Here is a 144,179-nt window from a genome sequence, read left to right on the forward strand (position 1 = left end):
AGGCGGTTCATGATTTGGTTATAATAGGAGGTGTATGGGCGTGTCGTCTTTTGCATATGCCATGCTCTAGACACCGAATTTTTGTTCTGATAAAAAGATTCTATGCTCTTCTCCAATGTAGATTATGTTCAAAAGCCTTCCACTTTTGCTACATGATCAAATTCAGTCTATTGCTTCAGGGTTGAGTTGGATGCTTTTCATGTCGAAGTTGTTGCGGATGAGATCAAGATTGGATATTAAAGTGTGAATTTTGTGGAACATGTGTTAGGTTACAAGACAGTGGCTAGTGGCTGGGTTGACTGGGAGCCCACCCATTCCTATTATTCTTTGGTTATAATGAGAATAAGGAGTGTGAGATCATTGTCTCACTAAGATCCACCCAAGAGACAATGAGAATAAGGAGTGTGAGATAATTGTCGCACTAAGCTCCACCCAAGACTCTGATGCTCCTTCTCTTTCCCTCTCTTGCATCCTGCACACATCTCTCTCCACAAGTGGTATCAGAGCCAAAGAGCCCCGACTACCCACATGTGCAGCCCTCCCAAAGCAAGCTCTGAATCTTGGGAGCTTTTGAAGATCTGCAAGAGAATCGGTACAGAAGGGATCAGAGATTTGCAGAAGGAAAATCTTGAAGAAATCGGGAGAGCTAGCAATGCTTGGGGGAGTGAAAATCGTTTAGAAGCAAGCAACCGAGCAATCGGGCAACAAGAACATCGAAGGTAGAGCTTGCGAGCTTGAAATCTAGAGAATTGGGTAGTCGACAGTGAGCTGCAGTAGAGAGGAAGCATTGGATCAATGAGTAGGAGCTCAAGCTTATGAGCTTGAAAGCAAGCACGGAATCGAATAAACCCAAACAGCTCACAATCGGGCAATTTTGGCAAATTGGGCATGAGGCAAAACTGAACCGAATAGTATAGCTTGGAGTAGTAGCAAAATCGAATGCAAGCTTGTGAGATTGGGAGCAAGTGAGCTACTTGTTGTCAAGGTGCTCACACACACCTCGTTTCCTTTTGATGCCAACTGTGCAGGCTTTCCACAGAGCTACAGAGTTCGATTTTTAATTTTTTTTTGACTTACACATTAAGTGTGTGCAAGCCCTTGCTCCCATCAATGCCCTCGACAACCCGACACCCTCTCACACACACTTGAGTAAAAGAGTGGGATTGAGAGATAGAGAGAGCGAGTGAGTGGGTGAGAGAGAGAGAGAGAGAGAGAGAGAGAGAGAGAGAGAGAGAGAGAGAGAGAGAGAGAGAGAGAGAGAGAGAGAACATGAATTCGATATCGGCACCTTGTCATCGGCATCGGAGACTCCCGTCCGGTGATGACGGGAGGCGACCTCGGCATCGACGATTCACCGCCGACATCGACGACAGCGGATCGGATCTCAGCTAGTCTCTGACATTGGCTCTCGACATTAGAGCCGTTCCGACATCGAATTCAGGGATTTTTGACATCGACGATTTACCCCAATGTTCTTCTCGACACCTCTCATTACGTGGTGGATTTTTGATATTCAACCCCGACACTATCATTCTCGCGAATGAGCGTTTTCCCGTGGACGATTGTGCTTGCAACATGCGCGGGTGAGGTACCTCTATCATAGAGGAGTAACACCCAACATCGGCATCAAGCACACCGATTACGCTCTAAGGCACAGTTTTCAGCTTCGACTTCTTTGGTGGATATTGGACTAGCACATTTTCGTCCGACAGCAAAAATCAGCACCGACATTTTGATTCTACACCGACACGCAAGTTTGGAGGGGGCTTTCAAGCCCCCATACACCATATTCTCTAGGTTTTTCTGACGCTTACAAGCACAACACCTTTCAGGACAATTTGGCAGTCACTTTGACAGTAGTTCTCTGCGGATAGATAGATTGACAGATGCATATTTATTGAGCATGAAGAGTGCTATGGAGCTCTTTTGAGAGTAGATATCCTCCCAAGGATCATTTTTTATTGCACTCAATAGTTCTTAGCACATGTTCATGTAGAGTTACTGTTTTGAGAGTAGATATCCTTGCAGGGATCCTTTTTACTGCACGCAACAGTTCTTGGCACCTGTTCGTACGTAATCACTCATGTACGTTGAGTTGCGGTCACTGCTATTGTACTTCATGTGGAGCCTTTTTTTTTTTGGCAATTTTGGTAGTTTTTTCAGTCATTTTTGAGACTCAAACCTGAAGAGTACTTTCTGAGACTGTGGCTAGTCATTTTGAGTCTCCTTAGCCTTTTGGAGGGTTTTTCCGTGAGGTTTTCTTTGAGCTGGGATATTCTCGAATGTTGAGATACATTCGGTGATATAGGTTGCTAGAGTAACCCTCTGACAATACCCTCGCCATAGGATATGTATCTGGTCATACTTTTTTGCTTTTGATGTCGAATTGGCAGTCACATGCCAGTTGGTTTTGAGCATCTTATGTCTAGTGGTTGTTTTGAGCAGTTTATGTGCTTACTTTTGTCCTGTCGGGTTTGAGAGTTTGCTCCTCGTACAGAGGAGACTCTGCCGGATTTTTTTTGCAAGTTCATTTTATGCATTTTTAGTACCCTTTACTATTCTTAGATAGTGATTTTTCTACCTTTGGTTCGAGTTTCTGCTCCTGTTATAGGGAAAACTTTGCCGAAATTATCCCAGGAAATTTGCGATAAAGGTTTTGGTCACATTCTCTTGAGTAATGGCTGCGAGTAGTGCTTCCAAAAGAGAAGAGTACTACATCAAAAGGTTTGATGGTACAAACTTTGCTATTTGGCGGTAGGGTATGCAAGATTTTTTGATCAACAAAAGCTTGATAGCACCCTTGCATAAAAGAAGAGAGAATGCGTACACTGATGATGAGTGGGAAGACTTGAATGAGCATGCTATGGAGACCATTTGCCTGCAGCTTGGTGAATCCATTCACTTCAAAAATAATGGAGTAGACCAATGCCAAATATTTATGGGATGCCTTATGTGGAGCATGGGATGGAAACAATGCCTCAAACAAGGTTTTCTTGATGAAGAAGTTATGCGCATAAACATGAAAGAGGGCACTTATGTTAGTTCTCACTTGAACGAGTTCAACAACATATTTTCACAGCTTACTTCAAAAGGTCTCAATTTTGATGATGAAATGAAGGCCATTTTGTTGCTATGTTTGCTACCATCATCATGGGATACCTTCAACATAGCCATAAACAATTCTGCACCTAATGTCAAGCTAGTTTTCAACGATGTTGCTAGTGTGTTGCTGAGTGAGGAGATTCAACGTCAATCTCTTGATGCGAGTAGGCATGGTGATGCATATGTGGCTAGTGGAAATCATGACAAGCAAAGGTAGTGTGGTCGTAGCCACGTCGTTCTTAGGATCGCAAGCAAGGTCTTCGCAAGAGTCGCGACAAAGACATGAGAAATGTTGAGTGCTACTACTACCATGAAAAGGGACACTTGAAGAAGGATTTCGCACATTGCAATGTGACAAGGGCAAGCAGAAAGCGAAGTTTGACAAACCTACAAGCAACATGAAAATTGAAGAGATTAATGTGGTTGAGTCTCTAGCCATTGAGATAGTTTCTAACGTGCCAAATGATGTGTTGATTTTCACATTGGATTTGAGTCCTAATGTATTATTGGCCCTTGACGAGTGTTATGTGCAAAATTGGATTGTGGACTCGGGTGCTAGCTTTCACGTGACTCCTCTCACAAGGAGTGGTTTTTTACGTACATTGCCACGCATGGCACAGTGAAGCTAGGAAACTCTTATGAGCTTGATATATGCGGCGTGGGCAGCATCAAGTTTTCTATATGTACCCAAATTGACAAAGAGTTTGATGTCTGTTGGACAGTTGGATGACTTGGGTTACGCTACCATATTTTCATTATCAAGAAGGGAAATGAAAATATGGTAAATATGGCTAGAGGCCAAAAGTTTGGCTCATTGTACTCACTTTATGTATCTTTTGTGAAAGAGAATTCTATTTGTGTAGACGAGCTTCTGTCTACAGAGTTGTGACATAACCGGCTAGGTCATATGAGTCAGAAGGGAATGAAAGTCTTGCATCATTCTGTTTATATTCTTGTGCTAGATTACTCTAACTTCTCTTAATGTGAGCATTGCATCTATGGCAAACAAACTAGGCTGACATCATCGCCTTTAGACAAGGAGTTAGGAAGTCTTCTAAATCTCATTCATAGTGACTTGTGTGGACCCATGCGAGCCAAGTCTCTAGGGGGAGCATTATACTTCCTAACATTCATAGATGACTTTACTAGAAAGGTGTGCGTTTATCTCTTGAAGTAAAAGAGCGACGTCTTTAATGTATTTCAGAAGTTTTTAGCCTTGGTAGAGAACCAATCGGGTAGAAATCTTAAAACTTTGCGAAGTGACAATGGAGGCAAGTACATCTCCTCCCAGTTCAAGGATTTCTACAGTAAACGAGGCATTAGAAGACAGTTTACCATGCCTTACACACCCATCTAGATCGGTGTGGCTCAGAGGATGAATAGAACTATTTAAGAATGGGTCATTTCTATGTTGTCTACGGCCAACTTACCTCAACAATTTTTGGAAGAAGCTGTTATGACGGCTGCTTATTTGATCAATCAATCACCTTGTACACCATTGAAGTAGAAGGTTTCGCAAGAGATTTGGATGGACAAACAACCCAATTATGACAAATTACGTGTGTTTGGGTGTGAGGCATTCTTATAGGTGGCAAAAGCCCTTAGACAAAAGCTGGACCCCAAATCACACAAGTGCATCTTCATTAGATATGGTGTGGATGGAGAGATGGGATATCGTCTCTGGCATCCAGAATCTAAGAAGGTTCTACGAAGCTCACAAGTGATATTCAATGATTCTAAGATGCATACATAGCCAGTGAAATACATCAAATAGCGCATAGTACGGTTTGAGGATGTTGCCTCACCACTAGCTACACAGAATATTGGGCGTGCTAGTAATGCACCTTCCACTAGTACACACACACATGTTGCTCTAGAGAGAGCGGAATTCAGTAGTCAGGCACTTCGGAGCTCTACTTGTCCATCTCGTGCACCTAAGCATTTTGAGCCAGGATTGGACTATCTGCTAGTTTTTTACTGCGGCGAGCCCATTTACTACAAAGAGGCCATTCAAATGGACAATAACGTGAAGTTGAAAGAGGCTATGAAATCTGAGTATAATTCAATCTTAGCAAATGAAACTTGGAAATTGACAGAGTTATCTGCGAGTAAACAGGCATTGCCATGCAAATGGGTGTACAAGAAGAAGTATATCACAGATGATATCGAGCCTAAGTATAAGGCTAGATTGGTTGCTAAAGAATTCAAGCAAATGAAAGATGTAGATCTCGATGAAATCTTTTCTCCCATGGTCAAGATGACTACACTGCATCTTCTGCTTGGTTTAGTAGCCATCAAGGACATGAAATTGGTCCAAATGTATGTGAAGACAACGTTTCTTCATGGGGATCTTGAAGAGGATGTCTACATGAAACAACCAAAAGGTTTTGCGATAAATCTTGAGAAGCCAACACGGATAGAATTGGTGTGTAGACTCAAGAAGGCTTTGTATGGGTTAAAGCAAGCTCAAGGCAATGGTACATCAAGTTCAATAAGTACATTTAGTCCCAAGGTTACGTATGGAGCCAAGTGGATCACTGCTTATTCACAAGGAGGTTGAATGATGGTTCCCTCATCATTCTGATTTTGTATGTGGATGATATGGTCATAGTCGGCAGGCAGTCCAAAGATGAGATTACACTTCTCAAGGATGCCTTAAGAAAGCAGTTTTCTATGAAAGATTTGGGCGATGCACATCACTTTTTTGGTATGTGTATCATAGAGAGATCGCAAACGTGGTATACTTGAACTCTCATAGGAAGAGTATATTCACAAGGTCTTGCAGCATTTTAATATGCAAGGGGGGAAAGCAGTGAGTACCCCAATGGTTGCATACAAAAAACTTAGCAAGAATGATTGTCCCAAATTGGATGTTCAAAAGGCAAAGATGGCAAAGGTGCCATATTCTTTGATAGTTGGCAGTCTCATGTTCGCCATGGTTAGCACATGGCCAGACATTGCATATGCAGTGGGAGTGGTCAACATGCATATGGAAAATCTAGGCAAAAGCATTGGAAAGCAGTGAAGCATATCTTCAGATACATCAAGGGCTTAGCTAGCTAGTGCTTATGCTTTGGGAACAATGATGAATCCATAGTTGGATACACTGATTCAGATTATGTGGGTTGTGTGGACACTAGGCGATCCACATTTGGCTATGATTTCTTGTTCGTTGGAGAGGCAATTTCTTGGAGATCATGTTTCCAGAATTGCACTTCGTCTTCCACCACTGAGGCAGAGTATGTTGCAGTTTCCAGTTCTAGTAAGGAAGCTGTGTGGTTATCTCCTCTAGCAGGAGACCTTAGTATACATCAGATTATAGTGCTACATTGCGACAGTCAGAGTGTGATTGCATTAGCAAAGAACCCCGTGTTTCACTCCAAGTCAAAACACATAGAGGTCAGGTATCATGTGGTGCTCGATATTTTGGATAGTAAACGCATTGAGTTAGCCAAAGTTCACACAGATGAAAACCTAGCGGATGCTCTAACGAAGAGCTTAGCCTCAGAGCGTTCTCACATTGCATTGAGATGATGGGCATAGGGGGAAGCTAATGTCATGCTTCACGTTTGTGCAGTTGTACATAATAGCCCCTACATTCTTTAGCCACTTGGGCCACTTTGGCCTTCAAGTGGGAGATTGTTAGGTTATAGGCCAATGGCCAAGGGCCGATTTTTTCTCAGCATTCTAGACCGGAGCCAAAATGAGCACATTTTCATTCACCAGTAAATCCTTCATAATGAAGAAATTCACAATGCTCTTAATTGCATTTGAACCTACCCTTGCATGGAGTTATGTAGAGCATGCTACCCAAAATTCTATATCATATTTTTAGAGATAGTTTTGTGTAATTTATACAATTTACATCTATTTGTCTTGCTATTTTTGTATGGATTGTTAGAAATGTACTACATGTTCTAGGAAGCTTATATGATCTTGTAAAGATGCACCTTTATTTTGTGAAAGCTATCGTCATTTTGTATTTTGAGACATTCGCTATCCACCAATCAATGATTTGACATTGTGACAACCATTAACTTTATTCTAATCATCACAAATGTCTTTTTCATGATTGGTGGAAATATATTTAAGAATAAAATTGAGCCTTTTATTTTAAATATTTTGCATGGTGTGTTTTCTTTGTGGTTTCTTCTAAAAGTGACTAAATTGGCAATACAACTAAAGGGTTATAAAATTCCAAAAGGCATACCTAAAGATATTAAAGTTGGGCATCTTACACTTGTATCTCTCTCACTCTCCTTCTCGCACTCAACAACTCTCTCTCTCTCTCTCTCTCTCTCTCTCTCTCTCTCTCTCTCTCTCTCTCTCCCTCCCCCCACATTATTTCTGCCATTGACATGACCTTCTACAATCTAATAATGGTGTTACACACAACGCATAAGATCGTCTCACTTATGCTCAAAAAGCCTCATGACAAGAGGATCACTGCAGGTGTAGATGAAACCATGATGGTTTAGGTGCTTTATTTGCAGTGTGAGAAAAGGGAACCCTGCATTATCCAAGACCTCAATTAGAAGGTTCAGTATGCCATCTCTTTTGGAAAGCTTGGAACATAATCGACGACCACTAAGCAACCATACATCCTGAGAAACTTGTGCAAGAAGTGGCAAAGTGCATGCCATGAATGAGATTGTATCCTATTATGCTCTTATGCACTTGTAATTTCTATACGGTCACATCAAACTATAGCAACAAGCACCCTAAACATTGTCACTCCAACTTTGAATCTCATATGCTCTTTTGAGTCATGTTATTTACCCATGGTTGTATAAGTTGTAGTGACAAGAACCTTAAAATGATAATAGTTCTATCATTTAAAATAGTTAGCATAATGGAAGGAGTGTTATGGGTAGGCTAACCCTTGAAGATAATCTTACCACAAATTTTCATAATTTGAAATTGCTCATTTAAAAATAACCCTCCTTTTCCCTCACTAAGAGGTTTTTTTCCCTCGTGCTTTGTATATACATCCCAGAGCTAATTTATCTTGTATTTTCTCACCAAGTAATACATTCTTTGTTGTGTGCCTTGAGCTTCTTCTCCATCTCCACGTTGTGTGCACATTTTTGTAACTATAATTCCAACATTTGTCATCAGTAACAGTTTTTTTTATTTGGATGTGGATATTTTAGTTTATAATAAACAAGAAACACACAATATATGGAGGTTTCCTTTCTTTTGTAGATACCATGGGGCTGACTTAGTTTATTTTTTATTTTCTGGAGCTTCTCTTAGGCATTACCTCCTTTGTTGTTTTTGCTCTAAGTCTTGGTGTCTTGAGGATTCTCAAAAGCTGGGGACCCCTCTCAGGGTTCTTATGTCCTTTAGGATTGACCAGTGGAAAGGTAAATGGGAAAATCACATAACTAGATTTTTTTTATCATCACCTTTGATTTTGTTAGGTGGATGGTAACTTTAAACAAGACGCTCACATAAGGATGATTTGCGACACTTTAAAAAGGGTGGAAATTGCTGAGAAAATACGACATGATATATTTTTAGAGATCTTTGGCCCCATTCAAAGCTCTGTTAGGAATTGACCTTACATTTATAGGGTAGCCAAGAAAACCTATTAAATACACTTAGCTATATACCCAAATGTAGCCCCTCTTCTTTTTTGTGATTTTAGTTTTTAGGCTTCTTGGCTCCTATCCAATTGGAGACTTGGTTTTTTTTTGGCTAGTCTCTAGGATGCCTCACTAGAAGAATGTTGTCTTAAGGTCTTAAAAGGTTTTACAATTCTTGGACAAAGGGGAGGTGGTGAAAAACCCTTTTACCATGAGTTTTGGATACAGAAAAATTCTCTTCAACCACTGGGATTTATGAAAGAACCAAAGAGGCTATGTTTTTCTCTAGAACCATGGCTACATACTAACTTGATTCTGGTTCGAATGTCTATGGGTAATATATCACTTATGCATGTACGTTCCTAGACAATAGGGCCCCATGTGAGTCGAGTATCATGTGGTTTGATTAGGCCATTTGGTATGCCCTCAACCATCTAGAATCCATCTTCACTAACAAAACTACATAATACCATCTCTCCTTATTTGGCTCTTGGTTGGGTGGCTAGGGTTGGCAATTGCTACTTGCTCAAATAGCATTTATGCAATTTAGAAACATGACGCTTGATGGACATGGTACTTTCTTAGCGTTTAATAATAGCTTTGTTGGTGTTAAGATTATTCAAATTATGATAAATCCTTGTTTGGAGGAGGAGACTATCCCATCTTTGAAGAGACCTAACTCTCTTATTTTTGCTAATGGGTCTTACACTTCCTTAATAACCCTAACTCCAATTTTGAAAAGGGAAAAGCAAGGAATTTTACTGGAGGAGGGGGAGAAGCTTCACTTTAGGAATTTACTAGAGTTATGACCTCTTATAGTTCTTGGTCAACTGCTATGGAAGAAGAACTCTTGACCATATTTCAAATCCTAGTAACCTACTCTTTGTCCATTGTCTTTTTGTCAACGAACTTTTTGATGTATACCCACCTAAGCTTATTTTTATAGATCCGTTCAAAATTAAGTTTGGAAATCATCACCTTTCAGAAAATATAATGTTTGGATGGAGGTATTTAAAATCTATTAGAAGTTTTTTTTGTCAAACAAACAATTTTTTGGAAAAGTGACTATTCTCCTCTCCCTGTCTTTGTATTAATTGTGGTAGGTTCTGCAACGATTTTGGTAGCATTGGATCGCATTTATGTACCATCGATCTTAATTTCATTTTGATGATGGTTTCATCCGGTCCTTGATTTCTCAAGGACTTAACCATATTCGTCCAAAGCCCCTTAACCCTAATTTAGCACTTATTGCATTACTCCACTATTTTGCAGAATTAGCCAAACTACTTCGATTGGAGAACAAAGATCAAACTTGACATAAATCAGATAATCTGTGACCGTTTTGCTCACAAGGTCATAAAGATACAAATTTTTGGCTTTCTCAAGGAAGAGACTGGGGGCAACACTAGATTCCATGCTTAGGATACAAGATTGGACTAGGAAATATTACATTTTTGGCATAGATAAAGCTCCAAAGAATGCTTTCTTTTTATGTCAAAAATTATTTTGTCTCTTTGACAAGGCTTTGCCTTTCATTTTATAATTGGAAAGGGATATACAAAAATGTCTCTAATTTGTGAATCTAAAATCTCCCTAATTTGTGAATCTAAATGGAGTAAAACTTCAAAAAATAAATTCATCTCTTCACCTTAATCAGGGATTGCTTGGTTGCTTGATCAAAGCTTTGTGTAGTCGCAATGTTCTGTGTATAAATAATTCATGGGAATCCCCATGGGATATTCTTATTCACCCATCATGTGTATTTTATACCTTGCCTAATTTAAATATGGGTGGTATCAAAATCATCTCACAGCTCTTGAGATGACCAAGAAATTAGTACCTTTCAACCATGGGGATGATCTTTTAAGTATTAACAAAACCATTATTTAAGATGAAACTAAATCAGATTTATCTTGACCCATCTTTCACAACATAGTTTAATGTCCTCAACCACCCCTTTGCGACCAAGGTCCTTTACCTTAACTTATAAATTTTCTAACAACCCCTTTGACAAGAGAGTATGCAATAAAGTTTTGATGGAAAAGAGACAAGCACTTACTAGCACGTGCTGGCTTGAAATTAGGATAGATGTCAACACTCTCATCTATAGTAGGTTCCTATTCTAGGAGCTTACTACCTCAAGAGTGTTTGGTGCTTGGGAGAGGGCGCACGCACGCATGCACACACACACACACACACGTCTTTGTGGGAATTTTCAAAAGGCGAACCTAACCTTGAGATCATATGCAGAGCTTTTGGCAACACAAAAGGATTGGGACATTTTTTCATGGTAATCGGCCCTTTGTTTGGGGCACCCATAAACCCTTCTATGTATTGAGTTTTGGAGCATAAATGAGAAAGAATCATTCATGCTTATCCTCTCTCTCTCTCTCACACACACACACACACACACACACACACATGTATACCTATACAATAGTTTGATTATATAAATAAGAACAAAAAAAATATTTTTTCTTTTTACCTTGTTTATTATTCCTAAGTTGAAAACCTAAACTATCGTACAAGTTGGTGTGTGTGTTTTTTATAGAAAAAATGGGGGATAACTCTCCTCCTTCTAAAACCTCATGGGTACCCATCCCTTAGGAGATTATGTAAAGATCGTGGCTTTCATTACCCTAAACTTCATGCTCGCTAGCTCTCTATGTCCCCCTTGATACTACAACATGCAATAGCCTATGCTAACTCCTACACTTGCTCTCTCTCCCTCTCAAATCCCAGTATGCAGGTAGGAGTGGCCCTAGAGGTGGCTTGGGAAACTATAGCCACTGAGTAATCGATCGTGGGGCGTCTTCTCACCTTGAGCAAACTAGATGCGCTATATAAGGTGAGGGTGCTTTAGCGTCTCACTTAGTCTGTGGGTGTTTCTCTCTTTGTGTGTGTATTTCAAAGCAAGGAGTGAGGGCTTAAACACTGTGCAGCTATGGAAGTCGTTGAACTACCATCATGTTAAGTATGGAGCCTGATTTACCCTTGTAATTTTCTGTGGTAAAAGCGCACATTTGTAAGGCCCCCATTATGAGGAGAAGCCATCGTACGTGAAGGAAAATCACTCACCGGAAACCAAAATTTTCACGGACAAGAATCAAGGGCAACTTTAAAGGCCTTGGTGCGGAGGCCCCCAAGACTTTTTTTCGCCGGAATATTCTTTTTCGCCGAAATATTATGGCCGGCCGGCGGCCGGAAAGTGGTCGGAAAACAACCGGTCGGTTGGGCGGTGGCCGGTAGTCAATGGCCGATGGCTGGTGGTCGGAAGTCAATGGCCGGTGGCCGGTGGCCGAATTCAAAAGCGGACTTGTCTTCTCAAGGGCGGCCACACATGGCGGATTGGAGGGTCCGATTTGGACTTATTCGCACAAGGGCGGCTACACATGGCTGTCTCTCATAAGAGAGGGCAGCCCTTTTGGTCTATAAAAGGAGGCCATTTCTACACACATTTCATAGTGTGAAGTTGATGCAACAAGGTCAGTGTGAGGTGGTGAGAGTGAAGCAAGGCGGGAGCTCCATTAAGGGTATAATCCCTTTGTAAACTACTTCTTGTTTTGAAGTACTAAAGCCATTGAGTGGCTTCTTTCCCGTGGACGTAGCCCACATTGGGTGAACCACGTATATCGTGTGTACTCTCTCTCTCTCTCTCTCTACTCTACAATCTCGTGTATATAAATCTGTCTCTCTCCATTAAGTAATCTACTCAATTATCTATTTAGCTACGTCTTATTTCCTAACAACTGGTATCAGAGCAAGGTTTGCTCGTAGCTAAATTATCTCAAGGAAAGGATTCCTTGAATTGAGTGGGAGTTATGGCGGAGGAAGGGAAGCTCAAGATTGAGAAGTTCAACGGCAAAAACTACCAACATTGGAAGATGCAGATTGAAGACTATCTCTACCAGAAGGACCTCTATTTGCCACTAGGCGGTCTTGCGAAGAAGCCCGCAACAATGGCAGATGAAGCATGGATTGTCCTTGATCGAAAGGCACTGGGAACAATCCGGTTAAGCTTGGTGTCAACGGTGGCCTTCAATGTTTCGGAGATGAAGACCACGGAGGACTTGATGAAGCCACTTGACGACTTCTACGAGAAACCATCGGCATCCAATAAGGTATTTCTTATGAAGCGCTTGTTCAATCTAAAGATGGCAGAGAATGGTTCAGTTGCAGAACACCTAAATGACTTTAACACAAACATAAGTCAACTTGGATCAGTGAAAATCAATTTCGATGAAGAAGTGCGAGCTCTCCTTATGCTATCATCTCTACCGGATAGTTGGGATAGCCTTGTGATGGCTGTAAGTAATTCTATCTCTGGCACAAATACTCTTAAGTTTGATGATGTTGTGGGTGTTCTCCTAAGCGAGGAAATATGAAGGAGAAGCACAGGAGAATCATCAAGTGCTGCACTATCAGTGGAAACAAGAGGAAGGCTTAAGGAGAGGTTCAAAAACCAAAAGGGTCGTGATTGCTCAAGGCAGAGCAAGTCACGCACAAAGTCAGTTCTTGAATGTTGGAACTGCGGCAAGAAGGGCCACGTCAAGAAGGATTGCTGGTCCAAGAAGAAGAAGGAAACAGAGTCTCAAGACAACAAGCCAACATCGGAGGCCAATGTGGCAGTTAAAGTAGAGCAAGATGCTCTAATTCTCTCATTAGACAATGTGTCTAATTCCTGGATAGTAGATTCCGGGGCTTCATTCCATGCGACACCACACAAGCAACATTTCCAAGACTACACCAAAGGTAATTTTGGGTATGTATACTTGGGAGATGATGAAGCTTGTGAGATTGTCAGCAAAGGTACAGTTTCTGTCAAAACTGCTAACGGAAATGAATGGAAGCTTAAAGATGTTAGGCATGTTCCTTCTCTTCGCAAAAATTTGATCTCTACAAGACAATTGGACGATGAAGGTCACAACATTGCATTCGGAAACAAACGGTGGAAGATCTCAAAGGGATCTTTGGTGGTTTCCAAGGGTGAAAAAGTCGGTACACTTTACTTGTGTACTGTTAGCACGCAACCTTCAGCTTGTGGAGCAACTACAGAAGTTGACAGTGCGGTGTGGCACTGCCGACTTGGGCATATGAGTGCCAAAGGAATGCAAATCCTTCAAACAAAGAAGCTTCTACTAGGTTTGAAAGAAGTGGACTTAGAGTTCTGTGAAGATTGTGTTTATGGTAAACAAAAGAGGGTAAATTTTCAAAAATCAGGTAATGAAAGAAAAAATAAAAAACTTGAGTTGGTTCATTCTGATGTTTGGGGTCTTGCAAGTACACCATCACTTGGTGGCTCATTGTACTATGTAACATTCATAGACGATGCGACTAGAAAAACATGGGTTTATGTCATGAAGAATAAATCCGATGTATTTTCCATATTTCAAAGGTGGAAATCCTTTGTGGAGAATGAAACAGGTACCAAGGTTAAATGCCTCAGAGCCGACAATGGAGGCGAATATTGCAGCCAAGCTTTTGAAAGCTTTTGTGCTAGCAATGGCATTCGGAGGCAAAGGACAACCCCAAGGACACCTCAACAAAATGGGATTTCGGAAAGGATGAACATGACAATCATGGAACGAGCACGAAGCATGCGGCTACATACAGGCCTACCGCTTGAGCTTTGGGCGGAAGTTGTAAGTACGTCTGTGTACTTAATCAATCGGTCACCCTCAACGGCATTGGATGGGGGAGTTCCAGAAGAGGCATGGACAGGGAAACCGGTGAATTATGCATTTCTCAAAGTGTTTGGGTGTGAGGCTTTCATGCACATAGATAGAAGCCTAAGATCAAAGTTAGATGCAAAGTCCAAAAAGTGTTTCTTCATTGGCTATGGAGAAGGAGACTTTGGGTATCGCCTATGGAATCCTAAAGATGGTAAAATCTTAAGGAGTAGAGATGTAATTTTTAACGAACAAAATATGTACAAAGATTACTTGGAAAGAAAACAAACAAAAGAAACAAGTGATGAGTACATGGAGCTTGAGGATGGTGAAGACTCAAGGACTGCAAACGGTGACAATGTGCAACAACGTCAACCAAATGAGGAGCCTCAACCTATTCCCCGAAGATCTACAAGAGCAAGTAGACCTCCAGAAAGGTTTGTTCCTTCCTTCAACCATCTCTTGATCTCAGATTCTGGAGAGCCGGAATCATATGAAGAAGCTATGCAACATGAATCCAAAGAAGAATGGACGAAGAGCATGCAAGTGGAGATGGACTCACTACATCGCAACCAAATATGGGAGTTGGTTGAGTTGCATAAAGGTAAGCGGGCACCTCAAAACAAATGGGTGTACAAGCTAAAGGAAGAAGAAGGTGGGAAGAAAAGGTACAAGTCTAAGCTTGTGGTAAAAGGTTTTTCTCAAAAGAAAGGTATTGACTTCAATGAAATATTTTCTCTTGTTGTAAAAATGAACTCAATTAGGCTTGTCTTAAGCCTTGTGGCTGCTCATGATCTAAATCTCGAGCAAATGGATGTAAATACAGTATTCCCTCACGGTGACTTAGAGGAGGAATCCTACATGCTTCAACCAAAGGGGTATGAAGTAAAAGGTAAGGAGAAAATGGTTTGCAGATTAAAGAAGAGCTTGTATGGTTTAAAGCAAGCATCAAGACAATGGTACTTGAAGTTTGATCGATGGATGTTGGATCATGGATTCACAAGATGCAACTCGGATCACTGCGTCTACACGGAGAATTTGGGAGATGGGAAATTCATCATCCTAATGTTGTATGTTGATGACAAGTTGATTGCAAGTGCTAACATGCAGGACATCAAAGACCTAAAAGAGGAGCTGTCCAAATCTTTTTCAATGAAAGATTTAGGTGCTACAAAGAGGATACTTGGTATGAAAATATCAAGGGATAGGACGAAGAAGACAATAAAGCTATCTCAAGAAGATTACATCAAGAAGGTACTAGAAAGGTTTGCAATGCAAAATGCAAAACCAGTTTCTACACCTTTGGCTGGTCATTTTAAACTAACGAAGGATATGTGTCCAAAGACACAAGAGGAGATAGACTATATGTCTAAAGTTCCATATGCTGCAGCGGTAGGTTCTCTAATGTATGCTATGGTCTGGACAAGGCCAGACATTGCACATGCAGTGGGAGTTGTGAGTAGGTTCATGGACAACCCAGGTAAAGAGCATTGGCAAGCTGTGAAGTGGATACTTAGGTATCTAAAAGGGGCAACAACAAATGCTTTGTATTTTGGAGGAACTGATATTTTTCTAGAAGGGTATGCTAATGCAGATATGGCAGGTGACAAAGATACTCGAAGGAGCACTACTGGCTATGTGTTCACGGTTGGAGGCACAGCAGTAAGCTGGGCTTCAAAGCTGCAGAAAGTGGTTTCACTTTCTACCACAGAAGCAGAGTATGTAGCAATGACGGAGGCAAGCAAAGAAATTATGTGGCTTCACAAATTCTTAGAAGAGCTTGGATTCAAACAAGACAATTGTGTCTTGTACAGTGATAGCCAAAGCGCTATCCATCTTGCGAAGAACTCAGCCTTTCATTCAAGGACAAAGCACATTGAGGTGAGATATCACTTCATACGCACTCTTTTGGAAGAGGGACAACTAAAGCTAGGAAAGGTGCATACAAGTGAAAATCCTGCAGACATGTTTACAAAGGTGGTCAACAAGGAGAAGTTGAGATTTTGCTCATCTTCAATCGACATTCAAGGATAAGAAGCCAGAATGGAAAGCAGTCACAGGTTTGGTGTGGAGATCAGTCTCCAAGTGGGAGATTGTTAAGTATGGAGCCTGATTTACCCTTGTAATTTTCTATGGTAAAAGCGCACATTTGTAAGGCCCCCATTATGAGGAGAAGCCATCGTGCGTGAAGGAAAATCACTCACCGGAAACCAAAATTTTCACGAACAAGAATCAGGGGCAACTTTAAAGGCCTCGGGGACGGAGGCCCCCGAGACTTTTTTTCGCCGGAATATTATGGCCAGACGGCGGCCGGAAAGTGGTCGGAAAACAACCGGTCGGTTGGCCGGTGGCCGGTAGTCAATGGCCGGTGGCCGGTGGTCGGAAGTCAATGGCCGGTGGCCGGTGGCCGAATTCAATGGCCGGTGGTCGAATTCAAAAGCGGACTTGTCTTCTCAAGGGCGGCCACACATGGGCGGATTGGAGGGTCCGATTTGGACTTATTCGCACAAGGGCGGCTACACATGGCTATCTCTCATAAGAGAGGGCAGCCCTTTTGGTCTATAAAAGGAGGCCATTTCTACACACATTTCATAGTGTGAAGTTGATGCAACAAGGTGAGTGTGAGGTGGTGAGAGTGAAGCAAGGCGGGAGCTCCATTAAGGGCATAATCCCTTTGTAAACTACTTCTTGTTTTGAAGTATAAAGCCATTGAGTGGCTGCTTTCCCGTGGACGTAGCCCACATTGGGTGAACCACGTATATCGTGTGTACTCTCTCTCTCTCTCTCTACTCTATAATCTCGTGTATATAAATCTGTCTCTCTCCATTAAGTAATCTACTCAATTATCTATTTAGCTACGTCTTATTTCCTAACACATCATAGGTTGGTATTCTCCTTGACAAGGGTACCTTGATTAATGGTGTTATATATATTGCATGAAAACTTCTTGCTTACTATTACATGTATCGCACAGGTATTGCTTGGCTTAACCTGGTTTCCTTATTGGGAACTCTACCGTAATTGCATATTGTGCATAAACTGATTGTTTATGGGAGGGATGGTGAAACACTTTGGTCTGTGATGCCTGTTTTTTCCGATGAAACTGGAAATAAATATTGATGGGTTTAAAGATTTTTTTTAACCATACTAATCACGCTGATTACTGTTTGTTTTTTTGGGGTTTTTAATGGTAGGATGTTGGCTTCTTATAACAAAGGGATGTTGATAACTTGTATAGTGCCTTAAATTCATAGTGCCTTAAATGCATTATGGTTGAGGATTTTGGAACCCATGCATAACCAGAGTAGTGGTGCTTCATTTGCAGTAATCGGACATTAAAAAATTGGGGGATCTTTTCTTACCTGGTACTGACATTTGTCTGGTCGGTCATGATAATACACACCCTAAAGTTGTGGCTTTTTTACTCTGTATCTGATGCATGGAAAAATCTGCATATTACTGCGTGGTATAATGGGGATTTTTCTTCCCTTATGCCTTTTTTGGGATTGTTATACTTGCTAATGATCTCGCTTATTGTGTTATATAACATGACACTGACAGAATCATAAACAAATATGGATTTTTTGTTTTTTGATAGACAAGCTATAAATAGGTTCTTTTCACTAAATTTCTTGATTTTGGCTCATCTAGTGGGTTTCCTTCTCATTTGGCATGCAAACTGAGGTAAGTTGAATCCCGTAAAGCCAAAATGGGCATGAGAAATCTAAATTGGCATGATAACACTGTCGAGTTTTGATACCTTTAAAATGGAATATTTTTCGTTGAGAGATATTTGTAGCCGTTGTTTTGGATACTTTATGGCTTCATGGTACTTAAAAAAGCTAGAGAAATTGGAGCGTGACAAAACTGGCAATGTAATTCTAGTATAAGAGATGTTATGGGGATTAAGACACTTGGTTTAGGAGGGATAGTGGCCTTTTTGATCAAAATGGTATACATGCTATTTAAAATCTACAAAAAATGGGGATATACAAATACCATATTTATAAGTACTCCTTTTAAAATTTTTGGGGTAACAAAAACCGAAGGACTAAAATACATGAACACTTTGGATAGTGGTTTTAAGTTTTTAAAAAAGTTATAAGATGGACATGGATAACAACTGATGTAGTCCATTGACACTTGTAAAACACATCCAAGACTAATGTATGTATTGTCTTGTTTGGATGGATGTAGGTGAGGACTCTATCCTTTCTTGGATTTTTTTTTTTGGCTTAAAGCTATTGTCTGTCAGATAGTACACTTGCTCCTACCACTTGGGAAGTAATTTTTTATTGGATCACTATCATTGTATACTAGAATGTGGCTTCATTCTCATATGCCATGTACAAATATAATTCTACTGAGTTGTTTTTGTACTAATTTTTGCCTTTTCTCTAAAGTCAGCTATCTTTTGAATGTAAAAGTTCATTTATGTCTTATCATATAAGTTAAAATAGCTACACACACACTCTCTCTCTCTCTCTCTCTCTTCTCTCTCTCTCTCTCTCTCTCTCTCTCTCTCTCACACACACACACACACACACACACACACACACACACACACACACACACACACACACACACACACACACACACACACACACACACACACACTTATGGCTAGTTCTAGCTTGATTGTAATTTTCTTAATTTTTTGGGACTACTAGCCGGGGGTGCCCACAGTGTACTACTTGCTCGAGTAAAGAATTTTTTGAGGACCTTATGATATCTTTACCTTATAAAAATAAAGGGGACATTTTGCCCTGCAAGGGGCTTTGTGCTAACTAAGGTGGGACCGTAGTGATACCTAACCTTGTAGTTAATTGAGGTCATGAGGGTATGCGGGTTTCATGGCTTTGCATTCCCTGGCATTTTCTGCAAAACAAAGGTGGCTCCCTCCTCTCAATCTCTCTCCATTATGTGTACTTGCGGTGTGGTTTAACTCCACATCTAATGTAAGGGCCTGTTGTTCTAGCTGGCGGCTCCATAACACCTCCTTTTTCTTCCTCCCTATGTTTGCCTCTGTACTACCTGGTGGCGCACCACTACTCCAGTAACTTACTATGGATGGGCCCGCTTTACTACCATGAAGAAGACGTTACCTGCTCATAAACCCTATAAAAGGTGAGCTTTTTTAGCCCACTTAGCATTGGTAATGTGTGCATGTGTTCTTGATGTATTTATCTGCATAATAGCACTTTCTATGACTTGGCCTACTCGTTGGTACTATTAAATAATAGATCTATGGCTAAAGGCAAGGAGAAGCAGGCCATTGTGGAGCTAGCCACTCCGACTCAATCTCAGGTGAATATTGGCATTAAAATGGATTCCTGTCCTGCAGAATGATGGTGTTTTTCTCGGATTGGTTTCTCATGCACATTAAGGACGTGTATGGCAAGTCATGTTTTTGTTAAAAAAAAAATCAGTATTTACTGTTGTCCGAATGGTTAGTTTGATTAGATTGAGATTATGGTGCTATTCCTCATACTTAGTTTGTAATGTCACTTTTGTTGTGGCTTGGATGGTGTATGCTCCTGTAGGAAATCTTTCAATTACTTGTTAAAACATTGAGGTTCAAAGTTGTATCAGCAGCATTGGTTGTATGTCCCTTTCTTAAATGAAGGATTTCTTGTCGTTATACATATTCGGTCCTATCGTTGACTTGGGTAGTTTCAACATTAAGGAGGGTATTGCAACATGTTAAGCTGGTTTTTTGGCGCCTTATAAAGCTGAGTCATAAGGATGATGTTCTTTATAACACTTGGTGATGAAAACCATTTGGTATTGTGGACCTACTGGTTTGGTGTGTAACTTCGGCCTAGCATAATTTGGCACCAACCAGAGGCTTGATTTTTTAATTAGGTTTCCTCTTGCAAACACTGAAAGTTGTTAACTTGGGCCTCTGTTTAAGTTATATATAATGAAGTAATGTCATTAACACATAGGGAAGGAATATACTTGATGGTGTTAACTCTCTGAGAGTTGAATACCATTACCTGTTAGTTGACCAGTACACCAGTATACCAGTACTACCGGCACCAGTACTAGAATTGATAGTCTGAAACTAGTACAATTACTAATATGCCAGTATGGTAGTATAGCAGTTTCAATACCAGTACTACCGGTATCAGTACTAGCATTGAAAATCTGAAGACTAGTACTAGTCTCAATACTAGTATATCAAACCTGTATCTATATCAGTACACTTGCTCTCAGCACGACTCTTGTATAATTACCTATTTCCTTTCTCCAAGTATATAATTCCTGGTTTTACATTCATTCTGGTATTTGCGGCATGAAAATATGTCTGGGGACCAATATACCAGTAAACCGGTAGACTAGTATAGTAGTAAAGCAGCACCAGTTCCAGTGCTATCAGAACCAGTACTAGCACTGACAATCTGGGACTAGTACCGGTACTAGTATACTTGTGTACCTGTTTAGCGGTATAGCAATATCAGTACCAAGACTAACCGTATTGGTACTAGCACTAAAAATCTGAAAATTGGTACCAGTACCAGAACCAGTATACTAGACCTATATCAATACCAGTTGATCGGCTCTTTGCAAGACTCATATAAAATTATCTATTTCCTATTTTCAAGTATAGAACTACTGGTTTTCTTCATTTTTTTTGGTATTGTTGACATAGACAAATGTTTGGGAATCCAAATACCAGTATAACAATATAGTAGTATAGCAGTATCAGTTCTAGCACTACCAATACCAGTACCAGCACTGAAAGATTGAGACTAGTACCAGTACTGATGTACCAGTATACCAGGATAGCAGTATAGCAATACCAGTACTACCAGTACTAGCACTGATAATTTGAGACTCGTACCAGTACTAGAACCAGTTTACCAGACTGGTAAAGGTTTGTTTATGATGGTGTAATTGGCTACCAGAGTCTCTTGAAATTTCTCTTTACTTGCACAAAAAAGTTGTACCTTTGTGACATGGATAAAAACTAGGATGCCTATGTATCACTTGCATACAGAGTCAATGCTAACAGAATGTTGTGTTGTTTCTATGGGTGCCTTTTGGATGGTGTCCTTTACCAACCTTTTGATATTCATTTGTACAAAATCAGGCTATCTAAGTTTGTTTTGTATAGTAAACCTTGTATTTATCTGCGTACCTTGGTCTTTGAACATGTATATGTTTGTTTGTGGGTAATATATGTAAATAACTAAAACACACACACACACACACACACACACACACACACACACACACACACACACACACACACAGTGAGCATGGAAGGCTACTGAGTCATGGTGATACTGTAGGCATGGAGAGATGGTCTCCATAGCAAAAACCCTACCCTATAAAGTTGGAAAGATGATCCTCTTCATGAGCTCACTTTGTTCTTAACGTATCACATTCTTTAATGTGATATGTTAAGCTATCTCTATGAGGTGAGGGTTTACTAACGCCATGAGCAAGAAATGGAAGAAGATGCCTACATCATAGGTAGTCAAAATCTCCTCTCAAGATTGTTTGTTCCAAGCACATAATTGTAGAATCTTTCTTTTTTTGAACTTGCAAACAAGATTGTGGTTTTTCTCATTTGGGACCGGCACATACTTCTTGGAATATTATGAAAAGACACCCCATGTTGGGGACCTGCATGTATGTAGTGGTTTTTTATATCCATTGGATTTTGATTATCCTTATTTAAGGGCATGGGTATGTGGTTGATCTTGAGCATTTTTTATATGTTTTCTCATACTAGAGGTTGGTGGCCTACCCCTATCAAGTGTCGTATTTCATGGAGTAATTGTTTTTTTCTACAATAGGTTAAAAGCACCGTATGTGGTTAGCTTTATGAAGTTGTTTATGGGGTTTTGTTCCCTTATAAAGAACAAACGAGTGGCTACTTTGGTATTAACATGCATAATATATGATTCAACCACCAATTTTTCAGTTGTGGATAATGTATGTAGCCTTTGATACCAACCACATGTACAAAAGGCTAAATACATATTGTATGGTTCAACCATTTGTGGTGGATAATGTATGTAGAGCCTTTTGTGTTTGAAAATTGGCTACATGGTTTTCTTTGCTTAGAATAAAGAGCAAATGGGGAAGGCCATAGAAAATTGGCTACATGGTCTTCTTTGTGTGGAATAAAGAGCAAGTGACCAAGAGGTATTTTCCCCTTTACGTTAATGAAGCCCATAGAAGGCACAACTTGAGTTTGTGAAACCATGCCTTTATTGATGTATGGTATCATCCAGAGGTTGATTGGATTCACCTTTATTTTGTAGGGAAAGATGGCGTTTCACCTATTTGGTAATAGGATGCTCACACTTTAGCTTGATGTTGCTAGCTTGTGTCAACAAATAAAGTTGATTTTTGTTTTTTAAGGACCCTATAGGGTTGGCTTTGGGATAGATGGTGGTGTTTGGCTAAAGGTTTTTCTAAAGTGAGGGCTTGATTTATTGTGAAAAGGAGATAAAGACTATACATACCATAATGATAACCTACCCTTCAAGTAATCAAAGCTTGATTAGACAAAGCAATTAGCGACTCATGGGACTAGTACCCAGAAATATAATTGCAAAGGGTATTCTTATCATTGATTAATGAAGCTAATTATTACTTGTGTAAATAATCCTAATGTATTAGAACATTACTAACCCTCTTGTGGCTCTAATACCACCCTAAAAGGGTTAATGAGGGGATCAAAGGAGCATTCAGCATAATTACAAATAATGAGAGAGAGAGAGAGAGAGAGAGAGAGAGAGAGACAGAGAGAGAGAGAGAGAGAGAGAGAGAGAGAGAGAGAGAGATGAAAATGGAAAGTTCATTACTCCAAAAAATGTGAGACGAGAGGGATCTCTTTATAGCCTTTAGCTAGGCATATCAGGTGTGTATTACAAGAGGTGTGGTACAACTCTAGAAGAGACCAAATGCATTCAAGCATTCTAGGAAGCGCGGTTGACCTACAAACTAGGGGTCGATTCTAGAAGCTAGTACATACACAAAATGAACTTCTAATTTCACGTATTGTCATCTCATCTCATCTCATTGAAATTTAGCATAGTTCATAGGCTAAAGCCCATCCTCATCGCTATTTAATCCCATGCCATTACTATTGTAGGGATGTCATTCCCTTGCATATCACTTGCTGTTGTCATTACCACAACCGCACACATAATTAATTAGAATGCACACTCTTAACCTAAGTGCACTCACTCACGCATGCAACTAATGCAATGTCATTCGAAATATCACATACTATACTCCATTACCCACACATCAAAATGCGCACAGAAGATTGTAAACCTAGAGAAAACTTTGGCCATGAAAGTTACACCAATGAGAACTCAAAAGTCGTGATTACAAGCACAATTTCTTATACATTACAAGCACAAAAAATCTCCACAATTTGCTAGGTAATGTTATACACATGTGCCAAAGTTTTGTAAAAGGAATAGATCAATCAACTAGTATCAATTGAGGTACCTTGGCAATGGGGGGTTCTGGAATTTGGACTCACCATTGAAGAAACTTGTTGTCAACTCTTATGTAGACATATAATGGAAATCACACCCCTTTAAGGTTTATTTCATTTGGTTGACTTTCATGCAAAGACAAGCACTCAGAATGTAAGAGTACATAACAATTAGCATATAGTAAAATGATTATAGTATATATAACTTACATAACGTCCCTATTTTGAAGCTCAATTGTGCTTGGCAATGCTGGCTATTTTAACCAGATGCAAATAGACGATCTCTCTCCATATTAAGTCTCTTGGAGTGCCCTTTTAGGAGGCTATGCCTAGCAAGGGCTCGCCAAGGGCTGTGACTTTTTTTGTTGGATGTAACACAAGGGCATCTCCCAAATTGCAATCACTTGCCCTTACAAACACACAAAACGTTCTTTATGAACTTTCTATTTGAAATGTTGTCTCTTGAAATGCGTTCAATGCCATATATGCCAAACATAATTGTTCCCAAGAAGCTCTGTGCTATTTTCAATGGATGTGAAGGAAAGGCCTCTGTCTGGATGCAATCAAATATGCTTGCACCTTGAAGGCCATCAACCCGTGCTGGCTATTTTAACCAGATGCAAATTGACGATCTCTCTCCATATTAAGTCTCTTGGAGTGCTCTTTTAGGAGGCTATGCCTAGCAAGGGCCCACCAAGGGCTGTGAACTTTTTTTGTTGGATGTAACACAAGGGCATCTCCCAAATTACAATCACTTGCCCTTACAAACACACAAAACGTTCTCTATGAACTTTCTATTTGAAATGTTGTCTCTTGAAATGCGTTCAATGCCATATATGCCAAACATAATTGTTCCCAAGAAGCTCTGTGCTATTTTCAATGGATGTGAAGGAAAGACCTCTCTCTGGATGCAATCAAATATGCTTGCACCTTGAAGTCCATCAACCCCTCAAAAAATCACGAGTAGTTCTTTATTGGCATTCTCTTTAAATGCCGTCTTTTGGAGTTGATAATAGGGAAAATTACCAAAATACCCCTCTAATTTGTGGAAATTCCCAAAATACCCCTCAAATTTCAAAAATTCCCAAAGTACCCCCATAATTTGCCATAAATTCCCAAAAAAATTTGTAGCTTTTCATAAGAAGAGTAAATTTCTCCAAAAACAAAAAAATTTGTAGCTTTTCATTAGAAGAGTGATTGTCTACCATATAGGATGCTAAAACTAAAATTTGAGTTGGTTATGTAGGCTTTGGAGATGAATTCCTTCATTATTTTTAGACATAATTGCCTTTTTTTTGGGAGGTAATTTGCAAAAAATTACATGCTAAGCACTCAAAGACCGATCTCAATTGTCAAACAAGAATAAGGATTAAAAAACTTGAAGATCCAACGAAAATAGATACAAGGGTATCTTGGGAATTTTTGAAATTAGAGTGGTATATTGGGAATTTCCTCAAATTAGAGGGGTATTTTGGTAATTTTCCCTCGATTATAAGATATGCCCAATATGATTGTGGCAAAGGAAGCTTTGGCCGCCGCCGAGAGGCCAGCAGTGATGCAGCAGGCGTTCGTGACTGCCAACCACTATGGCGCGCGCCCCTACTTGGAAGACTTCTACACGACAGGCGTGATCCTCAACAAGATGGCGTTTTTTGGAGTTTTCTATGGGCATGGTGGCACAGGGGTCCGTCTTTTTTGCATATTTCTGAATGTAAGTTGTGGCCGAGTTCTGTGCCCACAACCTCCTTTCAGAGACCCAAGCTCGGGTACTCGAAGCTGCTGGAGATCTGCACAAAGGCCTCCATGCCTCTTTCCTGCAGATGGACGAGTGCCTTCGGCCTCAATATGAGCCAGCAACAGGACTATCTGGGGTCCAGCTGGGCGAGGGTGAGGATGAGGACGAGGATGAGGAATGCCCACCTTGCCCTGGGAGCACAGCCGTCGTGGCTGTGGTAGACTATGACAACCAGAGGCTGGTGGTTGCAAATGTTGGCGATTCTCGCGTCGTCTTGTCCAGGAATGGACGAGCTATTGATCTTTCACTGCCTCAGGAGCCCGAGGATGCCGGCGAGAGGGTCAGGATTGAAGCTGCGGGGGCCAAGATCTTGCCCAACGGCTACATCTCCACACCTGATGAAGCATCCACATTGGGCATGTCGAGATCCATCGGAGACTTTGAGTTCAAGATGGACTCGACCCGCAGTCCAGAGCAGCAGGCGGTCATTGCAATCCCGGAGATTAAGAAGGAGAAGCTGACAGGGCAGGAGGAGTTTCTACTTCTCACATCGGACGGCATTTGGATGCCCAGCCAGGAAATTGTGGACTTTGTGATGAGGCAGTGGAGACAGGGTCTTTCTTTGCCTCTGATGTGCGACCAGCTGATGGATCGAGCTGATGCCAATGACAACATGACTGTCCTTATTGTGCCACTGTGACAGTGATGCTATACCAAACCTAGAAAGTGTAGTTATCAAGTTGCAACTTGGACATGATACGACCTCAACGAGCCTCTCCACCTTGCTTGGAAGCTGTGCGAATAATACTGTCCATGACGCACAATTCCCTTAGAGATTTTGAGCGTTCAGTGAACTAATTGCTTCCCCTAGACAAAGCTACGATCAATATCTAGAAGGCTTCACTGCCAACTATGTTTGGATATCAAGTTTGTTTTCAACCTTCATTTGCACACATATGTAGTAAAAGCTAGACAATAGGACAAGGGATGGCTTTTGTTTCTTATGACTTTCAGAGAGTCAATGTGCAAACTCTACTCTCACTCACCTAGTCTTGGCACAATCCAACTTCTTCATAATTATTGCAACATTTTCATAGTATGAACTGAAAAGAAACTGGTGTTTTGCTTTCATTTGTGATTCTTTAAAGGTGAGATTTTTGACGTGCAAACTTGCTCAAGCAAACACATTACTCATAACATTCGCACTTTATACTAAAATGAAATGAATATTTGTTTTAAGTTTAATCGGGTGAAAGCATGATTGGGTGGACACCAAAAGTTGTGTCCAGGACATAGCTATTTGGCAAATTAATAACATAGTTATGTTTGACAGAGATAGGAGAACCCAAGGCGTGTGATATATCATTGGATAGCTCTTGAAGAGGAGAATCTAAATATATGATTGGTGACAAATTTAGAACCAACTAGCAAAAAATTTACTGGGCCCTACACTTTGAAACAACAGCTATTGAAAGTTCAATAGCTTTCAACCCATAAAAGTGTACCACCCACTCATGCTTTGACTCAATCATAACATGAAAAAAGCCTCTCATAGAATCTTCCGTGCTCATCTTGATATATCTCTTTATTAGAAAAAATTTGTGGAGAAATATACCAATAGTATCACAGGAAACATGAATTGCTGTGACAAGGCTGACTAGCACTAATAGTTTTTTTGTTTGGTATATTCAACCAGAATAAGAGAAACACATAGGATCTTTTTTCTGTGAGGGGCATTGGGGATTTGACATTACGAATGCCTTCTTGCGAGGCTAACAACAGGGCCACATGCCGAGTAACTCTTAGCAACTTGCATGTATTTGTTTGCAACACTTCATTTGTCATTGACACGGGATGTGTTGAATTACAGCATGAAATAACAATTGCTAGACACACAATCTCCCCACTCGCGAGGAGAATATGCGTGAAGAATATAAGTCGGCACAACTCAATTTTTGCTGATTTTTTGGCATTTACCCAATGACATGTTACAAGGAATAATTTTACAGTTCAAGCTACTCGCGTGCGGGATTGAAAAGACCCTCTATCTCTTCTAGAGACCGACCTTTTGTTTCAATGACAAAGGCATTGCTGAAGGCCACTGAAAGTAATGAAACAACACCAAAGCTTGCATATACAGTTGAAAGTCCAAAGTGCTCCACAAATTCTAGGAAGAAGAGACCAATCACAAAATTGCAGACCTGTATATGGATTTATGTAAGTAGCAAAAAAAATTCTAGTAAATCACACAAATTACGTCATGAAGCACATAGGACTGAAGCGAAGAGTTAATTACCCAATGCACGCAGAGGCTAACAGCCATCGTCTTGGCACGCGCTTGAGTGCTGGTAAGCTCCGGAATTATCAAAGCTGTGACTGGGCCAGCACCTAAAGCAAATGTGTACACATACCTGCACAGTATTTAGTTGATTATCATTTCAATGTATGGATCTAAAGGTTCTATGAAAAAATTCAATAAAAATGTTACCACACATGCTGACAAGATCCAATACTACTGCATTAAAAAGAGTGAAAAGTTAAATACGCATCCATAGTAGCAGGGATAAACTATGTTGGTAGCTTAACAGAAAGTCTCGTGTTAAAATCGTGGCAGGTACTTAAACTGAACACTTGGCTGCCACAAACTAGTTATCCATGTGGTAACTTTTCTGACACCTCTAGCTTCAGATTGCTTTTTCCAAGCCGGTTCCCTTTGCTGTGGTTTGAACACTAGCTACCACAAACCAGTTATCCATGTGGTAACTTTTCTGACACCTCTACCTTCAGATTGATTTTTCCAAGCCGGTTCCCTTTGCTATGGTTCCGCTAGATAGTAGATAGGGACAGTGGGAAGTGTCACAAAAGATGAAGCATGCTCCTAACTCTGGCAAGATAATTTCACTTTTTGTCCAATAGCACACCAAATGCAGACTCCTCTCTTTTTCCTTGTGAGAAGCAGTCATTGTTAGCTCACGGGCTCTCTTCCTTGTGATTGACAGCCATCATTAGTTCACCGTCTCTAGGGCAACAGGTTTTTGTACCTCCTCCTGGGCTGCTTTTACAACTTTATCTGGTAGTTGGATCTAAGGCATAATTGGCTTGTGTGCAATGGGTTTACCAAATTCAAAACATATGCATGTATGAAAGTCCGAACCCACTACTCGAATAGGCTGCCAATGAGCTTGGTTATCATGCTATCATGTAGTTTTGTAATACAAAAAATGGAAAAATCTCAGTTTACCTGAGACCTCAAAGACTCTCCTTTGGCTTTCTTTTTAGCAGACTTCATCACTTGACCTTTGGAGTTTGCAGAGAAGAAAAAATATAGAAAAGACAATGCAACAAGGACTAAGTGAGCACCAAAGTGGGTTTACCTCTCTTCCCCTTTATATAGATGGAAGGGGTGCCCCAAGAGGTTAGGTTGTGGATCCGTCATCATCTTCTTTCATGGAGTGCAGGGGTGGCTCCAACTCATTTACACACATACAAAAACGCACCCTAAGAGTGGGGGTGTATACGCCATCAGACGGTACACCACCCTCACCCAACACAACACCGAGGCTATAGCCAATCTCTGTGATATGCAGATGTAACTCTGGAAATAGGCCTAGAAATCTCGTTGAAGGCCCTAAAACAAACATTGACAATGGGCCACACCCGTAAAGATCCCCAAACCATGGCCGGAGAATGGAACCAAGTGACCCCCCGCATGTGTCCTTGATCCTTCATAGCTGACAGTGATGACGTCATAGTCAAAAGGGACCACGTCCCTGCCAGCTGGGCACCTCTATCACCCTCTCTGTCAATGTAATCAGACACCTCATCAACATACATACCAAATAGAGTAGGAGACAATGGGCAACCCTGTTTCACCCCGATAGTGGAGTGAACTAAGTCAGATATCCCCTCTGGGGTGCGTACATGTCCCATCACTGATCTGTATAAAGCCATAATCCCCCAAATCAACACTGTGGGCACCCCCATCTCCTGCAGTCTGCGCATCAGTCGAGCTCTCGGTACCATGTCAAATGCTTTGCGGAAATCCACAAAGCTACAATAAATCCGTCTCCCATGTGACCTGCCCTCCTCAATGATAGCTCTGAGTGTCAGAATATGGTCAAGAGTGGAGAAACCCCTCCTGAAACCTGCCTGTCCCTTTGCCCGTACACCCTCACCCTCTGCCCAGTTACTCAACTGCTCCTCAATAATGGATGCATACAATCGTGCTAGTGTGTGTCCAACCATAATAGTGCCACACTCATTCAACCACTACTGGCACTCTCATCGACCGAGCATTGGAGCTACAGAGATACAGACGACCGCGACTGAGGAGAGGAGCTACACAGCATCGACGGAGACTACAACAGAAGATTCGAGCCATACTCTCTCGACATCCAGAGTGCAGATGAGGATGGATCCTCACCATTTCTTCCATCTTTGTTTCACACACTGTTACATCCAGTTTACCGGGTACCTATTGTATCAGCTGCTACACCCACGTAGTTTTAGATTGTAGTAGTAGTAGTAGTATTTTGTTCCACTTCTAGTTCTTTTCTAGTTCTTTTGTACCCGGACATGGTATTAGATTCACTATTTTGTAACTGATTGGTCTCATAGGTCATTTTGGCCTTTTGAAGACGTTAATATAACATTTCATTTCATTTCATTTCTCTCTAATAAAAATGGTAATAAAAAGAGGAAAACGGTATAACCTTTCTATCACCCAAGTGAGGTAGATTGGTTATGTCATTTCCCTCTTGAATAACAGGTCTTGAGTTCAACTCTCCTCGTCGGATAGATCTTTAAGGTCTCTTGGGATAGTTTCCTATGACGTTAAAACAATCTTCTTCTCGGGTGTGTGTGTGGGTGTGTGCTAATAAAAAGAGGAAAATGGTATTACCTTTCTATCACCGACTGTGGTAGATTGGTTATGCCATTTCCCTCTTGAATAATAGGTCTTGAGTTCGACTCTCCTCGTTGGATAGATCTTTAAGGTCTCTTGGGATAGTTTCCTACGATGTTAAAACAATCTTCTTCTTCTTCTTCTTCTTCTCTCATGGAGCACCTCGTAACCTTGCAACGCATGCGACCTGGTGAGACTTGACCTTGCGTATAGTATTGGGCGCCCCCCCCCCCCCCGCCCCGCACCTCCCCTGGAACACCTCGTAACCTTGCACCGCATGTGAGTTGGTGAGACTAGGCCCTATGTATAGTATCCGACTCTCTCTCTCTCTCTCTCTCTCTCTCTCTCTCTCTCTCTGTGGTTACATTCAGCCACGCACCAGGCCCGTGGAAGATTGCTTCGCACGTTGCCGAACCACATTTCCAAGGATTTCTTTGCTTGATTAGGGCATAAACTACTACAACTAACTCTCTCTCTCTCTCTCTCTCTCTCTCTCTCTCTCTCTCTCCATAGCCTCCATGACGAGCGAAGCAGATGTGACGGATTTCAGGGTTAGGGTTTCTAAGTCAAGTTCATCGATGCATCAGATCAATGCGTTCGATTGGCCCGCCCCAGACTCATTTCCCCTAGGAAGGTGATCCATGCCAATCTCTTGGGCAAAGCCGGAATCCTCTATGCCATGATCTATTCTCTTTTTGTGGTTTTTGCATCTGAATGCCATCTACATGGTGCTAGGACATTAGAGTGACCTTCGGGTCTTGAACTAATTTGACTCAGTTTTGCAGATATCAGTCGAAGGGCCTAGAACCCGGAAGAAGAAGAAAAACCAACTTATAAAGTCTGCCAAGGAGCCTACAATAATAAAAGGCACACACACACACACACACACACACACACACACTGCATAAAAGACTAATGATGTGGCAGCTGTGCGGATGTCCGCAATTTGCACTGATTGATGACGTGGCATTGCTGTACGGATTTCCGTTTTTTGCACTGGCAGCCATGGACAGATTTGAGTGCCACCTTGTTGGTGGAGATGCTTTTAGGATTAAGTGCTTTTGGACCTGATGCTTTTGGGGCTCTGCTTTTGGCATCCCTTGTACTATGCATGAGTGTCCCAAGGGCCACTTCTAGAAAGGATCTGGACACACAATCTCGGAGAGAGTCGGACCTTTGGGAGTTGTACCTTGCCAACTATAATAATAAAAAAATACCGAAAAGGGCGCCAGTCTTTGGGGCTAGTGCGTCTTGACTCAGAACTCCACCAAGTCGTGTCGTCCACTCTCTCCCTTCCCTTCACAGTTATCCCATTGTTTGAAGTACTAAAAGTGTTTTCAAGTATGTAGATTACAGTTATCTCCGTGTTTCCATCCCCTTGTCGGAAGTAATTATAGTGGTATAAGAGCACAGCTTGCTCCCTTGCCCTCTACAAATCGGCGGAGCACGATCTTGTCGACATGAGCGGAGCACCGAGAGAGATCACACTGCCGAAGGAGGAAATCCACCTGGCCCATCCACTCAGAGGCACCCTGATGAGATACATGCCCAACACTTGGTACGACAATTGGTCTATTCATCTGAACAACAAAAATAGAGACTGACGGATGACAGGATTGACTTGGAAGCTTTGCACAACCACTCAAGCACCTTGAATCCCCTTGATAACCATGTTATGCCATTCTCAAGTGACCCGATTAATTCTTCACGGCAGAGCTCTGGAGATGTCTTCTCAATTTCTGGGAGGCATTTTCAAGAATATGGCTTCAGGAGAACAACCCGATGTGGCTTCCGAAGTACCACTACCGTTGCCCCTTGCACCTCCGCCCTATGTCTCATCACCACCTACTACACCCTCCTATTTATCAAATGGGCACCGTCACCATTACTATTATTACTCAACACCTCTAGTGGAAAATTCGAGTCCAAATCCCTGTAAGGAAAAATGTTTCACCTTCTCACGCATCCAAGATTCCCACAACGCTCTCAAGTTCTTGAAACAGTTTGACGTCCTTTTCAATAACGGAAATTTTACAGAAGAATCCAAGTTGCTACGAGTCACCTCTTTTCTCAAAGATAGTGCTTTGACATGGTGGGCTGCTCTAACCAAGAAACCTGGCAGTCGGAAGACTTGGCATGACTTTAAGCTCTCTTTCTACCCAAGCTTCCTTGATGAGACCTTTGAAGTGGACATAATTGTAGCTTGGTCTGGCCTCACGATGTATCCCTCGGACACTCTTCCAACTTACAACGAAAGATTTTGGGATACCTATCTGCCAATTTCCACCTTTCGAGACATTATTTTTGTAGAACAGATTCGGTAACTTATGTCCCATGCAAGAGTAGGATATCACATTATGAAGAAAGAACTAGTATTTACGGACGTTACCGCTCCTTCTCAGAAGAGAACCCCAAAGTTCATGATCCTCCACCCAATATACTCCACAACCCCAAACTAGTACCGTCTCCAACACCTCTACTTGACGGCTAACTCCGGAATGGCACAATACCGATCAAAAGGAAGGTGTTACAAATGCGGCCTTTGCAGCCATGTTGCCTAGGACTGCCCGGAAAACCTCGATAGCAAAAGATCCATCCCATATGAAATCACAGAAAACAAGAAATCCCGACCCTCAGTTGGATAGGTGTTCCTACCATCGACAAATCCAATGCACCATGCAAAGCTATGGAAAAGGTTAAAGATCAAGATGCCCTTATCCTCTTTGATTCAGGTTCCATGCAAAATTTCATCTCCTTAGAATTACCCGCAAGATTAGGTATTGAGGAATATGCCAAGGGGATGCAAATTGAAGCACAAATGGCTAACGGGACTTACAAATCATCGACACCATTGTTTGGATCACTTCGACTTAAGTTCAGACGTTTGCAGATCCGGGTGACTTGTACATTATGGATTTGCGAGGATGTGATGTTCTATTGGGCATGCCTTGGTTCTACAAGTATCATGGCCAATTAGACACAAGAGAACGAACGATCCAATTGAAGCACAATAACAAAGAGTTGGCGTTGGATTGTAGCACTTAAGGAACGACGGCAAGCTAAGAATCACGAATCGAAGAAAAGACATATGAATTTGGTAATTTCTGTATGAATTTATGATGAATAAATATTATGATTATGACTAAGATTAAGATTATGATCTTGGGTGAGTACACGACACTACAAGCAGGATTCAATGACCTTTTATAAGCATTGACTAAGACTATGATCTTGCCTGTGTGATCGACACCACAAGCAGGATTCAATGACCTTTTCAACGCATTGGTTAAGAAACTAGCCATAAGATTGATTTTCAGACGCACCAGAGGTGTTTGCTGCTAGCTTCTATGTGTGCATAGCCATCATGACACAAGGATGCATGACTGAATGATCAATTGTGAGATTTTACGTCGCATGAATGTTGGAAGTGTGAACATTCTCTTGTATCCGGCAATCGAGAACGATTGCTTTGATTTTAGAAGGCAGTATGTGACGGGTTTCAGGGTTAGGGTTTTGCGTCGAGGTCATAAACGCATCAGATCAATGCGTTTGATTTTAGAAGGTGGTATGTGACGGGTTTAGAGGTTAGGGTTTTTGCGTCGAGGTCATAAGCGCATTGGATCAATCTGTTCGATTGGCCCGCCCCAGAATCACTTCCCCTAGGAAGGTGGTCCATGCCTATCTCTTAGTCAAAGCCCGAAACCTCTGTGCCGTGATCAGTTCTCTCTAGGTGGTTTTGCATCTGAATGTCACTACATGGTGCTATGACATCCAAGTGACCTTCGAGTCTTCAACTAATTTTACTGAGTTTTGCCGGAACCAACTGAACTGCCTAAAAAAACAAGAAGAAGAAGAGAAGAAGAAATAAAGAATAACCAACTTGTAAAGTCTGTCGAGGAGCCTAAAATAATAAAAGGCACACACATAAAGACTACGTAAAAGATTGATGATGTGGCGACTGTATGGATGTACGCAATTTTCCTTGAGGGGTGAGGTGGCACTGCTATACATACGGCATACGGATTTCTGCTTTTTGCGCTGGCAATCATGGGCAGATTTGAGCGCAAGCTTTTTGATGGAGATTCTTTTAGGATTAAGTGCTTTTGGACCAGATGCTTTTGGGGCCATGCTTTTGGCATCCCTTCTACTGTTTATAAGTGCCCCAGGGGCCACTCCTAGGGAGGATTTGGACGTAGAGCCTTGGAGAGAGTCCGACTCTCGAAAGTTGTATCTTGCGAACTATATTAATAAAGAAATACCAAAAGGGGCACTAGTCTTTGGGGCAAGTGCGTCTTGATCGGAACTCCGCTGAGTTGTGTCGTCCACTCTCTTCCTTCCCTTCACAGTTATCCAAGTGTTTGAAGTACTAAAAGTGTTGTCAAGTGTGTAGATTACAGTTAACTCTTATTTCTATTGGATTCCTCACCGGAAGTGATTACAACACCTTCCCTGTGGCAAGAAAACTCTCCACCTTTGCAGCCACCAACAAGCGCCTCTCCACATTCGAGATGGAGATGAAAGAATGAAGGAAGGAGAAAGCAACTTTATTGAAAGAATAGTTGAAGGATTGAGAGAAAAGGAATAAGGAGAGAGATACAATGAAGGAAGAGATGGATATACTCAAAGTGGAGATTGCCTACCTTTTGAGAATGTCCATCAAGTGATAGGCGAACAAAGAAGACATCAAGGAAGAGCTTACAAAGGCAATCACGGAGACAATTGAGGACAAGATGGAGGCCACCAAAGAAGGATGGGTGGATGTAGTGAAGTGGAACATCAAGAAAGAAATCAAGTAGGCAGCGGAGGAAGAGGCTAACGTGGATACCACAAAGAAGAAATCACTCCTCGTACACAGCACCCTTGAAGAGGAGGAGATACGACACGCTCGCCAACTCAACATAATAGTAACCGGCATAGCGGAGAAGAGAGAGTCCATACGCATCATGGATGGTAGAGAACTATGTACCAAACTTGGGTACAAAGAAGAAGAGACACCCCTTTTCAACAAGATTTGGAGAGCCGGCAAAGACCTAATGAGACGAAGGGCCAGGACCTCTTTCATTAGAAAGAGTGATTCTATGAGAACCCCCTGATTCTATGTGATTCTATGAGAACCCCCTACTCATAGATTACACAAGAGCATATTATATACATCGCCCTATGTTACTTTGCACCCACAAGCTCTACATTCGCTACCATTGACCAGGAGGATGGTGGAGGGAGGGAATCACCGTACACATGTTTGATGGAAAGAATTATGGACTATTCTACACATAAGGAAGTTTTCCTCATGGGAGACTTCAATGCACCGACATGCCAGCTATCCAACTTTACTTTTGTACCCGACTTTATTTTCTCCGGCCTCGATATATTTACACGTCAAAATTCCAGGAAGACGTCTACACCATAGTTACATGGGACGGCGGGTCGGGGTCGGGAACGGGGTCGGGACGGCAAAAGTCAGGAAACGGGGACGGGGGTCGGAACGGCAAAAAAAAAAAGAGAGTTTTTTTGGCATTTTTTGACCTACACACATAGAGCATCACTTTGACCATAAATTTACACTAAATAGACCAAAGAACATGAGTCATATAGGCTGAAATGTGCTAATAAAACATCGATGATCGATGAATACAAAATGAGAAGTGCATGCCACAAGGGCTCAAGAGTCAAAAAGCCTAAAGGACTTAGGACAAGCCTGAGGCCTCAAGGATAACAAAAAGTACAAAGGGCTATGTAGTAGGTAGAGTCGTAGACTCGAGAGTCCAGTGATCAATGATCATCAAACTCAAGAAGTGCTCGCCTGCTGAATCTCCACATCGTCGTCGTAGTCGAGGTCGTCGTAGTCGAGGTCGTCGTAGTCGAGGTTGGCTTGAGATGACATGATGGTGGAGAGACTCGAGAGAGTAGAGCTTAGAAGTTAGAAGGGTTAGAGGAGAGCTTGTGTGGAGAGAGAGTAAAGGAGAGCTTCAAAGTGGGAAGAAGAGGGAGAGGAGAGCTTCAAAGTTCAAACTTGAGCCTTGAGCTTGAGGGAAATGGAATGAGCTTGAGCTTTGAGCTTGAGGGAAATGGAATGAGCATTGAGCATTGAGACTATGAGTATTAAGAGGCCCAAGGGAGCCTTTTATAGCCTCCCAAGGGCCAAGGCTTAAAAAATATGGCAGTTGGGGCTGCACAGAGCCATTGCAAACGGTCAAAAACGGCCATTGTTTTGAATCCGACCCCGGCCGACCCCTGCCGTCCCTGTCTGGTCCGTCCGACCCCGGTCCGGCCCCGGCCGTCCCCCCTGCGACCCGCCCGTCCGGCCCGTTTTCCGTCCGTCCCTCGGCGTTCCCAGCCGTTCCCGGCCCGGTTACGGCCGTTCCCCGGCCCTAGGGCCCGTCCCCCCCGTCCCCTGTAGCTATGGTCTACACTCCACAAGCAGCGTGTGCGGGCGATGTGGTTAAGGCACATGGCTCTCATCCCCCGAGTTGTGGGTTCAATCCTCAAAGGTGAGAAGGGGGGGCCAAGGGGGGTGAAGTAAACTCGGGTACCTGAGTTTACTTTTTTCCTGAGTTTACCAAGATCTATAGTGCTCAATCATCCCACCATAGTCTGTAGAGCCCATCTACATACTATGAGCCCACAGAGCTCTTGGGAAGACTACAAAGTAGGCGCTCAGACGACAGATGAAGGCTGAGCTTTCGAGGAGGCAGAGGAGCCTGAGCTTTACCACCTATTCATGCCTAAAGATAGTGCAACAGCATGGTAGGCTTTCAAAGAGCTTGGCACAACCACACCCATTGAGAACCCATAAGCATGCCATGATTATTCAACGAGGTTGAATGAGATCCTTGGGCAGCCTCCGATCCCAAAGCTACTCAATCCATGACATACCATCTCCGATTTCTTCATGGTAACACGAGCTATGTGCCAACTCTAACACTGCACATCTACTAGCCACACACGACTTACAGAGTCAGCACCTCATTTACATAGCCGACACCATGGACCCATTAGTTGCACAGATCTTCAACAGGGCTATGGCGGACGGCTTCCCACAAGAGTGGACTAGAAACACTATTGCACCTATCCACAAGTCTCGCGACACCCTCGACCCAAGGAATTATAGGATCATCATGATTGGCCACACCATGGCCAAACTCTATGGAGCAATACTTCAGGCAGAGCTTAGCTCATATGCAGAGAGAGAGGCACTCCAGTCTCAGAGTCCCCTACCAAGCAAGTTTGAGTAGAGACTTCTCTACTAGAGATCACATCTTCATTTTGCGTTGCCTCATTGATGGGGCAAAAGCACGGAAAAAGAAACTACATTGCCGCTTTGTGAACTTCCACAAAGCATCTAATACAGTTCCACGTGAGGCTTTTTCAGCGCCTCTAGAGCTTGGGTGTACCTTCACAGATGGCATTAGCCATATATACTTTATATGAGCACGTAACAAGGAGAGTACGATGCCCCGGAGGCTTATCAGACCCTACTGGTGTGAAGCAAGGATGCCCACCCTCTCTGACCCTCTTTGGGAACTACATTGATGAGATCTCAGATTACATATTGCGAGCTGAGAGGAACACTGTATTAAGATAGCTATGGGAGCTCTACATCAGAGGGACATGGACCGTGCCTAAATAGCCTCTTCCCCTAAAGAAGATGTATTACGGTGAACACTTTTTGACCATGCTAGATGAGGGGTTCATCTAGAGACCACGCTTACATGGGCACATACATGCCACATAGCTCACTAGTGGCGATTGGTCAGCTCTGAGTATCATCACACCGGCTAGAGATAGAGAAGGAAGAGCTGCTCATACCTCTCGAGCTAAGAGGTTCTACTAGCTTTGCAACTGAGGACGAGGAGCACTATGCTTGCCAATGTAGAGCATATGAGAGTATCAGAGACAGATATGAGTCTCTTTTCATAGGACAGCCTACCCTACGACAGATCTGGAGTCTAGAAATTAGTGCTAGTTTGGCCATTTTCTAGTGGAGATACATAAACATAGAAAGCGATTGTTGGCACATGTAGCAGCAGTAGAGGGAGGCAGATAGTCACAACTTACAAACTTTTTTCATAGGACCACAACCCTACCGCCACCAGTAGAGGGGTCACCCTACAAAAAGTTGAGACGGTCAGAGCTAGGAGATGCCCCCAAGCTCCAAGATATGGAGCTCTGAGACTCCATCACATATAGACCTTGGAGATCCAGACTCGTCACCACCAGCCAGCCCAACAGAGATTTTCTCAGATGCTTGAGTGATTTACTCAGATGCTCGCGCACCCAACACGATCATACGCGCAGCCCTTAAAGCACACCCACCCACGTACCAAATCTTACACCCCTAGTTTGACATAGGATGGAGCTAGTCAGCTTGATGTACTTCATGATTGTAATTCCCTGAGCATATAGATGTATACCCATACCCCTAGATACGTATACACACGCCGACACTGTTGCACAAAAGAAGAAAAAAGAACAGGGGATGGGGGGAGACGACACCAGAGAAGATGCAATCAACACTTCCTTCTTTCCAAAGTTGGTGGAGCATACACAAAAGGCTCTCTTAGAGCTCTGTCTCCTTCTCTGTTCTGCCCGCAGCTCCAAAAAACAGTAGGGCATGAAAACTTAAAAAACTCCCAATTGGTGCGGAGTCTGCATTTGTGTGTGAGACGCAAAAATGCCCAAAACGGCCTTTTCCTTGAAAAAGAATTTTATAGAATAGCACTTTTTCGGCCTCCCTCATGCACTAGAGTTGTCTCTCACCCACTTTCCTCTCTATCAACATGGTCTCCAGTTATCCAACTTGCCTTGCATGGTTTAAGAGGCTTTTCACATAAAAACTTTTTTTTCCAAGCATCGAATCCCTACACTTGGCTTACATAATCGTACAAATCTACACATCCTGGACCTCGTTGCCTGCCTAGGTCTTTATACCTGCTCTAACGAAGGGAACTGCATAGACATGGGGGTCTACTATGTTGTCACACATAATCGTACAAATCTACACATCCTGGACCTCGTTGCCTACCTAGGTCTTTATACCTCCTCTAACGAAGGGAACTGCATAGACATGGGGGTCTACTATGTTGTCACGCATAGAAGCACTTGCAACGTGGTTACAATTCAAGAAAATTTTTCACATCAACTTGGATATCAGATGAATATGAAAGAGATGTCATCATGGCTTGGCATCACTTGAGAATGACTAAGAAAGATAACATTGGATGACTACTGCCAGAGGTTTTGGGATAGTTATTTGCCAGAGAAACCAGATTGAGCAGTTTTGTTGTGGTTTGCCAAAAGAGCTTCGAGACTATTGTCAGAACCAAAAGTCTGACTCCATTCAAAGACTCATGGGACATGATAGGCAACGATTGGGAACTCATGCCAACTCATTGACTTACCCAAGAGCATGCCAGCTCATTGGGACATCATAGTACCTACCTCAACAAGGCAAGAGTCTACCTTTGAAAAGAATGAATTAGGGGAACCGGATGACAGCTCATCACAAGATTCTGAAAAAAACCAGATGGTAGCACATTCGAAGGTTCCGACGAACTAAGGGAACGAGCTGCAAGTTCATCAGAGGATTTCGGAGAAAGGGGTCTTATGGTTCTGATGATTGAAACTGACATGCCAACAGACAAGGGAACCTAGCGAAGCTACCCACAGGTCCCAGGGCACAAGGAAAGAAAGGAAAAGGGAATCAGCTGGCACTTCAGAGAATTCCCCAGACCCAAGATAAGATTTTTAAAGCGGATCAGTATATGAGAGATTTGAACACTGCATAAGGTTCACGAGGCTCTTGAGAAGTCTCAAGCACGTTCTACATTGACACAACTTACAGTTAAGGAAGATGATTGGGTGCTCTTACGGCCTGAGAAGGCACACCTAAGGAAACGAAAGGGAAAGGAGCAGCTTTTCCAAAGCTAAGAACGCGGTACTATGGCCCTTTCCTGATTCAAGAGAAGCTAAATAATGTATCCTTCAAACTGAAGTTGCCAGATGCTTGGAAGATTCACAATGCTTTTCATGTGAGTCTCTCAAAACCTTTCAAGGTGAGGTGCTAGTAGAAAGGGAGCCTAAGGAGCAACCTGAAGTAGAAGAGAGCGAGGAGATTCTCGTTCCGGAATAGATATGGCTCACAAGGAAAGGAAAGAGAAAGATAAAGTGGATGGCGGTTCTTACTCAAGAACTACTTGGCATTGAATGCGAAGTGGATGGAGGAAGACCTAGCAGATACTCCTTAGATATTGGAACTTTACCTTGAGGCTTCAAGTCTAGCTTTGACTACTCTGAGAGTCCTCGAAGATCGGGAGGGTTGAATCTGGTGCAGACGGGACTGCACAAGAGGAGAATCACTCCGCTCCTTTGTCATATTTACCCAACTCGAATAAAGCTATTGATTTCCCTTTGGATTTCACGGATATTGATGGGCTGATAGTATTCTGCTGGAATACTTTATGAAAGAAGTACTTCGACATGGGAATTCTCGAAAATAAATATGATTTATGTGTGCTCACTCATGTGATTCTGTTGAGTGCACGTTTGAAAGACGAAATGACTGCACCATTTCGGTCTTGAGATTCTATGGACATGATCGCAATAAGAATTAGTTAATCACATACGGTCAGGACATTGTAGAGTATACAGATGCACACTTTACCTTGGGGTTGTCTTCACTGGGCCGAGGTTTTCTTTGGGGAGAGCAGCAGAGACTAGATTGACTAGAGCTTATGCAGCCTTGGGAGGCTTTGGAGAGGAATTGTTCGCAGGTTCAGTTTCAGGAACCTCGGAGAACTTTAGTAGCCTCAGCTATGTTGTATGGGGTGCAGATATGGGGATCTTTTGTAGCCCAGGCTGATTGGAGACGTATGGAGAGGCCCTTGGTATCTATGATCTCTCGATTGATTAGAGCCAAGGTCTCCAAACCCCACGCTATCATTCGAGCAGAGCTAGCTGCCCCTCCTATGGAGATTGAGGCGCTTACCAAGTCAGTCTCCTTGGTGCACAGCTTGTGGGATACTACTAGAGATAGATATGCTAGACTGGCCCTTGAGTCTTCCAAATAGTTAGCTCTTCAGGGGGACACTTCATGCTGGTATGCACAAATGACATCATGGTTTTAGATGCATGGTTTCACCATGGACAGGCTGCCCCCTTTCCAGTACTCTCTTCAGACACCCTCAATGTTTCTTACACGGGTGGAGATTACTAGACTCATTCATCAGGACCTGATCCAGCCAGATACCTGGAGGACATGGATAGAGCTGCCATAGGAGTTGGGCACGAAGATGGCTTTCTATAGAGAGCATCTTCTCCAACTCACAGGAGATGGGTTTGTGATTCGACCCAGCTAAATGGACACACATATGTCCTCATGGTTTACGGTGTGCCATTGGTCAGGTACGCACATCCTCACATCAGCTGAGATTGAGACTGGTAGATTCAGAGGGATACGAGCAGACAGCAGGATATGCCGCTTATGCCAGCGAGAGCCAGAGACAAAGCTACATTACATATGTCATTGCACAGTGTCTTATGAGATTCGGGGCTGTTTCCACTGCTTATTTAGAGAGGGTTTCGCTCCTTTCTCTAGGGTCATGAGTTATGAGGATCAGAGATGTCTTGGGCTATATCTATTTGAGTTACACAAATATAGAGACACTTTGCTGGGGAGACCGAGACAGTCCCAGAGCCAAAGATAGAGCTACATTACATATGTCATTGCATAGTGTCTTATGAGATTCGGGGTTGTTTCACTGCTTATTTAGAGAGGGTTCCGCTCCTTTCTCAAGGGTCATGAGTTATGAGGATCAGAGATGTCTTGGGCTATATCTATTTGAGTTACACAGATATAGAGACACTTTACTGGGGAGACCGAGACAGTCCCAGAGACAGATTACAGATCTCTTTTACACTAGATATGGGACAGCCAGAGGAGCAGCCATCATTGCAGAGCTCGGCCGACACTCATTCGACCACTACCGGCACTCTCATCGACCGAGCACTGGAGCCACGGAGATCCAGATGGCCACGATTGAGGAGAGGGGCTACACAGCATCGACGGAGAATAGAGCAGAGGATTCGAGCCATACTCTCTAGACATCCAGAGTGCAGATGAGGATGGATTCTAGTAGTAGTAGTATTTTTGTTCTAGTTCTTTTGTACCCAGACATGGTATCAGATTCACTATTTATTAACAAATTGGTCTCATAGGTCATTTTGGCCTTTTGAAGACATTAATAAACATTTCATTTCCTCTCTCTCTCTCTCTCTCTCTCTCTCTCTCTCTCTCTCTCTCATGCACATATGCACCCCTGCACGTGCATGTGCACGCACACAATGTGTAACTGATTCAAGCCAAATTCTTCCAGCATACAAACTCATGCTAAGGTTCATCATCATGAAAAACAGACTCGATGTGTAACTGCTTCTAAGCAAATTCTTCACACACGAAATCATGCTCAGACTTATCATCTATACCTTGAACCAAAAACTGCTAAAAATATGTTATGAAGATCAATTCAAAAAAGAAGAATCCACAGATTATGTAGACAACTTACAACAATGTTCCTGAAATGGCTAGAGAATGAGACAGTTGTTCTCCAACATTGTGGTCAAGCGAGATGAATAGAATAGCCATTGCAACAGCCTACAACATACACCAGTATTCTTGACATTACTTGTTCATGCAAGTAGCAAGATCTACCAACAAATAATCTCTTACAGCCTAAAACTTATTGGCCTTTCCTTTCACCTCATGAATAACGAAAATACTTGCAAGGGATGTTTTTAAGATGTGACACTTAACCCAAAAACATTTCAATATGAAAAATATTTCTGCAAATTATGTATTTCTCTGAGTAGAACCTCCTTGACATATTCTTAACATTGCTCTCCACATCAGCATAAGACAATCCCATACTCCCATGCATCGTGTTTTAGTTTTGGAGACAAATATGCGTTCAGAATGCATACCAATCTATCAATATTGGCTACTTATGGAACATTTAAGATTTACAGCATCTTCAGTCATGTGAAGCAAAGAATGCAATAATTGCTGGTAGCCCCTAGGTTATTCTACAAAATGCACCCCAACTTGTTCACATTGCTTAATTGAAGGCCAATTTATTTGTTGCAGACAGGTTAGAAAATCTCGATGCCATGAAATGGTAAGTTCCATTCCGTATGGCAGTCTTAAAGACAAGAACATTACCATTCCTGTGTAGCTTCCCATGAGACAATTACGCCGTCCTTGTCGATCCATCAAATATAATGCGCTTAGTGCACCTGAGGTAAATTTCAATAAATTGCAGAATTGCAAATTCATGTGCTCTGATTCTACTTCAGATGAACCACCCACTACATGCTTCCAAGAGTAACAAGCAGTGAGCAGAATTACCCAGGAGGTTTGCCAATGCAACAATTGCACTAGCAGACATACTGTTCGTTATCCCTGCATCTCGGAATGTCAACGAAGAAAAGTACAGAACACCATTGATGCCTGCAAATTGCTGAAGAGCAAAGAGAGCACTTCCAATTGCAGGAGCTGCTTCAGAAGATCACTATGTTACTAATGAGATATGACTAATTGTTTGGTGGTTAAGAGCAGAACTGTGATGAAAGCATGAAAAAAGGATAAGTTACACATACAAACAATATATTGGTATGCGACCTCACAGTGTAAATTCACTTCTCACTGATTCCATTGGTGCATGAGGACAACATAACCGGCGGTGGCTTAATCTTGTGCATGAGGTTGCCAATACTGTATTCATTATAGTTTGTCTTCCCATCACCAGTACAAATCAAAATTTATTGAACATGAAATTGATTGGTGCAGCTTTAGGGTTAAAGTTTACAGTTCACAAAGAAAATTATTCTCTTATTGAGCATAGCTACCTGTATAATATCTTTTGGATAGTAGTTCCGGCCATGAAATTTCAGTTGTGGATTCCATTGATTTTGCCGCATTTTTCAGTTCCTCCATTGCTGTCTCTACATTCGAATCTCCCCAAAGGTTCCTGATGATATCTTCTGCCTCCCCCCATCTTCCAACCTAACAGCAGATTTTCAGTTGTAAATCTCTGTTCTGATGATTGCATCATGATGGGAAGAGTAGGAATGTGATCTACCTTACTGAGCCAGCGTGGACTTTCCACTGCAAATTGCATACCTAAAATCAAAAGTATACCAGGTAGTATGGCAATCCAAAACAGAGTTCGCCACCTGGGAAAACCGGCACAAATTCAAAATCTCTCTCTCTCTCTCTCTCTCTCTCTCTCTCTAATCAACTGAGCTGGGGAGATCGAGACACCCATGACTGCGGAGGACTACACAGCATCGACGGAGGCTGCATCAGAGGATTTGGATCACTTTGGCCCGACATGCACGACTACTGACCATGGAGGAGATTGATGAGATCCGCCAACGACCGATGCTGGATCTCTTGTGATCTAGCTATCCTAGCTAGCTGCTTAGTTCACACCTAGCAGTTTAGGATTCCATAGTATCTTATTTTGTCATTTTGTCATCTTGTTACTCTGACTTTGTATCGGATCCACCACATTGTAACTTTCAGGACTCATAGGTCACTTTGGCCTTTTGAAGACATTAATATAACATTTCATTTTCATTCTCTCTCTCTCTCTCTCTCTCTCTCTCTCTCTCTTTGACTAAGACACTGCATGGGGCTGCATCAGTGGCATACCCACACACTCAGCCGGGCAAGAGACGACATTCTGGGAGCATGCCCCAGAATAGTTGGTATGATGAGGAGTGCAGAGAGATGAGAGCCCAGCTTCATAGGGATCTTCTTTTAGGAGTCATCACTTACAGACAGTCTCGGATTGCTTTCCGCTTGTGCGACGGAAGAAACGAGCTTACCTAGCTCAGATGGAGCGAGCCTTATATCAGATGTTCTTGAGTAGGGACTTAGGAGAGGCATGGCAACTCTTCTATGAGCACTCCCCTCCCCCAATGATTACTTCACCTGATGTGTGGGGCCAATATGCGACATCATTATATACGGTTCCTGGACAGGAACCCCTTCCAGACCCTACCAAGTCTTGCCCAGCTACGAGCGCTTTCTTTACATCTGAGATGGTACAAAGGGCCATCGATAGGATGAGGACCGGGAAGGCATACGATCATGACAGTCTAGTAGCGGAGCACTTTATACATGCCAGGGATATGCTGATGGAGGTTCTCGCAGTGTTGTTCAATCGTGCCATGTGTGAGGGATTACCTAAGACTTGGAGGTTGTCTAATATTGTGCCCATCTTCAAGGCCGGTGACCCTACAGAGCCTGGGAACTACCGCACTATTATGGTTGGACACACATTGGCACGGTTGTATGCATCTATTCTGGAGCAACACTTGAGTAATTGGGCAGAGGGCGAGGGTGTACGAGCAAAGGGTCAGGCCGGCTTCAGGAGGGGTTTGTTTCTCCACTCTTGATCATATTCTGACACTCAGGGCCATCATTGAGGAGGGCATAGCACATGGGAGACGGATCTATTGTAGCTTTTTCGCAAAGCATTTGACATGGTACCAAGAGCTCGATTGATGCGCATACTACAGGAGATGGGGGTGCCCATAGAGGTGATTTGGGGCATTATGGCTTTGTACAGATCAGTGATGGGACATGTACGCACTCCGGAAGGGGTATCTGATTTAGTTCACTCTACTATTGGAGTGAAATAGGGCTGCCCATTGTCTCCTATTCTATTTGGTATGTATGTTGATGAGGTGTCTGATTACATTGACAGAGAGGGTGATAGGGGTGCCCAGCTGGTACGGACGTGGATCCCATTGTTGCTATATGCTGATGATATTGTGCTAATATTTGACTCACCAGAAGGTATGCAACGACATTTGGATGCACTACGCAGTTTTGCAGAGGATAGTGGATTGTGTGTAAACCTAGGTAAAACCAAGGTTATGGTGTTTAACACCACACCGCAATGGGTCAGGAGATCAGTACCTACTTTCAAATATGGTCAGGAGATTGTGGAGTATACAGATGCATACACTTACCTGGGGGTAGTCTTTACTGGGCCGAGATTTTCTTTTGAGAAGAGCAGCAGAGACTAGACTAACTAGAGCTGGTGCGGCTCTGGGAGGAATGGAGAGGATGTGTTCGCAGGTTCAGTTCCAGGAACCTAGGACAAAGTTATGGCTCTTTGATACTTTGATTGCCTCTACTATGTTATACGGGGTGCAGGTTTGGGGACCTTCTGTAGGCCAGGATGGTTGGAGGCGTATGGAGAAGCCCCTGGTATCTATGATCTCTCGGTTGATTAGAGCCAAGGCTTCCGTACCGCATGATATCATTCGAGCGGAATTAGCTGCCCCCCCTATGGAGATTGAGGCGCTTACCAGATCAGTCTCCTTTGTACACAGCCTGTGGGATACTACCAAAGATAGATATGCCAGGGTGGCTCTAGAGTCCTCCATACAATTAGCTCTTCATGGGGATACATCATGCTGGTATGCACAGATGGCATCATGGTTTCAGACACAGGGTTTCACCATGGACAGGTTGCCTCCTTTTCAATACTCTCTACAGGCACCCTGTTGGGTTAAAGGCCCAAATGGCCCCCTTTAATGTATATTTTAAAGGTTACTAACCTTTGGCCAAGTTCACATTGAACTCGGCCACTAACTTATAAATTGGTCCTATACTTTTAATAAAGGGAACAAGTGAGTAAATTAACTCACTTATCATTTCCCCTCATCTCATGTGTAGCGTGCCCCCTCTCTTTTGCTAGCGCCTCCTCTCTTGTTGGTCTTCGCCTCCCTTCTCTGCACACACACTACACTTCCTCGCGTGCTCTTTCACTTGCACACACCGCCGCGCGCTCATCAACTAGTATTAGATCCCGATTAGGGTTTGCCCCCAAACCTGCAAACGCTGAATTTCAGCCAAGAAGGTCAACTTTCACACGAGATTTTGCAATTTCGTCGCCAAAGGACTCGTCCCCGGACACTAGAGAGCACCCGGCAACCAAAATTGACCTAAAACAGGCTGAAATTAGGTCAAAAACAAGAAATTACAAGTTATGACAACAAAATACAGGTTTTGCAAATGATGTATTAACGTGTGGGAATACTTTTGCTAAGTTTCCGCTACCCGAAAACCTTGAAATTGCCGAAAAACAAGCCCTAAAACAGGCGTTTTAAGCAAACTTTAGATTTACGCATGTTTTTGCAAGTGTTTTTATGGTGCGATTACATTGGGGAAAGTGTAAATTGATGCAATCTATGCACATATGACAAATTTTGGCTATGTATGACCATTTGTGGCTCAATTTCATGCAATTTTGATGCTACAAATTGGGGCTTTTGCGCTTACATGCTTCTAAAGGCTGTGTATTAGCCTTATGTATGTCTTCTGAGGCTAAAAACAACTAAATTTGTTGTTTTCGAGCACAAATTCGCTCGTTGAAATTTCCTACACATAAATTTCAGAAATTGAATTTTGTGCCCAAATCGACCTATTTTGCCCCAAATTGCTCCTCTGACCATTTGGAGCTGTAGTGCACATCTCTGTGAGGCTATACTCCGATTTTTGCTCATTTTGCCCAAAAATTCAACGTATTATCCCTCTTATTTCGTGCAACTATGGCCTCATCTTCTTCGGATATGAAGAACCTCTTCAAGATTAGGAGGTTCGATGGAACAGGTTTTGATCTTTGGAAAGACAGGATTCAGGGAATCCTATTTCTTAAGGATTGCGAAGGGGCACTTGAACAGGTGAAGCCACAGAATATGACAGATGAAGCATGGGTTAGCATGAACAGGAAAGCCGTTACATACATTAAAATGGCCATGACAGATGAGACCGTCATTGATGTGAAAGGTCTCACGACCGCTTTTGATGTGTGGGAGAAGTTAAAGGGAATGTATGAAAATACAACGCCTGTCAACCAGGTGCACTTGATGCGAAAGCTTGTTGGCATGCAACTAGATGAGTCCAAGAGCGCGGCAAAGCACTTGTCATTGTTCGCAGGTACTTTGTCGCAGTTACAGGATTCTGGCTTATGACCTTACCTGAGTCATGGGTAACATTGGTGGTTTCGTTGTCCAATAACCCCAATTTGACCTTTGATGGTGTTAGGGGTTCTATCTTGAATGAAGAAATCAGGAGGAAAGCAAGTGGAGAGGGAGGCAGCTCTGCCAACATGGTTAGAGGCAGGACAGAAAAGAAGAATGCTTATGCACAAAGGAGTAAGAATAAGAGTAAAGAAAGGAGAAATGCAAGCAAAGGCAAGGGTGATGTGACTTGCTATCAATGTGGCAGGAAAGGTCACAAGAAACCCGATTGCAGGTACTATAAAACTGAGTTAAAAAGGAAAAAGAATGGCGGAGACAAAAAGAAAGGGAAGAAGGAAGTCAAGGCAGATGCACAGGATAGCTCAAAGGACAAAGAGAAGGCCAATGTGGCTTCTAGTGTCGTGATTGAGGAGCTGTCAGATGTAGAGGACATCTTGTGTGCCACTTTGTCAAATGATGATGCTTATGACTTTGATGCCTCTCTTACTGTTCATTCACAGGACATGCAGATCACCAAGAGTGATCTTATTGATGCTTTGTTGACTGTCAATGATGCATTGTCTCAGACTTGGATTGTTGATTCCGGTGCTTCATTTCATGTGACTCCTATCAAGGAGTGTTTCTCTACTTTTGATGCGGGCAAGCGTGGCCATGTATACCTTGGAAACAATCATGCATGTTCCAATGAGGGTATTGGCACTGTGCATCTCTCCATAGATGGCACAAATGAGCTTGTCTTGCATGATGTTCAATATGTGCCAGGAATCAAGAAGAGTCTGCTTTCTGTTGGTCAGATGGATATGCATGGTTACAGCATCTTGTTTGAGAGAGGGTCATGGAAAATGACTAAAGACTCAAGGCTGATTGTAAAGGGCACAAAGAAAGGGACACTTTACTGCATGCATGGAAAGACCGTGTTGGGCAAGTTTATTGCATTGGCTGAAATTAACTCTCACATGGAGTTGTGGCACAAGAGGCTTGGCCATATAAGCCAAAAGTGCCTTTCTAAGCTTTGTACTTTGAACAAGCTTGATGCTAAAGCCACAAAGCTTGACTTTTGTAATGAATGTCAATATGGCAAGCAAGTAAAGCGTTCTTATTACTCTAGTGTCTCTTGTAAATCTTGTGTGCTTGATCTTGTACATTCTGATGCATGTAGCATGCTGACTAAGTCTATGGGTGGTGCATGTTATTTTGTCTCCTTTGTTGATGATCATTCTAGGAAAATTTGGGTTTATTTGCTTAAGTCTAAGGATGAAGCCTTTGCTGCGTTTAAGAGATTTCATGCATTTGTGACCACCCAAACTGGTAGAAAGCTAAAATGCTTGCGTACAGACAATGGGGGGGAGTACACAAGTGCTGAATTTAACAAGTTTTGTGAAAATTTGGGCATTAAGAGGGAGCTTACTGTGCCATACAGCCCCTCTTCTAATGGTGTGGCTGAAAGATTCAATATGACACTTTGTGAGAGGGTGAGATGCATGTTGTCCACAGCTAATCACTCTCATGGATTTTGGGGAGAAGCTTTGAAAACTGCAATGCATATATGCAATCGATCCCCTCACATGTCTTTGAAAGGTGACATCCCTGAAGAGGTTTGGTATGGCAAGCCTGCTTCATATGATCACTTACGCATTTTTGGTTGCGAAGCTTTTGTGCATGTTAGACCTGTAACAGACTTGGACACTCTAAGTCAAGAATCAACCGCGACAACACCAAATAACCACTTCAAAACAATTCACAGATCACAATAGATTTGCACTAGCCCGGCGGAGTTCCGTGCCTAGAGATATTGGCCCCAAAGACTGGCGCCCCTCTCGGTATTTCTTTTTATATTAATCAATTCAAAGTATAAGAGAGTGGGTCGAGATTCACTCTCAGCCTCTGCATCCAGATGCTCTGAGAAGTGAAGCCCTCACCACTAATTTAAAGGTTACAAGGGATGCCCAAAAGCAGAGCCCCAAAAGCTTCAAATCAAAAGCAACTGCTCTCTCTCTCACACAGAGAGTCAAAACTTGAAAGCAAAAGCATTCTCTCTCTCTTTCTCATTGCGTAGAGAAAAAGCAAGATTCACGTCGCTCATCATTAAAATTAAAAAAAAGTTTTTTTTATAAGCCTCCGCGATTTTATGAAATTAGGGTTTCTGGCAGAAATTAGGGTTTCTAGCAGAAATTATGGTTTGCAAGAATTTTAGGGTTTCTAGCAGAAATTAGGGTTTGCAAGAATTTTAGGGTTTCCACCACGTCATCACTTTGTGACATACCCCCCCCCTTGAAAGCATTGTAATCGACCGCGATTACGCCTGCAAAACCGACAAAAGCCATAAACCGTCTTAGCAGACACTGACTGTTAGCACATGTACAAAATCGACAGTCACATCACACAACATCACATGACATTCAACATTCATTCGGATCTTAGACCATGATTTATCGGCAATGTAGCTAGCAATCACATCTAGGTCCAATCGGGACCTCATCGATGCCCGATTGACTAACCCCTATTGCAACCATGTCTATTCGAGATCAAGTAGACCAAAATGCTGCAGTCTGTTGACAAGGGAGCGGAGTGACTCCCCTCTTGTGCATCCCACTGCACCAGATCTTCGGCCAAGCTAAATTTTGGGTTCCATTTGGAGTAGACTATGCTAAACCAAAACATCGAGGTAAAGTTTCATAATCCGAGGAGTATCTGCTAGGTCCTCCCCCTCCATCCACTTCGCATCAAATGCAGGAAAGTTCTTGAACTTAACCAAGAACTGCCTTCAGACTTTACCTTTCTTCGTATTGTTATGTGCCAAAATCTGTTTAGGAACAAGGATCTCCTCGTTTTCTTCCACTTCGGGTTGCTCATCAGGCTCCCCATCATCACGCACATCACCCTTAACAGGTTTCAAGAGACTCACATGCAATGCATTGTGAATCCTCCAAGTATCTGGCAGTTTCAATCGAAAGGAGACATCATTTATCTTGTGAGTGATCTGGAAAGGTCCGTAGTATCGCATACTAAGCTTTGGAAAAAGCCTCTCCTTTCCCTGTTTCTTTCGTAGGCGTGCCTTCTCAAAACGTAAGAGCACCCAATCATCCTCCTTCAATTTCAAGTCGCGATGATTGCGATCCGTTGCCTTTTTCTGTCGTTCTTGAGACTCCTGCAAAGCCTCGCGAATATGCATTCGCTTCAAATATCTAATCTTTCGTGCTCAGGAAGGATGGAACCTTCATAGCACTTTCAACAATCTCACATGACGTCTTCCCCGTCGAAGAGTGTATCGTGTTATTGTAGGCAAATTCCACCAAAGGTAAGTTCTTTTCCCATTGAGTCTTCTGATCCGAGATACACGACTTCAATAAATCTAAAATCACTGAATTGGCAATCTCAAATTGCCCGTCAGTCTGCAAGTGGAACGATGACGAGAACTGCAACTGCGTGCCAATGTTCTTCCAATTGCCTTCAAAACAAACTCATAAATCTAGGGTCTCTGTCGGAGACAATGGTCTCAGACGTTCCATGTAATCGGAAAATCATCGTGATCATTCTGTGTTCTCGGGAGATCAAAAATGAAATCCGTTTCAATATTTTCCCAGGGGCGGGTGGGTATGGGTAAAGGCTGTAACAATCCCTGTGCCTTATGCCTGTCAAACGGGACCTTCTAGCATACTGCGCACAACTCTTCCATATCCTTTTTGAGTCTCGGCCAAAAGAAGTATCTCTCTACCCCCTTCATGGTGGTAGCAATGCCGCGGTGACCCATAAAAGGTGGACAGTGGCATTCAGTTATAACCTTTTCCCTCAACGGTTGTGTAACACCCAACATAGTCTTTTTCATCAAGTAGCCTTCCCGAAGGGAGTATCCAGCTACTGTCTCCCCATCCCGTATCCGTGAGAAAATATCTGCAAAATCTGTATCTGTGGCATACTGATCAACCATATCCTCGAAGCTCCTATGATGTATCGCGAAAATAGCCAGATCCAACGGCTTCCGAGACAAAGCATCTGCCACCACATTCTTCTGTCCCTGCTCATGGACAATCTGGAAGTGAAACTGTGACAAGATGTTCGCCCACCGCATCTGCTTTTCCGAAAGCTGCTTCAGTGACAAGAAGTAGCGCAAACTCTGATGGTCTGTAAGGACAGTAAAATCCGCTCCGAGTAGGTAGTGCCGCCACTGAGTAAGAGCATGGATCACTGCCAAAAGCTCTTTCTCATATATCTGTGCTGTCATCTCCGGCCTAGAGAACAATTGGCTCTCGTAAGCAATGACATGGCCTTCTTGCATCAAGACAGCACCCAGACTACGACCATAAGCATCACAAAATACTTCAAATGACTTTTGCAAGGCCGGCAAAGTCAAATCTGGTCTTATAGTCAATTTCTCTTTCAATGTCTGAAAGGCAGTCACCTTTGTGGGTCCCCACGAGAATGGTACTTTCTGTGTCAAGATATGCAAAGGGGAAGCAACCTCTGCAAACTTTCGTATGAACCGCTTGTAGTACGAACACAGTCCCAAGAGGCCAATCACGAATAGTCTCTATCTTGGCCGGGTCCATTTGCACTCCTGCTCTGCTGACACAATGTGTCCCAAAAAGTGTATCTCTGGTAGGAAAAATTCACTTTTCTTTGCATTAATCACTAACGTGTGATCTCGTAATGCCTGAAATACTTGAAGCAGATGATCTCTGTGTTCTGCCTCATTCATGGAGAAAACAATGATGTCGTCAAAGAAAGTGCCAACAAATAGCCTCTACTCTCGAAAAATCCTGTCCATCATCCGGTTAAATGTCGCAAGAGCATTGGTTAAGCCAAAAGGCATCACCAAAAACTCAAATAACCCAAAAGTCGTCCGAAAAGCTGTCTTGTAGACATCTCCTGGCGCTATCCTGATCTGATGATATCCACTCTTCAAGTCAATCCTGCTAAAGCACAAGGATCCCTGTAACCTGTCGAGTATATCATCGATCCTAGGAATCGGAAATCTGTTTTTGATGGTGATTTTTTTGAGAGCTCTATAATCGATGCATATTCTCCAAGATCCGTCTTTCTTCAAAACCAACAACACTAGAGAGCAATACGGTGAAGTACTAGGTTGTACAAGACCCTTTTCCAAGAGGTCTTTCATTGGGTTCATAATCTTTTCATTCTATACTCGGCTCACACGGTAAGGTGGCCGGTTCGGTGGCGTGCTTCTAGGTATCAGATCAATGGTATGATCTTTAGGCCCTCTAAAAAGCAATCGGCATGAGTGTGGAGAAAAATCTTGGCGTTCTTTTGATCAAGTCAAAACATATTCAACCTTTATCCATCGTTCAGTTCTCTCCAAAAAGAATGAGTAAGAAACTGAAGTTCATCAAGTACAATCTCTGAGCCCTTCATTTATCAAAGTCGCTTTCTCGGCCCGGTAGTCAACCACGGCGTAGTTCTTGTGGTACCAAGGGATCCTCAGTAGAACGTCACTCGCGTGCCCTGAACACCCCTGTCAATGCTTGGTGCAATGGCAACATCCCATCCGGGTGCCAGTCGAACTACCTCTACCTGTGGCGTCAGTCTGTCGGGCATAATTCCAAATCGAGCCGCCAATTCCAAGTGAAAAGAAGTTGGCCTTGGCTCCTTCAAAAGAGCTTCCTGATCCTTCACTTTGCCCCAAAAAGCAGTAAAGTTTGTACTTTCATTCATTTGATTCGGTGCAAGTCCCACGCCATGTGGTACCAATTCTACTTTTCTATCTGCCTTTTCTGCCACGCTCCTCAGCTGCTCTCGAACTCTCAGGCCTGTCGTCGTCTTTATCCTTCTGTTCTTTCTGTGCCTTTTAGGGCACTTCGCGGAGATATGTCCAAGTTCCCCGCATCCAAAGCACTTCCCCTCCCTGATGAAGCGAGCTCTCTCCTGAGGAGTAAGCTTGGGTCGTGCATCCTTTCTCTCTGGGTTGCTCTTTCTTTTTCTACTTTCATTCCCAGAAGTCTGTCCGGGTCGTTGTGTCGTGACCTCATCTGTGGGGTAGGTCAGACTGCCAGAGTGAATTGCAAAGCCCCGCTTCGCATGATTCATCAACTCCTGAATAGAAGTTGACCTTTGTTCCAAGCAGTGGTCTCGGATCTCTGTAGGTAGATCCAAAGTAAACCGCTCAATTTGTTCTCTGAACGAGATCTTCTTGAATGAAGAGGCGGGTAGAAAAGAGCTCCAGAATCTTTCACGGTAAGAATTTGCTGTATCGTTCTTAGTCATCCGGAGATGGTTCCAAGCAACTCGTATATCTCGCTCAAACTCTTGAGTCAACCAAGAAGAAATAAAAAGCCTCTTGAATTTCAGCCATGTAACTGGCACAGTCTTGCTTAATAGAAGCGTGGACCACCAAGTGCGAGCATTCCCCTTAAAATAAGAGGCAGCTCTCTGAATCTTGGAGTGCTCTGAATAGCGTCCTCCCACGAAAGCGATGTCAAACTGCTGTATAAAAGACAGAGCCTTCAAAGCATCGGAGTATCCCGAAAAACTATCAAACTTAAGTGCTTGGCCACCTTCCTTAAACTCTCGGACTTTCTTGCTTTTATCTTCAAGAAAGTCATACTGGTTGGCTTTGTAAAAATTCTTCCTGTTCGCATAAAAGTTTCCGTTGTTAGAGTCTGAGCTGTCCGTAGACGAGTCCTCTGTAGAAGTGTCACTCACTGGGCGAGACTTAGACTTCTTTGCCTTTTTCTTGCCCTTTCCGAAGCGTTGTTTCTTGCTTCGCTTTTTGCTTTTTCTGTCTTCTTCGCTCGAGTCTGAAAAGCTAGAAGAACTGTCAGAAGAAGAAGAAGAAGAAGAACTGGGTAAGCCTTCAAACTTGACGCGCTTCTTTAGTTTCTTTGCCTTGTCGAATGTCGACCGACGACCCAAATATCCCGGGAAGTCAGTGCCTTTCTTCTGCTTTTTTCCGTGCTTTTTGTCTTTCTTTTGCACGTCGAAAAGCTGAGCAATCCGTGCATCAACCACGTTCTCCAGTTCCTTCTCCGTATATTTCTTGGAGGCAGAAGGTTTCTTGAGAGCGGGTTTTTGGAGTGGTGTTGTGGTTCTCTGCCACTCCGTCTGTACCTCTTCCAAAGAGGTCATATATTTTGCCATATTCGGGTCCTTGGCAAAATTGAGCATCATCTTTGTTGCATCATCAATCAATTTACGACGCTTCATCTCTCGCTGCTCCGCTGGAGTAGGCCTAGGCGGGCCATACTCCGTGCCGGAATCTTCGTTGTGATTCCTGCCCGCATCTCCAGATGCAGAGGGAGTCGACTGATCATTGCCTGAAGCCATAGGTGCCGCGGAAAAAAATTTCGGGGATCGGATTTCCCGTAGAAGAGAAATCGGATGTGCTTTGATACCACTGTAACAGACTTGGACTCTCCAAGTCAAGAATCAACCGCGACAGCACCAAATAACCACTTCAAAACAATTCACAGATCACAATAGATTTGCATTGGCCCGGCGGAGTTCCGTGCCTAGAGATATTGGCCCCAAAGACTGGCGCTCCTTTCGGTATTTCTTTTTATATTAATCAATTCAAAGTACAAGAGAGTGGGTCGAGATTCACTCTCAGAATCTGCGTCCAGATGCTCTGAGAAGTGAAGCCCTCACCACTAATTTAAAGGTTACAAGGGATGCCCAAAAGCAGAGCCCTAAAAGCTTCAAATCAAAAGCAACATAGAGAGTCAAAACCTAAGTTGAGGAGTAAACTCGATGCGAAGTCCATTAAAGGCCTCTTCATGGGATATGGTGAAGAAGGCGAAATGGGCTACAGGATTTGGTTACCTCAACTCAAAAGGGTTGTACGCAGCCGAGATGTTGGTTTTAATGAGGCAAGGCTGCTTCAAAACAATTGCGCCTCAAAGCATGACCATAAAAGGGTGAAATTTCAGCATGACCAGCCACCTGTTAGGCCTATTTTTGACCCTCAGGATGCACCACAAATGGCTGAAAATGTAGATGATCCAGTGGTGTTTGAGCCAGATGATGTTGGACAGCAAATTGAGGCTCCTGAAGGGCATTTGCAACCAAGACACAATGCTGAAAATGATGTACAGCAGCCCATTGTTGATGATTTTGTAGTGCCACCTGATGTAAACCCATTGCCGGATAATGTGGATCATTGGGTGAGGCGGTCAACTCGTCAAAGACGGCCTATGAGTCGATATGACCCCTCTTTGCATTACATTATGTTGACAGATCAGGGAGAGCCTCTTACGTATAAAGAGGCAAAGACATGTGAGCACAGCGACAAGTGGGAGCTTGCTATGCAGGAAGAGATTAAAGCTTTGCATGCTAATCATACTTGGGATTTGGTTGAATTGCCCAAAGGAAGGAAGGCTATCCCTAACAAATGGGTGTATAAAATCAAAACTGTTGATGCAAAACCCAAGTATAAGGCAAGGCTTGTTGCAAAGGGATATGTTCAAACCAAGAGCATAGACTTTCAGGAAGTGTTCTCTCCTGTTGTGAAGATGACCACTTTGCGTGTATTGTTTGCCATTGTGGCTGCTCTTGATTTGGAAATGGACCAAATGGATGTACATACCGCTTTCTTGCATGGTGATGTGGAAGAAGAGCTTTACATGAAGCAACCCGAGGGTTTTGTCATCCCTGGCAAGGAACATTTGGTATGTATGCTCAATAGTGGGCTGAAACAATCATGTAGACAGTGGTACAAGAAGTTTGATCGCTTCATGCTTAAACATGGTTACAAAAGAAGCCATGTAGACCATTGTTTGTATACCAAACATGATGAGGATGGCAGCCCTATTATTCTTGTGCTCTATGTAGACAATATGTTGATAGCTGCAAAGAAAAGAAGCACTGTTGATGCTCTTAAAGGGCAGCTGAAGTCTGCGTTTTCAATGAAAGACCTTGGGGCAGCTAAACATATACTTGGAGTGTGTGTTACACGGCAAAGAGACAAGCGCCTATTGTATTTGTCGCAAGAAAAGTACATTGGAAAGGTGCTGGACAGATTTAACATGGCTGAAGCAAAGCCTCTTGGTGTGCCATTACAGCCATATGTCAAAATCTCCAAGGATGATTGTCCCAAGTCAAAGGAAGAAGACAATGACATGCAAAGTGTGCCTTATGCTTCAGCTTGTGGTTCACTTATATATGCTATGGTTGCTACTAGGCCTGACATAGCCCATGCAGTGGGAGTTGTGAGCCGGTTTATGGCTAATCCAGGCAGGTTGCATTGGGACGCAGTGAAGTCCATTATGAGGTACTTGAAAGGGACTAAAAAAAAATGCCTCTGCTATGGTAAAGGACCAATGGATTTGAAGGGATTTTGTGACTCTGACATGGCTGGTGATGTGGATACACGGAAATCCACAAGTGGCTATGTATTTACTCTTGCGGGAGGTGCTATTTCATGGTGTTCTAGATTGCAAAAGGTTGTTGCATTGTCTACGACAGAGGCTGAATATATTTCAGCCACTGAGGCTTCCAAAGAAGCTATTTGGTTAGCACGACTATGCAGTGAGTTTGGTTTGCCTGCCAAGGCACCTATGCTTGGTTGTGATAGCCAGAGTGCCATATGTCTGGCAAAGAACGCCATGTTTCATGCACCCACAAAGCATATTGATGTGCGGTATCACTTCATACGAGAAGTGCTTGAGGATGGCCTTATTACATTGGTTAAGGTCCATACATCACAAAATCCAGCCGATGCTCTCGCTAAGTGCTTACCCAAAGCACAACATCATCTATGCATAGAGATGGTGGGAGTCACGTAGCTTAAAGGCGCCATTTATGCCTTTAAGTGGGAGGTGGGTGGGTTAAAGGCCCAAATGGCCCCCTTTAATGTATATTTTAAAGGTTACTAACCTTTGGCCAAGTTCACATTAAACTTGGCCACTAACTTATAAATTGGTCCTATACTTTTAATAAAGGGAACAAGTGAGTAAATTAACTCACTTATCATTTCCCCTCATCTCATGTGTAGCGTGCTCTCTCTCTTCTGCTAGCGCCTCCTCTCTTGCTGGTCTTCGCCTCCCTTCTCTGCACACACACTGCACTTCCTCGCGTGCTCTTTCACTTGCACACACCGCCACGAGCTCATCACACCCTTGAGGTCTCTGACGCGGGTAGAGATTAATAGACTCATTCGTCAGCATCTGATCCAGTTGGACACGAGGAGGACATGGATAGAGCCGATACAGGAGTTGGGCACAAAGATGGCTTTCTATAGAGAGCATCTTCTCCACCTCACGGGGGATGGGTTTGTGATTCGATCTAGCTATATGGACACGCATCTTTCTCATGGTTGGCGTTGTGCCATTGGCCAGATACGCACGTCCTCACATAAGCTCGAGATTGAGACTGGCAGATTCAGAGGGACACCAGCAGATAGCAGGATATGCTGCTTATGCCATCTAGAGCCAGAGACGGAGGTACATTACATATGTCATTGCACAGTGTACTATGAGATACGAGGCCGTTTTCATTGTCTATACAGAGAAGGTTTTGGGACTCTACCTAGAGTCATGAGTTCTGAGGATGAGTTACACAGGCATAGAGAAACTTTACTGAGGAGAACTGAAGAGAGACAACCCCAGAGACAGATCACAGATTTCTTACACTAGATATTGTACACCCAAAAGAACAGACAGAGGAGCAGCCAACAGTGGAGAGGTCTGCCCACACTACTGGCATTCTCATAGACCGAGCATTGGAGCTAGGGAGATCTAGACGACCCCGATGGAGAAGAGGAGCTACACAGTTTCGAAGGAGGCTACAACAAAGAATTCAAGCCATACTTTTTCGTCGTCCAGAGTGCAGATGAAGATGGATCTCTATGAAGATGGATCTCTACTTCCCTGCCATATTGTCTACACATTGTACTGCTTAGTTCACACAGCTTAGTTTAGGATTCCGCAGTATTTATATTTTTTTATCCTAGTTTAATTTATTTTGTTAATCTGACTTTGTATCAGATACACCACATTGTAACTTTCTGGTCTCATAGGTCACTTTGGCCTTTTGAAGACGTTAATATAACATTTCATTTCATTTCATCTCTCTCTCTCTCTCTCTCTCTCTCTCTCTCTCTCTCTCTCTCTCTCTCTCTCTCTCTCTCTCTCTCTCTCTCTCTCTGTGTGTGTGTGTGTGTGTGTGTGCGCGCGCGCGCGCGCGCGCGCGAAAAGTGGCTGTATCTATGTACAAAAGAGACCTCTGGAGATAATAGCCTATCACCCAAAGGAAGTACAAAAGCAAGAGAACAATCTGAAGGCTATGACCTATAAAATGAACCACCGGGGAGGTGCATAATGCAATGTGATATGAGCATGGTCCTGACTAAAAAGAATTGAGGATCTCGCCCAGGTGCGAAGAAAAGAGAATCTATGCTGCTTCTCTGCCTTGGAGGAGCCGGCTGAAGTATCCCACTAGCTATGAAGAGTATGCAGCAGCTCAGTCCAAATGGCCATCAGAATGGAGGATGTAGGGGAAGACTGTGATCCTAGAATGTGAAACATGCAGATGACCTGTAAAATGAACCACCGGGGAGGTGCATAATGCAATGTGATGTGAGCATGGTCCCGACTAAAAAGAATTGGCATCTCGCCCATGTGCGAAGAAAAGAGAATCTATGCTGCTTCTCTGCCTTGGAGGAGCCGGCTGAAGTATCCCACTAACTACGAAGAGTATGCAACAACTCAGTCCAAATGGCCATCAGAATGGTGGATGTAGGGGAAGACTTGTGAGCCTAGAATGTGAGCACATCGAGCCTTCCACATGGTCCAAAGAGTGATGCTGCATATCGTAGTGAAAACTGTCTCCCGTTGGTAGAAGTCCAGCTGGTGACTAACCTGCATCTTGGATATTTGTAGAGTGGCCGGTCTCTATCCTAAGGAAGTAAGCATGAAGACCGAATCTATTGGCTAATGTCACAAACCCATCATGTATGCCCACTCTAATCAACAAACAATAAACTGCCATCCGCACTGGCTGCGCATATGGAAAACCCCAAAAATAGTGCCTCAAGGACTTAGGCTATAAGTGCATCTCTCACAAGTCGGATCATGACCACTGACTACAGCACACCCAAGTGCCAACAAGCAATCCTGCATGTGCTATCATCCACGTGAAATAACATATCTTGCAACTAATCTTAAGGGTCCAAATGCATGATCAAAACTGTTGCTCAAACGCTGGGAGGATGCGCTGATCCTGGCATACCTCTGACTGGCGTGGAGAGTAAGGTGGATGTCTGATCCATAAGAGAAGCCTCCTCCCAAGGGATACAGTGTACTCAAAAAAGGAAAGGGGCCCCATCGGAAAGAGAGAAGCCTCCTCCCAAGGGATACCGTGTACTCAAAAAAGGAAAGAGGGGGCCCATCATCATGGAACAAAGGCCATTGCCACTCACCAAGATCCTAGTCCAACTGAACAAGAGGCTTTCCCTGCCAAATCCACGATCTCCAAAGTGGTGACTCCTCAGTAGCGAAAACAATGTCAACACATGATCTCCTCTCAAAAGAGCCTACCATTCTAACAAGCTGTCAATTAGTAGTCAACTGCTGAAGGTGGTACCTCACCTTGAAACTCCACTCTGATGTGATGGAAGTCTCGACAATGCTACTAGAGTACATTGTTGTGCAACAACCGGGACTCCCGAAAGGATCGAAAAACACCCACCAACCCTAATGAGAAGGTAAAATAGTCTCTTGCCCGATGTAGCCATGCCATTGAGCTGGAGTAGCCTCATTAATCTCTCTCATACAGGCAGCAACCCCTTTGCGGATCTCGTAGGTAGCACCAATAACCTGTGCATCAACCAAGGAAGCATCTGACCCTTTGTGGGAGATGTGCCGGAAGATATGCTAGATGAAGATCAACAAGAAGTTGAGGAACCTGATGAGATCTTGGTACCTGAGTAGATTTTGGCACACAAAGAAAGAAAAGTTGGGAAAATTTGTTGTGAGCCTCCTTCGCTCCTGGGAGCGGCTGCGGAGAGGCCTGGAGCAGCACCAGCCGACTTGCATAGGGGAGCGCTTGAGAGAACCCCTTGTTTGGAACCCCATGATCAGCACTCAGAGAGGCCACTTGGTTGGTAGTAGGCCTCATGTTTCTTGGGGTCCCATATGGCAGAGGGTCCAGCACGCACTTTAAGTGACTGGCTACAGTTTTCAGGTTTGTCAGAGGAGCTTCAGAGCATCCAGCTACAAGGCCTCAAAGGGGTGCAAAGCATGTGTCAAGACATCACAAAGGTAGTACCAGCTGAGTGGCTTACACCTTGTGAGTCAGCAGCACCCAGATGGATGGGGGCCTTCACGCGACTGGAGATCCTCATCGCAGTTCGGGCTTGCTCAGAGACTGTACCCTCCACGTTTTTCGAGCTACAGGGCGAGGGTCAATTACACAGAGTCTCAGTAGAGGCCCCATAGGTTGCAGAGTGTTGTTTTCAGAGGATCCGAGTTGTGAGCATCTGTGGGAGGACGTGTCATAAATCCTGACCCAACAGCTCTTGAGGCAGGCCACTTGAGGCTGTGGGCTTGGGAGAGCTGTCTACTGGCACGAGTGCAATGGGATCGTGAAGGTTGTTTTGGAGGGACCCTTTCTCCTCAGCCGACCATCCAGGTGTCCCTTTCTTTCAGTGCACTGTTCGACTAAGACGTCACATATTGGCAGCACAGAGAGAGGCTGCTGCAACACCTCATTGGCCGGAGGAGGGTCTCATAGCTGAGTTCTTGACAGCTTTTTGAACGAGGTTGTGGGACGCCAGACAACCGCGGCGAGTCACGTTGTTCTAGTGGCTGATTGAACATAGAGCTATAGCAGTGGAGAGCTGGCTTGTACATAGTGGCCTCTCGGCAGCATGTGCAGCTTGTGACCATCCTTTGGAGAGTCGATGTCACTGTCTTTGGGGCTGCCCTATGGCACAACAGGTTTTGGCTTCGTTCGGCTGATGCCAGCTCTTTCCACAGCACGGCAGTACGCTTGGGGGGCAGCTGCTTGGTCCACTCTCACGGGCCCTGCATTATAGTTTGAGCTATCCTCCACCAGCAGGATGATAGTGATACATGGGGGTCGACCTACACTGCAGCCTGCTACAGAGCTTACTCCACAGGAGTGGTGCAGTGAGAGAAAGGAGTGTTGGGAGTTCGTCTGTGGCTTGACACTCTGGTTCATATGGCGGGCCCGCTGCTTCTGCACCTTTGAGGCTCGCCTTGTGCCACCAGTAGAGATTGTTCGAGATTTTTGGCTAGAGCTGATCCAAACTCTCAGGGGACCCTAGGCCTTTTTTCACCGTGATCCAGGGTGTGCTCAGATGGCACTACCGTCCACCTGTGTGGCTTTTCCCTCCTCCCATCTCCTTATTTAGCCTCAATGTACATATGTGGTTTTTTCATTGGATGGAAGAGTGTGAACTGCTAGTCACCGAATGTATTGCAGCTTTACCTTGAAGCCTTTGGGTTACAACCTGCCCCAACTCAACGTGTTCAAAAGATGGGTAATGATGGAGCTAGCACATCATATGTACATAGGGATTCAGTGCAATAGAAGTGTACGCTCTACAAGTGTTAAAGGTACAATGCTCACTACTATGATATATGGAAATGAAAAAAGTATGAAGGTTTTATAAAGTCATTTGTATCTATGTTCCATGACCTTTCTTGCGGATACATGTGATGATAAAAGGGTGCTAACCACACTAAATCATCTATGGCATGTATATCTGGCATGCAATCGAGGACGTTTGCGATTTCAAGAGGGGGGGTATGTCACGAGGCTTTGACAATCACTAACCTTAGTTGTTGGTTTCTTTCTTTTGATTTTTATTTAATTTTTGGGGACCCTCTTCTTGAAGTCTCAAATGGTCGGACATTGTATGGTCAGTGCGAAACGGCCAATGGCCGAGAGTTTCACCCACAACAGCGAAGGCCAAGTCACCATCAGTTGGTCGGGCTAATCGGCATTGAAATCTGAGCAGTAAAAGGTTGGCTAGGCTCAGTTCAAAGTCATTTAGGCCCCACGCGACAATTTATAAGTTGGTGGGTACTAGGAAATTAACTCAGAAGAGGCAAACTCAACACAAGCCACATCGGCTGGGGGCGCCCGTTTTTGAGAGAGGAGGCTGCCATCTTCTTCACTAAGTGCCTATAGTGTGTATGTGAGTAGTGGGTGCAAGTTTCACAGCTTTAATGAAAAGCTTGCTTAGTCCCTTGTCTTATGTAGCACGATGAGTCATCTCTCGTGCACCTCTCTCCCCTTTTGAATACATAATCGTGATGCCCAGCTCAAGGGCTATTCATCTGTATGTATAGTTGTGTGGTCTCATGCGCGATTGCCGAGGCAAGAGCCTCTTGCACAGATATCGGATTAGCTAATTGCTAATTTCCCACAAGTACATGTTGATTCAGAGAGATTTCACGTGAGAAATTTTGTCTAAATCAAAAGGCAAGTAAGCCTACAAGTATGGGAGCTTGAGGGCTTGCTATGGATGCGACCAACACACGAAGCGGAGCCCGAAATAGGAAATTACAGCCTGCTGTGTATTTTTGCAGGTTTAAGATTTTGACCCTTTTTTATCCCTAATAGCCCCAAGAGATTCGGGGAAGCTAGGGGATCGTTGTACATGTGTTTTGGTGCATTTTCGGAGCCAAAAACAGAGATTTCAGAGTGCTGCAATTTCTTGCCAGGTTTGGGAAAGTGCTCTAATGCGCCAGAGAAATCACCTACGTCATGGGGATTTTGCCTGTGAAGCCTCCTACTGCCAAAATTGGGCTAGAATAAGCCATTTTGAGCCCAATAAAAGTGGAACAGCATGTAGGAATTTAAAGGTTTTCTCCAAAGTTTTAATTGAATAAAGAAATACCGAAAGGGGCGCCAACCTTTGGGGCCAACACAGTGTCATTGTCTGCTTGAAAGCACTCTAGCTGCCAAGCCGTGGTTTGTTTGACGTGTAATTTTCCAGTCACAGGCTTATTTGTGAAGTTTCTGTGTCGTAAAATTTATAAGTGTAAAGATCAGGTGAGAGCTAGAGTCTACCGCGAGTCTACGTGCCGCTCTCTCTCTCTCTCTCTCTCTCTCTCTCTCTCTCTCTCTCTCTCTCTCTCTCTCTCTCTCTCTTTGCATTGGCTACAGCACACCATGGCCACATGAATGACACTGTGAACCTGCGAATTTCCAGAAGCGGCCTCTCTGTCAGGTCCTCACCTACACGCACCATGGGACCCAAACCAATACAGCAAACAACCCCCCCGAAACCGGACATCATGGAAGGGAATACGCCACCATGCTCATTACGAGACATATGGGGACTCATCTCCTCGATGCACACCACCATCATGAAGCAGAGTGATGAAATCAAAGACCTAGCTCTAAAAAACCAAGAATTGGAACACAAGCTCCAAATGCAAGACCTACGAGTCCGTCACCAAGAGGAGAAGATGCAAGAGCAACAGGGTGCTCTTGATAAGCACACAACTACAATGCAAGACACGCTAGCCACTCACAATGAAAAGATTGCGCAAATGAATGTATCTGAAAATGTGGGCTCTTGGAAAGATGCACTGACACACACACCAATGCCTTAGACTTCTTCAATGAACAGAGACATGTATGCTAATGAGGATGACAAAGAATACACCGAACAAGAGAAAAGAAAAATGAACATGGTGATACGGGGTATCCCCGAATCCGACAACGAGAAGGTCATCACCTTGAACACAGACATCACGGAAATGATCTCCACTAACTTTGGAATGCACGATGTGGTGGTATATGGTGCACATCGAGTAGGCAAGAAGAAACCAGAAGCAAATCGGGCAATCGTATGCACACTTCTGGATTCCCGCAAGAGGGCTATTATCCTCGAAAACGCCCGCATCTACTTAAAGGATAGCGCACTATACATCAGTGAAGATAGAACGCCGAACCAACAAAAGACCAGACGTGAAGCATACGAAGCTCGCATGAACAAAAAAACAGCCCAAGCGGACACGAAAGGGGAAGCAAAAGAGGAAACAAAATGACAATGCGAGACCCATGGGTTCACGGAATTACACGTAACAAGTTGGAATTGCAGAGGCTTCCCGTGGCATAAAGGAGAAGGATTAACGGAAGTCCTACCACAAGCCGACATTCTCTTTTTATTGGAAACATGGGAACACGATGCATGTAGAATACCACACATTGAAGGATATGTCACACACTCCCTACGGATGCCATGTACAAAAATGAGGGGACAAGGAGGAGTCGCAGTGATATACCAAGAGGAACTCAGAAAAATGATCACAATTTGCAAGACAGATGCCCATAACCGGTACATATGGATCAAGTTTGACACAAAACCTAAACCTATGTTCATTGCCGAGTGCTACATCCCCCATAGAGAGTCACCATTCTATGGTGCCTTCAATGTAGAGAAGAATTACCCTTTCGAGGATCTGTATGCCGATATCCATGCCTATGCACAAAAAGGGATGATTACGCTTATTGGGGACATGAATGCTTGCATAGCACATGCGCAAATGCAAATGGTGGATCTCATGACACCTCCAATGCTTGAACATAATGAGATACTAGATCCCACATGGGAGAGATGTTCGAAAGATCTCATTACAAACCCGCAAGGTATTGCATTGCTCAGTATGATGACATCCCTACAACTAATCGCCGTCAATGGAACAAGTAAGTTTGAAAAATCGGGAGAATGCACATGCTACACAGCCAATAAAGGCATGAGTGTTATTGATTATGTATCGATTGCATATGAGGCATCCCATATTGTAAGTAATTTTACAATTGGGAAGAGGTCACCCAATTCGGACCACACCCCAATCCATGTAAGGCTACAAGTTCCCACTCAAAAAGCACAAAAACAGCCCCATGCCCGATCATGGACATACAAAATGCAAGTGGACAAGAAAAGAATGTATGCAGAACATCTAGACAATGCACTTGCTCATGTACCCATACCATCACACATCGCACAAACATGGCCAATTTTCAAACAAGCTCTCTGTGACGCCGTGGAACAAACAATGGGAAAAACGCATCGGCGAGGAAATCATGTTAAAGGGCTACCGCATAACCCATGGTCTGATGAAGAGTGCAAGTATGTCAAAAAACAATTGCGGGCACTGTCAACGACGAACACGGAATGGGAAACTCTATCAAAAGACTACACAAATCTCAAGAGGCGGAAAAGAAGAAACTATGAGCTACGCACGGAGACACAAGCCATAGCCAACTTCAAGAAAAATCCCAAAAAAGAATGGCTGAAAATAAAAGGACGGAGACATGACATTATGGGGGACATAAGCTCAGATGACATGTACATGTATGTGGAACAACTATATGTGCATAATAATGCGGAAGAAATGCAACACATGCAAACCGATCTCCATGCCCAAGACCACTTTGATCCCGAAACGGTTAAAAAAGGCATACAGAAACTTGCAAATGGGAAAGCTCCGGACATACTACACTTGAACTCAGAAATGTTTAAATGGTCAGGTATGAGAGCCAGAGAGTGGATACATAGAATGCTAAACCAAGCCATTGTTCAAGGGCTACCCGAGGATTGGCAAAAGAACTGGATCAAAGCACTTTACAAAAAAGGGGATGTAAATCAGCCTACCAACTACCGTACCATTATGGTTGGATCTTGCATGGCAAAGCTTTTGGGAAGCATCTTGGAACAAAGCATAAGCACATGGGAAGAGACAAATGGAAAACGAGCAAAAGAACAAGCAGGTTTTCGACCAAAACATAGCACCATTGATCACCTTGTTTCACTCAGGGTATTAATGGAAGAGAGTCGGCTAAAGGGAAAAACATTATACTGTTGCTTTGTAGATTTCACCAAAGCCTTTGACACGGTCCCGAGAATGGGTATATGGAAAAGGATGGAATGCATAAAAGTACCGATGCATCTCAGGAGTGCGGTAGCACGTCTCTATGACAGAGTCCTATGTCAACTAAAAACGCACGAAGGGCTGTCCAAAGCTTTCTCGAGCAACATGGGGGTCAAACAAGGATGCCCTCTCTCCCCTACTCTTTTTGGATTGTGCATTGATCAAATAGAAAGCTTCCTCCCTCAACTAGAAGGGGATGAACCAGCCATCGGGATGTTTACACTTCTCATGCTCATCTATGCAGACGATGTGGCTCTTTTCGCCCATGACATTACAGCTCTACAGAAATTGGTCAATGCGTTACATGCTTTTTGTGAAAATGTGGGTCTATCAATCAATGTAGATAAAACAAAGTTCATGATTGTAAAGACTCGTAAGATGGATATCCACGCCCCCCTCATGTATCAAGGGACACAAATTGAGAAAGTCGACAGTTTCAAGTACTTGGGGATTGACATCCCGTGCAGCTATGCTTGGGGACAATGCGCACATAATAGAATTGACATCGGCCATGCCAAGTACTATCAATTTGAAAACATGTGCACACAAAGGAGCATAAAAAGATGGGAGATAAAAGTGACCATTTTTGAGACATGCGTAGTGCAAGCCATCCTCTACGGAGTGGAAATATGGGGAGCAAGCATTTCAGCCCACACATGGAATGAAATTGAAAAAATTCAGAAAAAATTTCTATGTCGACACATGGGGGTCAAAAAGACGACACCATACTCCATGCTACTCTTGGAGACAGACAAGAGACCACTAGAAATGAAAGAATTGCAAAAAATGTACACGTATATTATGAAGGACAAAGCGATGCCTACTACTCGAATCCCCCGCATTGCATGGGAAACGGGATGTGCGCCGCAAAAGACAAAAAAAAGCAAATTTTTGTCATCGAGCCTCATACAGGACATTAAGAAATGGTTCGCTAAATGGAATGTAGAGGCATATGTGGACATGCTTATTGAGGAGGGCAAGGAGGGAGAACACATGCTGAATTTTGAAATTACATTACTAAATAGCCTCCACACCAAGTGGAAGACAACGCAACACCGCTCGAAATTTGAATACTATTGCAAGCATGTCAACACAAAGTATTGGGAAGGCTATAACACAAACCCAATGGAAGCTCAGGCCCACATACGAACACCCATGCCCCACATGGCACGAAGAGCCATCTCTTTGATGCGCACAAGGTCACATATGCTCAAAATAGAAACAGAGGGCTGGCTGAAAATTGATGCTTCTAAACGGATATGCACATCATGTACAATGCAAGCTCCCGAAGATGAAGCACATGTGACATTGGAATGCCCAAAATACGCTCACATCCGGGCTAACTTTCAACCACTTCTAAGCGGTTGCTCTACCTTTGCGGACCTATTATCCAAGACAGACCCCTCCCCTACAGCTCTCGGCACATACCTCACCCGCATACTTGAGCATAAAAAGACACTCATAGGAACACAAAAAGAGAATAACACGCACACACACCACACCATACACCCCCGTGAGGGGAGACTATGTATCACTTTGAGGTCCCATGGGTCATTTCTGGCCCCCCGCGGACGTTAATACCAAATCAAATCAAATCTCTCTCTCTCTCTCTCTCTCTCTCTCTCTCTCTCTCTCTCTCTCTCTCTCTCACACACACACACACACACACACACACATTCTTGCTTCCATTGTGCCACTCTAGCAATCCCTATTCAACAGCCTTTCCATCTATGATGACTTGACCGTCGCAATAGATAGCACCCTCACCCTCCTTGCGGGACTTATGACACATAGCATGCATGAGTACCAATGCTCTATATGCATCTAGGTAATGTCATCTTCCAAGGGCCGATCCCTCGAGATTGTGCAAGCACTATCCTCTCCCTCATGAAGAAGGATATACCCACTTCATTCCAAAATTTTAGGATAAGGGCTCGTTTTTTGGTGGTGTCTTTCTTGACACTCCATGCTTTGCCAAACGAGAGAGGGTCCTTTTCCTTGTTGCCAAGTTTTTTGCTTAGTGTTTTCCTATCTCCTTCAGGGGTGGATTTTAACTTTCTGCGAAATGTGCGGCATGCTTGCTCACCTTCTCCTCTAATGTAATGTGCACAATTTACAGATCCCCTCCCCCATGCTTCCTTGTGGAGGTTTTCTTGACCACATCCCATCACCCCTCTTGCTTGGCTTCGATAGACTCGGCAATTGCCTTTGTCTTCTTATCAATTGTCTCAAAAAGTGCCTTGATAAGCTCTTTCTTCATGGCTTATTTCTTTCCTTCAAGGATCTCCCCTTCTTCTCAGCCCAATCGGTCGCGTAGAGGAGATACTTCTCCGTTGAGCGTGTGAATCTCTTCTTGCATTGAGGCTTTCTCCATCTTCCATGAAGCTCTCTCCTTCTCCCATTTTTTTTTTTTTTGGCAAGAAAAAGATCCTTCCATTAGTTAAGAAAACTGCCCAATGGGCTACAATCTTCCCTTGCTAGAGAGGGCTACATCATCATGTGGGGAGACTCTCCCAATGAAAGACAAGATATGTACAATGATGTGGAGGAGGCAACAACCGCATTGTTGGATCATACTGTCATCTAGGTGCGCCATGAACTATGGAGTGTCACGTGACACATCCAACCCCATGTGTCCGTGGACAAGCTACAGCATGATCAGGCTTCAGTCAGTCCACTCAGTCTAGATTAGAAGTGATCTGGCACTTTTGTGAATCTATTCGTAGACCGTGCATGCCTAATCACTTAGTGTAGATGCATATCCTCTGGTTGCACATAGCATGATCATAAGCATTCCCATCAGAATCCTTCAGGGGAATTTTCCAGTGCATTTAGCCTATTTTTGGCATTTTTCACTTATTATTTTTAAGTGACTTTTGTTGGAAAGTAGGTAGGGCAAATTGAGTTTGTTTGTTTATAAGCAAACCTAAACTAGCACTAATTGGCAGAAGAGGCAGCAAGAGCTCCACCGCTCAACAAGAGCTCCACCGCTCAACAGGCAACTTCTCAAGCAAGACCCCCTTGGTGGTTTCCCTCCAAGCAAGAAGATCCCCATGCTAGCATTTTTCCTCCACATCAACACTAGTGTTTTCATCAGGCACCATCGCCATAGGACCTCAGTCAACTAGCGTTTTCTATCAAGAAGTTCATTGCCAGAAGTTCCCAACACCTAGCGTTTCCAGATTGCAGCCCTAGCGTTTTGGAGCCCAGATCGCCCTCCCTTCTGGCTGGCGTTTTTCAGCTATGAAGCAACAGAAGATTCAGCCCTAAAAGACTTGCAGTTTCAGCCCAAAGAACATCAGTTTTCAGCCCCACAGTAGATGCAGATTTTCAGCCATAAAGAACAGCAAAATCAGTGTTTTCCATAGCGTTTTCAGCAACAGCAGATTTCAGCCCATAGCATTTTTGGACAGCAGATAAAAGGTTGCAGATTTCAGCCCTTAGGTCGGTCTCGCCATCACCGTCGTCGACATCAACATAGCCTAGACTTGCATCAGTCACATGCATTCGGTTTGTACCAGTTTGTGCAATCATAAGTAGACCACTCTCGCCGACGAGAGTGGGGCCTTTAGAGGAGGGTTTTACGTCGTCCCTGGTGTCGTATTTCTCTTCTCTCTCTATCTCTCAGTCTCATACACTTGCACGCACAGTGTCCATTCACTTTGTTATGATCATTGCACTCTCTCATTAAGAACGGAAGGCTCTCCCTTCCATAAGAACAAAAGGAACCTTGAGCACACTTCGGAGCACTCATCTTGAGCAAAGTTCAAACATTCATTCTGTTGCACCTAACATGGAGAATAAGGGCTCTAGGCGCCAAAGTCGCAAGAAGGCCTCGCGGACGCTCTCGCATGCAATCGAAGCTACCCTGGAGTCTCTCAAACTGGCCCCTCCGTATGTGGATCAGCTCCAGCCAAATGCCACGGATAGTCTCAACCGGTGGGACGGGCCAAGCCTCGAAGATGCGGGATCGCCAGATGAACCATAGTGTCAGGCTGCAAATGAGCTCCCAACACCACTCTCTATCTCAGCTCCACTCCTAAGGGACTAGCTCTGTGGCTGACTGGAGTGTCGATTGGCCCTCCTACATCACAATCATCCTGCTGACTAAAGCCATCTCAAAATAAAGTGCAAGGCTCGTGAGTGTGGACAAAGATGCAGAACCCCAAGCGTGTTGGAGAGTGCAGGCATCAGTTGAAGAATCGGAGGTCAAACCTACTGTGCCATGGGGCAATCCCACAGTCAGTGAAGCTGAGTCTCAAGTGCGTGGGCACAGGCGGCACATCACAAAAATACGGAAGCGTAAACTGACGTTTAATTGCACTTCAAATACTCAAGAGAATTAGAGAGAGAGAGAAAGCTTGACACTTCATTGGGGACCAGAAGATGGGCTGGTCCCCCCCCATAAAGAGAATATCTTTATTACTAAGGGAGAATCTTTACAAGCACAGGAACGAGGTGAAAGCCCGTCCTCTATTCTTTCTTGTCCTTTTTCTCCTTCTGACTGAGAGAGTAGAAGAAATGCTCTCTGACTACTGAGAGGATCTATCCTCTTCTGCAAGATTTTGGGAAGCTCTCGTACGGGAGAGTCTACCTTCCACGAAACTCATAGGAAGCTCTCACGAATGAGGGTCTATCTTCCTCTAACTGTGCCACTTTGGACGTAATCATTCCTGGAATTAACCAACCACAGAAACATGCAAAACACACACACACACACACGCTTGCTGTAATTTTCTGCACATAACCAGAAATTGTTACCTGAGTGTGTTCCAATGCCAAATTGGAGGTCCTTTTCGCGATGGAAATGCTCCAAACTTGGTGTATGTGTAGAGTAGGTAGTGGGGAATGAGATTCTATTAAGACTTTGCTGAAATTCACCCTAATACAAGTGATTAGGGGCTGAAAACAGGGAATTTGCAGCAGCTAGACAAGGGAGAAAGAGAGTTTTCTACTACTTTACGCGATGAAACTTCTCCCAAAGCTACAAGCAACCATGAGAGGCCTTGTTCTAGGTCATGGGTGCTTAGAGGCTCCACATACACCACAAGGTGCTGCTCTCAAGCTTGAATGGAGAGCTTCACTGCGTAGAGGATGGTCAACTTGGGGGGGGTAGTGCACTGCCAACCCGGCAAGAGGGGGAGGGGCTGCTCTCTTATAGCCTCCCAGAAGAGGGGGCGCTAGCATGAAGAGAGAGAGAGAGAGAGAGAGAGAGAGAGAGAGAGAGAGAGAGAGAGAGAGAGAGAGATTGCATGGGAAAGTGTGCCAAGTGGCACTTACTTTAAAATTTAAAAACCATTCAACTTTTGACTTTAAAAATCCTATGCTAGTTAAGGAAATGTGCAATTAAGTGCACAACTGCACACATAGATGCAACAAATGAAAACTTTATCTGCTCCCTAGCGCATTGCTGTACCAGCAATGCTCTGGTATTACCTATTCGCACTTGTCCGGCCATTTGGTCCAGTGCAAAATCACTTAAGAATACTTTTAACTAACTTATCCTAAGGCCGTAAAATAATCAAGCCTTAGGGTTATTATTCTAAGGACCCCATCTCAATCCTGTGCTTGCACTAGCGCACGTAATTTTCTGAGCCTGAAATCTGAGGCTACTATCTACCCCTTCATTGAAGACCGGATTTCCCAATCGCTAGGGCTTCAGGGGATTTTCTGCTAGGGTCTCCCTGAAGTGCACTGGCCCAAACTTGGGCGCACCTGAGGCCACAGAACTGCTAAATCTATTCTGATGTGCACACAACTAATTAGATAATTCTTTTCTCGTAAATAAATTAATTATTTACAAAGTCAGTCTGACTTAGTTACAACCAAGAGGCTGCTCCTACGACTGCGGTAGCTTGATGTGCAACTAGCCATTGGAACAAGGTGACTCGCCTCGGTTGTCTGCTGTCTCACAAGCGCTCCCAAAATCCTACCAAGAACTTGGATGTGAGACCCTCTTCCTGCCAGTGAATCACTACAACAGAACGAGCCTCTCTCCGCGTTGTAAGTACGCAGTGAACTAGCCGAGAGCTGCATATTGGAAGAAAGGGATCCCCAGGTGATCGGTTGGAGTAAACAGATCTCGCCAAAACCACTCCCTCGGGTCCCCCTGCAGTCGCACTAGGGCGGCGTTCCCAAGCCCAAAGCCGCCACTGTCCCGACTCAAGATCCGACGGTCGGGGGTCTATGACACAAGTCCTCCCACCGATGCCCACAACTCTAATCCGCTAAAAGCAGCACTCTACCACCTCTGGTGCCTCGGCAGTGACTCTGTGGAGGTGGCCCTCCCTTTGAACCTCAAAGAACTTGCAATAACCTATGTCTAAGCAAGCCCTAACTGAAATGAGGACCTCCAATCGGGTGAGAGCCCCCATCCGGAAGAATGAAGAGGAGCATAGGCGTCACTTGACCATTGTGTTCGAAGAGCTGCACAGTCACAGGTTGCTTGTCAATCCTAAGAAAAGTGAATTCTTCCTCGAAGAGATCCACTTTCTGGGCCACATAGTCTCAAAGGATGGTGTTAGAATGGATCCCGCAAAGGTCGAAGCTATCAAGACATGGCCAGACTTGAAGACTGTGCACGATGTCAGAAGCTTCTTGGGATTGTGTTCCTACTATAGAAGGTTTATCAGAAATTTAGCAGAGATAGCATCGCCTCTTCACGCATTGCAAAAGAAAGAGGTCACTTTCAGATGGACCCAAAAAGAGATTTCAGCTTTTAGTCTCTTAAAGGAAAAGTTGACTTCAGATCCAGTTATTGTTTTGCCAGATCTCAGGAAGTCATTTGTGGTCCAGTGTGACACGTGTGGCAGTAGCATCGGAGCAGTGCTAATGCAAGATGGACGGGTAGTAGCCTATGAAAGCCGAATTTTGCAAGGGCCAGAGAGGACTATGCAAGTCTATGAGAAAGAGCTCTTGGCCGTGATTCATGCGCTTTCTAGCTGGAAGCACTACCTCTTAGGTGCTGATTTTGTTGTCCAAACAGATCATCAGACCTTGCGATACTTCTTGACACAGTCAAAGTTATCCGAAAAGCATATGCGATGGGCAAACATTCTTTCCATGTTCCACTTCCAGATTATGCATGTGGAAGGCAAGAAGAATGTTGTGGCTGATGCGTTATCAAGAAAGCCACAAATTTCAGCTGTATCAATTCCTTATCATCATGAGTTAGATGACATGAAGGAACAGTATACTGCTGATGAAGATTTTGCAAGGATCTTTGAACAGTTACAAGACGGGCAACATCACGAGCACTACCTCCTCAAACATGGTTTTATGATGATGCATGGCAGACTTTGTGTCACTAGGCCACTGTGACATAAGGTCATGGAAGAGAGTCATGTCCCACCGTATGCAGGGCATCGTGGCATTCATGCAACAGTTAAAGCGGTAGAGACGTTCTTCTATTGGCCTACCTTGAGGAGAGATGTGGATGCCTTTGTGCGAGCATGCATAGTTTGCCAACAGGTCAAGTTTGACAGGCAAAAGGCACCAGGGTTGTTACAACCACTGCCGATTCCGGATGAGCCATGGGAAAGCATTGCTATGGACTTTATCTTTGATCTTCCAAGGACACCAACAGGGAATGATGGTATATGGACCATTATCTGCGGGTTCAGCAAGCAAGCCCATTTTATCCCTGTCAGGAAGAAGATAAAATCTGATCAGATGGCACACTTTTTCATGTACAATGTGTTTAAGTACCATGGTATGCCACAATCGATTATCAATGATCGTGATCCTCGCATGACCAGTTTGTTCTAGAGAGGATTGTTTGAGAACATGGGTACTACGCTCAAGTTCTCGTCTTCGTTTCATCCACAAACTGATGGACAGTCAGAAGAGGCCAATTCTACTGTCTTAGATCTGCTGAAATGCTATGTGTCAGATAATAAGGGCAAGTGGGAACAGTATTTGCCTATGCTTGAGTATGCGTACAATAATACGGTGCATTCGTCTACTGGCAAAGCACCTTTTGAAATTGTTGAAGGCGGCAAAAAGGTTCCTCCCATTTTGCACACAAAGGACAAGATCTTTGAGGCAGATCGATATGTTGAGAACATGGATGAGATGTATAAGAAGATTAAAGTTGCCTTGGAGAAGACTCAGGCAAAACAGAAAAAGGCTGCTGATCGTCACCGTCGTGAATTGCTACTATCACCTGGTGATTGGGTTCTCTTAAGGTTCGAAAAGGCAAGGTTAAAGAAGATGAAGGGCAAGGAACGGCTGTTTCCTAAGCTCAGCATGCGTTACTATGGGCCTTTTCAAGTGCTTGACAAGATCAGCGATGTGGCTTACAGGCTGAAATTGCCTGATGCGTGGAAGATTCATAATGCGTTTCACGTGAGTCTTCTAAGACCCTTCGTGGGTGATGTGCCAGAAGATATGCCAGTTGAGGATCAGCCAGAAGTTGAGGAACTTGATGAGATCCTGGTACCTGAGCAAGTTTTGGCACATAAGGACAGAAAAGTTAAAGGACAAGTTGCAAGACGCTACTTGGTGAAGTTCAAGAACTATCCACCTATGGATGCAAAGTGGATGGAAGAGCATGAACTGTCAGAGTAACCAAATGTATTGCAGCTTTACCTTGAAGCCTTTGGGTTACAGCCTACTTATGCCCCAACCCAACGTGTGCAAAGGAGGGGTAATGATAGAGCTAGTACATCAAATGTACATATGAATTCAGTGCCATAGATGGAAATGGAAAAAGTATGAAGGCCTCATTAAGTCATTTGTATCTATGTATGTTACGACCTTTCTTGCGGATACATGCGATGATAAAAGAGTGTTAATAGCACAAGATCATCAGTGGCGTGTATTTATGGTATGCAATCGAGGACATTTGAGATTTCAAGAGGGGGGTATGTCACGAGGACGTGGCAGTTATTAACCATGTCACAGAAATGTGGCAACTGCTAACCTTGGTTGTTGGTTTCTTTCCAATGGGGTTTATTTTATTTGTTTTGAGACCCTCTTTTTGAAGTAGCAAACGGTCGAACATTGTATGGCCAATGTGAACGGTAGATTCACCCGCAGACGGGAAGTGGTCGGCACTGGAATTCGTATGGTAAGAGGATGTCTAGGCTCAGAGCAAGATCATATAGGTCCCCCCGTCGCACTTAGCAAGTTGGTGGATACTAGGAAGTGAACTCAATTAAGGCGTAAAGTCAAGGTGGGACTACCAACAAAAAGTATCCGACAGTTGGGCCACATTGCATTTTTGGATGCGGTCCCAATGAGGATAGATGGTCAGAAGACCAGTGGCAGCCCAACGGAAGCATCTCCTAAAATTTAGGGAACTGCTATTTTGGGCCGGGAAATGTGTTCGCGTCATTACCTCCGGTATGACTAGGGGAACATTTTATAACTCTGCCGTGAAGTCAACTGACGCGTCGGTTGGGATATTTTTAAGCGGCGAATCCGAAACGGGAAAATGCTTGAAAATGCGCCAAGTGTCACATTTTCGTGAACTTTCCTCTTGCAGAAAAATGGGCGCTGATTTTTAAGCTGGGAGAGGCCTCATTTGCAACCTGTCACAGGTTAAGAGCTATGGAGTGCTTCCTTTCCCTCTCATGTACAGTGTGGTGCTAGGAGTGATGCCCTGCACACTACACACTGCTCTCTCTCTCCCCTACGTGCAGTTATGTGATGCCCCACAAGAGGGCTACTCATTTGACTGATGTACAGTTGTGTGGGTTCATGCTTTTGTGCTGAGGCAAGAGCCTCCTTGAGCAGGAACAGGGGTAGCTAGCTGCTGCTCCAAAGCAGACACTGGTGAGGGTCATAACCTCACCATACAGGTGCAAAATCAGCGCTGTGTATGCGCTGTAAATTCACTGTTTTTCAGCCGTACGGACGCCAGGACTATTGGGAATCGTGCCCCACTGGCAAAGGACAGTTCGGGGACTGTTTGGGGCTGAAAACAGGGCAAAAACCAGTAACTACAGCGTGCTGAATTTACTGTTTTTGGACAGGAATCAGAGGGTATACGACAGTGCAAGCGAGTTCCAGCAGGGGAATTGGTTTCGCACAAGTTTTGGGGCTGTTATGCTGCCGAAATTTGGCCAAATCAAATGGTATCTAGGTGGATACACGTGAAGGATTCCCAGGACCTTACCTTGTAATTTACCCTCCTAAAGAATAAAGAAATACCGAAAGGGGCGCCAATTTTGGGGCCTACAGGTTGTCGGCGTCTGCTCGGAGCATTCTAGCTTCCGAGCCGTGTGTGTATTCAAGTGTTAACTCCCGTCGCAGGTTCTCTTTGCAAAGTGCTCTGTGTGTGTGTATAAAGTAAAGAATTTCAGGTGAAAGCCAGCGCCTACCGCCCTACGGGCCGGTTACAACTTTGCTATTGTTGGCTCTACAGGGTTGTCAAGGTTGTCTCCTCCTCTAATCAGTCTATCTCTGTTGTCGCCCTCTAGGGAAATCCCTCACCAAGTGCCTCATCCCATTGCATTGGTTCGGTCTACCGGTAGCCACAATCCTCTACAAGTGCAACATCCCTTTCCACTCAAAAGTGATGGTATTTGGGAAGACTCTGGAAGTTGTATAGAAGGCACAAATGTCTGAAGCTGCACTGAACGCTTAAATGGTATGCCAAAGATAGAACACATCTGTCTTAGCATGTCTAGCAACCAAAACTACACAAGAAGCTTTGGAAAAGCTATTTTTACTAGATACTTTGGAACCTAACATCTGTCCTCAAAAGCAGCTAAAGAAAGATCCTCGTACCACAAATGCACAGGAACCAATTTGGTCTTGAAACCGAGAGGAGTGCAGCTGATGACCCTAGAGGCAAGTTCTTTTGATAAAAAAATAGCAATAAAAGTACCTCTGTCGAGTCAGATGATATCCTCCATTTCGCCTTTATCCGAACCGGTTAGAGTGCACAAGAGCCACTCCTGGATATTGGTACGAGCATAGGAACACCCCACCAAGTGACCAACAACCCCTTTTTGAGAGAGAACTTCAATACGATCACCAATCTTGCGTTGTAGATCTTTGGAAATTGTCATTGAAGGTGCCATAATACTTGCAAGAGCGGTTGAGATTAACCCTTACTCGAAACCGAGTGGCGGGAGGGTTAGAAGGTGGGAGTGGTATGTGTGGAGGGACGGCCTAGAAGTGTGCGCGAGTGAGTGCAGGGGAAAAACCGTAGGTATGCACGCTATGCATGGACAGTGAGGGGGGCTGGGCAAAGCAGAGAAAGGGGGGGGGGGGGGGGGGGGGGGGGGGGGGGGGGGGGGGGGGGGGGGGGGGGGGGGGGGGGGTAGACAGGTTGCAGCGTAGTAAGTGAAGAAGGGCAGCAGGGCGACGCGATGGGGAAGTCGGACAGCAGATCAACAAGCGCAAAGTGAAGCAAGGCAATAGTGAAGCACGGCGAAGTATTGGTGAAGCTGGGCTCGGCAGCGCAACACGGGATGCAGGCGGAGAGGTTTGGCTAGGGTTAAGGTAGGGTTCCTACGCACGCTTAGGGTTTTCGTTGGGCACAACTAGGGTTCGCTCATTGAGTCTCTCTCTCCTTTCCAGTATTCTCTTCAGGCACCCTCGTTGTCTCTTACACGGGTGGAGATCACTAGACTCATTCGTCAGGACCTGATCCAGCTCGACACCAAGAGGACATGGATAGAGCCGCCTCAGGAGTTGAGCACGAAGATGGCTTTCTATAGAGAGCATCTTCTCCACCTCACAGGAGATGGGTTTGTGATTCGACCCAGCTACATGGACACACATATGTCTCATGGTTTGCGTTGTGCCATTGGTCAGATACGCAAATCCTCACATCAGCTCGAGATTGAGACTGGTAGATTCAGAGGGATACCAGCAGACAGCAGAATATGCCGATTATGCCAGAGAGAGCCAGAGACAGAGTTGCACTACATATGTCATTGCACAATGTTCTATGAGATACGGGGGCGTTTCCACTGCTTATTCAGAGAGGGTTTTGGTCCTCTATCTAGGGTCATGAGTTATGAGGATCAGAGATGTCTTGGACTATATCTACTTGAGTTACACAGGTATAGAGACACTTTACTGGGGAGAGCTAGAGAGAGGCAGTCCCAGAGACACATTACAGATTTCTTTTCACTAGATATGGGACAGCCAAAGGAGCAGCCACCACTGCAGAGCTCGTCCCACACTCATTCGACCACTACTGGCACTCTCATCGACCGAGCATTGGAGCTACAGAGATACAGACGACCGCGACTGAGGAGAGGAGCTACACAGCATCGACGGAGACTACAACAGAAGATTCGAGCCATACTCTCTCGACATCCAGAGTGCAGATGAGGATGGATCCTCACCATTTCTTCCATCTTTGTTTCACACACTGTTACATCCAGTTTACCGGGTACCTATTGTATCAGCTGCTACACCTACGTAGTTTTAGATTGTAGTAGTAGTAGTAGTATTTTGTTCCACTTCTAGTTCTTTTGTACCCAGACATGGTATTAGATTCACTATTTTGTAACTGATTGGTCTCATAGGTCATTTTGGCCTTTTGAAGGAAGACGTTAATATAACATTTCATTTCTCTCTCTCTCTCTCTCTCTCTCTCTCTCTCTCTCTCTCTCTCTCTCTCTCTCACACACACACACACACACACACACACATGATGGGAATGGGATCGTGCTAGCTAGGGTGGATGGAAGACAAACATAATGCACACAAGTGAGTGTGTGTAGGCTAGATTATTACTCAAGCGAATTAGGTTCCAAGATAGATTAACTTGGACTCATAAACACGATTGAGTAGTTTGCTAACCCATCACAAGCTCACCATAGACAAGAAAGATGTAATGCAAACTTGGAATGGATTTGTTTATTCATGAAAGGAGCTTTAAGTAGCTCTGCAGCTTTGCACCATTACATGTGGGATAATCCCACCTCTTTCCTCATTCACTCACACTCTAGTGACTCTAGGACAAAGCTCATACCTTACAATCCTCCCTTGAGGACTAGGACAATACATTGATTCATTATCCACTAAGGATGACACATAGTATCCACACATGATGTCAATACAGATCCACAAAGGATAACAAAAAATCCTCCCCTTGAAGTTGAGAGGTCACGTTATGTCGTCGTAGTAGACAAGGTTATTCTCACCTTTGTCGTCTTCTTCTTCTTCGTTCTCCACCACATGAGCTGATCCTCTTATAGGTTTCTTGCCTTTGTAGTTTTTGTTGTTGCTGCTGCCACTGCTGTTGCCTCCACTTGAGTAGCATCGAGAAGAAAGATGCCCCTTCTTACCACATTTTTTGCAAGACTTGTTTAGAAATCCTTTGCTACATGTCCCATTCTTCCATAATCATAACACTTCTTTACACTTGATGATGATGTTGAATATCCTCCCCTTGGTGATGATACGACAAAAGCTCCTCTTGATTATGTCGATGAGCCCTTTTGCTTCTTCTCTTCAGCTTGAAGAGAATTGATGACGTCTTGAAATGCTAGAGCCGGTTTTTTTTTTTCAAAGATGGTGACTAAGAGGTCATAAGAGGGTGGATGTGCACTCAAAAGCACGGCCACTTTGTCATCTTCTGGTACCTCACACTGAATGTAAGTGAGTTGTGTGACAATGCTCTTAAGCCTGTTAACTTTGCTAGCAATAGTCCCCCCCCTTCAATCATGGTGAACTTGTATAGTTGTCTTTTGAGACTGACCTTACTTCTTTTAGTCCTAGCTTCAAAATTGCTCTCTAGAACTCGCCAAGCTTCCTGTGCATGCTTACATTCGTCTATGAAATGCACATAGTTGTCATGCAAGGAAGTGATGATAATTCCTAAAGCTTGTTCATCTTTGGTTAAATTTTGTGCACTTGCTATGAGCGTAGATGTCCTAGAATGCACTCCCATCGGCTTCGGCTTGTTGCTCTAAGGTTGTGCTGATAACAGATCATAAACATTTCTTCATGAGGTATCCCCTTAACTTCATCCACCAGGTGTGAAACCCCTCCACATTGAATTCTATAATACCTTTTCCCCAATTGTGCGATGAGGACAGTCTTATCTTGAAGACTCTCCAAGACAGTGTCTGATTCCTCTAACAGATGCACAAATACCCCTTAGGAGATAATAGAAAATTTATTTGCAAGTTATTGTGCTTGGATACGATTCTTTTTATTACAAAAATGGGGAAGAGAGAGAGAGAGAGAGAGAGAGAGAGAGAGAGAGAGAGAGAGAGAGAGAGAGAGAGAGAGAGAACGCTTTCCTTCTTTGTGAAGCTCGTCTTCCCCGGAGTAAAGCCCCTCTTCACAATCTATAGTTGCTTTGGAGTGCTTTTGAAAACCTTTGGAAACTTCCAAAGAGAAATGCCCTTGTTGACTTTGATGCCCTTCCTTGAAGCTTTGAAACCTTTTATGCACCCTTGTGAAGCTCTTTGAAAGCTTTGATGAAGGCCTTGATGTTCGACTTTAAATAGCCTTCGAGTTCCTACTCATGGGAAGAGCCTCTTGCCAAGATGAGAGCTTTGGGGCCTTGGTGCAGCACATGAAAGATCTCCAAGCTTGATGGTCTAGGCCTCTTGGTGGTGCAGACTGCTGGGAAACCACTTTAGGTAGGCTTGTTGTGGGAGGCAGCTTGACATGGGAGCTGGCCCAGCATAGGCGGCCTGAGCAGGCAGCAATTCCGTGGGAATGCCACCTATACAGGGCCGAATGAGCGCGCGGGATTGCCTGCTTGCGGAGCCGAAAAAGCTTTAGGCTTTATTGTAGTACACTGGGATGGAGTCCGGTTGGACGTCAAAAAATGTGGTTGGGCGTTGCAGTGTGTGAGCCCCCTCTTGCGGACCTTGGAGGCTCTATAGAGAGCTTGCAAGGAGCACTTCGAGATGAGGTGAGCAATGCAAGGAGAAAATGAACTCGATGAAATTAAGTGAAGATGCAAATTAGCACAAAATCGACACAAAATGTGTTCTAAACGCAAACACAAAAAGGATACTAATCCTCTCCCTAATCAAGCCTACCTAGCCATGGAGGGTAGTGGCCTCTTGGGTCTGCCAAGCACATGCCCAGCTAGAGAGATCCAGACGCCCACGAGTGAGGGGAGGAGCCTCACAGCATCGATGGAGACTACAGCAGAGGATTCGAGCCATATTGGCTCGACATCCAAAGTGCAGATGAGGATGGATTCACCACCCATTATATCACCCTTTTATTTTGGGCACCCACATATACCCCACAGTTCCAACTAGCACTTTGAGATTCATCTTAGTATCTCTTTTATATACCTATTTTTTGTACCCAGACATGGTATCAGATTCACCAGTTTTTGGTCTCATAGGTCATTTTGGCATCTTGAAGACATTAATATACCATTTCATTTTAAATATCTCTCTCTCTCTCTCTCTCTCTCTCTCTCTCTCTCTCTCTCTCTCTCTCTCTCTCTCTCATGAGGTGTCTGATTACATTGACGGAGAGGGTGATAGAGGTGCCCAGCTGGCGAGGACGTGGATCCCATTGTTGTTATATACTAATGATATTGTGTTGATCTCTGACTCACCAGAGGGTATGCAGCGACAATTGGATGCATTACACAGTTTTGCAAAGGATAGTGGATTGTCTGTAAACCTTGGTAAAACCAAGGTTATGGTATTGAACACCACACCACACTGGATCAGGAGATCAGCACCGACTTTCACATATGATCACGAGATTGTTATACAGATGCATACACTTACCTTGGGGTTGTCTTCACTGGGCCGAGGTTTTCTTTGGGAAGAGCAGCAGAGACTAGACTGACTAGAGCTTATGTAGCCTTCGGAGGTTGGAGCGGATGTGTTCGCAGGTTCACTTCCAAGAACCTCGGACAAAGTTATGGCTCTTTGATACTTTAGTAGCCTCAGCTATGATGTATGTGGTGCAGATATGGAGACCTTATATAGGCCAGGATGATTGGAGATGTATGGAGATGTCCTTGGAATCTATGATCTCTCGACGCTCCGTACCCCATGCTATCATTCGAGCAGAGCTAGCTGCCCCTCGTATGGAGATTGAGGCGCTTACCAGATCAGTCTCCTTGGTGCACAGCTTGTGGGATACTACTAGAAACCGATATGCTAGACTGGCCCTTGAGTCTTCCAGACAATTAGCTCTTCAGGGGGACACTTCATGCTGGTATCACAAATGACATCATGGTTTCAGATGCATAGCTTCACCATGGACAGGCTGCCCCCTTTCCAGTACTGTCCTCGGACACCCTCGATGTCTCTTACACGGGTGGAGATCACTAGACTCATTTGTCAGGATCTGATCCAGCAGGATACCAAGAGGACATGGATAGAGCTGCTACAAGAGCAGAAGATAGGTTTGTAATTCAACCCAGCTACATGGACACACATATGTCTCATGGTTTGCAGTGTGCCATTGGTCAAATACGCACATCCTCACATCAGCTGGAGATTGAGACTGGTAGATTCAGAGGGATACCAGTAGACAGTAGGATATGCCGCTTATACCAGCTAGAGCCAGAGATAGAGCTACAATACATATGTCATTGCACAGTGTACTAAGAGATTCGGGGTCATTTCCATTGCTTATTCAGAGAGGGTTTCAGTCCTTTCTCTAGGGTCATGAGTTTTGAGGATCAGAGATGTCTTGGGCTATGTCTACTTGAGTTACACAGACATAGAGACACTTTACTGAGACAGCTAGAGAGAGACAATCCCAGAGACAGATTACAGATTTCTTTTCACTAGATATGGGACAACCAAAGGAGCAGCCATCACTACAGATGTAACAAACTTGGACACTCCAAGTCAAGATTCTACCGCGACACGACAGGAATTCACTTCAAAACAGTTCACAGTTCACAATTGATTCGACACGGCCCGGCGGAGTTCCGCGCCTAGAGATATTGGCCCCAAAGACTGGCGCCCCTTTCGGTATTTCTCTTTGTATTAATCTATTGCACAAAGTACAAGGGAGTGGTTGGGTCTCACTCTCAGACTCTGCGTCGAGATGCTCTGAGAAGTGGGAGCCCAAACCACTCTTATAAAGATTTTACAAGGGATGCCAAAAGCAGAGTCTTAAAAGCTGAAAATCAAAAGCTTCATAAAAAGATAAAGCAATTTCTCTCTCAAGCCATTGCTTCGCAAATAAAGCAAGACTAAAGCGCTCTCTCTCTCTTGTTGATTGCGTAGATAAAAAGCAGGCCCAAAAACTGCCGCTGCTGCCGCAAAAAGCGCCACAAAATGCAGGATTCCGTACAGCCATGCCACGACAGCCCTAGCAGCATGAAAACCGGAAATCCGCAACAGCCACATCAGCATTTCAGGGTTTATCCGGGGCTGCCTTGCTGCACCATTTCCTACTGCCACGTCAACGGTTTGTGACATACCCCCCTCTTGAAAGCAGTGTAATCGTCCTCGATTACGCCTGCAAAACAGACAGAGGCCATAAACTGTCTTAGCAGACACTGGCTGCCAGTACCAACGCACTAGGAAAACACATCTAGCACATGTACCAATCGACAGTCACATCACACGACATCGCAGGACATCACTTGACATCACAGGACATCACATGACGAATCACATTCAAAATTCATTCGGATCTCAGACCATGATTATTTGGCAACATATTTAGCAATCCCATCTAGATCCACTCAGGACATCATAGATGCCTGATTGACTATTCCTTATTGCAACCATGTCTATCAAGATTGTTCAGGCCGAAATGCTGCAGTCATTTTGTCTATCAGTTCTTGCACTTAAACAAGTCAAGAACAAATCAGTATCATATTATCGGGAATTTCAGTTCATAAAGCCATACAGCAGAATACTGTCAGCTCATAGTATCCCTGAAACTCAAAGAGACATCAGTGACTTTAGTATAAAAAATCGAGGCAATCTGTTGACAAGGAGTGGAGCGACTCCCTTCTTGTGCATACCCGTTGCACCAAATTCTGCCCAAGCTGAGTTCAAGGTTCCATTTAGAATAGACTATGCTAATCCAAATGCTTCAAGGTAAAGATTCCCAATCTGACGAGTATCTGCTAGGTCCTCCTCCATCCACTTCGCATCCAATGGACGATAGTTCTTGAATTTAACCAAGAACCGCCTTATCACTTTACCCTTAATCTTTCTGTCTTTATGTGCCAATATCTGTTCTAGAACAACGATCTCCTCGTTTTCTTCCACTTCGGGTTGCTCATTAGGCTCCCCATCTTCGGGCCATAGTTACCCGGAACGGGAACGGGGAACGGGAACAGTAGGGTGCGGAACGGGACGGGAACGGGAGGGAGGAGAGGGGCCGGAACGGGAACGGGGCCGGAACGGTAGACCAAAGAAACTACATATATTATATGTATTATAGGCTCATATTATAGGCTCATATGTAAGCTAAGCTTTTGAATTCGACCATCCTAATTAGAGCCATATTTACACATGTTGTACGATGACGGAGCTTGAGACAAGGATGGAGTTTGGAGAGAGAGAGAGAGAGAGAGAGAGAGAGAGAGAGAGAGAGAGAGAGAGAGAGAGGATGGAGCTTGAGACACAAGAGGGAGGGATGGAGCTTGAGAAAGAGAGGTAGAAGCCACATTTGTTCTTTGAGGGTGTTGTGCTTTCCGCCAAAAAGGAACAGAAAGAAGCCAGAGCTCCATGTCCAAGCTTAAAGCTTTAGCAAGGAGAGTAGCTCAGTAGAGATGTTGAGAGCTTGAGGAGGAGGTGAGACGAGCCTCCAGAGTCCAAATCAGCCCTCTAAATAGCCCCCAAACAGCCCCAAATCAGCCCTCCAAATAGCCCCAAATCAGCCCTCCAAATAGCCCCAAATCAACCCTCCAAATAGCCCCAAATCTGACCCCAAATAGCCCCCAATAGCCCCAAACATGCCCCCAAATAGCTAGTGAAAATAGTTGACTTTTTGGTTTGACCGTTCCGGATTCCCGTTCCGCCGTTCCGAGTGCCGTTCCGCCCCGTTCCCCCCCGTTCCGGGTCGCCGTTCCGGTTACACCCCGTTCCGGAACGGTGTTCCGTTGCCGACTCCGTTTCGAGAGCCAGACCCGTTCGGAACGCCGTTTCGGAACATTTAGGGTCCGTTCCGCCCGTTCCCTGTTACTATGCTTCGGGCACATCACCTTTAGAAGGCTTCAAGAGACTCACATGAAAAGCATTGTAAATTCTCCAAGTATTGGGCCGCTTCAATCGAAAGGAGACATCATTTATCTTTTCGAAAATCTGGAAAGGTCCGTCGTATCGCATACTTAGCTTTGGAAAAGCCTCTCCTTTCCCTTTTTCTTTCTCAGGCGTGCCTTCTCAAAACGTAAGAGCACCCAATTGTTCTCCTTCAATTTCAAATCACGACGATGCGATTTGCTGCCTTTTTCTGTCTTCCTTGAGATTTTTGCAAAGCCTCACCGACCTTGGCAAAAGCCGTGTCCAAGTCACGCGTGTACTCATCGGCTTCAAAAATCTTATCTTTCGTGCTTAGGAAGGGTGGAACCTTCGTAGCACCTTCAATAATCTCAAATGGCACCTTCCCCTTCGAAGACTGTATCATGTTATTGTAGGCAAATTCCACCAAAGGTAAATACTTTTCCTGTAACAGACTTGGACACTCCAAGTCAAGAATCAATCACCACAGCACCAAGTAACCACTTCAAAACAATTCACAGATCACAATAGATTTGCACTAGCCCAACGGAGTTCCGTGCCTAGAGATATTGGCCCCAAAGACTAGCGCCCCTTTCGGTATTTCTTTATGTATTAAATCAATGTCAAAGTACAAGAGAGCGGTTAGGGTTTCACTCTCAGACTCTGAGTCCAGATGCTCCGCAGAGTGAGCCCCTCACTGCTTATTTAAAGATTACAAGCGATGCCCAAAAGCAGAGCCCCAAAAGCTTCCAAAACAAAAGCAGAATCTCTCTCACACAAGCTCCTTTGAGCTCTTGGCCAAAAATAAAGCAAAATCTCTCTCTCTCTCTCTCTCTCTCTCTCTCTCTCTCTCTCTCTCTCTCTCTCTCTCTCTCTCACACACACACACATTTCGCGTGAAGAAAAAGCTGAATTTTGCGTCGCTCAGGCTGAAAATCAGCATCCGGAAATTTCGCCACAAAACCCGAAAAACGTACTGCTACCACGTGGTATTTGCCGCCAATTTTAGGGTTTCAGCCAGCAGTTAGGGTTAGGGTTTCCAAAAATTAGGGTTTCTGCAGATTAGGGTTTCTGGCAGATATTAGGGTTTGCAGGAATTAGGGTTTTTGCTCTCGGTAGCCGAGTCATCACTTTGTGATATACCCCCCTCTTGAAAGCATTGTAATCGCCCGCGATTACGCCAGCAAAACCGACAGAAGCCATAAACCATCTTAGCAGACACTGACTGTTAGTACCTACGTACTAGGAACACACATCTAGCACATGTACTAATCGACAGTCACATCACATGATATCACAGGACATCACATGACATTCAACATTCATTCGGATCTTAGACCATGATTTATCGGGAATGTAGCTAGCAGTCGCATCTAGGTCCAATCGGGACCGGGACCTCATCGATGTCCGATTGACTAACCCCTATTGCAACCATGTCTATTCGAGATCAATCAGACCAAAATGTTGCATTCATTTCGTCTATCAATTCCTGCACTAAAAGAAGTCAAGAACAAATCAGTATCATAATCAGGAATTCCATACAACAGAATACTGTCAGCTTTTAGTATCCCTGAAGCTCAAAGAGACATCAATGAGACTCTAGTATCTAAATCAAGGCATCTGTTGACAAAGGAGTGGAGTGACTCCTCTCTTGTGCATCCCACTGTACCAGATCTCCGGCCAAGCTGAATTCTCGGTTCCATTTGGAGTAGACTATGCTAAACCAAAAGCATCGAGGTAAAGTTTCACAATCTGAGGAGTATCTGCTAGGTCCTCCTGCTAGGTCCCGCTTCAAATATCTAATCTTTCGTGCTCCGGAAGGATGGAACCTTCATAGCACTTTCAAAAATCTCACATGGCGTCTTCCCCGTCGAAGAGTGTATCGTGTTATTGTAGGCAAATTCCACCAAAGGTAAGTACTTTTCCCATTGAGTCTTCTGATCTGAGATATAAGACTTCAATAAATCTAGAACCACTGAATTTGCAATCTCAAATTGCCCATCAGTCTGCGGGTGGAACGATGACGAGAACTGCAACCGCGTGCCAATGTTCTCCCAAATTGCCTTCCAAAACAAACTCGTAAATTTGGGGTCTCTGTCGGAGACGATCGTCTCAGGCATGCCATGTGGTCTGAAGATCTGGGCCACAAACAGTCTCGCTAAGTGATCCGGCTTGACTATTTTCTTCACTGGAATGAAATGAGCCTGTTTACTAAATCCGTCAATAACAGTCCAGATACCATCGTGACCACTCTGTGTTCTCGGGAGATCAAAAATGAAATCCATTGCAATACTTTCCCAGGGGCGGGTGGGTATGGGTAAAGGCTGTAACAATCCCTCTGCCTTATGCCCGTCAAACTTGACCGTCTGGCATACTAAGCAACTACGCACAAACTCTTCCACATCCTTTTTGAGTCTTGGCCAAAAGAAGTATCTCTGTAGCCCTTTCATGGTGGTAGCAATGCCGCGGTGACCTGTAAAAGGTGGACAGTGTCATTCAATCATAAGCTTTTCCCTCAACGGTTGTGTAACGCACAACATGGTTTTTCTCATCAAGTAGCCTTCCCGAATGGAGTATCCTGCTACTGTCTCCCCATCCCGTATCCGTGTGAAAATATCCGCAAAATCTGTATCTGTGACATACTGATCGACCATATCCTCGAAGCTCCTATGATGTATCGCGGAAATAGCCAGAACCAACCGCTTTCGAGACAAAGCATCTGCCAGCACATTCTTCTGTCCCTTCACATGGACAATCTGGAAGTGAAACTGTGACAAGATGTTCGCCCACCGCATTTGCTTTTCCGAAAGCTGCTTTTGTGACAAGAAGTAGCGCAAACTCTCATAGTCTGTAAAGACAGTAAAATCCGCTCCGAGTAGGTAATGCGGCCACTGAGTAAGAGCATGGATAACCGCCAAAAGCTCTTTCTCATAAATCTTGCTATCATCTCCGGCCTAGAGAACAATCGGATCTCGTAAGCAATGACATGGCCTTCTTGCATTAAGATCGCACCCAGACTATGACCACAAGCATCACAATCTACTTCAAATGACTTCTGCAAGTCCGGCAAAGTCAAAACTGGTCCCGTAGTCAATTTTTCTTTCAATGTCTGAAAGGCAGTCACCTCTGTGGGTCCCCACTAGAAAGGGACTCCTTTCTATGTCAAGATATGCAAAGGGGAAGCAACCTCTACAAACTTTCGTATGAACCGAATGTAGTACAAACACAATCCCAAGAAGCTTCTAACTTCATGGACATTCTTCAAATCGAACCAATCACGTATAGTCTCTATCTTGGCCGGATCCATTTGCACTCCTTCTCTGTTGAGACAATGTGTCCCAAAAAGTGTATCTCTAGTAGAAAAAATTCACTTTTCTTTGCATTAATCACTAACTTGTGATCTCGTAATGCCTGAAAGACCTGAAGCAGATGATCTCTGTGTTTTGCCTCATTCTTGGAGAAAACAATGATGTCGTCAAAGAAAGTGCCAACAAATAGCCTGTACTCTCGAAAAATCCTATCCATCATCTAGTTAAATGTCGCAGGAGCATTGGTTAAGCCAAAAGGCATCACCAAAAACTCAAATAACCCAAAAGTAGTCCGAAAGGCTGTCTTGTAGACTGTAGACGTCCACTCTTCAAGTCAATCCTGCTAAAGCACGAGGATCCTTGTAACCTGTTGAGTATATCATCGATCCTAGGAATCGAAAATCTGTTCTTGATGGTGATTTTGTTGAGAGCTCTATAATCGATGCACATTCTCCAAGATCCGTCTTTCTTCAAAACCAACAGCACTGGAGAGCAATATAGTGAAGTACTAGGTTGAACAAGACCCTTTTCCAAGAGGTCTTTCACTTAGTTCATAATCTCTTCATTCTGTGCTTGGCTCACACGGTAAGGTGGTCGGTTCAGTGGTGTGCTTCCAGGTATCAGATCAATGGTATGATCTTCAGGACGAGCAAGTGGTAACTCGCCTGGTAGGCCTTCTGAGAAGCAATCAGCGTGAGAGTGGAGAAAATCTTGGCGTTCTATATCAAGTTTAGACATATTTGTCCTATCCTTATCGCTAAATTCTTTCATAAAGATCAAGTAAACAAACAGACTGGATTTCATTAATTTTAAAATGGCCGAAGCCGATACAATAGGGACAAACTCGCCCTTCAGTTTAATATCAAGTACAATGGTTCTGCCCTTCTCTATCGTCGAAGTCGCTTTCCTCGCCCGATAATCGACCACGGCGTTGTTCTTGTGGTACCATGGAATCCCTAAGAGAACATCACAACCCTCCAAAGGAATTATGAAGATGTCCTCATGCCCCAAATACCCCTAACAATGCAACCGAAGTTTGCCAATGATAGGTGTAATGGCTACGTCCCTACCGGGTGCCGCTAGAACTGCCTCCGCAAGTGGTCCCATCCGATCGGGAGTGATCTCGAGCCGCCCCGCCAATTCCGGTGAAATGAAGTTGGCCTTGGCTCCTCCATCAAAGAAGATCAGGGCCTCTTGATCTTTCACTTTGCCCCAAGCTCGGCAAAGTTCTGTACTCTCGTCCATGGTGTTGGCATCGGTACCCACACAATCTGGAACCAGTCCTGTTTTCATCTTGCCTTTTCGTCCACATTCCTCAGCTACTCTCGAACTCTCAGGCCTGTCGTTGTCCTTATCATTCTGTCCTTTCTGTGCCTTTTTAGGGCACTTCGCGGAGATATGTCCATGTTCCCCGCATCCAAAGCACTTCCCCTCCTTGATGAATCGAGCTCGCTCCTAAGGAGTAAGCTTGGGTCGTGCATCTTTTTTCTCTGGGTTGCTCTTTCTCTTTCTACTTTCATTCCCAGAAGTCTGTTCGGCTCGTTGTGTCATGGCCTCATTTGTGGGGTAGGTCAGACTGCAAGAGTGAATGGCAAAGCTCGCTTCGCATGACTCATCAACTCCTGGAGAGAAGCTGACTTCTGCTCCAAGCAGTGATCTCGGATCTCTGTAGGTATACCCAAGGTGAACCGCTCAATCTGTTCTCTGAACGAGATCTTCTTGAATGGAGAGGCGGGTAGAAAAGAGCTCCAGAACTCTCACAGTAAGCATTTATTGTATCTTTCTTGGTCATCCGAAGATGGTTCCAAGCAACTCATATATCGCATTCATACTCTTGCGTCAACCAAGAAGAAATAAAAAGCTTCTTAAATTTCAGCCATTTAATTGGCGCAGACTTGTTTAAAAGAAGCGTGGACCACCAAGTGCGAGCATTCCCCTTAAAGTAGGAGGCAGCTCTCCGAATCTTGGAGTGCTCTGAGTAGCGTCCCCCGCGAAAGCGATGTCAAACTGCTGTATAAAAGACAAAGCCTTTGAAGCATCTGAGTATCCTGAAAAAGTATCAAATTTGATCGACTATCCACCTTCCTTAAACTCTCGGACTTTCTTGCTTTTATCTTCCAAAAAGTCATACTGGTTGGCTTTATAAAAATTCTTCTTGTTTGCATAAAAGTTTCCGTCATCGAAGTCTAAACTGTCTGTAGATGAGTCCTCAGTAGAACTGTCACTCTCTGGGCGAGATTTAGACTTCTTTGCCTTTTTCTTGCCCTTTCCGAAGCGTTACTTCTTGCTTCGCTTTTTGCCTTTTCCGTCTTCTTCGCTCGAATCTGAAGAGCGAGAAGAACTGTCAGAAGAAGAAGAAGAAGAAGAACTGGGTACTCCTTCAAAGTGAACACGCCTCTTCTCTTTCTTTGCTTTGTCAAATGTCGACTGACAACCCAAATAACCCGGGAAGTCAGTGCCTTTCTTCTGCTTTTTGCCGTGCTTTTTGGCTTTCTTTTGCGCGTCAAAAAGCTGAGCAATCCGTGCATCAACCACCTCTTCTAATTCCTTCTCTGAATATTTCTTGTGAGCAAAAGGTTTCTTGAGAGTGGGTTTCGGGGGTAGTGTTGTGGTTTTCTGCCACTACTCGTGCACTTCCTAAAAAGAAGTCTCGCTCATATATTTTGCAAATTTTGGGTCCTTCGCAAAATTGAGCATCAACTTTGTTGCATCGCCAATCAATTGACGACGCTCCATCTCTCGTCGCTCCGCCTGAGTAGGCCGAGGCGGGCCATACTCTCTGCCGGAATCTTCGTTGTGATCCCTACCCGTATCTCCAGATGCGGAGGGAGTCGATTGATCCTTGCGTGAAGCCATAGGTGCTGCGGAAAAAAATTAGGGATCAGATTTCCTGTAGAAGAGAAATCGGCCGTGCTCTGATACCACTGTAACAGACTTGGACACTCCAAGTCAAGAATCAATCACCACAGCACCAAATAACCACTTCAAAACAATTCACAGATCACAATAGATTTGCACTAGCCCAACGGAGTTCCGTGCCTAGAGATATTGGCCCCAAAGACTGGCGCCCCTTTCGGTATTTCTTTATGTATTAAATCAATGTCAAAGTACAAGAGAGTGGTTAGGGTTTCACTCTCAGACTCTGCGTCCAGATGCTCTCCAAAGTGAGCCCCTCACCGCTTATTTAAAGATTACAAGGGATGCCCAAAAGCAGAGCCCCAAATGCTTCCAAAACAAAAGCAGAATCTCTCTCACACAAGCTCCTTTGAGTTCTTGGCCAAAAATAAAGCAAAATCTTTCTCTTTCTCTCTCTCACACAGTTTGCGTGAAGAAAAAGCTGAATTTTGCGTCGCTCAAGCTGAAAATTAGCATCCGAAAATTTCGCCGCAAAACCCGGAAAAAAACATACTGCTGCCACGTGGCATTTGCCGCCAGTTTTAGGGTTTCAGCCAGCAGTTAGACTTAGGGTTTCCAAAAATTAGGGTTTCTACAGATTAGGGTTTCTGGCAAAAAGTAGGGTTTGCAGGAATTAGGGTTTTTGGCAAAAATTAGGGGTTTTGCTCTCAGTAGCCACGTCATCACTTTGTGACATTTCCCATTGAGTCTTCTAATCTGAGAAGTAAGACCTCAATAAATCTAGTACCACTGAATTAGCAATCTCAGATTGCCCGTCAATCTGCAGGTGGAACGATGATGAGAACTACAACCGCGTGCCAATGTTCCCAAATTGCCTTCTAAAACAAACTCGTAAATCTCGGTCCCTGTCGGAAACAATCGTCTCAGGGCCACAAACAGTCTCGCTAAGTGATCCAGCTTGATTGTTTTCTTCACTAGAATGAAATGAGCTTGCTTGCTAAATCTGTCAATAATAGTCCAGATACCATCGTAACCACTCTGTGTTCTCGGGAGATAAAAAATGGAATCCATTGCAATACTTTCCCAAGGGCGGGTGGGTATGGGTAAAGGCTGTAACAATCCCTGTGCTTTATGCCTATCAAACTTGACCTTCTGGCATACCAAGCAACTATGTACAAAATCATCCACGTCCTTCTTGAGTCTCGGCCAAAAGAAGTATCTCTCCACACCTCTCAAGGTGGTAGCAATGATGCGGTGACCCGAAAAAGGTGGACAGTGGCATTCGGTCATAACCTTTTCCCTCAACGGCTGTGTAAAGCACAACGTCATTTTCCTCATCAAGTAGCCATCCTGAATGGAATATCCCGCTACTAGCTCCCCATTCCGTATCCGAGTGAAAATATCTGCAAAATCTGTATCTGTGGCGTACTGGTCGACCATATCCTCGAATCATAACCTTTTCCCTCAACGGCTGTGTAAAGCACAACGTCGTTTTCCTCATCAAGTAGCCATCCTGAATGGAATATCCCGCTACTAGCTCCCCATTCCGTATCCGAGTGAAAATATCTGCAAAATCTGTATCTGTGGCGTACTGATCGACCATATCCTCGAAGCTCCTATGATGTATCGCGGAAATAGCCAGAACCAACGGCTTCCAAGACAAAGCATCTGCCACCAAGTTCTTCTGTCCCTGCACATGGACAATCTGGAAGTGAAACTGTAACAAGATGTTCGCCCACTGCATCTGCTTTTCCGATAGCTGCTTCTGTGACAAGAAGTAGCGTAAACTCTGATGGTCTGTGAAGACAGTAAAATCTGCTCCGAGTAAGTAATGTCGCCATTGAGTAAGAGCATGGATAACCGCCAAAATCTCTTTCTCATAAATCTATGCTGTCAATTCCGGCCTTGAGAACAATCGGCTCTCGTAGGCAATGACATGGCCTTCTTGCATTAAGACTGCACCCAGACTACGACCACAAGCATCACAATATACTTTGAATGACTTCTGTAAATCCGGCAAAGTCAAAACAGGTCTTGTAGTCAATTTCTCTTTCAATGTCTGAAAGGCAGTCACCTCTGTGGGTCCCAACGAGAATGGGACTCTTTTGTGTGTCAAGATATGCAAAGGGGAAGCAACCTCTGCAAACTTTCTAATGAACCGCCTGTATTACGAACACAAGCCCAAGAAGCTTCTAACTTCATGGAGATTCTTCAATTCGGGCCAATCACGGATAGTCTCTATCTTGGCCGGGTCCATCTACACTCCTGCTGCTGAGACAATGTGTCCCAAAAAGTGTATCTCGGGTAGGAAAAATTCACTTTTCTTCGCATAAATCATTAACACGATCTCGTAATGCCTGAAAGACCTATAGCAGATGTTCTCTATGTCCTACCTCATCCTTGGAGAAAACAATGATGTCGTCACAGAAAGTGCCAACAAATATTCTGTACTCTCAAAAAAATTATGTCCATCATCCGGTTAAATGTCGTTGGAGCCTTGGTTAGGCCAAAAGGGATCACCAAAAACTCAAATAACCCAAAAGTCGTCCGAAAAGTTGTCTTGTAGACATCTCCCGACGCGATTCGGATCTGATGATACCCGCTCTTCAAGTCGATCCTACTAAAACACAAGGATCCCTGTAGTCGATCAAGAATATCATCGATCCTAGGAATCGGAAATCTGTTCTTGATGGTAATTTTGTTGAGAGCTCTATAACCGAAGATGCACATTCTCCAAGATCCATCTTTCTTCAACACCAACACCACTGGAGAGCAGTACGGTGAAGTACTAGGCTGGACAAGACCCTTTTCCAAGAGGTCTTTCACTTGGTTCATGATTTTTTCTCTCTGGGCTCGCCTCACACGGTAAGGTGGCCGGTTTTGTGGTGTGCTTCTGGGTATTAAATCAATGGTATGATCCTCAGGACTCGAGCGGATGGTAACTCACCTGGCAGGCCCTCTGAAAAGCAATCGGCATGAGTGTGCAGAAAATCTTGGCGTTCTTTATCAAGTTCAAACATCATTCAACTCTTTCAAAAAGATCGAGTAAACAAACAGACTGGATTTCATTATTTTGGAAACGGCTGAAGCCGATACAATAGGGACAGACTCGCCCTTAACATCAAGTACAATAGTTCGGTCCTCTGTAGTCGAAGTCGCTTTTCTCGCCCGATAGCCGACCACGGTGTTGTTCTTGTGGTACCAGGGAATTCCCAAGAGGACATCACAACCTTCCAAGGGAATTATGTAGAAGTCCTCGTGCCCCAAATACCCCTGACAATGCAACTGAAGTTTGCCAATGACAAGTGTAATGGCTACGTCCCTACCAGGTGCCACTAGAACTGCCTCTACTAGTGGTTCCATCCAATTGGGTGTGATCTCGAGCCGCGCCGCCACACCAATTCAGGTGAAATGAAGTTGGCCTTGGCTCCTCCATCAAAGAAAATGAGGGCTTCTTAGTCTTTCACTTTGCCCTTTCCGAAGCTTTGCTTTTTGCTTTGCTTTTTCTCTTTTCTGTCTTCTTCGCTCGAGTCAGAAGAGCTAGAAGAACTGTCAGAAGAAGAAGAAGAACTCGAGACTCCTTCAAATCTGACATGCTTTTCCTACTTTCTTGCCAAGGCAAAAGCAGATTGACGACCCAAATAACCCAGGAAGTCAGTTCCTTTCTTCTGCTTTTTGTCGTGCTTTTCAGCTTTGTTTTGCGCGTCAAAAAGCTGAGAAATCCGTGTATCAACCACCTCTTTTAATTCTTGCTTTGTAAACATCCTTGGAGTAGGAGGTTTCTTGAGTGCCGGTTTGAGGGATGGTTCTGTGGTTTGCCGCCACTGTGCATGCACCTCGTCGAAGGAGGTCTGGGTCACAAATTTTGCAAATATCGGGTCCTTCCCAAAATTTAACATCATCTTTGCTGCATCATCAAACAACTCCATCTCTTCAATCTCCGCCTGAGTAGGCGGAGGCGAGCCATACTCCTCGTGAGAATCTTCTTCGTGATCTCTTCCCGCATCTCCAGATGCAGAGGAAGTCAACTGATCTCTGTCTGAATCCATAAGTGTTGCTAGAAAAAGGATTGGATTTCCCGGTAGAAGAGAAATCGGCCGCGCTCTGATACCACTGTAACAAACTTGGACACCCCAAGTCAAGATTCTACCGCGACACAACAAGAATTCACTTCAAAACAGTTCACAGTTTACAATTGATTCGACACGGCCCGGCGGAGTTCCGTGCCTAGAGATATTGGCCCCAAAGACTGGCGCCCCTTTCGGTATTTCTTTTTGTATTAATCTGTTGCACAAAGTACACGGGAGTGGTTCGGTCTCACTCTCAAACTCTACGACCAGATGCTCTGAGAAGTAGGAGCCCAAACCACTCTTATAAAGATTTTACAAGGGATGCCAAAAGCAGAGCCCCAAAAGCTGAAAATCAAAAGCTTCATAAAAAGATAAAGCAATTTCTCTCTCAAGCCATTGCTTGGCAAATAAAGCAAGACTAAAGCTCTCTCTCTCTTGCTAATTGCGTAGATAAAAAGCAGGCCCAAAAACTGCCGCTGTTGCCACAAAAAGCGCTGCAAAATGCAGGATTCCGTACAGACATGCCATGTCAGCCCTAGCAACGTGAAAACTGGAAATCCGTAGCAGCCACATCAGCATTTCAGGGTTTATCCGGAGCTGCCTTGCTGCATCATTTCTTGCTGCCCATTCTAGGGGTCATGCCACGTCACCAGTTTGTGACAGCAGAGCTCGGCCCACACTCATTCGACCACTACCGGCACTCTCATCGACTAAGCACTGGAGCTACGGAGATCCAGACGGCCACGATTGAGGAGGGGCTACAGAGCATCGACGGAGACTGCAACAGAGGATTCGATCCATACTCTCGACATCCAGAGTGCAGATGGGGATGGATTCTAGTAGTAGTATTTGTTAGGAATTGGATCGTGCTAGCTAGGGTGGATGAAAGAGAAATATAGTGTCAATGTGTGAGTGTGTGTAAGCAAGATTATCACTCAAGTGAATTAGGTTCCAAGATAAGATTAGCTTGGACTCATAAACACAATCTTGAGTATTGACTTAGCTTAGCACAAGCTCACCATAGACAAGAATGTAGTGCAAAATGGAGTTGTGTTTATTCATTCATGAAATGAGCTTTAAGTAGCTCTACAGCCTTGCTCCACAGCATGTGGGATAAATCCACTCTCCTCTCCTTGACTCACACTTTAGGACAAAGCTCACGACGTTAATATAACATTTCATTTCTCTCTCTCTCTCTCTCTCTCTCTCTCTCTCTCTCTCTCTCTCTCTCTCTCTCTCTCTCTCTCTCTCTATCTGTGTGTGTGTGTTCCAGTAACAATATAACATAAACACCAAAGAATTTTTTCAAATTACAAAAGACTCTAGAAACTATTTCAGTGAAAAGGTGATATAATTCCCATTCATAGTAAAGAACGGACTTTACACATAAGTACAAGAAGAGTTAAGAGCCTAAAGATATATAAATTCACCATCTTCAATCCAAGGAACTTTGAAAACCATAGTTGAGAAGGTAACCCTCACCACCTGCACCCATGGAAACAATACAACTTTCAGTTAGCATTGGCACCATATGCAGGTAATGCATGGGTATCCCACATGTTATAGATGTCACCCAACTAAATTGCTTTCAAAGATAATAAGAAATAAGAAAGTCGAAGCTACTCAATAAGAATCTCGTCTAATTCAAGGGGCAAGTGACCCTACAGGTGCAAGAGCTCGAGGGCTACCCAAAAAAGTGATCGGCACGCGAATTGGAGCGCAAAACAGAGCATTATAGCTTGTTGTAATTTTTTGCAGCCAGTTTTGATGCCTACAACTTCAGGGAAGCTAGGGAATCACCGAACAGGTGTTTTGGCGCAAATTGGAAGCCAAAAACAAAGATTTCAGTGTGTTGTAATATCTCGCCAACTCTAAAGTGCGTGGAAAGTAAATGTTTACTTGGGATTTTGTCCGTGGAGACTTCTACTATGGTTATACTGCCGAAATCTGGTTAGAGTAGAGGAATTTCAACCCTATAAAAGGAGGACAGCTTGTAGAAGTTTACAGGTTTTTCTCAAGTATAATAAGAATAAAGAAATACCGAAAGGGGCGCCAGCCTTTGGGTGTCGTTGTCTGCTTGGTAGCGCTCTAGCTGCCATGCCGTGGTTTGTCTTGAAGTGTTGAAAATTCAAGCACAAGTTTACGTGAAGTTCCTTTGTGTCGTAAATTTAAAGTAAAGGTATCAGGTGAAAGCCAAAGTTTACCGCCCCATGGGCTGGTTTCAGCGTGCACGAAAAAGAGGCTGATTCTATTACTTGAAAATCACCCAGAACGCCAAAATGCGGATGACGATAAATTTTGAGGGCTTCTGCCTATGTGGCACAAACGCTCACCATCGAAAATTTCAAGATCAAAAAAATCAACCACTTTTGCTAGTGCCACGTAGGCATTAGTGCTCGAAATTTAACCCCGTCACCCAAATGGTGCCTATTTTGAGAGCGACTACATCACTGTTTCTAAAATAGTAAATTTTTATTTTCTATACACATGAAAGTATACCAAATTGTCAGTAATAAAAACAATTGAGGCCGTCAATGGCAGTTGCCATGATTAAAATCGGCATCAAACTTGGATGTGCAAATTATGGATGGGATTGTGACCTTGGTAAAAGACTTCATAGTGAAACTCTTGAAAGATGGTGGTTGTAGTATGTACACACTATGTGAAAGCCAAAACATTGTGAGCCATAACAAAGAGCTCACTGTATCACCTAAATGCCAAAATGAGTCCTCCAATCACAAAATTAAGGCCCGTGGGCCGTGACATCAATGGAGGGTGGGTGATAAAAACTCGAAAAGCATATTCTGTCAGATCTGCTCATGAATAACACCTAAGGCCAGACCGTGCCCGCACGCTCAAACATGAGGCAAGTATTGCTGGTATGAGATGTAAAATAAATAATACAACCATCACGATTGAGGCATGAGGCATGAAAATTTAGGCAATTCCCTAAACCTCCACTTTATCAGGTATCAATGATCATAACTCTGCAAAACCTAACAGAGGGACGACTAGACTAATCTAAGAACCAACTAAATTTACTGACCTCCTTGACAATCTTTCACTGTAAAACACTATGCTGATATTCTCCTCATGAAGGTAATCATCCACAGCAGTATATGATCATCAGCTCCAGTATGGATAGTGCCTACTTAATACTACAGCATTTTTCCCCTAAAGTTAACAGTACCTCATTACAATACGGTATTAAACCCTACATCTACATGCAAAATCCTTTTTGAGTATCAGAAATATGAAATGCATGTACATAAGACCCCTAAAGCAATGAAACAGGAGCTTACCCAATATGATAGCCAAACATGAAGTTTGCCATAGAGGCTGTGAGGGCATGAGGAAATGCCGGCACCCATCCCCAATCAAAGCTGGGTACCACTCCTTGCATGTCATGGCTGCTTATTTCAGTACTGCTATGTAATTCTTCTAATGTGACATCTGCACGCAACAAATATTCCTCCTCAGACCAGAAACACCACCTTGAAACTCTTTCAAGTCAGATATAAAGACTGTAACCCCTCTAGAATCAGCTTGAGCTTATCAATGGGCAATCATTGCATGCGATCATATGGACCCTGTTCCTGAAATGTAGAAGCAAAGAAAACCCAACAAATTTTCTCCAAAGCAGGCAAAGTAATGTCACAACTTTGACTCTCCAAAGTACCAGTAGACCATTGGTTGCTATTGCTATATATGCTAAGAAGCTTTAGGAAAGACGGAATAAATTGCACTGACCAGTGATGCAAGCTACCATCGAACCCATTGAAATTCTCAATCAGGTATATGATTGTTTCTATCTGACACACACAGGTGTCACCGGAACGCCTATAGAAGAGGCTGATTGCAACCAATACAATGACAGATTTTTAAGCAAGAGCCACCTTCCATTGGGTACAGCAAGAGCCAAGTGTCAAGAGTCAATGATAAGAAAGTAAAAGGGGTGAGAGAGGGATCCTCGTCCTCCATTGAAGCACAAGAAAGAGGATGGTTTTCGGGCATATAAAAAGGGCTAGAGCCCCAACCAAGTGTGAAGCATGGTCTTTTCATAGGGATAACATACAGCAAACGCATAGGAGTATGAAAGCGTGATTTAAGTGTGTTCGGAGAGATTATCCAAACATACGTGACCTTTTTTTTCAGCTATGAAACCAAGATAATGTTATTGCATTTTATGTAGAGAGGGATCTCTTCCCAGAGGAATCAACAGTACTTGAATAGTACTTGAATCGCCACCCACTGGTTGCCAAATGAACCATACCTTTTGACTAATTCTTTGGAAACATAATCACTGCTTCGCCATGCCAAATTCAGAACTTGAAAAACCGAGAGACAACATGCAGAAGAGCAGAAAAGGGGTACCCGGTTGTTGAACAGCTGGAGCAGGCTCTTCGGAAATGGAAGCACTGGGTGGGAATCTTCTTCTCGAGAGGAGTAACGAAGGGCGATAGTCTGCGGACTTGAAAATAGTCCAGTGGGTGCTCAAATGGGCTCCTTGTACTTTCGAGAGAGGATTTCTCCCACAATTGAGAATCTGCTGCGCAGGTGTGAGTGCCGAAATATTGACAGCTCCCACCACCATCCTGCCCCTTCTGGTGTAGACAAGATTGACGAGCGTTGGGGGCTTCAGCGAAGAGTGAACTACTTGGCCGTTAACAAGTTCCCTGTTGCCACAAGCTTTGCATCATTGCATGTCAACCCATAATCATGTTATGACACGTGGTAACATTTCGATTGTACCGTTCAAAGCCCAAAAAAAACGCACACGCCCAAACCACAACACAGTCCGGAAACATGGGATCAACGGTTGTAAGATGAGCGAGGGAATCTCGAGGCGGACAGACAAACCAAAAAAAGGCCGTTGTCAATGCCCGCAAGGTGAATCGAACCCACCACCTCCCCCGTTGACAAGTTGCTGCCCTAACCACACGGGCGCGTAGCCTTTGATGGTATCTAAGGCAAAACACACCCTTATATGGTGAACACAAACGAGAAAAAGTAAACTCGGTCAAAAAAAAGTAGACTCGAAAAACATTCAAGGGTGCACGCTATTTTTTAATGTTGAGCCCTGCTTGCGCGTCGTTGTCGGAATGTGTGCGGTCTAACTGCGAAGGTGCAAAACCTCTGGCTGTGAGAGTTCGTGATGAGAGTCACAAACACTTTGTGAAAAAGAGTTTGCACAGAGAATCACCAACCCTCTTTCTAAGGGTGACAGAAAATCTAAGAGCGTTCGTAACAGCAAAGTCACAAACCCTCTTTCCTATCGTGCTTGGAGTCTACTTGTTTTTGTAGTCGAGATTATGATGAAAGGATCACCAAATCACATTCAATTTTACTTTACAAGACCATTTAAAAAACATTAAAGTTTTAGCCATGAAACCTCAATGCTCATACAAGCACAATTCTCATTGGAAACCCAAACCTCTTTCATGGTATCTTGTAGCCTCGCCCCCAATTACATAGTCGTAACATCAAACGGTTGAAAGGAATGCTCGAGCTTCCACCTTCACGACAACCATTTTTTGATTTTGCAGAGATTTAAGAGCTTCTATATTGAAGCCCAAACACCATTTTGATAAGGGGAAACCTTAATTCACTCCCCTCACAAGCTCAGATACAAGATTGCGAAGAGGCGGGACAACACACATAGATTGAGCAACCTTGGAAGCTATTACACAGTAGTGCAAAATTGTTGGTCTTTTCTGTAAAAAGTCCCCCTTCCCTCTCTTCCCCACGGCAATATGAGCTGATGTGTCAATTTTTGGGCCATTTTGCCACTTTGGACCAAAACTAAGCCATTTTCACCCAAAAATGTCATTTTTGATTCGAAAAATCCCAAACAGAGTCAAGAAAATCCCTAAATTTGTGGGATCACTCGCATAAGCATAAAAATCATAGATAAGCATCATTTTTCATCAATATACCATTTTGGGTCACTTTTCATGCAATCCTGCAAACGACGCCTGTTAGTTGCTATTTTTGGCAGTTTTTGTTCGCATCAGTCTTTGTAGGTGAGATGAGTGTGCCACCATGAAATGCTTGTACTATGTACATTGTCAAACCAAATTAGGCATCTTATGAAGTGGAAAAGCATGCAAATGCGCCACATCCAGGGCCACGACTCCCCGGATAGGTATGTACATGATAATGACCGCAGTAGACGCTTCAACATATATCACAATATGTACATGATTGCTTTTATTTGCATACATTGAGAAGTGTTAAGAGTGAGGTGAATGTTTTTATTTCACACTATGTACGTGCCACCACATGACATTCACCCCCTCTGAATCTGCACATCCTCCAGTATGTGCCACAACAACATTTGTAGAGCATTAAAACTCATGGTCGGACGCCATATTCTCACTTTCATCCTCAGTTTGCATATAGTTGGCTTCATCATCCTATTCACTTGGTTGTGCATCAAATGGATCAGCATTCCCTCTTCTTTTGCATAATTTAATTCTTTTTCCCGCAATGGGAATTTTCAGTTTTGTCCCATCCAGTTCACGCAAGCTGTAAGTTGCATTTCTATGCACATATTTGACAACATAAGGACCAAACCATATCTTTGCAAGCTTCCTTATTGTAGAGTGCTAGTTTTCAAGGCTACTATCGTACACCAACACCCAATCACCTTCTTCAATGTCTTTTGGTCTGAGCCTATGCATCTTGTCAAATCTGTCTTTGTTTTTCAACCTTGCATTCTTTAGTCAAGCTTTTGCAAGCTCAATGTCTTCAGCCTTCTTTCCAATTCCCGTATGCGCAATGCAAGAAGGTCTTCTCTACTCATTCCATCTTCCCATGGCAATACATTCCATGTAAGAACTACATCTTCAATTGGCATCACAGGTTTTTGACCATACATTAATTCAACAAGCATATAGCCAGTGATGACTGAACTATGTGTTGTACGGTCAGCCCACAATGCAAATGGCAGTAAGCTTGGCCACTCGCCAAGTTTACCTTCACAAGCCTTAGCTAAAGCTTTGATTATTGGAGGATGCCCTCTTTCACTTTTTCCATTTCCCTCTGGGTTATAAGCACAAGTTAAAGCTAGTTTGATGCCCATTCTAGAGAAGATTTCCCTTGCTTCATCAGCATCCAATTCTCCTCTATCTGCAGTTATCTTTCCCACACACCCATAGCAACAGATCACATCTTCAAGAAGAAATTTACATACAACTTGTGTACTCTTTGTCCTCAATGCACACCCTTCAACTTGATTAGACAAATCTTCTCTTGCAAGCACCAAATACCTCATCTGCCAAAGTCCCAAAGGCATTGTGACCAAGTCCACAACCCATTTGTAATGCATGGCTAATGGATAAGTAGGATGTAGTCCATCACGATGCCGTACATTTGAATACATTTGGAATGTCACACAAGACTCCACAAACTCAGCCACATCCTTATACATCCCTTTCCACCAATACCTTTCTTTTACCTTGGCAAATGTTGCCCATACACCTCGATGTCCTGCACATAAACTTTCATGGAACTCCTTGATGATTTGTTGCTGAGTAACCTTACCGCATACTACGTGTAATGGTGTTCCATCTCTTTGTTTAGGATGCTTCCATAAGTAGCCATCCTCAAGAAGTATCCATATGCTTTTCTTCTTATCCTCTTAAATTCTTGCTCAGTCCAATCATCCTGCTTCTGCAGTGCTTCTGCAGAGTACTTAAGTAGCGACCTATCAAGAGCCATTCATCCTCTTATAGTTCCTCTGAAAAGGACTCAAGTGAAGACACAAAACATGCATGACTACTCTTTGCATAATCAATAATATAAAACTTTGTGCCTACATCATCTCCTTCAATAATCATGTCCTGTTCATCTTCATACCTTGCCCTAGATAGAATATCTACCATTGGATTGTCTCTTCTTGCAATATGCTTGAACTCAGGATTCAAGGACTTTATGTAGGCTATCCATCGCAACATTGCAATATCAGGAGTCGAACAGTTTGTGATCATTCCAAGAAGAGGCAAACATTCAGTTTCCACAACTGGTGCCCCTATCTAGTACTCCTTGTCACACCTCAATGCTGTAACCACCCCCCATAGTTCCCTTTTTACTTGTGCATAATCACGTCGGCGAGAACTCAGAATCTTGGCTCCAAATCTCACCACATACCTTGCCCTACTGCCCATCCTATCCTTGAAGGACTCATGTCCACTGTCACAATAACAGGTCTCTCACATGCATAGTCTACCTTTCTCAAGGTTGGCGATGAAAGAAGTAGCTTCTTTAGCTTTCTCATAGCTTTTGTGTGCTCTTCTTCCCATCGAAACTTTTGATTCTTTCTCAACAACCTATAAAGGGGATCTGCTACATGTGCATAATGTGGTATCCAAATAAGATAGAAGACGCAAGCACCAAGAAATCTTCGAACTTCAGTTATAGTTGTACATGTTTCTTTCATGTTTTTGATTGCATCCATCTTTTTTGGACAAGGTCTTCCGACCATAAGGACCACACAGATGCCCCACAATCAACACTTCATTAACACCAAATACAGATTTTTGCCCTGACACGGTAAGATTAACTTCTTCAAGCTTTGACAAAATCTTCTCACAATCTTCGATATGGTCTGCAACAAACTTACAGCACCCCCTTGAATCCATAGCTTCATTTTTATCTTTGTCTTTACATCCTTTGATGGGCACATCATCAAGAAATGGCATTGTGATTTGAGATATGAAGTCACGTAGAACCATGTTCATCCCATTCATCATATCTGCAACTGAATTTGTTGCTCCTTGAGGTAAGGCACACATCCTTACCAATCCCAAAGGTGTTTTCATAGTTGTAAGATCTCTACTCTCAATATCTAGCTGAAATGGATCGTACCCTGAATAGAGATCTCCCATTGAGTAAATTGATCTTCCTGCAAACGCCTCTGTAAATTCATCCACTATAGGTCCTGTACCCACATTCCTCATGGTAACCTTGTTTACAGGTTGCATATCTTGTATGAACCGCAAAGCTCCATTCTTCTTAGGCACAGTGAACCACCTGTTTGAATATGGCGCACAAGAAGGCTCCAGGATACCCATGCTAATCTTTTCATTGAGTAGTTCTATTAACTTTGGCAAATGTGCTTTCGGAACCGGAATTGGGTGTATATTCCAAGGTACATGAGGGATAGTGAAGATCACCATAGGTGCAACAACATTAGGATCAACACACCCTATCTCATGTGGCTGGAAAGCAAAAGCATTACCATGTCTTGAAAGAATTTCTTTAAAACTCTTCTTCTCTCCTTCTGTTAAAAACTCTTCACAACCAACTTTTATCTCTTTTAGGGATTCCATTGTGAACTTGTGTCCAGTTCTTTTTGGATCCCTGAGACTCGGCTGCAAAGAAGCTTGCTCTAGCTTTTTCTTGCAATATGATGGTAAAGGTAAGGCCACTAGTCTCACTTTCTTTGCCACCGTTTTGTACTTGGTCTCCACACGCACTTCCGGTCCTTCATTAGCATTGAAATGTTTTTTATCTTCAAAAGCCTCAATCACATCATACATTTCCATAGAGCATACTTCCACAATGTGGGTTCCATCTTGCATGCTAGAATCCATTATAGCTTCAAGCTCAAGCATAGTATCTACATGAGAAACTTGTTCAAAGAAGCCCGAAATGTATTCACTATCCTCTATGAAACCATTTTCTTTCATGTATTTCTGTACACTATATACATATTGTCGCGCACTTCTTTTCATATTCTCAAGCTTCATAAAACATATTGACCCATGCTCTGTTAATCCCTGGAAACATGTAGAAAAAGCTTCTTCTCGCTTTGGGTCAGGCAATAATATTTTTCTTCTTGTACCATTGCAATCTCGCTTCACAATGGTACATGGCCAAAACCCCTTGTCTCCCTGTACTCTTTGAACTCTTTGTTCGCTTTTGGTAGAGGATACTCACGAAGACTATTGCGGTTCCTCTCGTGATTCACACACATAGTCAAAAATTGCACAGCTCGCCTCCCATCTCTGCTCTTTACCCTAGCATAAGCAAAACCATCATCCAAGACCTTTGTTTCCATGCGAACGGCTGTGATGTATGGCTGCCCAAGGATAAGAGGATAGGTAGACATCTCCTGCACAAAGAAATTTTTCTCATCCTTCACATTACCAATCGTCACTTTCACATTTGGACAAGCCCCATACAGCTCTCTTAATGAGTTATTTGCAACTCTAATCATCCACCCATGGTCTATGTCTATCGGCCACTTACCCTTCATGTAAAGACTCTTGGACATAAGATTGATCTCAGAGCCATGATCTATCAATGCAACATATGTCTCCTCAAGATTACCCACCTTGACTAAGGTTTCTGTTGTAGCTCTTGCCCAATGACTTATGGAGTAGTGGCTTTTATAGGAGGCTTCATCATCATCATCATCATCTACAAATCAAGCATGTGCATCTCTTCGAGAAGACTGGTAGCATCCTACCACATTTTCATCATAATCACTCTCTTGGACATGTATTCCATGTGCCTTAAGTGACTCCCCTTCACCCTCAGACTGTGGAGGAATAGACTCAATGAGAGTTTTCCTCTTTCTTTTTATGATATCTATAATTTCTTCATGAAACTCGCGTTTAGCAATGCCAAGAACCTCACCCAAGGTAAACTCAACTTTGCTATTCAAAATCCTTTCCTCCAATACCTGCTTTAAGTTTGTGGCAGATTGTAGTTTGTATGCAGGGCCTTTTGATTTAGCTTTTCCTTTCTCTTTCTTCTTCCCTGTAGATGCCTCCTCCATAGGGATCTCAGGAGGAGGAGGAGGCACATGTGGTGGAGCCTCATAAGAAGGTCCTGGATCCTTCCAGCTCTTGTAACCCTCTTTGAAGTAGAAGGACCTGCATCTCCATTCTCACGTCTGCACTTCTCTTCCACAATTGCTTCATTGTTATAGCATTTTGCAAGATAGGCATGCACTGGTAAAGAGTCCACAGGGTCATCCCAACCTGTTGTATGGCGTATGAAATCACCGGCTTCATGTAATACCTGTTTAGTTACCTTCCCTTTTTCGGTTGAGGCTACTGCATATGGCCACAAGCTATCAACCTCCTCAAAATCATATGGAGTATACTTTAACACTTTCTTTGGAATTAGCTCTATCTTTGCCCCATAGGTAGCAGCCTCCACTGCAGAAATAGCATGACTAGTTGCCATATCCTCCACTAACTTCTGTATACCTCCTTTTCCAAAGTAAGTTCCTCATGGCATACCTGTCTCCCGCAAATGGATCTTGCCATCCTTAAAAACACAAGATCTCTTTTTAAGGCATCACTAAAGCCATCACAATCCCTTCTGCCATGGTCATGTCCTTTCTCTTCAAGCCTTGTTAGCTTTAACTTCATTTCTCGCATGCCCTTAACAAGCTCATCAAGCATTGAATTGTCACCTTTTGGACTCACAACAGAAGGCTTTGGTGGAATCTCTGACGTGCTAGGAGGAGAGGTAGTACCATTCACCACCATCTTGTCCCTACGAGGTTGCCTCATAGCAAGCAATCACTACAAGAGGCTATTCATATTAGCGACGCTCAAAAAAATATTTTCCCGGCGTCGCTATCACTACAAGAGGTTGTGTGCTCTTGTGACGCTGTTAGCGACGGAAATACACTGGGTTTTTATAACCCCCGGCGTCGCTAAAACCGTCGCTACGAGAGCGTCGCTATATGCGTCGCTATACGCGTCGCTATATAGAGACGCTCATAGCGACGGTTATAGCGACGTTTACACAGAAGTCTATAGCGACGCTTATAGCGACGCTCCAGAGCCATAAATAGCGACGGTTATAGCGACGCCCGAGAGAATTTTTTTTTGGTGACAGGGCATTGAATGCCCTGCCACCCATAAACCATATTGTACTTGATTCACTTTTTAAAAAAAGTGCAAGGGTAGATAATAGACCCAAAATAGTCACCCACAAGACGCATTGTTTGCAAAATTGACAATTGTACACATCATAGGCAAAATGAATTGATTGGCAAATGTAATAATGACAATTGTATAACATCATAGGCATAAAGAATTGATTGGCAAAATGAACTGCGGTGACAAATGTAATAATATACATGGTTCAAAAAGACGTATAAAATCCGTCTCATGATACATAAGCTATGAGAAACCCTAAACTAATGCTATCTAGCTACGGCTAAACTGACGTCGTCTAGTCAGACGTCTCATCGCGTCCAAGCGGCATATCTGTCGGATTCTGCAAAAAAAGACAATAAGACAGCTTTCAGTAAGTATAAACATATAACGACATTTATAAAACAATACAAAAAATAGAAAAGAGTAAACCCTAATACTAACCATGCCTCCGCGAGAACTGAGAATGTCCATCAGGGCGTTTAAGCACTTCCTGCCTGCGTACTCGCACTCGTACGGTGTGGGATCACGTCCTATCATCGACCACTGTCAAAACATACAAAGATTTCATTATGTTAGAATTAAAAAACTCATAAACCCTAAACTATCGAACATAAAGAGCAATGCGAAAACACTTACAAAATCGGCCTCAAATGATGCCCATCCACCGCTCCCCAAGTGGTGCGAGCTCCCTGCCTCTACTCGCGCTCTGGCTGCATCCTTTTGTTGCTTCCACTTGTCGGGATTCTCGCGCGCTGCTTTCTTCGCATTCTTCCAATCTTCTTTGGCCAGCCAATCTGGCCTGTTCCACCCATGCTTGATTGCTTTTTGCACTTCGGAACGCTTGTGTTTGCAGTATTCGCGCATTCGAATCTTCATCAGGTCTTCATTGAAGCGCTGATCCCGTGTTGGAACGGGAAACTCATCATGAAGTATGCTGATGACTCTGGCTTTTAAATCACTTGGTACTTCACTCCATTTGTTTAGTATGTAGTGTCTAAACAACTGAGAGCAAAGACCACACATGCGTGAGATCACCTTCTTGCTGTCATCATCCATGATGATGCCGTCGCTGAAGTCGACGGAGTAAGGCAAGCCCTCTGGCCGGTGATGCGTGAACCTGGGTGTCCCGGCAGGGGTCTCTAGCGGCATGTCGATGGGGGTACGGACGTCAGGTTTCTCCACCGGCGTCTGGGCCCCAAAGCGAGGAGTGTCAAGTGGGGTGGCTCCTGGCGGAGTAGGTAGAGGTGTGTAGCTGCTAGGAACAGTCAGCCGCGCAAAACCTGGCGTAGATGGCGATGTTGTGGCTAGTGTGGGGGCGGGAAAAGAAGGGGAGGGTAAAGAGCCTCGTCGAACACGAGGCGGTGTGGAGGCATCGGCGGCGGAATCCCCACAACAACCGCCACCGCCACCACTAGAGCGCCGGTGTCTAGACGAGTGTGAAGATCGTCTCGTCGACACCGAAGCTTCGGAGCGCGCCGAATGCTCCGAAAGAGAGGGAGATGCGGATGGAGTAGGAACGCGCGATGATGCGCCAAAGCGATGACGCGCCACGTACCAATGTCTCTGCTGCGGTGACAAAGAAGAAAGAAACTCCTCATCATCCATACGTGCATTAAACACACGAATATTTAAACTTAATATTGAATGAATAGAGTAGACAATGACGCAAAGACCATTAAATACAATGACGTAATGATGCATATAAATACAATGACGCAATGAATTGAGTGATAGAAGAGGCAAGTCAAAAACTCAGAATCCACAATCAAAAGATGTGAGCGCGAGTAGAAAAGAGCGTTATACACCATGGAAGGTACTTAGAGAGCCAGAGCTTTTACAACACGGAGCAAAATTGTTCAAATACAATATTTGTGGCTTTAAGAGATCTCTCTCTCATCCTCGCATAACTCAGCATAACTTCCTATATCTGTATAGAGCTCTCCGTTTAAACACATATCCTCTGTTTCATTTTGTAGCTCCTCTGCATGCACCCCATATAGAGTAGTAGCATCTTGATGCTCGTCTGGCACCACCGCAGCGGCTTCTGATTGAGCATCTTCTCTGATCTCCTCCATTGATGCCGTTGTGATTGGCACATGGTAGCCTTTATACGTCCTTGCACTACGAGGGGCTACCTCTATGACGTACCACCAGTTTGATGTAGACTTTGTAGGATGAAATATTACCTGCCAGAGCCACATAACTTACATGAGAGCTTTCAAGCACATAACTTGTAAAAGGGGGATGCTAACTATTTCCATACTTACTTGTTCACAATGCTCGGGTAGTACGAAAGTGTCTCTTAGGTGAGTCCATTTCTTAGTAGAATCCACCTCAAGAAAACCAGACTCTCCTCTACGCACAGTAGCGTTGCGACCCTCCATGATTATCTTGAACCATTGCACGTCGAACAAGTCACTAGCTAGTCGTACATTGCAAACTTACCTTGGTCGCGCAACCCTGAGAGTACTCCCACTCTTCCTCAGTCACTTTGTCACCGCATTGTTGTGCGCTTTTCAATTGGTTGTGCAACCATCTTAAGCTCATGAATGTTGGTAGGCTCTCCAGACCCGTCGGATAGTGCATCGGTGGTCGTCTTCGCCGTCTCCACTCGATTCGTGCCCTCTGTCGCTCTTGCTTTGCATCCTCATATTGTGAAATCCACTTTTGCATCACTGGATTGTGAAGCATGCAAAATCGGTTGATTTTAGCCTCTAGATCTTCCATCATCTTCTTCTCAACACCGAGATTGCACATGACAATCCCAGATATGCGCTCATCATCTATGGTTCGCCATAGCGTGTCCCGAGCTTTATCAAATCCGTCTAGCCACTCTCCAATGTACACTAGGGACTCTGACACCAACCAACCTTCTGCCATGCTACCCTCCGGACGTGCCTTTTGACGCACATATCCCTTAAGCGTTTTCATGAAACGTTCTAAGAAGAACATCCATCTGGAATGAACTGTGCCAGCTATTTCCACCTCATCAACTATGTGAACAAGAAGATGCACCTGAATGGTTAGCATGGTAGTAGGAAAATGTTTCTCAAACATGCACACAAGCTCCGCAGCATTTAGTTTGGCGAATGGTATGGAGTCTACGTTGATCTCCTTTTGTGAGATCCATTGCACCAGCTTTGCAAGTTTGTAGATTGTGTTACGGATGTCGAGAGACAAACATCCCTCAATGGCAACCAGTAAAATAAACTGTAAAGTATGTGCAGCAATGATATTAAAGTCCACATTTTATGCAATGATATTAAAGTCCACTATGAACGTACCTGACACATTTTATGCCAATCGTGTGACTTCAAACCGGTAAGCTTTCCTTCTTTAGTAAAACACGTTTGGAGCGAGTGCATTACGCCAGTGGGGGTCCGCAAAGATCGAATGGTCTCGTTTACTTTGCGTTCTTGGGCTCCTGTGAAAATCCATGGTGCTTTAGGGAGTTTTATCGATCCATCAGACGCTGTTTGCGACCAATATTGCTCCATACGATCCACATTTCTAAGGTCAACTCTGGCTCCCAAAGTATCTTTCTTGTCGGTCAGATGGTCCCATAGTAGATTACCCACATTCTTGAATATGTGCATTGGATCGAGCAAGTGATTGATCATGAGTCAGGGCCAGTATGGTAACTCGTACCATAGAGATAGTCTCTTCATCCCTGGAGGCAATCCGTCATCGCACATCTCCTTCTGCTCTAACCATGCTTGTGCAGACATCCTTGGTGGCTCTCTTCCCAAAAAGCCATCGCGTAACACATGATTCTCTGGAAGATACGCTTGATGACTTTCGTAGATTTGCTTCTTCAGTGAGGGCGCCCTACGTGCATTCAGTCTAGGTCCACATGTGACACATGCTTTGTATCCGCTTGTTTGAAGCCCTGCATGTATACACATGATAATAGATCAACTATGGGAAAAAACAAGATTTACAGTGTCTGAGTGAGGAGTGTCAATAGATCACTTGAGCATTCTGTTAGCCCGGGATAGTCATGCATGGTCCACATTAGAATGCCTCTGATCAAATCATTCCGTCGTCCTGTGTGTCGGCTCATATCCACCACCTCTATGCCAATCCACAATTGTTGTAGCTCTTCCAATAGTGGACGAAGATACACATCCATATTCTCCACTTTATATCGCCCTGGCACAATCAAGCTTAGCCATAGGTGCCCCTTCTTCGTAGTCAACCACAGGGGAATGTTGTAGTTGACGATGACAACGGGCCATACACTGTAAGATGTTGATCTTTGACCAAATGGATTTACGCCATCCATAGCCAGGCCTAAGCGCAAATTTCGAGCTTCCCTGGCAAAATCCGACCATGTTCCATCTATATGTTTCCAGGCTGCGCAATCTGCAGGAATTCGTAGCACACCATCCGAAGATTTATTCTCCTCATGCCATGATGCTAGGGCGGCCATGGACTTACATTCGAAGAAATGCTTGATGCGAGGAAGCAGAGGAAAATGTTGCAAAACCTTTTGTGGAATTTTTGTCCCCTGGAGATCTACTCGATATCTTTCGGAATCACATTTCGGACACTTCTTCATGTCTATGTATTCCCCTCTGAAAAGAATGCAGTCATTAGGACAAGCGTGGATAGAATTGTAGTCCATCCCCAAGTTTCGCAAAATCTTTCTTTCTTCATCTCGGGAATCTGGCATCACATTGTCAGCTGGTAGTATGTGCTCTTTAAGCAATCTACACAACATAAAAATACGATACAGTCGTGTAAAAATCTATCAATCATTATACATTTAGAGTTTTATTAAAGTAAACTAATTGTAATAGATCACGTGAAAAGCGCTGTGACGCTAGTGCCACTCCATCCAAACTTTGCCTGCATGTTGAGAAGAACCAGGAGTGCTTTCAATCTAGACATACGTGCTCCATTATACAATGGCGTATCGGCTTCACTTTTCATATCATCATAGATAAGCCTTTCTGAATCCATGATCGTCTCGATCATTCATCAATCTTGGGATCAAACATTGCCTCGTTGGGAATGTGCTCTGCATGATCATCCCCCGAGCTGTCAGAGGCTACATCTTGTGGCCTCACATATGCTGCTTGACCAAAGCGCCTGCGAACACGTCTATTGGGTTGCAAGATTGCTGCTTGTTGGCCAGCGTCAGAGTCCGACGAGTTATAATTGGCAACAACTTGATCTATAATAGATGGATCGAACTCGCCAAATTCGCGAACGTGCTGCAAAGAAACACGTCTTGTCTGTCGCACAGCATGCTTGCATTGATTACAAGGACATAAGACCCTCGTTGAGAGATAGGTGTTTCGGTTGGACGGTCCCACATCCTCGTCACTACTCATAATGAGGATAAAAATCTTATAACCTGGACAACAAATTTAATATTCTATTGGCATTCTTCGTCTTATCTCCCTCTCTCTCTCTCTCTCTCTCTCTCTCTCTCTCTCTCTCTCTCTCTCTCTCTCTACCTCACATTCTCTAGTCATGTCCAATCCCCGCACACCTCGGTCTAGAGGTGCACGGAGATCAGAACCACCGGGTTATAATCTCGTCTTTATTGGTCAATACCTATATTTGTGGGTACAAGAAATCTACAGACCCACGTCTACATGATACTGCATGTAGTGGACAAAACACCTTTGCCTCTTCTCTAGCTGTAGCACTTCACAGCATCTTAACGTCTTTTCACAGTAGATCTTTTCACTGTTCGTCTAACTCTAAACCCTAAACCGTAAGTAATTCTTGTGTGGACTCGATCTAACGTAAATAAGTGTAAATCTAAATAAACGTAAATCTAACTAAAAATAAACCTAAATCTAATTTAACGTAAGTCTACATCTAACCTAATCTTTAACGTCTTTTGGGATAGTTTCCTACGACGTTAAAACTCTCTTCTTCTTGTGTGTGTGTGTGTGGGTAAACCTAAATAAACCTAAGTCTAATCTAATATAACATAAATCTAAATCTAACGTAAATTATGTTATATTAAAAACAAAGAACTAAACTAACAGGGATTATAAGAACCTTAAAACTGATTTAACACATAATTTTTCACATAACTCGGTAAGAGTTGGCATTCTCATCACTAAAGATGTGAGAGTTAACTTCCGGCGGTGACGCTGCCTCATCTCCATCCACATCTGACGACAGCAATTGGCCCTTTGGACCGTTCTTGCTCTTGTTACTAACTTTGAAGTTGCTGTTGAATGACTAGAGGTTGTCTAGATGGTCATTGTCGGGGATGTAGTGACTCGTGCCGCATGAAGATCCACCTTCTTCCCTATCTTCTGAAGACATTTCACCAGTACTTTTGGATCGACGGAGCCCACCATGAGTGAAGGCAACAATACCCTATATTCCATTGAGGGCTTTCTTCACCCGCTTCATGCAGGCATCGCAGTCTATGGAGACCTAAATCTAATCTAATATAACGTAAATCTAAATCTAGCGTAAATAAATGTAAATCTAACTAAAAATAAACCTAAATCTAATCTAATTTAACTTAAATAAACCTAAATCTAATTTAACGTAAGTCTACATCTAACCTCATCTTTAACGTCTTTTAGGATAGTTTCATACGACGTTATAACTCTCTTCTTCTTGTGTGTGTGCGCGTGTGTGGATGTGTGTGCCAATAAAAAGAGATAAATGGTATAACCTTTCTATCACCCATGCCAAGTATGATAGATTGGTTATGCCATTTCCCTCTTGAATAATAGGTCTTGAGTTCAACTCCTCGTCGGCTAGATCTTTAGGTCTTTTAATTTTAATTAGTTTCCTACGACGTTAAATTAGTTTCTCTCTCTTTCTCTCTCAATGTGTGTGCGTTTTTTTGTTTATGCATGTTTTCTCTCTCTTTTCCTCTCTCAATGTGTGCGTTTTTTGTTTATGCATGTTCTCTCTCTCTTTTTCTCTCTCAATGCGTGCGTTTTTTGTTTATGCATGCTCTCTCTCTCTTTTCCTCTCTCAATGTGTGTGTGCATTCTTTGTTTATGTATGTATGTGTGCGTTTTTGTTTATGTTTGTTCTCTCTCTCTCTCTCTCTCTCTCTCTCTCTCTCTCTCTCTCTCTCTCTCTCTCAAAAACACTATGTGTGTGTGTGTGTGAGAGAGAGAGAGAGAGGGAGAGAGAAAGAGGGGAAGGGAACATGAGAGTGAGGAGAGGGAAGGAGCATACCTGGCTCTCCTTCCTCTCCTTGTGTGTGTGTGTGTGTGTGGAGAAGAAAGAGAGAGAGAGAGAGAGGGAGAGCGTTACCTGCTCCTTGCTTGAGGGCGCCGAAAAACTCAGATCTGAGATCTGAGTTTTTGGGCGCTCTCTGTTATTTTTTTTAGCTCAGCCGGCGTCGCTATGAGCGTCGCAAATTTTCAAGTGAATTTGCGACGCTCATAGCGACGCCGGGAATTTTATTTTTTTTTTAGCATCGCTGTGTGAGCGTCGCTAGTATGAATAGCCTCTTGTAGTGTACGAGCGTCGCTATGAGCGTCGCAAATTTACAAGTAAATTTGCGACGCTCATAGCGACGCCGACTGGGCTAAAAAAAATAACAGAGAGCGCCCAAAAACTCAGATCTCAGATCTGAGTTTTTCGGCGCCCTCAAGCAAGGAGCAGGTAACGCTCTCCCTCTCTCTCTCTCTCTTTCTTCTCCACACACACACACACACACACACACACACACACACGAGGAGAGGAAGGAGAGCCAGGTATGCTCCTTCCCTCTCCTCACTCTCATGTTCCCTTCCCCTCTTTCTCTCTCCCTCTCTCTCTCTCTCTCTCTCTCACACACACACACACACACATAGTGTTTTTGAGAGAGAGAGAGAGAGAGAGAGAGAGAGAGAGAGAGAGAGAGAGAGAGAGAGAGAGAAAGAGTACAAACATAAACAAAAATGCACACACACATACATAAACAAAGAATGCACACACACATTGAGAGAGGAAAAGAGAGAGAGACCATGCATAAACAAAAAACGCACACATTGAGAGAGGAAAAGAGAGAGAGAACATGCATAAACAAAAAACGCACACATTGAGAGAGGAAAAGAGAGAGAAAACATGCATAAACAAAAAAACGCACACACATTGAGAGAGAAAGAGAGAGAAACTAATTTAACGTTGTAGGAAACTAATTAAAATTAAAAGACCTAAAGATCTAGCCGACGAGGAGTTGAACTCAAGACCTATTATTCAAGAGGGAAATGGCATAACCAATCTATCATACTTGGCATGGGTGATAGAAAGGTTATACCATTTATCTCTTTTTATTGGCACACACATCCACACACGCGCACACACACAAGAAGAAGAGAGTTATAACGTCGTAGGAAACTATCCTAAAAGACGTTAAAGATTAGGTTAGATGTAGACTTACGTTAAATTAGATTTAGGTTTATTTAAGTTAAATTAGATAGATTTAGGTTTATTTTTAGTTAGATTTACGTTTATTTACGCTAGATTTTGATTTAGGTTACATTAGATTAGATTTAGGTCTCCATAGACTGCGATGCCTGCATGAAGCGGGTGAAGAAAGCCCTCAATGGAATATAGGATATTGCTGCATTCACTCATGGTGGGCTCCGTTGATCCAAAAGAACTGGTGAAATGTCTTCAGAAGATAGGGAAGAAGGTGGATCTTCAGGGCGGCAAGAGTCACTACATCCCTGACAATGACCATCTAGACAACCTCTAGTCATTCAACAACAACTTCAAAGTTAGTAACAAGAGCAAGAACGGTCCAAAGGGCCAATTGCTGTCGTCAAATGTGGATGGAGATGAGGCAGTGTCACCGCCGGAAGTTAACTCTCACATCTTTAGTGATGAGAATGCCAACTCTTACCGAGTTATGTGAAAAATTATGTGTTAAATTAGTTTTAAGGTTCTTATAATCCCTGTTAGTTTAGTTCTTTGTTTTTAATATAACATAATTTACGTTAGATTTAGATTTATGTTATATTAGATTAGATTTAGGTTTACCCACACACACACACACAAGAAGAAGAGAGTTTTAACGTCGTAGGAAACTATCCCAAAAGACGTTAAAGATTAGGTTAGATGTAGACTTACGTTAAATTAGATTTAGGTTTATTTTTAGTTAGATTTACGTTTATTTAGATTTACGCTTATTTACGTTAGATCGAGTCCACGCAAGAATTACTTACGGTTTAGGGTTTAGAGTTAGACGAACAGTGAAAAGATCTACTGTGAAAAGATGTTAAGATGCTGTGAAGTGCTACAGCTAGAGAAGAGGCAAAGGGGTTTTGTCCACTACATGCAGTATCATGTAGACGTGGGTCTGTAGATTTCTTGTACCCACAAATATAGGTATTGACCAATAAAGACGAGATTATAACCCGGTGGTTCTGATCTCCGTGCACCTCTAGACGGAGGTGTGCGGGGATTGGACATGACTAGAGAATGTGAGGTAGAGAGAGAGAGAGAGAGAGAGAGAGAGAGAGAGAGAGAGAGAGAGAGAGAGAGAGAGAGAGAGAGAGAGAGATAAGACGAAGAATGCCAATAGAATATTAAATTTGTTGTCCAGGCTATAAGATTTTTATCCTCATTATGAGTAGTGACGAGGATGTGGGACCGTCCAACCGAAACACCTATCTCTCAACGAGAGTCTTATGTCCTTGTAATCAATGCAAGCATGCTGTGCGACGGACAAGACGTGTTTCTTTGCAGCACGTTCGCGAATTTGGCGAGTTCGATCCATCTATTATAGATCGAGTTGTTGCCAATTATAACTCGTCGGACTCTGACGCTGGTCAACAAGCAGCAATCTTGCAACCCAATAGACGTGTTCGCAGGCACTTTGGTCAAGCAGCATATGTGAGGCCACAAGATGTAGCCTCTGACAGCTCGGGGGATGATCATGCAGAGCACATTCCCAACGAGGCAATGTTTGAGCCCGAGATTGATGAAATGATCGAGACGATCATGGATTTAGAAAGGCTTATCTATGATGATATGAAAAGTGAAGCCGATACGCCATTGTATAATGGAGCACGTATGTCATCGTCAACTACAACATTCCCCCGTGGTTGACTACGAAGAAGGGGCACCTATGGCTAAGCTTGATTGTGCGAGGGCGATATAAAGTGGAGAATATGGATGTGTATCTTCGTCCACTTTTGGAAGAGCTACAACAATTGTGGATTGGCATAGAGGTGGTGGATATGAGCCGACACACAGGACGACGGAATACTTTGATCAGAGGCATTCTAATGTGGACCATGCATGACTATCCCGGGCTAACAGAATGCTCAGGTGATCTATTGACACTCCTCACTCAGACACTGTAAACCTTGTTTTTTCCCATAGTTGATCTATTATCATGTGTATACATGCAGGGATACAAACAAGCGGATACAGAGCATGTGTCACATGTGGACCTAGACTGAATGCACGTAGGGCGCCCTCACTGAAGAAGCAAATCTACGAAGGTCATCAAGCGTATCTTCCAGAGAATCATGTGTTACGCGACGGCTTTTTGGGAAGAGAGCCACCAAGGATGTCTGCACAAGCATGGTTAGAGCAGAAGGAGATGTGCGATGACGGATTGCCTCCAGGGATGAAGAGACTATCTCTATGGTACGAGTTACCATACTGGCCCCGACTCATGATCAATCACTTGCTCGATCCAATGCACATATTCAAGAATGTGGGTAATCTACTATGGGACTATCTGACCGGCAAGAAAGATACTTTGGGAGCCAGAGTTGACCTTAGAAATGTGGATCGTATGGAGCAATATTGGCCGCAAACAGCGTCTGATGGATCGATAAAACTCCCTAAAGCACCATGGATTTTCACAGGAGCCCAAGAACGCAAAGTAAAAGAGACCATTCGATCTTTGCGGACCCCCACTGGCGTAATGCACTCGCTCCGAACGTGTTTTACTAAAGAAGGAAAGCTTACCGGTTTGAAGTCACACGATTGGCATAAAATGTGTCAGGTACGTTCATAGTGGACTTTAATATCATTGCATAAAATGTGGACTTTAATATCATTGCTACACATACTTTACAGTTTATTTTACTGGTTGCCATTGAGGGATGTTTGTCTCTCGACATCCGTAACACAATCTACAAACTTGCAAAGCTGGTGCAATGGATCTCTTGTTGATCCATAGCTTTAATTATTTGTAATTAAACCTTTCAAAACAAGTATTTGAACCCCCACCCTAGCTGCTTCGCATCGGGTTCACCTCTGGCTGTGAGAGTTCGTGATGAGAGTCACAAACACTTTGTGAAAAAGCGTTTGCCGAGAGAATCACCAACCCTATTTCTGAGGGTGACAGAAAATCTAAGAGCGTTCGTGACAGCAAAGACACAAACCCTCTTTCCTATCATGCTTGGAGTCTGCTTGTTTTTGTAATCGAGATTATGATGAGAGGATCACCAAATCACATCCAATTTTACTTTACAAGACCATTTAAAAAACATTAAAGTTTCAGCCATGAAACCTCAATGCTCATACAAGCACAATTCTCATTCAAAACCCAAACCTCTTTCATGGTATCATGTAGCCTCGCCCCCAATTACATAGTCGTAACATCAAACAGTTGAAAGGAATGCTCGAGCTTCCACCTTCATGACGACCATTTTCTGATTTTGCAGAGATTTAAGAGCTTCTATATTGAAGCCCAAACACCATTTTGATAAGGGGAAACCACCCTAATTCACTCCCTCACAAGCTCAGATACAAGATTGTGAAGAGGCGGGACCGCAGCACACATAGATTGAGCAACCATGGAAGCTATTACACAGTAGTGAAAAATTGCTGGTCTTTTCTGTAAAAAGACCCCTTCCCTCTCTTCACCACGGAAATATGATCTGATGTGTCAATTTTTGGGCCATTTTGCCACTTTGGACCAAAACTAGGCCATTTTCAGCTCATTTTTTACCCAAAAAATGTCATTTTTTATGCAAAAAATCCCAAACGGAGTCAAGAAAATCCCTAAATTTGTGGGATCACTCGCATAAGCATAAAAAACATAGATAATCATCATTTTTAATCAATATACCATTTCGGGTCACTTTCCATGCAATCTTGCACAACGGCGCCTGTTAGTTGCTATTCTTGGCAGTTTTTGCCCTCATTAGTCTTTGTAGGCGAGATGAGTGTGCCACCATGAAACGCTTGTACTATGTACATTGTCAAACCAAATTAGGCATCTTATGTGCCACATCCAGGGCTACGACTCCCCGGATAGGTATGTACATGATAATGACCGCAGTAGACGCTTCAACATATATCACAATATGTACATAATTGCTTTTATTTGCATACATGTTGAGAGTGAGGTGAATGTTTTTATTTCACACTATGTACGTGCCATGGCACGACTCCGTCACGATCCCCCGACTTGGGCTTTATTAAAGACCCTGTGGTCTTTAGTGTTGTGACCCACCCAACCCCTTGTGACTAAAGGATGACCGATGTGGGTTTGATGGCATGGATGGGTGTGGATCCATAGGTGGGAGTGATGATTGTTGATTCCCGACAGGAATCTCAAGACAGATGGGCGGCCCAAAAAAAGTACGGCCCCCGATTGCACCCACACGTTTCAAACACGGGACCTCCTCCTAACGAGGTTGATAGCGTAACCACCTCACCCGCACACATCATTTGATCTTAGTGGCAAACATAAGCATTACAAATAAACTCAGACGTCCACCCCACCTTGTCGTCGTTTACTAATTTTGTCATAGTTTACTTTTTGAAAAATCTGAAAAGTAAACTAAGACAAAATCTGACGGCGCTGCGCATCTAGTTATTCCCGTTTGTAGTTCCCCATCATGGATCCCATGGACGGGGCTTCATTGAAGGCCCCGTGTTACTTAGTCCTAAGGGATGCAGATGGAAAGGCCAAAATGTTCTATGTGGCAGGTAGGGGGGAAGGAGGGTGCGAGGATTGTTGGGCAACAAACGTAAAGCCAAGCAACGCAAGAGGGCGTCCGGGATGAGTCACATGGCAGGTGATGGGGACAGTACTGTGGCATGCCACATCAGATCAAGTGCTTGGGAGCCTTTCGGTGGGGTTGCTCAAGTGGTAAAGGGAATTTGAAAATTCCATCATTGAAGAATAAGTGGTAATCGAGTACGAGCAAGTGTATCGCAATTGAACACGAGGGGTGGCACTCATGCATGCATTTCCTCTACCAGAAACGAGAGTAGGGTCTTCACTTCGCTTTACAAGGGTGCATGCACCATGGGTTGGGGGACACTTTGGAAAGGGGGAAACGGGAAAAAACCTAGCACCTAATATGAATGCCTCTCTATAGCCCAGTGATTCCACAACACCCCTATCCGCTGCTTAACACACACCCAATCTGCAAACGACTATTTCCCTTGCCCGAACCCAGCCAACCCAGCCAACCATGACAACACATACCCAACTGCAAAGCATGTATCATAGATTCAATCTCTGATCCTGGAGAGCACCATCACCCAAAGAAAAGAAACACCCTCCGACACCCCAAGGTTGGCACATATGACAATCTTGTCTATAAGCTAGTGGATACCCTCTTACACATGATGCTCACACATATACCATTCACATTATGACACATCATTGGACACAAAAGTCGAAGAGAACGTTGATATAGGTTTTAGAGTAGAGTTGACAAAAAACCATGGTAGAATCCTTAAATGGAACATATACAATGATAGAACGGTGTTGAACCTCCTCTCTCGCTTTCATGCACTGCAACCAATCCTTAAAGTGCTTGCCTCCTACTCCTCAGCTCTTGAGAGGCCCTCCTTTGTTGCATGCCCCTCTGCTACACCAAGTTTTTGGGCCTCGACCTTCAACACCCTATAGTGCTCCTCTTGGCAATCCTCAGCATCTCAGCGATCCCATGGAGTTTCCCATCTCGCGACCTGGCTATGATCTACAGCTTGAGATCCCAACCTTTCTTCCTCTGTCCTACTCACTAAATGTTCGCGAATCATGCATGACCACCAATTATCCCTACAACTGTTTGCTATCGGGCTCATGCTTTGCAACCGGTCGGCTCACTTCTCTCCTCTGTGCTCTTTTGCACTCAGCTCCAGGCACGTTACACAGCTGTATCACACCACCTAATCGGCCTCCTTTGTGTTGCTAGCTCTTCCCCAGCCCCAATGGCATATCTTGCTTTACATGCCCTGGAGGCCCTGCACAACCCCCCACCTTTAACTTGCAGCTCTCGATCCCCTGTAATCAACCCCTCCTTCTTTGCAACAAACGACCTTCCCCACCTGATATATTGGCTCTTTCATTTGCAGAACATGGTCCACAACAACCCCTCTCAATCCTCCTTGTTTGCATCCGACCTTTGAGCTTCCTTTAGATGGCATACCCCACCCACCTCTGTTAACTGCAGAAGCCATCCAAAATTGATCGTCCTCCTACTCTCTTGTAGTAGTGCTCCTTCAAAACCCCTGGTTGCTCCTCCTTCTCGAGACGAGTCAGCTTCCCATCCAACTGCACTTAGGTTCAGCCAGTGCTCTAGCAAGTGCCCCCGGCCGTCATCAAGCCCTACTCCTTGTATAGCCGCCTCCACTCTCTATCGTCGGCGGCATTCATTTTCTGCATATATCGTTGCCAACTCTCTCAGAGTCTCCGCTTCTCAATTGGCGGTTTTGTCCTGACCAAGAAGGCAACCTCCCTGCATGGTAACACCTCCCCACACCGGTCGTGCAACCATCCACCTTCCATGCGCTGCTTCAATAGCGCCGCCATTTCCAAGATGATGCTCCTTTTTTTCCCCTCATATTTTCTTGAAAAAAATCTTGCTTGGCCACCTTTCCCACACCACTGACTGTTGACTTTCATTTGCCTTAAAAAAACTCCTTCGTCCCGAGTCGCACCTTGACTTAGCAATCATAGCTTCCTCTAAAGGTACCATCGATTGCAAAAGACAAAAGCCATGTCCCGTCCTCCGTAAAGCAAAAATTTGTTACATGATCCTTTTGACCTTCAAACATGTGCACCAAATTTGTAGTCTTGTCATCATACACCCATATCTTTGTATGTATCTCGATTGATAATTGGTAGTCAACTTCAATCTGATGTCACCTTTCCCAAATAGTTTCAAATGTAGAGCTATAAAAAACATGCTACATAAAGTATCAAGAGCCACAAAAACATTGATAGACTGTGTCCCTCGGGCATTTCTAGTAGCGCGTTGGAAAATCATGCTTGACCTGCTAGAAAACACATACGGCATACAATCCTTGATGACATCTTTTGTTCTTTGCATCTAGTACCTGCCCAAGCATTGTGCCATGACCCTACTAGCTTTTATGCATCTGCTTGGTGCTTGTCCATGGGCCGACAAGATTTGGCTGCACCATCATTGGCCACCCCCTAGTTGAGCATTCATGCTCAACCATAATATTATTTTGGTAAAATATGATTGCATAAGAAAAAATGGCATAGATAATAGCTATATAATCAGATGGAAATAGAAAAGATGATATATAGAAATTGTATATATAATAGAGATACAGAGGAAAATATCAGTGGTTGTCCATTCCCCCTGGATCAAATGGAAAGCCTTGAGCTTCCCCAAGCATTGCGCTGAGTCCACCTGGATTAAATAAAAACCATTGGCCGAAGCCATGCATCTGTAAAATATATGAAATCTGTGCCTGTAATGCATCTGTAAACCTACACATAGAGCATGATAAAAACTCTTGATAACGTTCCTCCTCTTCAACTTCTATCTAGCTATGGTCTTCGTACACATGATAAGCATCCCCATCCATATGAGAGACTCCTACAGAGTCCCAGGCAACCATACCAATATCCAGTGAAGAGATCTTCATATCAAAAATTCCTTGCAAAGAGCATAGTATCTGGCATACAACTTGCAAAAAAGCAACCCTTAAAAGCATAACCATCAACCCATCGGCACAAACCTATTTGCACATAGCCTGGCTGTCTCTTTCCATCAATCTCAAGTCCATAGATTCGCCTTCTTTGATAGCTTTGCCTATAGATGTTGAGCCAAATTGCCCAACCAATGCTTCTTCTTCGTCAATTAGGAGAGAACCATCAATAACCTCCTTGCTATAAACTGACTCTGTATGTAGTTCTTTGCCTTTATGTTCCTATGTGAGTAGGCATGCCCACCCCCTTGGTCTTGGACAGCATTCGCTTTTGCCTTGACTACTTGAGCAGGTTCTAGCTTTGTATTGGCTTCTACACTTGGAGCCTTTGACACTTGCATAGTCGGCTTGATCTCCTCTACCGCATGGTGATCTTCACCCTCTATCGACACATGAAAATCCATGATGATATCTTCTGTCTCTTCCTCATGCATATCCTCGTTTATGCACCCTTCATCCTCGTTGATGAGATCCTCCTTTGTAGTCATGGATGTATAGCACATAGGGGGCACCAATGAAACACGATATGGAATAGAGCTTACCCATGGAGAACTTGTAACCGCTACATGTTGGCAATTGGGAACTGCTTTTACCTACACTACATGTTGCGAGGTCGTCGAAACAACTGTATAATCACTAGGCTTGAGCAAACCCATCTCCAACTTCTTCTTCGTCTTTCTACTCTTCACTTTGGCGATGCACACTGCATCCTCATAGGCCTCTGCACCAGCAAACTCCACGTTCTCTCGAATCTTAGGATGTAAGCACTCCAAAAACCTCTCTAATTTGAAGTAGTCGTTACCTCAAAATTGTGTAGCAGCTTCTAACTGCTGCCAAATATCTTCAAATTTCTTTAAAAATATGCAAACTCACCACTTATATCTTGCTTCAAAACCTTCAATTTTGCGTCCAATTCTGCATGTGAATTCCTCTGCTGGAAGTCTTTAATAGACCGAGCTCGAACCACCTTCCATGACTGCTGCGCGCTCGGGACCTTCTAACCCCTCGAACCAAGCTTTGGCCTTCCCTCCCATCACTAGCCGCACAACCCTTGACTTGGCTTCCTCGGTCACCATCCGCATCGACAACATCCAAAGCTCCACATCTGACATCCAATCTTCAACATCTTGCTCACTTGAGAACACCAACTCACAATCTAGCACCATGTTATTGAACCATGCCATCACTTGAGCGATCAATGTGATCCTTCGTGGGGGCACCACAAGATGGAAAGGGGGAAACGGGAAAACACCTAGCACCTAATATGAATGCCTCTCTATAGCCCATTGATTCCACAACACCCCTATCCTCTACTTAGCACACACCATATCTGTAAACGACTATTTCCCTTTCCCGAACCCAGCCAACCTTGACAACACATACCCAACTGCAAAGCATGTAATCATAGCTTCAATCTCTGATCCTGGAGAGCACCATCACCCAAAGAAAAGAAACACCCTCAGACGCCCTGAGGTTGCCACATATGGCAAGCTTGTCTATAAGCTAGTGGATACCCTCTTACACATGATGCTCACACATATACCATTCACATTTATGACACATAATTGGACACGAAGGTCAAAGAGAACGTTGATATAGGTTTTAGAGTAGAGTTGACAAAAAACCATGGTAGAATCCTTAAATGGAACATATACAATGATAGAATGGTGTTGAACCTCCTCTCTCGCTTTCATGCACTGCAACCAATCCTTAAAGTGCTTGCCTCCTACTCCTCGGCACTTGAGAGGCCCTCCTTTGTTGCATGCCCCTCTTCTACACCATTTTTTTTTGTCCCTCGAGCTTCAACACCCTATAGTGCTCATCTTGGAAATACTCAGCATCTCAGCGAGCCCATGGAGTTTCCCATCTCGTGACCTAGCTATGATCTACAACTTGAGATCCCAACCTTTCTTCCTTTGTCCTACTCACTAAATGTTAGCGGTCCTGCATGACCACCAATTATCCCTGCAATTGTTTGCTATCGGGCTCATGCTTTGCAACCGGCCGGCTCACTTCTCTCCTCTGTGCTCTTCCTCACTCAGCTCCAGGCACGTTGCACTACTGTGTCACACTACCTAATCGGCCTCCTTTGTGTTGCTAGCTCTTCCCCAACCACTTGCATATCTTGCTTTACATGCCCTAGAGGCCCTGCACAACCCCCCGCTTTTAACTTGCAGCTCTCGATCCCCTGTAATCAACCCCTCCTTCTTTGCAACAAACGACCTTCCCCACGTGATATGGTGGCTCTTTCATTTGTAGAATATGGTCCACAACAACCCCTCTCAATCCTCCTTGTTTGCAGCCTACCTTTGAGCTTCCTTGAGATGGCATACCCCACCCACCTCTGTTAACTACTTGTAGCCATCCAAAATTGATAGTCCTCCTACTCTCTTGTAGTAGCGCTCCTTCAAAACCCCTGGTTGCTCCTCCTTCTCGAGACGATTCAGCTTCCCATCCAACTGCACTTAGGTTCAGCCAGTGCTCTAGCAAGTGCCCGTGGCCGTCATCAAGCCCTACTCCTTGTATAGCGGCCTCCACTCTCTGCCATTAGCGGCATTCGTTTTCTGCATATATCGTTGCCAACTCTCTAAGAGTCTCCGCTTCTCAATTGGCGGTTTTGTCCTGACCAAGAAGGCAACCTCCCTGCATGGTAACACCTCCCCACACCGGTCGTGCAACCATCCACCTTCCATGCGCTGCTTCCGTAGCGCCGCCATTTCCAAGATGATGCTCCTTTTTTTTCCCCTCATATTTTCTTGAAAAAATCTTGCTTGGCCACCTTTCCCACACCACTGACTTTTAACTTTCATTTAAAATCATATGTATACCTGGAGGTTGAACATAGCATTCACTTACATGTAGTCAAGTACACATGACAAAAAGCCTTGTGTGAAAAGGCCTAGTATGTTTTTGATCTATGAAACACTAAATTAGAGATTAGTGAAAAACAAGCAATATTGAACTAGTAACCTTGGGTGTTGCCTTGGCAATCAGAACCCCTTGGGTAAAATTTGCATGTAAATTGTTGAAATGGTGACCAAGTTAGTCTACCATGCTCAATAAAGATTGTAATCAACTTGTTAAGTTGAATTTATCGACTACCCCTTGGCAGATTTTGGACTTCTTTCCTTGAAAGTACAATTGTAAAGAGATCAATGAATGACCATCAAACGCATGGAGTGATTTGGTACCACTTGGGTCATACCCTTGGAAATACCACTCCTATAGCCACAATCAGTGCTATATATTAAACAGAAAATATTCGCAAGTTAGAATCTATTCACAACTAGAGCTTGAAAGAATCATATCCCTCCATGAACAGGAGAGAAAGATTCTCAACACCCCAAACAAGGTAGTCATACTAAATTTTCTTGGGTGTTCAAACAAGAGATCACCTGCTTTGTGACTCTCTTAGTCTATTCATGTCATCCCATGAGTTATTTTCTTGATAGCGATGCCATGCCTACTTGCTATCCACAGAAAGCATCATCTATATTTCCAGCATCTTGTGCACAAAAATTTACCCACAGTTGTAGTCCATATACAACAATCACAAGAAAATATACCAGCCTCAACTCTTCTTGAAAAGAGTAGTTGATGTTAAAGTGGAAGCGTAACAATGGTTCAGTAGAATAAATCCCATCGTACTGGCTTGCCATGCATCCATATCAACACAATAATGTTACTAAGCGCTTGACTACAATATCAATCTCAACAGTTTGACCCGATGCCATATCTGCCTTGCACAATCTGTACTAGTATAGATACACCACAATTTGACCTAAAATGTGAGCTTATATCCATATGTTTCCAATTTGTCAAACTTGTGTGCCATGGCCCTTGATCCTAAGTGAAAGGGTAGCATTGTGGCATTAAATTGAAACCTTGCTTCTCGTTACATTTGTCAAAGCACTTTGATTTTGCAAAGTAGGAAGTTTTTTTCCAAATGAAAGGTTAAAGATAGAAAACAAGAACTTAAAATTGTCTAACCTTGTTGCTCCTCGGAGATGAGTTGCCTTTGCTTGTCATAGCCATGTATATTGATAAATTTAGAGTTGTCGGATGTCCCTTGCATGCCCTCTTAGCTTGGTTCATTCCGACCTCTAGTGAAAAAGAATTCATACAAGTTACAAAGTTTCCCTAAGTTTGTATGCTAATAGCATATTCCAAAATTTGGAAACTTCGATGTAATATGCCCTAAATTTAAGCCTTGCTTTGCATAAACACACGAAAAAAAGATAGGATGGAGTCCATGCTCATATCCAACAGCTTCTCCTGCTGACAAATAGATGTCAATGCAAAAGAAAATTGACCGTGTCAAGTTTTCATAGAGAATCAGTCTTGCTGAATCGTACATGTGATTGAAAATCCTTAGATTGCCCAATTTTGTGAGTAAATAGCTCAAGAAACATAGTTATCAAACTGCCAAACTTTGCTCGACCAAAGCAACATTTGCTTGTCAAGTTGGCATTGTAGAAAATCTTGGAAGATGGAATAAGTTCAAAATTGAAACTTAAATTTAAGGCACTTACCAATTTTTTGTAACCATCACCCTTTGCATCAAAAGTCATAGCATCCTATGAAATGATTGTTGGCATTGGATTTGGCTCATAGCTGTGGATGTCAATGTACTTCATGTACCTATTTTGCCTGCACTTTGTCAATCTGATTTCAATGTACTTAATTTACATATTTTGCCTGCACTCTAGCAAGCTGTGAATGCTTTGGAGTGACCGTGCACCCAATGCATATACATAGATATGGAGTTGTGCTCCTGAAAGCCTTGCTTTTCCCCTTCGCTTGATAGCATAAAGAGGACATATAAAAAGAGATATTGACAAACAAAATCTATGGCCAATCGGCTTACAAACTTTCTGTAACTCAATGCAAGCCATGCTTGTCTTAATGTTTTGCAAACTAGAAAATAAGAATGCATCATGGCATGTAGAAACCCAAATTTTGCAAACTTCAAGCATAATGTAGATGCATAATTCAAATGCATGTGAAATCATAAAAGTAACGATTGTTCCTACTTGCAAATCAATATAGATGGATGAAAATTACTAAATCTAGTCACAGTCTTGCAAATTACTAAATCTAGTCACAGTCTTGCTTGAACAACAAGCAAATAGGCTTTAGAAGCTAATGTATACCCCTTTTGTGGTAATCATTGTAGAACCAATTCGAAATTGAAACAAGCTGGAAAATGTGTACCTGGATTCTCATTAGATGCACCAATATGCCTCCCAATATGCCAAAAATCCACAACGAATATCTTGTATGTAGGCAAAAAAGAATCCAGCCCAATTATGTTGTACATAATTTATGAGAAGATTTGAGTCTATCCCCCAATCCTTGCTCAATGCAAACCACAAGCGTATCCCCTGGATGAAGGGAAACCTTCAATGATCCTTGGATCAAGGCTTCCATGGAGCAGCTCATAACCTGCTATTCACCTGCCAAGTCCAACATAGATGTACATCTTGTCCAACTTCAAGCCCAGATGATTGACTATGGTGTACTCAAAGCCGTGCCCCTCCAATCATGTGTTGAACTTGGGATTCTTGGAGTTTGTTAAGCCTTGAGTCGCGGAAGATTTCTACACCAAAGCTCGAAGCTCGCATGCCTTGCATAGATTTTTTTTTTTGATTTTGCATGCCTTGCATATCTTTCTAAGATCTACTCAAGAGATTCTAGAACCTTGTCAAAACCCCCTATCCCATGCAACCACATTACGGTCTCTTATTAACCACTAATTTCCTAAGTGTGGGTACCCCATTGTGGGAACCAAGGTTGGCCAAGTTATTGGCCTTTAGGTGTGAAAGTAAAGCAAGAAGTCATTGCAAATGGCATTGGCAACACAAAGGAACTCAAAGTAGGTAGGATGAGAGCCATGGGCGTCCCCTCGCAGCAATTGAGAAACAAAAATGTTATCGCTCAGCCTCGTGATGCTAACGAGCCCACATGCAGGCCATCCTGTATAGGTCACCCTCACAGGCTCTTTCTATGGAAGCGATTTACAGCAAGGTTGTAAGTCGATTGGGCCATAGATTTTGTTGGTCAATATCTCTTATGATATGTCCTCTTTGTGATATTAAGTGGAGGGGGAAAGCAAGCCTTCTAGGAGCACGGTTCCATATCTATGTAAATGCATGGTTCATGGTCACTCCAAAGCATTTACAGCTTGCCGAAGTGCAGGAAAAATAAGTACACGAAGTACATTGAAAGCACATTGACATCCACAACTATGAGCTGATTTCAATGTTGGCATTCATTCCATAGGATGCTAACAAGCCCACATGCATGCCATTTTGTGTAGATCACCCTCACAGTCTCCTTGTGTGCAAGCGGCCGTTCTCGCAACCATCTCCCCTTGACACACCTGCTCGACATCCTTGCTCAAGAAGCCCATGCATCCCATGCAATTCCATGCAAAGAGAGAAAGTGAGCGATGACCTTTCTCCCCTCCTCCATCCCTGCTCTGCTCCACCTTGCTCTGATACCAATATAAGAGAGAGGGAACTGATGCATGCAACTTTCCACCCAACCACCTATATATAGACCCTTGGCCTGCCAAATATAGCCCCCTAAGTTGCACGAGAATCCTGGCCCTTGGCCTACTAACCAAACCTACCTTAGGCCTGAAAATGTCATATTTTGATGTATTAGGATATCATCGGTCACAATCATCTTTCAATCGTCAATTCTCATAAATTTCAAATCCAATTTCACAAACACTATTGTGATTGAAAATCATCATATTTAAAATGCAAATCCAGTTCCAATTCCAAATCCACATCTATTCCATTATATACTCGAGTAACAAAATCACAATAAGCGCAGTGGTGGCCAGCCACTATAGCATGATTTTGTAATTGGTGTTGCTTAAATCTGTGAATCGACACCAATTGGTTGATTGGAAAATATGTACTTGTGCTGCATAAATCGACGAATCTGCAATGATAGTATTTTAAGTAGTGAATTTGTTATTTGTTGTTGTGCTGCCTAAATCGACAAACCTGCACTCATGCTGCCTAACTTGACAGATCTGCACAGTTATTTGGTGTTGCTTAAATCGATGAATCTACACCAGGATGAGGATTTACTTATACACTGCTTAAATGGGTGAATCTGTGTATAAGTGACCAAAGGACTAGACAAGGCATAAAAGACAAAACATGTACTACTTGTTTGACACAAAATTGGAGTATGCTTAAGTACTAAAGTACTTAGAAACCATTTTTCACTATCCAAAAGCATCTTATCTCTTATGAGTGGCTGTATGACTTAATGAAATTTTTTCTCAATTATAAATTACATTCAGTGTAAGCACAAGCCACAATGTTAGGGATAGTTAATTTCACATGTCATAAGAGACTGCAAATAATGCAAAGATCTCTTTCCTTTCAAATTATCCAATGGTATTATCCTTGTTGCGAAGTGCTTGAGTTTGTCTCCTTGAAGATATGTACCAAGAAAACAACTTACAAGGAAGTTGACAAGGTGAGTATTATCATAGTAGTATATTAAGCAAGTACATTGTAGTATAATTAGATGAGAGATGGTTCCAAATGTGCTTGTTCTTGATGGTATGTATGCATTATGTTCTACATAGTCCTTTGAAGTTTAATGGAAAAATCATTTGGTTAATGTAATTTGAGAAAGACACTTGGAATACCTTTAAAAAAAAAAGTACATTAAACAAAGGTTCAACTATTAACCACTTGTCCTAATTAAAAGCATTAACCAATTGCAAATATAATTCTGACAAGATTTCTAAAATGAGCAAAGGATTGGTAATGTTATGTTGCATACTTATTGGAAAAGGGTCATAATAAACCACAATTCATAAGTAAAATGACACCGTGGAAGGATCAATAAAATGACAAAGGTACCTAAGATAGCTGCTAAATTATTTATCTTTCTTGGTAGACACTAATATTGGCTACTTTTGAAGTCTCCCTTAAGGATTATATGCCTCAAAGGGACTAGTAATATGGGGATGGAGTCTAGAGTTTAAAGGATAACACTCACCTGCCAATAGATACAGATTTCCATCTCTCTCTCTCTCTCTCTCTCTCTCTCTCTCGGTGTTTTCAAATACCGAGAGTGTCTATTGGTATTTGAAAAAACACACACACACACACACACACACACACACAGAGAGAGAGAGAGAGAGAGAGAGAGAGAGAGAGAGAGAGAGAGAGAGAGAGAGAGTATAACTTATGAGTAAACCTAGTGAATCAATCTTGTAGTAATGCTAATGACTCTTCAAGAATTTAACGATCATGAACAACTCCACTTGTCAACTATATAGTACCTATGCATGAAGACCATACTTTACGCTAAATTGTAAAAATCATGACTAAACTTTGTGCGTACCTTGAAGGGAGCCAATAAAAGGTTGTATTTCAAATGTGATACCTTTATAATATGAGCCATGGTGGTAGTTTTGGTCTTGGCAAAAGAAATTGGTACAGTCTTAGTTGAATGTTAACTTATAAGGTGCGTGTGCTAAATGTGGTCTTTTTGGAAGGTTCTTTTTTATTGGTGGTTAGTGGGCAAGGATTGACATTTGCATTAATTTATTACAACATTCAATCAGACTCCTTCATTTTCATTCTTCTCTCAGTTGAATGTCTCAAATTTTCAACTGGCTCAATGGTAAGGTGAAACCAATGCTGTTAAGGATGTCGATATACAATAAATATCCAAGATAAAAGAAATAGTCATTGTTCCTCACGAGAGCAATATCCGTAGAAACTTTAGGTGTGCAATGATTACAAGGTAGGATTTCATATGTCAGGGATTATAATTGCGGATGCAGCTTGTTGACTAGGTGATCAAAGGGATGGGGTTTTGTAAGTGTCCCAAGTTGTCACAAGTAAGATTACTAATGCAGAAGGTGTGGGAAAAAAAGATTAAAAGGTATGGGGTATGTCCCTATGATTGATTTTTTTTCTTTAATCTAGAAAAATCATGGAATATTTTGCTTGCAACCTTGGAACATTGGTGCTCTTCACATTGTACCCGTTGCTACTCCTTCCAAGGTGTCTAACAACCCAGTCTCACCAAAAACAAGGACTGTGCAGTATAGCAGACGGGTTGCTTGATGACTTAATTCTCCCAACCAAGGCTACACACACTCATTAAAAGGTAAAGAGGAGGAGGGAATTTGTAGTGATGGGCACTCTCAAGTTCGAGCTGGACGAGGCGTTTGCCTTCCATCATCACAAAATTGGGACGCGCCATAGTCCTTGTGGTGGTTGAGGCATTGTGCTCTATCTATTTTTATTATTGTTAATGTTAATATTATTATTATAATTTGACACAAGCACTATGAAATCACCCTAGGGATTTGCCTAGGTGGTTTATGATGAATCTTGATAGATCATGTTTTGCATCCGTACGAGCGTGATCTAGGTGAGTTTTGATAGATAAAACCTTTGAAGGCAAGAACTAAACTCAAAAAGCTCAAGAATCTCATGAAAAATTGTACAATTTTGAATATAAAAGAGCCAGTACGTTCGCCAGCTTGGGGAAAAGGAAAATTGTTGTTCAAAACATGGAGCGTCGTTCATGCAACTTGCAAATGAAAATGCGAGGAACTTTCAAATACCTTTGGAGGTAGAGGGCTTGTAAAACAAAGACTATGAATGTAAAAAGTTGGTGCAAAACTAAACCTATTAATCAGCTACCAACTTGCAGTTTCACATAGGCCCAATTGCAACCCAAGCCCGCCTTGTAGGCTCAAGCCCTCTTTGTTTTCTCACTATTGTCAAATCAGCTTGTTTGTTGTTTGCTCCCACCAAGTGCCCTTTATACTAGCCAACGCTAACCTTTTCCTGCCACAACAACAAAGACCTACCATTTGCTATAGTTGCGGTACTCCACGCATGGGTCCAAGCTTCCTTGGATTGATCGACCTGGCTGTGTGTCCCACCAAGCTTTCGATGGCCGCCCCTATGTATGAGAGTGTGTGGACATTAGCTATGCATAATCAATGTAGGGCTTTTGTGTAGGTTTTTTCTGAAAGGTTGGGAAATATGATTTTATTTTTAAAAAACCCATCAAGATTTTGTGTAGGATTTTGCGATCATAGGCTGGGGAAAAAGATTAATTACCCAAGGCATCTCCTAAGACATTGGGCATATGATGTTATTATTATTATTATTATTTTTTAAGGCCAGTAAGCCCCCCAATTTGAGAAAAATAAAAATTCTTCCAAATCATTTCAAATGCATGAGTGAAGGGTAAGTATAGAAAACGAAAAGCCCCATGTAAATGTAAAGTCACAGGAAATGAAAAGCCCATTAAAATGGAAAGTCAAAAGACATTTCATCTCCGACTAAAAGAAGAAGTGGTAGTGTGTATTTCTTCTTCATTTCTCTTTAAAATTTCCTTGCACTATGTAGGTAGAGTTTCCTTGCGTTATGTAAGGTTGTGAAATCATATCAATAGGACACTCCTATGTAGATTTAGTGTAATCCCACCATTTGTAGGTGGGATTACACTAAACCTAAGTTTTTTTGAATTTTTGGAATCTTTGAGTTTTTGACCTTTTAACTCTTTTGAAGCAATAGGAACTGTATATTATTTTCTGAAGCCATTAGAAGCATAATCATCACTATGAATAAAGTTAGCCTTTGTGGACCAAAAGACAAGCTAGATCTACTACTGTAAAAGAAAAAGGGAGGTCAAAATAAAATTACCATTAAAAAAAGGAAGAAAAAAAATGATTTATGGTTTACTCTTCACTTTTATCCACCACCAGTAGTGGGGGCCATCATTAATGCCTTAATAAGCAAAATCTGGAAGTACCACGACGAGCACCCAGATGGTGTAGTCAGCAGATAAAATTTGCGATGGCAGAGCAGCAGGGATTTGATCATGAGAGATGGCTGCTGGTAAGGTCGCTGCAGTAAGCAATTCTGTTGTTGAGAGGGAGCTCCAAGGAGAAGCAAGAGGAGACGACGATCATCTCTTGTGTTTCTTGCAAGCACAAAGTGAATGGTATATTTTTTTTCTTGAATGAATTACTCCGCGTAGCAGCTTTGCAGACACTTGTGCTCCAGCCGCGAGGAGATCGCAAATGAAAATTTTCAACTTTGTGGGTAGTGGTTGATTGCGTGCTGTGCAGAGGTGAGGAGATCGCAAACGAAAATTGTCAAAAAGGAAGCTTTGTGGGTGGTGGTTGATTGCGTATTGGTAGAGGATGGCTTGGCGGCTGCATGTAATTGGGTGCTGTCATAACATGTATAGAAGAAAGTTGTGCGATTCTTACTTTGAACTGGTTGAGAATGCATGCAAAAGCCGCAATGCATTGGGGATAGCTGTGTTGGTTCTTGCCCACCTACCTTTGTCACGTACTGCAACAAGCCAAGCCCATGGTTAGCATTCCCGATTGTCATTAGTTAGCTGCTGTAGGTGGTGGTGCTGGCCGGCGTTGTTGCCGCGGCCACTGTTGAGAGCGATGACAAAGGCTCCAAGAAAGAGGGGAGCCACGCCTATGGGAGGCAACACATAGCGGAGGAGAGCAGTAGGCAAGGTCACCCTCTCTCTCTCTCTCTCTCTCTCTCTCTCTCTCTCTCTCTCTCTCTGTCTGTGTTGGAGAGTATTGCGTGCATGTAATTCTTCGTCGTACATTAGAGCCACCATCATCTTTCACACAATTACCCAAAGGAGCTGTTCTCACTAATGAAATCCAAGAGTTTAGGACTCAATGTTGACACAGGGTGTCAATAAAGCTCCAAACCACAACCTAAGTGAACATCAGGGGTCTAGAATTTCCAACTGTAGTACAAAATTGCGTGAATTAGAAGGCAGCTGGTCAAGTGGTAAAGCTTCTCTTCTTCTTCTACCACTACAAGCTAATCATACGGATTTTCCTATTACATAAAACTTCTCTTATACTGCTTCTTCCTCTTCTTCTTAGTCTCTGCAAGCCTTGTTCTACTCTTTGTGCATGATAGAAATTCCTAAGCACCACATTTAAGATACGCTTTGATTCACCATAGTCCTATACAAGAATCTAATCCTATAATATGGGTAATCTTGATTAACAAAATTTCATAAGATCATTAAAAAAAAAAAACAAAATGATAATACTTATTAGTAACAACACTCTATCAAAGGAGCTAGAGAAATAAACAAACTTAGCTTTGATGTATGCCCGTCCTTGATCGATTTTGTGGACATGGTTCTTGCACTGCTAGGAGCATATCGCTGGCTTTGATACCACTAAAATAGCCAGGTTGCACAGAGATCCCTACCAAATACTAAAAATAACATGCTACAAAACATAAAACGATTGATCTACATACCGGGCAAGTCGCACAAGCACTTAATCTACAATGAGACTAATTTGCGAGAGACAGACAACGAGAGAAAGAACCTTCAAGAGTGGAGTGCTACACCAACACAATGAGAAAGAGCAGAGGAGAGGAGAGAAGAAGAACATATTGGACATTGGGTACAATCTCCCCCTGTGCAAGAGTGAGTATTCTCCTCTTGCACATATTTATTTATAAATTTTTTGAATTCTCAAAATGAATACAGACTGTCCGTCCAAACATAATGATGACCATAGCTCATAAAGAGCACTTGAATAATAAAATGTACATAAATGTGATATCCTTTTGCATAGTCGATACACCGAAATCTTTTTCCACTTGCTAGTTGCAATAAACATGTATTCAACAATTTCCATTACACATACAACCCCGATGCATTAGATGGGAACAACCCTTCAATTTGGTTATCAAGGATGATTGGATGATCTGCATGTGCATGTGATTCTTAAAGAATAGTATTGAAAAATAATCTCCACCTTCACGAAAAACGAGTTTGGGATGCCTTTATATACATCGGTGTTACCTATTCAGCATGGTGTTGGCTTACTTGTGTGGTCATGCTATGCACGCATGACGTAGGAAGAACAAGTGAAGAGAGAATTATGTTCCAAATCACCTTGAGGAAGGTTTTTGAGAGATCAATGAACGATGTTCGCCAAAAAGCGTTGGTGATTGAAAAGTGCATGACATCACTACAAACCACCATGCAAGTGGTCCATATTGACCCATTATGCCGGGAAGCAGGCGTAAATGGCACCATGCAACAAATTGAATGTATTATGCAGGTATGTTGGCTCCACACAAAGAAGGCATGGGTGGAGCACTTACTTCCGCAGGTGCATCCAAAGTCCTTATGATACTTGTTCTCACATGAGGAATCCAATGTCCTTGTTGCACTTATGTTTTCTCCCTTGTTTGTAAGATCCTAAAGAAATGCAAGACTATCTATACACGTCAATAGAAAATTTAATGAAATATCCTACTACGCAATGAAAATTTGACCTTCAGTACATTGAAATAATTAAAGATTGTGGTGACCATTGAAACATTGTTAGGTACATAAGTAATGGGTGGGCTGCCAAAACCTACTTTTGGCATTGATTGTGGCCAGAACTTGGCTGACAATTTTTGCACGGGCATGTTGACACTACTAACTTGGTGGAGATGCTATGGTTGTATGTATACACTCTATTGGATGCACATATCAACCAATAATCCCTATACCTATTGTAGGCCCTTGTAGGGGACTCAAAGATTGGGACACACATGGGTGGCACTATTGTGGATTTCTTCAAACAAAAGCATGAAATTGGTAATGTCCCTCTACATGTGCTCGGGTTTGTCTATGTATGAGTGTGTTTATGCTCAATTGTCTAGGTTTATTTGTGCACCTCTTTAAAATCTTTATATTTGTATCTCTATAAAAGCAAGTACAAAAATGACATGATGTTAACCACTCACTTGTCATGTGGTGAGAAAATGCTTGGTAGATACTCAATGACCTAACAATTCAAGTGGTTGATGAAGTTGCCCTCATTTTCTAGGTCTTGACAATGTCATGCTTTGAGACTTGGTACCATTTGGGCCTACAATTAGCATACTACATTTGAGCGTACAATTAGCATAATGTGATTTGCCAAGTTGGTTTATCATGTGAAACACTATTACGAGATACAATGCCTAATCCTAAGAGATTTCTTTCCTCATCTATGCAATATTCTTTGCATTATTGATACAACTAGGGTATTAACAAAATTCAAGAGAGAGTTAACTCCACGGTTGAAGTCCCGTCTGAGAAGGCCAAGCCCCACATTGACTTGGCCAAGCAAGGAGAAGATTCCTATCATGTCCTATGTCAATGCATTGAAGATCTAAGAAAACTCTTGGATAGGCTACAAGACACAAATTGAGTCATTGACAAGGCAAGTTCAATCAACATATGATTGTCTTTCTCATGAAAGAGCACCCATGGAGATCCAATTTCTAACAAAGGTCTCAAGAAAATGATGTAATCATCACCCGTCGCTCCTCCTACAAACAAGTGTGATAAGGTGAAGGCATCAAAGGGGCAGAAAGAGAGTCCATTTTGCAAAGCACAAACAAGTGTGCTATCATTGTTGCTACACGAAGACCTTGCTGGTGAACCATATTTTGGAGGCTTGTCAAACATGTCATGCAGTGTTGCCCCTCACTCCACAACAAGAGTCAAGAGAGACTCTTGATGCTTGATTTGGTCAAATTGTTTCATTAGCATCATGTGGCCAGGATGAGGATGTCGCTTTTGTGTTGGTACTACCTAGAGGCCAAGCCATTGAGAACTTTTTCGCATCCATACATTGCATTGCAACTATGTAAATCTAGCTTAAATGTTATTGAACATGGCCCGTGGCCTAGGTTTATCTATATGTAGTGTCCCTTATAGAAATTCTCACCCTTATATATGTGTGTGTGTGTGTGTGTGTGTATGTGTGTGTGTGAGAGAGAGAGAGAGAGAGAGAGTGTGTGTGTGTGTGTGTGTGTGTGTGTGTGTGTGAGAGAGAGAGAGAGAGAGAGAGAGAGAGAGAGAGAGAGAGAGAGAGAGAGAGAGAGAGAGAGGGGGGGGAGGGATATTTGTACATATTACCATTAAATATTATCATACCCGACTACCCCATTGTTAAAATCATTTCGTTTTCTTGTTTGGCCATGGCATTTGTCTAAAAGATGTGAGGATCTTCCCATTTTAATAAGCACTTTAAATTGCTATTTATACTGTGCTGCCTAAGTTTTTTTTTAAAAAGAAGAAAAAGTGGATGGTCATAAGGATGCTTTGATTTATTATGGTTTAAGTGGAATGGATACTTCTGGCCCAAAAAGCGCCAATCAATTGAACTTTTTTGGATTGGGATTTTTGCATACTGTAGGTATCACTCTCTTGGTTGCATGCTTTAAGTAGTTTCTGCTCCACATAACAAGGAGTGAAATGTGGATGTCACTTTTTGGGTACTGCTCATTTTTTGCAGGTTTTTATAACAACCTTATGGTTGAGAAATCTATATTTTGATGTGGTTTTAATCATGACACTGGTTGGTACAAGCTATATATATGGTGATATAGGGGTACTGCGTATTTGATTAGATCTTGGTATTTTTCTTTGGCTTGATATGTTGGACCAAATTTGATGCCCAAACCAAACAAAGGGTTTTTTTCTTGGGGATTGAGTCCGATATTAGACTACTATGACTTCATGGAGAAAGACAATAAGAAAAATATTGCTTAGATGTGTTGCTTTGACTAAAATTTGCTACATTAAGTAAATACCTTGCAAAGTATTTACTTAAAGTATTTTAGGTATTTTTAGGGATGGCTTTGGGCAGATTTTTTTTGAAACACTTTGATTCGAAGGGGTAGTGGTGTTCTGATTAAAATAATATGTATGTTAATATCTATTTAAGGTCTAATTAAAATGGGGCTATATATGAACCATTATTACTTCCAGAAATCTAAGGATAATGTCTTTTTGCCACAAACTTTGAAATGATAAAAAATACACACACCTTATACTTTACAAAACTAGAATACATTTACACTCTGAATGTTTTTAAAAAGTTGTAAGTTGGAAATGGATAACAATTGATATAGTCCATTAACACCTATAAAATGCATTCAAGGCTAACATATATGTTGTCTTGTTTGAGTGGGTGCAGGTGAGGACTCTATCCTTTCTTGGATTTTTTTTGCCTTAACACTAGGTTGGTAACCTAACAAGACATAAAAGTGTCCTTTCAGGGTTTTGAAAAAAACCTCCAAAACCATAGTAGATTCACTCATTTTGTAAAATCCTTTCATGAGGTTATAGTTCAAGGCCTACTACACATGGAAAAAATAAGAAACTTGTAAAATTTCTCATCTTTTGGTCACACCAAGCCTCCAAAGTTGATGGACCAGTACATTTTCATCAAACAATCATTTCTTACATTTTGTTGCATAAAAATAAGATTAGGGATTTTTTTAGGACTTGAGATAAATTCCCTAGTTAACTTCAATGGGTTGGTGATCAGAACATATGATTGCTTCTCACTCACTATTTTTTGTTTTTCCAAAAGAAATAGGTACAAAAAAGTTGAATTTTTACCATTTTGCAAACCTATCATCAAAGTTTCTATAGCCACACTCAATACAAATAATATATGCATGTCTTCTTAGTTCCCTATTGTCCTTTAGGTTCATAAGGAGCCATGGAGCATGTCAAAATAATAATACATCTCTTACCAAGGGGAATCTTGGGGACAAAGATGAAGTGCTAAATACAACAAACATGAAAAAACTGGGTTCAACATTATGAGTTGTAGAATCCCATAGAAACTATTCAATATCTAGCCAAATTTGATCCTTATGACTAGATATGGTTACTACCTACAAAATGCATGTAGTTGTCACAAGAAACTAACAATATTGAAAAAGGTATACTTGATATACTAGAATGTTCCGTTTTCTACTATAATTGAAAAAATCAACCATCGTTTTCTACTATGCAAAATAGGATATTAGGTGCCCCAAAACTCAATGGATATTAGCTTTATGTTATAATATGCGGCATAGAAAATCAAAACTGCATTTGGATATCATGAAAGCCACCCAAAAAATCATAGAAGAGCTAAAATTGGCTAAAAAACAAGATTTGACAATTTTTGTAATTTGGTCATAACTTACAACTTTAACATTTATTCTCCCTAGAAGCATCATGACATGTTGAGGACTACTAAAGATAGTTCTCTAGCATTATAGACCTCACAAACATTAATTCTAGAGTGGTATAGTTGCAAAAAGTTAAAAACACGACCCGTTTTTTCACACAGTTTAGGTTGTGAAATGTTGTGCAAGGACAAGGTTAAAGATGGAATTGATATTCCAAAAAAATGTCAAGTTTTTTTTTCAGCTCATGAGACAACTTTCTAGACAGATAGCACCTCAAAATCCATTCTGAAACTCTTGACATAATTCAAGGAAAATGGTCACTTAGCAGGATATAAAAGTGTCCCAGGACATAAAAGTGTCCCATTACCAACCTAGTGTTAAAGAAAATGACTGTCCGTGACTTCTCAGGCTCCTACTACTATTTGGAAATTACTTCTTTGATCGGTGATTGTATTTTTACATTAGATTGAGATCTCATTCTTATAGCCCTGTACAAAGATAATTCTAAGACTGAGTTGTTTTTGTACTAATCATTCTCACGTTTCTAGATCCATTTGTATTTTGAGTGTAAAAGTTCATTTATGTCTTATTATATAAGTAAAACAGCTACACACATGTCTATAAATAAAGTTTTTCCAACTGTTTGGGAAAACCAGGACATTGGCTTTGGAAACTAGATCAAATCATAGTTCTAAGTTGGACGTACTGCCTATAATTCCTTTTTGGGTTGGGTGGTGTTAGGTGGTGGCTGAAAGCAAAGGATGGTGGTACAAAAAAGGGCCAATTTTTTTTCCACCTGTTTGGTCCTTTGGAGGGAAAGTTTTGAGGCCCAAATGTTTTGGAATTTGTATTTTTTAGCTATAATTGTATCTCAAAAATACAAGTCGTGCAGTTTCACAATGGGCCAGCCCATGTGAGAGTAGTGGTGTAATTAGTAAATTTAGTGGTCCGAACTGCGTCCGTTTGAATTGAGCGCTTTTTGCCAGCGCTTGGGCTCTCTCTCTCCCCCCTTAGACTCGTAGAAGAGCTGCTCGCTCTCTCTCTCAGCATTGTAGCAGAGCTGCTATCGTGTGATTTCTACCACCATGAGGACCCCAAAGGCCAAGGGAGCTGCTACCAGCAGAGCATCACCTTCAACATGCAAACAGAAAGGGAAGGACAAGGAGGGAATGCCCACCCATGGGAGAAGCAACAACAAAGGTTCTTCCACCCTTGCCTCTCAACAAACAGATCTGGAGAACAAAAGCAGTCTCAACACAAGGGCTAGTGCAAAACAGTTCAAGGCTTCTGAAATCGACTCCGAACGGACCTCACACCGTGTCGATGAGGATGAATCAAAATCTGCCAACAAGTCAAGACAGGGTAAGCTATTCATTGGAATCAAGCTTGTGTTAATTAGATGGTGTAAAATTTTGAATTTAAACGTTCAGTGTAAAATTTGATACCTTGGAGCATCACATTTGTAATCCATATGCATATGAGAGAAAATTAGAAAATTGACTTGGACCATGCTAAACTGGTCCATCAACTTTGGAGGCTTGGTGTGACCAAAAGATGAGAAATTTTACAAGTTTCTTATTTTTTCCATCTGTAGTAGGCCTTGAACTATAACCTCATGAAAGGATTTTACAAAATGAGTGGATCTACTATCGTTTTGGAGGTTTTTTTCAAAACCCTAAAAGGACACTTTTATGTCCTGTTAGGTTACCAACCTAGTGTTAAGTGTATTTTTCTAGGATATTCTAGAAAAGTGGTCGTGGAGCTTCAATGGTTTAGCTGAGACAATGTACATGATTCTATAGTTTCCCTGCTTTATGTTAGAGCTTTGTATATCATATGCTAAGGATTAAAACTGAAGTTATTGCAGACTATTGTTGAAGTTTCATGGAAATAGAGTATGGATAAATCATATTGTAAACACATTAGTTATTAGTTATTAAATGTACAGTAACAAATGTGGTACTTTGAATTTGCTTCACAATAATTTCTGATTTGTTTGACATTTCAGGTAAGAATAAAATGGAGGAGTACCCTCAACAAACCAGGTTCTGTTATACAATAGAGGACTTGCATGAGGAGTATGGCCTTAGCCTAGAAGGAAAACTCCCTAAGGACCTGACTGATGAGGACTTGCCATCCGAGCAGTGGTTATCTGTTTTCAAGTACAAGTTCCAAAAGAACAACAAAATTTATTTAAATCATTTGCAGCCACATCTGGTGGATGACTGCAGATTTCTATTCTCCAAAGTTTATCAGGGACCCCCTTCATGCGGTGAACTGATGTTCGAGAAATGTGATGCGGCGAGAAAAGAACCAACAGGGCATAGAATAGCATGGGCCCGGTTTGGGGAAGGAGTGTTGCAGATGATATCATTTAGGACTGGCGGGTCTTGACCGTAAAGTCGAGACATGGAGGAAGCAAAATGCTTCCTCCCTTGGAACTGTCCCGCAGTCAGTTAAGAAGGCCCGCATGACTCAAAGTGGCAGCAACATCTGCACAGAACCAGAGCAAGGTGTAAGAGGGGCAGTGGATGACTATCTACCTGACTTAGAGGCATTGCTCCAAAGACTCCAAAAGCAGGTGTCACATCCAGGGTCATCAACACTAACAGACCTGAAGGCCTCTATTCAAGCAAACAAGGACTAGTCTACT

General features: G+C 43.1%; 2 protein-coding genes and 1 pseudogene across 2 annotated transcripts; 1 reads left to right on the forward strand and 2 right to left on the reverse strand.

Moving 5' to 3' along the window:
* The first annotated feature begins 25,381 nt into the window (after positions 1-25,381).
* On the forward strand, positions 25,382-26,629 carry LOC147465392 (putative protein phosphatase 2C 58). The gene has a single exon (XM_086511625.1). It carries the CDS (start codon positions 25,649-25,651, stop codon positions 26,261-26,263), a length of 615 nt encoding a protein of 204 aa, XP_086367751.1. The 5' UTR covers positions 25,382-25,648; the 3' UTR covers positions 26,264-26,629.
* Positions 26,630-27,221: 592 nt separating this feature from the next.
* On the reverse strand, positions 27,222-101,414 carry LOC147465393 (putative plastidic glucose transporter 1). Its single transcript, XM_086519886.1, has 9 exons — positions 101,092-101,414; positions 100,020-100,170; positions 44,602-44,695; positions 44,369-44,525; positions 43,869-44,015; positions 43,683-43,756; positions 43,030-43,118; positions 27,860-27,974; positions 27,222-27,764 (listed from the first exon to the last, which is right to left on the reverse strand). The coding sequence occupies exons 1-9, from the start codon at positions 101,309-101,311 to the stop codon at positions 27,579-27,581; spliced, it is 1,233 nt and encodes a 410-aa protein (XP_086376012.1). The 5' UTR covers positions 101,312-101,414; the 3' UTR covers positions 27,222-27,578.
* Positions 101,415-124,124: 22,710 nt separating this feature from the next.
* On the reverse strand, positions 124,125-125,680 carry LOC147465394 (uncharacterized; annotated as a pseudogene).
* Between the last annotated feature and the right edge of the window lie 18,499 nt (positions 125,681-144,179).

This window comes from Adiantum capillus-veneris, chromosome 1, assembly GCF_014529385.1.
Source record: "Adiantum capillus-veneris isolate H3 chromosome 1, ASM1452938v2, whole genome shotgun sequence".
Taxonomy (NCBI): domain Eukaryota; kingdom Viridiplantae; phylum Streptophyta; class Polypodiopsida; order Polypodiales; family Pteridaceae; genus Adiantum; species Adiantum capillus-veneris.

What these genes read in the sequence shown, in the direction of transcription:
- LOC147465392 (XM_086511625.1), top strand. Translation starts at nt 25,649, where the DNA reads ATGGACGAGTGCCTTCGGCCTCAATATGAGCCAGCAACAGGACTATCT.
- LOC147465393 (XM_086519886.1), bottom strand. Translation starts at nt 101,311, where the DNA reads ATGGTGGTGGGAGCTGTCAATATTTCGGCACTCACACCTGCGCAGCAG. An exon ending in GTCCACGCTGGCTCAGTAAG is followed by an intron (nt 44,526 to 44,601) that starts GTAGATCACATT and finishes ATCTGCTGTTAG; the next exon opens with GTTGGAAGATGGGGGGAGGC. An exon ending in TGGGAAGCTACACAGGAATG is followed by an intron (nt 43,119 to 43,682) that starts GTAATGTTCTTG and finishes TGTATGTTGTAG; the next exon opens with GCTGTTGCAATGGCTATTCT.